This window comes from Equus przewalskii, chromosome X (genome assembly GCF_037783145.1).
Source record: "Equus przewalskii isolate Varuska chromosome X, EquPr2, whole genome shotgun sequence".
NCBI lineage: Eukaryota > Metazoa > Chordata > Mammalia > Perissodactyla > Equidae > Equus > Equus przewalskii.
Window position 1 is genome coordinate 87,867,026 of NC_091863.1, and position 144,179 is coordinate 88,011,204.

The 144,179-nt window shown below is 41.5% G+C and overlaps 1 protein-coding gene and 1 pseudogene across 1 annotated transcript; one reads left to right on the forward strand and one right to left on the reverse strand.

Annotated features, from left to right (window-relative positions):
• LOC103563567 (glyceraldehyde-3-phosphate dehydrogenase-like) overlaps positions 1-670 on the forward strand; it is a 2,401-nt pseudogene extending 1,731 nt beyond the window's left edge.
• A 27,935-nt stretch (positions 671-28,605) lies between these two features.
• GUCY2F (guanylate cyclase 2F, retinal) lies at positions 28,606-113,615 on the reverse strand. The gene is made up of 19 exons (XM_008538994.2): positions 112,886-113,615; positions 102,566-102,867; positions 91,803-92,157; positions 90,323-90,407; positions 86,378-86,474; positions 82,029-82,160; positions 76,401-76,490; positions 61,886-62,062; positions 59,861-60,017; positions 54,667-54,816; positions 51,487-51,635; positions 49,078-49,241; positions 48,107-48,299; positions 44,695-44,869; positions 41,208-41,306; positions 38,170-38,264; positions 32,635-32,723; positions 32,452-32,540; positions 28,606-29,507 (listed from the first exon to the last, which is right to left on the reverse strand). The coding sequence occupies exons 1-18, from the start codon at positions 113,613-113,615 to the stop codon at positions 32,453-32,455; spliced, it is 3,327 nt and encodes a 1,108-aa protein (XP_008537216.1). The 3' UTR covers positions 28,606-29,507; position 32,452.
• Between the last annotated feature and the right edge of the window lie 30,564 nt (positions 113,616-144,179).

A 144,179-nucleotide genomic window follows, 5' to 3' on the forward strand; every position in this document is an offset into this window, starting at 1 on the left:
CCACTAGTGTCTTCCCTCTCTTGGAGAAGGTGGGAGCTTACTAGAGAGTTGGAGGCTCATCATCTCTTCCCCTTCTGCAGATGTCCCCACGTTTGTGATGGAAGGGAATCATAAGAGCTTTGATCACTACCTCAACATTATCAGCATTGCCTCCTGCACCACGAACTGCTTGGCACCCTGCTCAAGGTTACTTATCCATGACAACTTTGGGGTCATGGAGACACTCAGTATCACTGTTCACATCACTTCCACCCTGAAAAATGTGGATGGCCCCTCTGGAAAACCATGGCATATTGGTGATGGTGCCACTCAGATCATCATCCCTGCAAACACTGACACCATCAAGGCTGTGGGCAAGGTCATTCCTGAGCTGAATGAGAATCTCATTGGCATAATCTTCTGTGTCTCTACCTGCAACATATCTGTCATGGATCTGACATGAATTCTGGAGAAAGTGGACAAATATGGTGACATCAAGGTGTTAAGTAAGGCATTGAAGGACTCCTTGAAGGACATCCTGGCCTACACAGAGTACCAGATTGTCTTCTGTGAGCTTAACAGTGACACCTATCCCTTTATCTTTGATGCTTGGGCCAGTATTGTCCTCAAGACCATGTTGTCAAATTCACTTACTGGTATGACAACAAATTTGGCTACAGGAACCACATAGTAGAATGCATGGTTCACCATGGTTTCTAATGAATAACAGTCCTAAATTGGTACTCCCAACAATAGCACAAGAGGAAGAGAGAGGCCCTCAGTTCTGGGGAGTCCTACCTGAAATCTACCTCTCAAAACATTGGGAATCTTCACTCTAAACATGATTCCCATCCCATGTCCTCTAGAAGAAGGACACCAGCAACATAGTAGCCTATACTCAGCAGGGGAAAATATGAGGCGGTTTGCTATGAGCAAAACTTTGAAGCCAACTGCCAGCCAGAGTATGAGGCTTTGCAAATAATAGCTTTAGTGCAGGTACCATTTGGACATGGAGTAGAAATGGACCCTAGCTCATGGTCTCTAGGAATGGCTGTTAAGGCCCTGTGGAATATACTGAGACACTTTCCCCTTCCCTTCTTTGTGTCATTCTATGCTGTATTTTTTTCCTCTGCTGACCTACTCATATGGGTTAAAGCTAGCTGTCTATGTCTCTTTAGCCACTAGCACCCTTGCATCTGTGACACCATCATGAGTGTCACCTTTTAACCCAGGAGATCATAATATATGTCACAAGGTGCAAAGCCTAGTTATTCCAACCCACTTGATAGAGGTAATTGGCCCATTCAAGCAGAGGGAGGATATTTCCCATGTGGGCTCTCTGTGTGATAGAAAAGGCTCTTTTGTGTGTGTGTGTAGAGGCAGGGGGCTTCCTGTGGGCTCCAAGGATGGTCTTGAGGTCTGGGAACCCTCAGGCCGTATTTCTGTCCATGGTTTTATTTGTACATACATTAAGAATAGATCATTAGTATGACCTTAAAAATGCTGTTCCTCTGCCCCTCACCAGGCATTGGCTCTGTGGGAGGTCTATAGCCAAGCACAGAAACTCTTTCCCAAGATGGAGTTTAGGGGACCTGGTGAGTGTAAAACGGGAGCCCAAAGAAACGTGCATCTCACATAAAAGTTTTGGTGTTAGTCGCCATGGCCATGTGCTCTGTAGGTCATGAAGAAGATTCTTAAGTTCTCAAATAGCTCCCCCTTGAATTATGCCACCAAGCTCTATTCTTTTGGGTTAAGCATGTGTCTGTCTGTCTCTTTCTTCTCTGTCTCTCTCTCTCTCTGTTGGGGAAATGCTCTTTAAAAATACATAACTAGAACAAGAAGGGAGTAAGAGAGAGTGCTAGAAGCTTGGAAGAGAGTTGGAAAATGTAAGTTTGGGCTGATGAGGTCAAAACTACCACCGCTGGAAAGGGCTGGCTCAGAGCTTGTTTGCCTGCTTACTCTCTGTACTCAGTGTGAGGGCTTAAGCCAGGAAGCATAGGTCAAACCCAAGTAGGGATAGAACCACAAGTGTCCTCATACTTGTCTCTTCAGGATGAAGCTGGATATTTGTTGAGCAGGAAGCAGCTTGGTACATAAAAAGAAGCAATTTGGGACTCCTCTTAGGGAAGAAGACACAATCTGGGTAAGCCATGAGCTTATACTGACCTAAACCTCCAGTATCTTTGGGCTTTTAGCAGTGTGAAATAAGGGAGCTCCTGAGAGGGGAGTGATGAAAGGGAGCAGAGATCATATGCTGTTAATTAGAAAAGAAGGAATGAGAAGAATGCCATGCTTTAACTTAAGCTCTCCTTATAGGTTGATGACAAGCCACATGTAAAGTTTAAGATGGGTATTTTCGAACTCATCCTTCTGTCCCACCAGAGCAGCTTCAGCTGTGTGGTAAGAGGCAGATGTGGCAAAAGAACAGGATGTCTCAGGCTTTGAGTTTCAAAGGGCCAAATGGAAGTAGAGATCTTGTCCTTTTGTCTTTCGAACACTGAAGATTGAAGGGTTTGTGACTCTCTGGGGCTGTATTTCTCAGCCTGAGTAGGGACCCTGCTTTTTCAGGTGTGACTATAGGAGGGGAAAAAAGAGAAATCAGGTTGGGTAGGCCCTGTGAGGGGAGAATATGGGATTTCTCAGGTACAATGGCAGAGATAAGTCACCATTCCAGGGTCTGCCAAGAATCCTTGGGTATTTCACTGAAATTTCCACTCAAGACTCCCAGATGGGACAATCTTCAAGTCTCCAAGCAGACAGACAAGGTGTCCTCCCTGGACTGAAGGTTGCTAGATACCTAGATTTCCTCTGGATAGAAGGAAGAGGGAAGACGCTTGACTGGGTATGCCTTTGCCTGAGGAGAATATAAGGAATTTTAATGACTTCCTGTGTAAAGTCTTAAGGAGCCTTAGGTAGCCAGTATAAACAGGAGGCATTTCAGTTGATTGGATTTATGTTTCTGAAATCAGGAAACAGGCCAACATGGGCCTGTTTAGCTCCGTTTCATGGGATTGGAAGTTGGAATGTGAGGAGATGCGGCCTCAGATTTCATCCTATAATCAGCAGCCACTCTGTCTCTTTGGCTTTTGTCTCAGCTACTTAAAAAATATATATGCATAAGTTGCCTCCATTCTCGGGGAGTTTGGGAGCTGAAAGAGAGTCTGACTTCTATGAATGGAATGACTAAGTCACAAAGGGTTCTCCTTCAAGCCTGGAACAATATTTCTATAAGGCACAGGGATTGGACCGTATGGTGTTGAACATCCATTTCAGAAGATCCCTTGTTTAAGAAGTATAAAGGGCATCCAGGAGCTTCTGTTCTCCATTTGCTGGCCAAGTCTCTACAGTCTAGACCACTTTATCTCACACTCATTTTTACCTTGTCTTGTGCAAAGAACTTGACACTTAAGCTTAGCCCTTGATTCCAGCTTGGGCTTTGCTACCAGCTAGCTGTATAAACTAAACAATTCACTAAATAAGAATAACCACCATTGATTGAATGCTTACTTCCTGCATCAGCCCTATGCTATGTGCCTTACAGAGATGATCACATTTCATCCTCACGGCAACCCTGGGAGGTAGAGACTATTATTATCCTCACTTGAGGAGGATATTGTTCCTCAGTTGAGAAAACTGCAGCTTAGTCATTGACTCAAGGTCAATGGCTAACCGGGGATAAAGTCCAAACTGGAATCCAGAACTGTCTCCAAAGCCCATGGTCCTAAACACTACGGTAGACTGCCTCTACCCACATACACACTGTACTCTTTGTGTCCTGGGTCCTTGTAAACTAGGAACAATATCTTGAATAATACCTAGTCTGCCTTCTTTACAAGGATGTTTCAAGGATAAAATGAGAGGATAGCTATTCCATTTCATGAACGTTCATTGAGTGTTACGGGCAAGGCATTGTTCTAGGGTTAGGGTATTCAAAAGTCAATAAGATGGGATTCCTTCACTCTAGGAGATTATCATCTGCATATGAAACCGCCTTGGAAAACATAAGGCACAATACAAGTGCCAATTTCCTATGATATAGTTTTATTGCATGTACAGTGAAGGAGAACTAATAGACATAGATACAGAACAAGCCAGGGTAAAAATCCCACATGGTTTTCAGCTGCTCCCTACAAAACTTGGCAACCAACTGTTGCCAATCTCCATTGAGAACCAGAGGAGAGGAAACAGGCAATAATTTGAAATGTGACCATAATGTAATGTGACTGCTGCTTTTTCACAAACCTATTAGGATTTCCACACCCAAAGGAGTGGTGTCCCCTTCAGACTAGCACCTTGGGAGGCTACATCCCTGTACATTTATTGCAATGACATCGCCATTGCCTCGAATGTTTTTTGGAACTCCTCTTCAGTAATTGAGTTCAGGGCCTGCAGCACATTCTTTTGAATATCCTCAGTGGTGATAAATCCTTGTCCTTTGAGGGTAGATTTGATTTTAGCAAACAGCCAAATATCAGTCAGAGCCAAGTCTAGAGAATAAGGTGGGTGATCAAGCTCAGTAATAGAGTTTTTAATTTAAAAACAGCCCACTCCCTCTCTTCTCCATTCCTTTCCCCTACCCTACTTCTGTCTACCTGCTCCTCTCTCCCTCTCTCTTGTTCTCCCTTCCAAGTATGACTGTGAACCACTAAGAACACTTTTCTTGCATGGGTCATAACCTAGTGCAAACGGGTTAAATGACTACTGCCAAAGTTGCAAAACTAGGTTAGATGTGAGATAGAATTAGACCCTATGTCTCCAGCAAATCACAGTGTGAGAAACTTCAGCTACCAAAAAACTTGATGATGACAAAGGGGCCTAATTAATGGAAATGGGTGAGTAAAGGACCATGGGCTCTTCATCTCTGAAGGTCTTTTCCAAATCCCTCACAGAAGACACAAGTATAGTGCTGCTTGATGGCAGCAAGAATGCCCTGTGATTTCATACTTTTCTCCAGAGAAATACAACTGGAGAAAGGCCAATATCTCTGAAAACTAATATTCCAAATAGGGTATAAGGAGAAGGAGGTAAGAACTCTCTATTTCCTTACCCAGCCTGGAAACAAAACAACAACAGCAAGACTGTAGGAGAGCCAGGGCTGTCCCTGAGAAAGATTGTGAAGGCGGGAAAGTATGCATCCTTGGCAACCACTTTTCCAAATCTGTACTGCTCCCCCATCACCACCTTCTCCCTATATCCCTATTCTCCAGTTAGAGAGAAGTGTGTCTGATTAGCACACTCATGCAAAGGGGTTACATAGACCATCTGCATTTTAGAAGAAGGCTACGGGGCTATAATTATCCCAACAGAAGGAAGACCAGGCTAGCAGAGGCTTTTGATGCATCAATGAGGGGATACTTCTAGGCATGGCAAGGGTATGCCAAATTACCCCAGAGAGACAATATCCACCTCTCCTCCGCATCAAGTTATCCCTGGAGTGAGTTCTGTCGCAGGCTGCTTTCCCTCGAGTGCTGGCTGCTGATTGAAGAGCTGGACTTTGAATCACAGGATTTCAGAGCTGCCAAAGCCCTTAGAGGGGAGGCCAGTCCCTCATTTTGAAAATTGGGGCCTAAGGTAGGTGTAAGGAAGAACCAGGGGGAAGAGTAGCCTGCTCTCAGATCACACAAGGAGTTCTTGGCCCTGCTGGGGCTACAGCGCCGGTCCTTGGCTTCCCACCACACCAGAGCACTCTGCAGTGAACACCTGACCTTTTTCAGGCCTCCTCTGGCCAGCAATTGTTCACAGAAATGCCCAGCTCCTCATTCAATGTACCCCAAAGGCTTTTTTGAAGTGGGTCATATTTCCCATGCTAGTTTCTTCTTATTATTGATAGAACAAGCTGTTGTGTTTCTCAGCAGAGGAGGGAGTGAGAGAAATGTCAGAATTCTATACCCTTTCCAGAGGCTCAACGACTTCTCTCTTTTGAGGACAGGCAATCCCCTTGGGAACCCAGGAGTGTTGCTTTTGAGCCCAGGCAGCCAGTATCCCTTCCACAGCGACTCAAGTTTGTATTTGCTGTTGAATCCCCAAGATGACCTATTGGAGAAAGTATTCCACCAATTACATTTCCATGGGGCCCAGAGCACATGGTCTTGATTAAAATGAGCAAGACAAAGCAGATTTCCCCCTGTGAACGTCTGAACGCAACTTGAAATCCAGCCAATATTGTTCCAGCAGCCAATGCCTGGCTCCCAGCTGCTGCTTGGTGAAATTTCCAAGCTCAAGGAGATGATACCTGAAGGGGGTAGGTGGAGGTGCAGAAGGCCAAGCTAGGGAGGAAGAGAACCATGGGAAGTGATTAGAAAAGTGCTAGGTTATGGCTTCCCCCAGCCCCTCTGTCCCAACTCCAAATCGCAACGTACCCAAGCAGAGCTGATTGCCAGCGCATTGCATTGTGAACCTCCATGGTGAGAATCATTGGACAGTAGGTCATTTCCTACTTCCTGTAAAAAGTCTTCTCAGACTATTCTAGCTCACAAGAATGCCTCCATGGCTCTTTCAGCAGGAATGCAGTTGCTCACAATTGAGTACCTCTCTCCACCATTATATCCAGTTTTTCAGTCTGTAGTGCGTATGTTAGCTTCTTCCTCCTCAGCTAATATTGTGAAATTCTTGAGATCAGAACCTGTCTCCTCATTCTTTGAGTAACTCACAGTGCCTCACTCAGTTAAGGCCTCGCAGATGGTTGACCACAGAAGCACAAATGGTCCTCTCAGCTCTTGCTGGCCTTTTCCACCCAGGTTGCAACTCTGACCTGCACAGCTATGCTAGGCAGGAAGAACTTCAGAAAAGTCTGGAGCTTTAAGAAGCCACCAGAGAGAAGGCAGGCTGAGGATAGGCGAGTGTTTTAGCGGGATGTGGCGGTGAGGCCAGGCAAGTTGGGAGCGGAGCAGGGACAGTAAGAGGAGGAAACTAGCCCCACTATTTTTATCTAGAGATTACCTTTCCTGGAGGAAGACCTGTGGGAGAGGAGGATCGTTAAGAGGAATCTAACTTCTTTAATCCTGGTGTTTGCTAATTCCAGATGTGAGCCCTATAGCTCTTGTTTGGATACATCTGGGAGGCCAAGCTTTGCTGCTGTGGCTGTTTATGTGGTGGTGGGGGGGCAGTTACTAGGGAGAGGAGTCTAGAAAAGCCAAGAAGCTTATGGACACGTGTGTGCGTGTTATGTCTCTACATGTGTCTATAGATTTGCATTTTTCTTTTCTTTTTCACACTGTGTCCCAGCTTGGACGCTACTAGACAAACTAAGGCCTCTGTCACCCCTTCTCTGAAATGTCACCAACAGATCCCAATCTACTCTTCTCCCATCACCAATAAGACAGCATGAGAATAATAGGTTGATTTCCACATGCTAAGTGGAAACACATGACGTCTCAATCAAACAAGAATCAGTTTTTTCTCTAAGATGCAGAGCATTAGTAGAAAGGCAGCCCTAAGCTAGATGCAGAGAACTGAAAATAACTCCTCTACAGACAAGCTGGAGAAAGAAGCTGGTTTCTGATTTGGTTTTTATTTGGTTGTTCCAGGAAGCTCTAAAATACCCAAGAAATTCAAAAGCCCTCTGACTCTTGAGGATTCCTGCAGAACTTCTCAGAAATAGTGAGGGCGGAGATGGTTCTGAATGCTTCCTGGGTAAGTGTCACACACGTCAGTGGAATTTCCTTGCTAGCTCTGATTAGCCTGGCCTGTTGAGGCCAGCAAGCTATGTCATTCCCTTAGGCTGGGGCTCTGAGCTCTCCAAACTCCATCCAGGTTCTCTATCAAGCAGAGAAGGTGACCAGACCTCGGAGGTTTTCCTCCTTTGTATACCCCATAGTTCTTCACCCAGGACAGCCCACTCACCACTACCTACATGACCACCTGCAAACCAAGAAGTAATGGGCTTGTAGCAGCACAAGGAATGGAAGTCAGAAAAAAGGGAGCACTTACAAACAAAAAGTAAGGGAATTTTTAAAGAAATTTTAAAAATAAGCATGCTGTGGAATCTGTCTGGGGTGGTTTAAGTGTGACTCTATTTCTCAAAGTCCCTTCTTGCCCCAGGATCTTGTCATCTCGATGTCTTCCTTCTTAAAGACACAGAGGAAAAACAACTTTAATCCAATAGGGGCAATTCCCCACCCTTCGCTGCCCTCTCCTCTTTCACGTATGATGTTTTGCTTACCTGCTAGTTTCAGACACCTTTCAGCCCTGATGGTTTTGTTGAAATGTATTGGTGCTTGTTGAAGATGGAAGGCAACATTAGGAATATTTCCAAGTGTAGGCTGGCCGGTACCCTGGTTTTAGAAATCCCTACCTCGGTGGGTGGGTTGAAGTAGGTTGAGGGGAGTACCCTTAGGTGAATCTCTATATCTCTTCAGGTATCTTTTTTCTTGGGAAAGAGATAGACACATACTTACACAGACACACACATACACACACACAGACTTCCCAAACAGGCTGACAACTACAGGGAAGCTGAACAATAGAACTACACCCTTATCATGGAGGGCAAGAGGTTAGAGGAAGCCAGGTTTAAAGTTTTCCAGACAAAATAGTTTTTAAATGACAGTCCTACTACAGACTCTTGGAGCTGAAAGGGTTCTAGAAAAAAACCCACTTCTGTTCCAGCATCCCTGCCCTCAGTTCTTCAGAGAATGAGCTTATTTCCTCTCTGTCCATTGAAGATGTACCTGCTACCTCCTTTTGATGACACCAGAACCAACACAGTTCCTCATGCTGTTGGCCTTAAAGTCTCCCCTGCTGTATTGAGTGTAACGGATACTGAGTTGCTGGTGTCTGGTGTTTCACCTGATAGCAGTTTGGACCAATAGATAAAACAGTAGGACTTAAGAAATCCAGTGGTGCATCCCCTGGTTGGGGTACTAAGCTGCATGAGAGAAATTACCTAAGCACTTCTGTAAATCCACTTGAACTGTATTACTTCACATCTGCTGTGCTGTCTTGGAATTGTCCTGAAGTCCTTTTGGGTATGTTTAGACAGCAGGATAAGGAATACCAGGGCAGGGAGGGCCTCCTGCTTCTTAAGTTCCTGTCGTAATTCCAGTGCTCTAAAGTTACCAGGCACACACATTCTGATTGTATAGCTATGTGCAAATATGAGCTCAACACAGCTCATTGTCATAGCATGGGAACACTTAGAGGCAAGGTTTTCTCCTTTTCATTTCATTTCCCCTTCTTTCCTTCTTTCCTTTCTCTCTCTCTTTCTCACTCTTTCATCCTTTCTTTCTCTCTATTTCAGCACCTCTTTTAGGATCAGAAACTGAAGGCAGTTCTTGGAAGTCTTGCTGCATTCAGCATGGCTGGGTGGAAACAAGTGTGCTAACTTGGCTACAATGACTCCTGCATGGCATGGAGCTGACTGGCCTGAGGCCTGACCACCTGACTTGTCAGATCAGGGAAGCCCTGCCGTTCTTGCACTCTGCCCTCCATTGCTCTGGCTCAGCTCGAGGCAGAGCGCAGTAGCTGGCCTTGTGTACTTTGGCAAGGCAGCACTGTTGTAATAGGCTAAGATGAGGTTTTCCTCAAGCCACTGTACAGTCCCCTGGGAGACTGTGGATGGCCCAACCTAGCTGAGAATTCACTTCCTCTTAAGACTTCATCAAGAAGTTGTAAAACGCTCAATGACTTCCTTAGACATTGGAAGGAATACAGCTGCTGTCAGGCTCAGAATACTCACCAAGGGAGGCTTTCCAAAAAGGGAAGTTTTCCTAGGTTAATGAAAAGCAGTTAACTCAGCAGCCTAGAGAAGAAGCAAAACTGGGTGGAGGCAATTAGCCAGAATGGGTAATAGGCATTCCCCATTTCTACTGACAACAGCCCGAGAGGAAACTCTTAATGCTCTTAAACTGCAGCATATGGGCTTTAGGGGAACTTTAAGGGACAATCTGGATTGCCAGCAAGCAATGGCCCAGGCTTAGAGGAAGACATGGACAGCAGCTCCAGAGTGCATCTTTGGCAGTTTGGGGGCTAGATGTGCAAACCTTGCATGGAGTGCAGAGCCCACTCTCCAATGTAATATTCGGTACCTCTAATCGAGAGGGCAACCTAGATGAGTTGGTCCACGGTGCACAGCCAGAAGAGACTTCTTTTTGTCTATTCTTAAGACAGAAAACAGAAAACTTCCTTTCTGCTAAGGAAGATTTAACGAAGAATGCACTAAATGATCTGCAACATTGCTTCTAGCTTGAGGGATTGCTGACAACCAGCGTCTGCTCAACCAGGATGTACATCATACAAGAACCTGATCTAAAAAACTGGAAATTTCTCTCTCAGTATTGCCCTGTCCTTCTGGATTGGGGAGCAGCTTCAGCTAGAGCAAAGATGAGATTTCTTCTTACCTGAAACAGAAAACATAGAAGGCCAGGCATCCATGGATTCTTCTAACCTTCACTCCACACACCCCCTGCATGGGCTGCCCAACCAGTGTGACATTTGTCACACTTTGTCCACTTTGTCATTCATCTATTCCCACACCCCTGACATGCCAAATCATTTTCTCTGTCATCTCTCTCTTTCCTTATTCTTTAGAGTATGTATTTCTAACTATTTAGGACTGGTGTATGCATTAGTCAGGATAAGATAGGCTACGTTGTAATAACTAATAGACTCTTACACCTCAGTCACTTGACACAACTAAAGTTTCTTTCATATACATACAAAAACTGATGAGAGTCATCAGGAGCTCTCCTCCAACTTGGGCAACTTGGGAATCCAAGCTCTTTCCATTCTGTGATGGCGCCATCTCAGCATGAGTCTCCAAGTTCACTGCAGGAGGGGAAAAGAGGGCTGAAGGTTCTCGTGAAATATTTTAAGGGCCAGTCAGGGAATAGTTTACATCATTTCTTCCACATCCCATTGGCAATAACGCGGTAACATGGGCCCCATCTAACTACAAGAAAGGGTGGGAAATGTAACCTCCCTGTGAGCCCAGGAAGAGGAAAATTAAACAGGACTCGGTGGACACATAACATTGTCTCTGCCAGAGTTTATGTCTGTGGTTGTGTGCCTCCTTTTTCATCCTGGTGTCTGTCCTTACCTCCCAATCCCCACACACAGAAGGATGGGTGAACTAGATAGCAGTGGGCATGAACGTTCCCTCAGAGCTAAACTAACAGGTAGAGTGTGCCACCCCCCAAGGCCACAGTAGCTTGTAAAACCAATCTGTGCCTCTTTCTCTAGTGGTAAAATGGGGATGTAATGCTTATTTTGCACGGCTCTCAGGATTAGAAACACCATATGCCAGACACAGGTAGGAAAGGGACCCACACTCTCACAGTCTTCACTTTGCCCCGTGAAGATTCATGGCCCCCAGGGTGGTTCCAGAAGCTTTCAGGTTGGCTTTTCCATGGTGTAGTGAGGGCTTGTAGCATCTTACAGTGAGCTATTCCCTGATATGTGGGCTGAAGACAGCTGCCTTACCGTCACTGTTAGCCTGGGTATACATATTTCACCTGTCTGAAGAGACTGGCCTGCTCTGCCAGCAGGACAGTGAGGGCTTCATTATATAGCAATAGGGAGCTCACAGGGCTTTTAAGGAATTGCAATAGCTACCATTTATTGAATGCTTGCTGTATGCCAATTACTTTATATGTATGTTTTCATCTAATCTGCGTAAAAATCCTCCCAACTTTACAATTGTGGAAAACTGAAGCTCAAAGAAGTTGATAAAATTACCCAAGATCATGCAGCTAATAAGTGACAGAGCTGGGGTGTGAATTCAGGTCTGTCTGGCCTCTAGCACCCCTTTGGTGGGGGACATAGAGTGAGGGGAAAGGAGTGCTTGGAAGAGGAGGCCCTTCTGCTTTGACTACATTTTTTCCTTCCTCTGCCTCAGCTCCTTCCTCTATTCGAACTCCCCCTTTCTCCACTTCTCCTTGTCTTGATAGCACAGTTCCAGCAATATCTAATGGAGGACAGCAATTTAGTTTAGAAGCAGCCTCTAGACCATAGAGACATCCACTCAGAAAGGGTTCCTGGACCAAAGGCAATCTTGTCTATCATAAAAGGACAAATTGGTCTATTAGAGAAATAGCGTACAGCTAGAGAGCCATGGGCAATTAGTGAAGTGACCTTGGGTTCTCAGCTAACAGACCCCAACATGATGCACTCTCTCGGTGATATAATGCATAGCTGGAGGGGAAATGCAGTCCAGAGCTGACCTTGCCTAATTCGTCATGGGGCAGAAGAGTAAGAACAGGATGAGAAGCCTCTGCCACCAATCCAGCAGGTACCAGACAGGAAATTTGCTGGTAAAAAAGGAATGAGCTACCAGGGAAGCCTCCGTCAGCCCCAGTGAAGCAGTGGCCAGGGAATAAACTGAGGCCAGCTTGGACAAGGGGTGGAGTGGGGCAGGGGAGGGTGAGGATGTCAGACTTCCACGGGACTGCAGATATGTCTGGTCCAACTCCCTCATTATCCCAGTGAGGAAATCAAAGCTCAGAGAGGGGAGGGAAAGTGCCAGAAATCACACAGCTGACTAGCATCAGAACCAGGACTGGAACTTGGGTGTTCGGACTCTAAGTAGCAGGCTTTTTTTCACCCTGTCAACACAGAATGCAGACCACCAGTATTTGGAAAAGATGGGGATCTCTCAAGTGTGTGTTCACATCTGGAGGGGTGGGAAAGAGACCGTGCTGTGAGAAGTCTAGTTGTGCTACCTTGCTCTATCCAGGAGCTATACCGGCTTGTTGCCAGTAGGCAGATCGTTGCCAGAAAACCCTCTCTTTGTCTACCGATAAGACATTCCTGCTTTGAGCATACCCTCATGCCCCAGAAGGATAGTGTAAAGAACTATCCTTCCATCTTCCTATCCTTTTCGCCCAAAACCTGTGTCCTCACACTTGGCTGTTCTTCTGGAAAACTAACCTGTGTCACTCCAGACCAGCCAGTAGGTGCCTCCATAAGGCTGAGATTGTTAGCTCTCATATACACTAGAACTTTCCAGAAGCCAATGTATGGAGCAGTTCCAGCCTGCAAAGATGTTTACACTAGTGTGTGTTGAAATTAAATGAATCAGGACAATGCAGTGAGTTTTTTATAAATTAAATTTATTCTGTCCTTCCTAGCTTTTTAAAGTGTCATTTTTAAATGAAATGATGGAGATTTTCATTGGTAGAGGCTTTTTGTTTCACAAAATAAAAGCCAACCACCCTGTGCCATTCTTAAATTAAATAATTTGTACTCTTTTATGAAATTCTAAATTCTGGGCAGCACTGGCATAAGCTACCCATCCTATTTCCAACACTATATCTACCCCCTCTGTGGGCCTTATTATCTCTGCTTGCTGCTTATTTTCTCCACTTTGCTTCCTTCTGTGAAAGGTAAATCTTCAGATGCAAGGAACACAGCCAGTGTCAGGTATTAGTGATGCTAATGCTAATCACTGCTCTATCAAATGCTTAATGAGATGCCTAGGGGAAGGCACGCACACCATGCCTGTTTGTTAATGGAACCCAGGGTAGCCACAGTATTATTAATAAATTAATTGCCTCATGATGTGAACCTCCCACAGCCCTCAGGCTCATCCTCCTAGCCACTGGCAAGATTAAAAGAAATAATTTGTTCCACTGGGGACACCCCAAAAGGGAACTTGCCAATGGTAAAGGGTGGGGTTAGAAAGTTGCGCAGGGTTTTAATGACCGTTATTATACTCCCACCTCAATGTTCTAGTCTGAATAAAGGTAATTTATCCTCATCATAGCTGGGAAGCTAGACAAATATAAAGCCCCTAGAGGAGTGGAAACATGAAAGCTACAAGGCGAAAGACCGTGTCCTATGGCCCAAAGCCATCAGATCTCTTATAGGCCAGTGGTAGCCACAAGAGAGGATAAATCACATGCTCATGGTCTGATGAGACCACGGGCCCTGGTGTTCCCATAACTAGGGTAAAATTAGGGGGTTTGACAGTATGATTTTTGGCCCCTCTCAGCTTTGCCACTCTGTGGGTCTACGTATTCTAGGTTGCCAACTACAGTGATGTTCAGTCCTTCTGATTAAACTAGGACCTTGCTGAACAAGGCAACATATTTCTTAAACCAGTGAGTTTTATAACCTCCTGAGTTTTACAAACTCTAAGCCCAAACCTGCTGGGCTCCTTGGTGGTTATCCAGTTTGGAGAAAGAGGTGTCATTTCCCATTGTGCAGCAGTTCTAAATTAAGATAAAACAGCTGAGATTCGTTTTTTTTTTTTTTAGATTGGCACCTGAGCTAAGAACTGTTGCCAATCTTTTTTTTTCTGCTTTATTTTCTCCCCAAATCCCCCCAGTACATAGTTGTATATTTTAGTTGTGAGTTCTTTTAGTCGTGGCATGTGGGACGCCGCTTCAGCATGGCCTAACGAGCAGTGCCATGTCCGCGCCCACGATCTGAACCGGCGAAACCCTGGGCCGCCGAAGCTGAGCTCGCGAACTTAACCACTTGGCCACGGGGCCAGCCCCACAGCTGAGATTCTTAACTTCCTCAGGTCCTTGGTAAAATGAGGTGAGGAGTGAATGAGTGAATGTTTGCAAGCATGCTAAAAATCTGACTCTGTTGAACCCAGTTCTGAGAAGCAGACATCATAAGGGTGTGCAACTCTTGGCTTCCACTAGCTCTTTCTCCCGTTGCTGGGATTTCCATAGTCCTTACCCCAGGCCAAATATCTGACCTCTACCCTTGCTCTGCCCCTTCACCGGTGACGAAAAAAGGACGACAGCTTGTGACGTCTGTGGGGAGGTGGCAGGGAAAGGTGTTTAATTGTGCAAAGCTGGAGGGTGCTCTGGATGAAAGACTAAATGTAAATATCTAATACATTCCAAAAATCTCTGACTCACAGATCTTCATCCCTTCCAAAGTAAACTGAACTTGGTTAACCTCTAACCACGACTCCATCTTGTATGTATGTCACCATTCTTGGTTGCATCTGGGACTCTTCTAAGAGTTTCTGATTGACTAAGTTGACTAAATTGACTAAGGATTTTTGTTTCTGGGAGACAGGCCAGAGTAGAGCAAGCAGCAGCGTGGGAAGCACCCACAAAAAGTCAATATTTCACCAAAGACGTTAGCCTTTTACCTTCACCAAGACATCTTATCTCTCAGATTGGCATAGATGTTTGGCTTCAGCCACAACTCAGAAACTGCCAGGTAAGCTAACAATGTCCAGCCTAGGTTCTAGGCTGCTTCAGAACAGCTTTCTGAGATATAGAGGTCCCACATATGTCTCACCAATCATCTCATCAATGGGCAGCCGGTGATCAAGCACATGCATTGCCACCCACCAGCAGAGGTCTCAAAGAGCCATCCCATGCCATGCCACCCAGGGCTTTTTCACCTTCCTTAATTGTCCTGTGGTCTACAGCATCTGGCATGAGTAAAATTCAAAATTGAATTTCCCTGGAATTTTTAATGATCTGATTAAATTGCCTGAGCATTCAGTACACAGAAAATTGTCTGGAACTATAGATACCAAACCACTTACAACACTAACCCCTGGGGTAGAGATCGGGGGGTTAAAGGGGCTCTTTCCCATTCTAGTTCATACGTGTTTGTATTGTTGACAGTTTGTCAACAAGTACGCTTATGTTTTGTAATTTAAAATATTTATAATAACTTCATCCATGAATATAAATTTGGTGCCAATTTAAACTGGTCGAAGAAGGAGGGCAGGCTTAGGCCATCAGACACCTGAGAGGGAGAGGTGCCAACAGCACTTAGATCCCTGAGCCATGGATAGGTGTGGTCAGCCTGAAGCAAAGCAATGAGGGCTCCTCCCAGGTCAGGCAGGGGCTAGGAGTTGCAGTTGACTCCTAGGCACACTAGTGGACTTGTTTCACCATCACCACTCTACTCTCACTTCCCCCAGAAACGAAGGACCAAAGAGGGGTGACTGAGGCAGAGTTGGAATGGAGTGCGTTGCGAGCAGGGAGAATGAGGAAGTATATTTCCTGCCCCCTTTCCCCTGTCTCAGAACCTACCCTTAAGATATCTTAGACTCAGAGGCCTTATGGAGCAGAGGACTCTTTAAATGTTCCTTTTTCTCTCTTCTTTATTCACAAAGCAGCCTCAGCTTCTACCCACCCCCAGCACCCTGCCCACTCCACTGCCTTTAAGAGCTCAGGATCTTTCTTACAGCATGGAGTAGTAAGTCTCATTTGGGGCACTAGCCAATGGCTGTGCAGTCAATTCCTTTGAAACTTTGGGGGAAAGCAGATTTGTTTTCGTATTTCATCAAAGTAACCATGCCAGCCTGCGATCCCTAAAGGCATGCCCAGGTGATGGATGGAAAATGAATAAGAATCTTTGTATGTACAGACTATAGCACCTTTCACACAAATTTAATTCAGAGACTTCATCAACAGCTTGTTGTTTAGCTGTATTGGATTTGGGCTTGGGGCGGGTGGACGCCCGCCAGGACACCGAGATATCTGGTGACTTAAGATTGCTTGTTCGGTGTATGTCCACGGCAAGCCAGAGGAGGGCAGAACAGGATGCCAGGAAAGAGTTCAACTGTCTGCTTTGGGCCTCGTGGTCCTAGGTCATTTGAGAGACCGATGATGGACCAAATCCTGAAGGATTAAGGGGCTGCTAGCCTGGTACATGAGGTCGCTGAACCCTATAGGGTCTTGCTCTGAGTCTCTGTTTCAACCGTGCAGCTCATTCCCAGGACCAGTGCAAGTTCTGGCAAAGAGATCAATTTGGATTCCGGCTCCAGTTAGACTGGCCTTTTGGCCTTTAGGCACACTCTGCCAAGGAGTAAGGTTAGCCAGACTCATTGGCTAGTACAGTAGCTTATGTGCTTTTTGTCCCCTGGGGCTTATCTTAGTTTAGGAATATGAGGAGACAGCATGACGTTTGCATGAGGTTAAACCAGTGAAAATAGCCTCTCACGGAACACCGGACTTCAATAGTCTGGAGGGAAACACACACAAATCTAGTACCTTCTACTTTTCCAAGGACTTCCAATATATGTTATTCTTTTTAATCTCACAACATCCCCACGAGCTAGGTAAAGAAGGAACAAATAGTTCCATCTGACCAGTGAGGAAACTGAACCCCAGAGAGGTAACCTGATTTGTCTCAGATGCAACAAGTTAATGACAGAGCTTAGACTAAATCTGAGGTCCTCTGACTCCCAGAGTTATGTTCTTTGGACTCTGCCATATTATCTTATGTCTTGTTTCCTTTGTTTCCAAATATTTATTGAACACCTACCACATACCAGGCACTATTGTAAGAACTGGAGATAAGGCAGTGAACAAAACAGTGTTTTGCCTCACACAACTTACATTCTGGTGGGGGAACACAATCAATAAACAACTAAACATAAATGTGTCATTTGTCCTATGTTACTGGATGCTATAAAAAATAAAAAAAGATGAAGAGGAAAAGTATGATGGGCGCTATTTTTGGTAGGGTAACCACAGAAAGTGTTCTCCATTAAGGTGATATTTGAGCAGAGACCTGAAGAAAGGGAGAGAGCAAATTATGTGGAGGCAAAGTATTCCAAGCAGACGGAATGGCATGTGTAAAGACTGAGGCAGGAGTATACGTGCTATGTCTGAGGAACAGCAAGGAGGTCAGTGCATATTTTACTGACATCCACATACACCCTACTGTATTTGAAAGCACACAACTCTCCCACCTCAGTTGGTTGCTCATGCTTTCTGAGAATTTGGGTGGGTTTATGGGTAATGTGACCCAGGGGTCTTCAGAAGTGTAACTAAGTTGCTCAGTCAAGGCAGAGTTGAGCTCTCCAAACACAAAGTAGGGCTTTAACTCTGGGATGTCAGTGGCATCATCAGTCAAGGACTGAAATTGACTGGGCTACATGTATATCAATTCAATTCAGGTTCAATATTGAGATTATTTTGAAGTTCTGTGTTAGTTTGTGTTCAATCACTTTAGAAAATATACAACATTAGTTCCAGTTTGAATCAATTCACTGTATATTAAGAAAAAATAACAACAACAAACTTTGTTTCAGGTCACAGTTCAGTGAGAATATTTGGCTTCAGTTGGTAAAGTGTGGCTAAGCAAATGAGTGTGGCTAGTCCCGGCATTTGGTTCCATCCAAGTTCCAGCATTCAACAACCATCAGAGGCCCCTTCTGTAAGCAGTGGTAGACCTTCTTGCAGCATTGATGGTATCAGTGGTGTGAAACTTTTTCAGAAAAAATTGATTCAGTAGATAGTTTTTCCTCTGTCAAATTTTTTAAAACTAAAACTTCTTTAAGGAGCTGAAATTTTAGTTAAGAGCAACGTGATTTAATGATTTGTGTTTGCTTATTTTGTGTCACATTTTGAGGGAACTTACTTTCACCCACCCAGCCAGACAAAACTCAGGGAGCACACACTCTGACTCCGGTTGCTAAATATGCTTGCTCCTCCCCGATTCTATGTCCTCCAGTAGCTGCTTCATCCATCAAGTATCTGTTGAACCAAGCTTCAAAGCTAGGAAACTGTTCCCTCAAGTGGGAAATAAATTCCCAGAATTCATAATTCCACATAGTCCAGTGCCTTGCAAAGTCTACAGTGAACATGTTCTTTTGGCCCCGTTGGATAGTTTCACGTCGTGTGAGTATAGTAGAATGTGAATGGGCTTTGAAATCAAGATGAATCTGGTTTTGATTCCACTTGCCACTTATCAACTTTGTGGTCTTGGGTAATTTGCTTAACCCCTCTGAGCCTTAGTTTCTTCATTTGTAAATTGGGGTTAATAATATTACCTGCCCCATGGGACTGTTATGAGGCTCAGAAGAGATCATATGTGCACAGTTTCTGCCACAAAGTAGATATACAGTCATAGCGCCAAAGATGATGATGAAATTTTCTGCCAAAGGGAATAGATTAGCAATTTCTTGATTTGAAAATGACACGTTAACTGGCTCTTCAGATGCCTGGAGTTAACAGCCACAGTTGATGTTTGCTCCAATGATGATGAGCTAAAAAGGAAATAAGTTTTGGAAATTCCACAGTTACCTGATTTCTCATAAATAGACAACCCAGATCATTTCAGTACCCCTAATGCAAACAAAAATCCACTTTAGAGACCATTTATCTGGTTTGGCTGCTTCTATGGATCTGATTAATAGGGTATTTGCCAGATCTCTCTGTCATATGCGTCAACCTTGCCTTGATTCCTTGGCTCAGAGATGAGATTGGAAGAGAGGCAGAAAAGAAACTCCAACTATTGCCCATCTGGAACTATCTCTTTGACACCATGATAAAAAATGTCTAGAGAAAATTCCAAGCACATGCCCAGATTGCCGGGCTATATGAATATCCAGCTCATCTCACAGGATGCAGATTAACCAATGAGTTACTTTTATGAGTAACACCTTGAACAGAATCTAGAAAACAGCCTATTCCAAATTGTTTTATTGCGGTCACGTAAGTGGATGGTATATTAGACCTCCGAGGAATAATGTTCCACTGGTTAACATTCAACATATTAAATCCTCCTTCTGGAAGCTAAGCTTATTTCCATGTAACTGACCAGAGAAAGGGACAGGAAAGACAGGTTAGAACTGCAGTTCCACTGAAGTTAATGTCACCATTGCCTACAACTGACTTTGAATAAATTCAGTTCTCTCTCTTTCCCAAGATGGAGAATATCACTCACTCTAGTGAGTGTCATAATTAAGTGAATTAGCACTCACTGGCATAAATACAAAATGAAATTTTAAAGTCAGTTAACCTAATATCATAAAGCATTATTTTAAGAAGCCAATCTGAAAAACTGTTATCTAAGAGATCTGGCAGCTCTTAGCAGATTCTTGTTCTAGCCGTAACTTTTCAGTCAGAAGATTTGGGTCAGAGAATTTGGAAATTAATTGATCGATATGTGATCCTAAACTGATCCATAGATTGGCAATTTCAAGGCTCTCTCCCATGAGGGAGGAGAAAGCTGAATAAATATATTATTCACATAAGCATGATTTACTTCCTTGTAAGGTCTAAAGACTAAGTCCATTTAGAAAGTATAAGTCAGGAAATTCTTAAGAGTGTAGACTAAATAATCAAAAGTTGAGGCCTTTCCTTTCTACTGATGTGATATAACTAACCAACTGAGCTTGTCCAAAAAATAGTTTATGTAGCTTTTTCAATCGGTGCCAGAGAGGAAGGGAGAAAATGTAAGATTATGGAGTAGGTTAGAAATGATAACACCACATGAAGACCTAGTTAATCACTAATGATTCGTCAGCTTCATAATGGAAAGGGGTCAGAATATATTGGACTGAAGTCTAGAAGTTATTAAGGACACGTCGTGCCTTTCAATAGCAGATACTCTGGTGACAGCCAGTGTTTGAATTGAACAGTAACTATGCACCTAAAACAGGGAGAAAGGAAGTTCTAGTCACAGCTCCGCCACTAACCAGCTGTGCAAACTTTGAGAGGGTACTTTCTCCTCTGGGATTAGTCTCCCAGACTATGAAACAAGAAAGTTGAACTAAATGATCTTTGATGCCCCTTCCGGCTATTGAAATGCTAAGAATCTATTTAATGGGATATAAAAAGGAACAAGGTACAAAAACTATATCTAGGGGCCCATAGGTGAGATATTTGGGTAGATGATTAAGGATATATATCATTGTTATCAACCATTAAGTTCAACCAGCTTTTTTATTAATAGGTGCCAGAGCCTTTGCTAAGTGCTTGAGACATCGTGCCAACACTGCTGTGAATCACTGAGTTATTCTCATTGATGTGTTTATGCCAACTACTGCTCCCCCATGCCTATAATCCGAGCGCATATCCCATCTGGTACAAGCATCCCATGACATACATGGAGTGGTAAAGTTAGAATGACCACTAAAGCGATTGACTTTGTTAATCTGGGAGAAATCTTGGCAAGATCTATAAATTTAGACAGTACATACTTCTTTAATTTTCCTATAATGTGCAGAAGCTGGCATTTCTTTAACTCTACAGCTGGTGTTTTAGGGCCATGAATGAGAGGATGAAGATGTTTTCTCCACACTTTCAAAGTGCTTTCAATTCAATTTTCTGTCTCCTAGCCAAAATTGTTGTCAATAGAAAGGAATGGTGTGATCGGTTACCAAAATATTTACATTTAGCTTTAGAATTTGGGGTTGGATTTTTATTTGAAGGGGTATTTCTAATGCTCAGGGACTTCATACCACAAGCCAAATATTGAAGCTGCACTGCAAAAGGAAGACATAGGAAGCATTGAGAAGTTTAGCCATCCTCTCCTTTCTCCCTCCACATGCTGAAGATGGTATCTCTCAGAATGATGCATAGAGCCGGTCCAAGAGGTGCCCCAGCCCTTCCACCAGGCTTGCTACCTTTTCTGACCACATCCACCAGCAGGTTTTGCTATAATTGACTACTGTTTCCAAAGGTCTTTGTTTCCAACTCTTACGGGAAAACCTAGTCTATAAATCGGAGAGGAAAAGAGAAATTGTGTTAATAACAAAAGGGAGTGCAATTGAGTGATTGTGGTAATTCATCTGTCCATAATGAAAATTGACTAAACTTCCATGTCATGGTGTGATGGGGTGAAAGTTATTAATGTGTATTTGTTAACAACCTTCTTCCTCTCCCAGTGCATCAAGGAGAGGTTGGTTTTTGTTTTCTTAGATTCTTGCCATTCCAACCTCTCCCTCCTATGTTTGGCAAAATTGATCTTTGGCCTTTTGTGATGCAGAATCTAGAAAAGAGACGAAGAACACATAAGAGGCAGGGGAAGGATTTAGGCTGCATTCTAAGCCAATATGCATGATAAAGTGCTTGGAGAGAGGGAAATATTGAGAAAAGAGAATTGTTCTGCCTGGAGGTCCAGAAGAAGTTGGAGATGGTGGTGATGAATTGAAGAGAGAGACACTGGAGCTCTCTGGAACATGATGCAAAAAAAAGGAGAGAAAGGAGAATTTTAATGAGTTATTCTGAATCCCCTTCATGGTTTTTGATTAGTGCAAGAATTTGAATTATTTTGACATTACTTTTGGCTGCTAGACTATGTCTTTGACCAAGACACTACTCTGACACTAGTCAACAAGGGTCCTTACTCCATAAAAGTCTCATTAGTTTCATAAAATCATCTTTTTCTGAAGTTGAATGCCTTGCCCCTGTAGATATGCAATAACACTTCATAGCAGAGCTGACAAGTTGGTTTTTCCCAGTAGCTAACCACTAAAGGCCTCCCCGAGGCCTAGGCCCTGGTGAGATGCAGTCTGGTGGCAATAGCACTATCCCTCATGCCTGACATTTGGTTAGAAATTGTTACTTTCCCCAGTGCTTTGACATCAGTTTTCTCTTCTTCCATCCTCACAGCATCCCTATGAGGTAGGTAGGACCAGTATGCATATCTCTACTGTTCTTTGCCAGCAAGTAATTGGCAGAGACCACAAATCCTTAGGCTCCTAATCTCAATCCCTCCTTGAGACACCCCTCAGAGAATTCAACAATGAATTGTCTGTGATCCAAAGGATTACTTGATATAGGAGATGCTTGAGAGCAGATAAGGGGCATCTTAACTGTCCACTCTTATAGGTTCTCCATGCCAGGTCTCTATATTAAACCAGATCAACAGGAAGCCACTTACCCTAACCATAATATCTTAGCTTTCTGAGGGAAAAAGACTCTTACTGGCTTAAGATTTGACATTTTACAGCCTGGGGTTTTTTTTTTTTTTTTGAAGGAGAAGAAACATTTCCATTTGAAAATTATGTCTATACCTTTGGTGAAACCACATTGCCCATTGTAATAAACACTATCTATTATACAAGGAATTACATGATAAATTCCTATTAGAATTCAGTGGCAGGAAAAAAATCTGTCTAGGCAGATGAACTCATAGGCATTTCTTTTTTTTACTCGACAGAGAACCATGCAACTCAATTTTGTTGTTTTCTTCCTTTTTTTTACCTTAACTGCCAAGAAAGTCAGAGTAAAATTTAGTGGTCAAATACAGTGTTTTATCATGAGGCTATCTGAAGCTTCTAGTTATGTTTCTTGTAGCTTTTGTTCTGTTTTTAATTTGAGTTGATTTTTTTTTATGTGTTCTTAACATTTGAAAACTGCTCAGTCTATTTTAAGGAGGTATGTTAGGGAATCATAGAACCAAGGACTTCAGCGCGGGAAGGGATATTAAAAGATCATTTATCCCAACCCCGCATACAATGCTAGAAATATCATCCGCTCTCTCTCCACCACATGATCATTCAGGCTTTCTTTGGATACCCCTAGTAATACAGAACTGACTATCTTTGAGGCCCAAACATTCATTTTTGGGCACTTCTGATTACTAGAAAGTTCTTCTTTATGTTAACCTTATGTCTCCAGCTTCTATCATTTGGTGCAGGTTCTATCTCCTGAGACCACATAAAACAAAGTGAAACCCTGCTCCACGTTATATCCTTTTACACGTATCAAGAGAGCCATCATGGCTCCCCTTTGCTCCTTTAATGTCTACTTCTCTTGGCTAAGTATTGCAATTCCTAAAGTTGGCTCCCCTCAATACCTCAAGAGAAAACCATAGTAAACAATAACTGGATTCTTTTCAGTGCATGAATGGGGAACATTTTTGCTATCAAAAGTCAGTGACCACCAGGAAAATAGTTAACCAACAATAGCATAATAAAAATGTGACTTGGGCCAGCCCCAGTGGCCTGGTGGTTAAGTTCCACACAGTTCGCTTCAGTGGCCTGGGTTCAGTTCCCAGGTATGGACCTACACCACTTGTCTGTCAGTGGCCATGTTGTCAAGGCAGCTCACATACAAAAAGATTGGCAACAGATCTTAGCTCAGGGCAAATCGTCCTCAGCGAAAAAAAAAGAAAAGTAACAATTTCTGTCTTTGGAATTTTATGAGGGGAATGTAAAAACGCTACTGCTTTTCAGATTAAAAGCAAGGTATTTAACTCCAATTTAATAAACACAACAAATACAAAATATACTTTCTTTTTTATAATGGTTAATTAAATTATATATATATCATTTTATATCTATCTATATATAGAGAGAAAGAGAGAATGGTGATGGGAAATGGATGGGAACACGGAAAACTAAGGAAAAAGGGAAAAAAGACAAAAATGCACAGAGGAGAGATACATACACAGAGAGACTTAGAAACATTCATTTATTCATTCAACAAATATTTATTGAGTGCCTTTTACATGTGTCAGGCACTGTGCAGAGTACAAAGATGAATCAAACATGGTTCCTGTTCCCAAGAAGCTTGTAACATTTATTTTTTTTCTCAGATCAAAGTATGGTAGAGATAACAAGACAAGTATACAAATAGCTATAAAATGAGTTAGTATTACATAACCATTAAAGAAGTATAGGTAAAATTACTATAGGAATTCAGAAATCGAGACATATCACTAGAGGGAACACGGAAGGCATTATGGAGGAAGTGATATTTGACCAGACTTTGAAGGATGGGTAGAATTTGGACCTGTGATGGTGGGAGACAGGGAAGGAAATTCAAGTAGAAGGAAGAGCCTGAATAAAGGCATAGAATCAGAAGAGGTCAGAGAAAAGAGCAAGTAATAGATTTGGGCTAGAGCATAAACTGTAAGAAGGAGGATAGAGAAAGCTAGGTTGGAACCTAACTAAGGAATTTATAAAAATAGAAAAACATTGAACTTTTTGGAACAGGAAAATTACAAGATCTGAACTTTAATCCCAGAAAAGTACACTAAAATACAGACAGAGACATACACACAGAGGGAAAAAATTACTCCTCTGGAGTAATATAACCATCGTATGACACCCTTTTGGAATACTATCACTACAAACCTTTAAAGAAGTACTCTACTTTCAAATTATAGGCATAAGTGGGGATATTTCATGTCAATGTTTGTCCTGTGGTTTCAGTGACTATGACAACTCAAATCTGACCAATGGGGCAGGTTCTACAGAGTCACAATCATCCCAACGAATTTACTCTAACCCTGGGTTTCTATTGCACTAAGGGATACCCAAAAGAACAAGCAGGTCTTGCTTCTTAACCACACCAAAGATGCCCCAATGAAATTAATATACTGCCACTTATAAAGAACCTAACTCTATCAGCTAGTCCGGTAGAGGGCCTCTAGCAATTACTTGGAACAATTTCTTTTCCTTTGATCTCTCATTCCAGGAAGACATGGTCTTGAGCAGCTCACCCGGGACTATTCTCCATGCTGTGCTCAATCACCCCCAAAGTAGCTGGAGTCAGTGAGTGCAGGGGCAAAGTCCCTCTCTGGCCAGCCTATACCTACTGGGTACACAAGTGTATCCACAACTCAGATTTCACGGCTCTGGAGGAGAAAGGTGATGTCAACAATAGTAATCAGAATTAGTTCTCATCTTGCTTTGAAGTTTGCAGGCCTGGTTCTCCTCTGACTTCCCTCACTATTTACTGGAGCTCTTGTTTGGATGATGGGCACAGTGAAAATATTCCTAAGATGTCCTCTGAAGTCAGGCATCTTCTAAGGTATTTCTGAGACTTTAATTCTATAAATAGCACTAAGGCCATATGCCATAAACTACAAATGAATCCATAGGGCTGGGGAGAATTAGAGGTTTGTTTTCCATCCACTTGGGTCAAATCAATTTAGGAGCATGTATGGCTATGGATGTGATCCTGTCTGCATGGTAAAGGTGATTTAGTGACCAAGGAATCTGCAGTCTTTTCTCTTTCTCTCTGGACTGTGATGTCAGTACAGTCACCTATCTCAAAATACCGCAAACCAAAGTATTCCTGCCAAGCTTGTGCCCACACAGATAGTTAAGGGTCCTACCCAGGATCTCTAAGAAGAAATGTTCCTAAATGTCAGGAGGTGTCCTTGATAATTCACATCTCTTTTTGACTTGGTAAGAGTGGTTCTTCTTCTACTAACTAGATGGTGACTTTGGGAAGATGGCTTTTCCTCTCGGGACCCCAATATTCTTTTCCCCATTTCAACAGGGTTGATGGTCTCCAAGGCCCTGCCAGCTCTATGATTCTACGGACATATTCATTTGCTTTGAATTAGATCACCTTTGAGAAATCTTTAGTGGCATCTGGAGCCACTCTAATTTGCAGTGAGCCAAAGTGAGAGTATAGATTAATGGTCACCTCTGCTCTCAGTGCCTCTTTGAAAAAGATCTACTATCACTTGGCCTGCAGCAAATCCAAACTGAGAAAGAGCTAAGATATCAGGATTTTTACAAATCACTCCAGAGAAACCCAAACAACATACAAATAACAGACATATTGTGTTTTTTAAAAGGTAACTTGCTTCTATGTCTGTGGTTTACCCATCAATCATCTTGAGAAGATGGCATGGGCCAGAGAAGGGGTGCCAGAGAATACTATTGCACAGATTCCATTCTTTTAATGGGCTAGAAGCAACCAGCCAATTGGGAAATGCACTTGATTAGGTCAACCAGCTTTGGCTGGAGAAGAGGTTAAAATAAAAGGGCCAATCCATTGTGGCCTTTTGTCTAATTAATGCTTACTTGATTCAACTGAGTTTTTAAGTTACATCCAATTGTTTGATGTCACATAGATGTGACCACCCAGTGCATGAAGTATTACTATTTGGCTGTTTGCCATCTCCCACTCTTTGCAAATTGATTTCACTTGGATTAAGGACAAGAACGTGATGAGATGAGTAGCTCCATAATAAAGTTGTTTCTACTAAGTCTAAGACAAGGTAGGTAGAATGGGAATCCTTGGAACAATCATTTTTGGTGGAGCAGCTTTGTGTAGTAAACTGTTGGAAACCTCTTAGGAGGTAGATAGCCATCCGCTATCTCCTCCTGCTTAGCTTCGCCGAGTGAAATAGGGAACAAGTGGAGCACCTGAAAGCTGGCCGCGATCTAAACAGATTCAGCTTCTACCACCAAAAATATGAATGACATTGCCAACAAGAAAATAAAAGAAAAGCAAAATGGACTCATTTGAGAATCAGCTGACTTAAGGTATTCTTTGGCCAAGTGGATGTTATAATAACATGGAATAATCCACAAAGTGAGCCCAAACAGGAAGGTTAAAATAGAATATAGGATCTAAAGGGATTTTGAGCAATTTTAATTTCCTTTGTGCCTTTCTGTGTTTTCGAAATTTTCTACAATAAACATGTATTGCTGTTGAGATCAGTAAGAAAAAAATCTAAAGGGACTTAAATAATCCCCCATTTTGTTAAGTTACATTTGTAAAGTACAGTAAAACCTCAAATAAGCAGAACCCAACTTGAAGTTCATTAGCATTTGGCTTCCTTTTCCAATAATCCATTTTGAGAAGAGGCAAATCACAAGATAACAAGCAGATATAAAGGCTGTGATGAAGCTAATTTAAATCTGTTTGAAAACCTTGTTTAAATTGTTTTCTAAATATTTTGTTTTGTACAAGGAATATAAGTTACCTAGGAAAGCAGCTGTGAAAAAATCATTTTGGTCTCTCTCAACCACCAACTCAAGCCTTTGTGTTAGTAGTAACAGGCGAATAGAGAAATAATTGCTTGTTTATAAGAATCAGGCTATACTCCACTAAATCAATCAAGTGGTATATGGAAGTAGAGAGTCTTTTTCTTCCCCACGAATAATTAAAATGCTAAGGCAAATTGAAGAAAGCTTCATTTTGGTCAATGCAGAAGGCCTTAATGAAAAAGAATTCAAGAAAGGATGGAGTGGCTTTAGATAGAGGTTCATGATAGAATCAAGCAAAGGAAGATGTGATCATGAACCAAGTAGGATTAGTAGGCTAGACAAGGTAGGCTTGGTTGATATGCCGGACTAGAAAAATATCAAAGAGGGAAATAGGCGATAGGATCAGATTACTTAGGGATCCCACTCAGTGGGTCACGTGGCTCAATAACAGACTTTGGCTGGCAGTCGTTATTTTGCAGGCCCATCCTTGGTACTATAGTTCCTGGAGATAAAGGATTGCACTATGTCTGGGAGAATCCTGATCCATGGAACCTGCAGCTGCAGCCCCATTTCCCCTCCCTTGCCCACAAAGATCCTTCCATATTGACACTAGAAGACAGTGCCTCCTCCTCTAGAAGTGAAGTCCTGTTTTGAGTGGTACCTTTCTTTGAAACTTCCCTTAGGCCTCGCCTCTTTCTAGAAGTCCTAAAATCTCAGCTTTTGACTGAGACTTTGCCTCAAGTAGAAGATGATATTTCATGTCTCCTTCTCCTCTGCCATGTCTAGAAAAAGGAATTAGAAACCCGGATTAAGGAGGTTGAAAGGCTTTTCTGCATCCTCTTCAACAGGAACATAGTAAATAGACCACCTGAGGCTGAAAGAAGTTAGCTTCTGTGAAGAGAGAAGTAGTCCAAGGGTGCTTGGATGGAAGGTTGAGGGAAAAGCTCTGCTGGGAAGAGCTTTTGACTCTAAGCTCAGATTCAGGGTGAGTTGATAATGGAAAAATTAAATATTAGTGAGAAAGGTATCAAATTATACCGTAGGCATTTCTTTCTTTAAAAAGGCTTGTTCTAAAAGAATTAACTGCTTTACTGGCTGATATGTTTGGGTTCAGCTGTTTTAATAAAGAGATTATTTTTTATAATAAAAGGGAGGAAAAGCTTGCTTAACTATTTTAAACATGCCTGTGAATTAAGCCTTATTGCTTTGGTCCATGTGACTGTGGCAAGCCACTGCCAATAACCCCTTGAAAGTAAAATCTGGAAAACTAAAAGCATAAAGTAAAAACAAATGTTCAAAGGGATTTATTTTAGGGGCAGGGGTAAGGGCTTGAAAGGCAGGCTGGGCAGAGAAGGGAGGGATAGTACAAAACTTTAAGGGAATTGCTCAAATCAATCCACTACTTCTGTATCTTTTACCCTGACAATATCTCTTACATCTTTTCTGTCATGTTCAGACTATGACCCTGAGGCCCAGTGAGATGCTCAGCTACCTAGCAAGGACAATTCAATTATGTTGCCTAGATTCTCTTTGCTTAGACAGGAAAAGAGACTATGACAGTTTTGGAGAGATTTCGAATAATAAGCAATAAGAAAACAAAGGAACTTCTTCTTAGCCCTCGGTTATCCAAACAACACAATTAAGCAGACTCTTCTTCTCCTCCCTATTCCACGTGCATTCCAGCCAACTGAGGTCACAGTGGACTGGGATTCAGATGTATGTTTGCTGGAAGATTTTTTTTTCCTGGCACTAATCTCATAGTATCTGAGTTATAAATTATACTCATTAAATACTTTCTAGAGATTCAAACGCAATGAAAAAGAAAACAAAGTGCCTCCTACTTTTTTCTGCGAAAATAGAGACCTTCTTATCTTAGTCCAAGTTGGGCATTCTATTCTGGAATGACTAAACGTGGAGGTGGTTTTCCATCCTTTTTTGGGGTTCATATCCATAGCAGTTTACATTCAAATGTCCTTTTTGGTGATAGCTGTGTAATGAAGAAAGCTTATTAAAGTTACTTCCCAGGGGCTCCCTTACACTGAAATTAGGCTTGAAGAACCCTGGAAATTGGTCATCCTCAGAGATATAGTCGTTCACTAATTTCTTGCCCAGGCAGAACAGTTTGTTGAACCAGAGTGAGCTTTTCCGTTGCCTCACCAAGAGAAGATTCCAATCTTGGAGCCCTTTGCTCCTAGGTGGGAGAAAGAGAAAACGGTAAGTATACTATCTCCATCCTAGACCTTCCACGGGATTTCTAAATGAAGGATCCCAAGCCCGCAACACCACTCTACTCCACGAACAGTTTGCAAATTGCTAAACTTTCCTGGATCATTGAATAAATAAACATTATGACTTCTGTCCAGTTTGCATAATTAGATGTTGCTGTTTACAAGAGTTTTTACAAATTTAACAAAAAAGGGTATATGTTAATATATAGGTAATCCTCACCTTACTAATGAGATGTGTCCTAAACATTTATAACTCAATTATTTGAAATTTGGAATGCCTTGCTCCATAGAAACTGTTATATATGTGGTGGTCAGGTTTCTAGGCCAGTTGACAAAAGCTGGTTTAACCCACATGGAGCAGAGTTATATTAGAGCTCTGGTGGGGATCCTAGGTCCTGAGTGCAGAAAGAAAAGTGTGCTTTCTTCCCATTATTTGAGTACAGGGAAAACCCAAAGCAAAGGTTAAAACTGGGGGAAACTAAACTGACTTTTCAGCCCTCATAATTATTTCCCCCTTCTCCCATTTCCCAGGGATCCATTGCTTTTGTGTTGTCCCAAGCTCTCCACTATTACCATCCATTCTTCAAAACTGCCAAATTCCTAATTTCTCCTCATCCCAGTCAAAATGGAGCTTCCAAGTTCTCCTGAACATCTAGCTTGGTCTACCTTCATTATGATATGAGTGATTAATCACCCCTTAGCCTCCAAAAGGTACATCTATAATTGAAACAGGAGGCTTGTCAAACCCAAATGAACCTCAGTTGGTGAAATTTTAGGGAAAGTAACTAGATGAAGTGATAACCTTTAGGAAGGTTTGTGAAGTGGTGGATATTTGGGAACATGAGGAAGGAGCTACTGGATAAATAGCAGGGCCCTCCTTGAGAGGCAGCCCCTGTAGTCAGTTCACCAAAGCTGTGCTCCCTTTCACAGCATCTTTCCTTCCTCCCTGTCTGACTCCACAGGGCTCTCTGGAGGTTTCAAGTTTTCCCCTAACAGCTCCTGTGATGACAGCAGTGGGTGAGAGGCATTCACAGGTATTGTGGGTCTTTTGTAAGTTGGGTCTATCTCACTAAGAGTCAGCCTGAAAATTCACAGAAAGTTGGAAACATTCTGGAATAGGTGGTGTTACTGGGTGACATCAACATAGGATATTTAATGAGAGGTAAGTGAGAGGAGAGGGGATGGGATGGGATGGGATGGGATGGGATCAGAGCTCTTGCATATAGGTCAAGCCTTTTGAAATTTGTCAAGGATGCTCTTCTTGAGGAGTTTTATGATTTGCACAGCTTGCCAAGGCCGTTGTGGTCAATTCATATGCTGATTAAAGCACAAGTGCTAATGTGGCCAGGATCAGAGGTCAAATCCACTTTTGGGACAATTGGCTTCAATCTGTTCCATATATCCACAGCCCACGGAAGATTGCCCTCTGGTACCGTGGTCCAGATGAGCGAGTATAAATGGCCTAAGCCACATCCATCTGCAATGCTGCGAAAGCACTACCAAGCACACAGATAATGATGGTGAGGCAGCTGCAGTGTCTTCTGCTGCAAACTCCAACACATTCTTGGGAATGGATAGGTTCTTATATAGTGCCTCCAATACCTGTGCCACCCTGTCGAAGGGAAAACCCCTAAAGAGCATCCAAACCCTTTCCTGCTGTGAGACAGAGACAGCAGCTGAGACTCAGACTGAGACTGAGACTGTGTATCTGTGTGTCTTTGTGTTTCCTTCCCCACAGGAAAGAATGTTCCTGGAAATTGGATGACTGTGTGTCCCAGCTGCTCATCTGCTTGTATAGGTCAATAGGAAAGAATAGAGCCAGGCCTCAGGTGGCAGGGTAGAAGGGGGTGGTCCCGGAGGCTGCAGGGGAGCCACATGCTCAGTACGGAAGCATTTCTGAAGCATAAATGTTATGACTTGTAGAGGCTACCTGCGATAGTCGCAGAAATGAAGATGCACTGAGCTTGCTTGGGAGGAAAACAGTCATAGAGAGCTGACAAACTCCAAAGAGGCTAGCGGGAAAATAGGAAGTATGTGGATGCCTTAGTAATTGCTGCTAGAATTGTGATTATTCTGGAACATGTTAAAGAACAAAAGAGCAGGAGTATGTGGAGATGCCTTAATGTTTACTTTAGAATCTTACGATTTTCAAGGATATGTGGAGCGAGCAATGGATTTTAGAGTCAAGGTCTCCATGAAAAAGAGAACAAGAAAGCAAGATAAAGAAGAGATACTGACAGGAGCCCAAGAAAGCAATGGATTCCTTAGAGATAAATACATGGGGAGAATTCTTGATAATTAGGCTGTTGTTGCTGCTTCGGAATCACACCATTCTAGTAGGGGAGGAGGGATGGAGGAAATTGTCCTGAATTCAAGCCAGGCTGTCAAGGGGTATCCAGTCTTATTTTGGTTGGCAGTGCCAACCTCGGAAGGGATTGGGCAGTGCCTCCAGAGGAAATGACATAAGCATCCTCTCAAAGATGGTCTCACCAATAGATCCCTGGAAAGGGGGCCATTGCATTATTGCTGTGCTGCTGAGATAGATGTGAGTCTCTAGAGACCTGAGGAGGCTCACTATGTGACCCACGTGCTCAGCAATGAAAGAGACAGGTGCACCTGCCTGATAACTGAATAACAAGGCCAGACTTGTTAACATTCAAATGTGTTATCAGCGCAGGAGGCAAGGGTCTCTCTCAGGCCAGGGCAGCCGATATCCCTCGGATGCAGCTAGCTCTGCAAGAGGCCTCTCCATAAGGTTTTTGCACAACTCAATGGAGCTTGGAAATTCACCAGCTCCACAACACTCTGCCAACAGAGTGTAGGCTGAGACTGGCACCCAAGCCAAAGGGAGCCCCAGCTTTGACAATTTGGCAAACTTCTGTGCTCTGTTTTCCTGCTTACCATTACCTTATGGCTTGTTTCTCACCAGCTGCCTTTCTGCTTTTCTTCTTTGGAAGGCTGCAATCTCCACCGCTTGCAGGCCGTGGCCCACTTGCCTGCAGGGCAGGAGAGACACAAAAATAGTTAGTGAATGAGAGTGTGGCAGAGCGGGGCATAGGAAGATTGTAATTAAATGTGAACTCCACTTACCCATCTTTACCCACTGGTGGGGGCACAGGAAGGGGCTTCGTGAAGCCTTTTTTTCCAACTAGCCAGAAGGTCTCTTCTGTGCCTTTGCCCTTATTATAGAAAACGCAGAAAATCTTAAACATGCTATAACCAATTTTCCTAAAGAAGCCCTTCTGGTCAACAGGGTACAAGCATTCAGTTTGGCTCATATATTGCCTCTGCTTTCCCCTTGTCACCACTCCCTGGAGTCTTCCTTCCTACACGGCTTCCTTGCCGTATACACCTGAGGCTCAGGCAAGCTTCATAAGCTGCCACAGCAGCCAGATGAAAAGTGAACACCATTTCAAGCTGTCACCCAGATGTTTTGTCTACCTGCTGCCACATAGCTCCAGCTTTGGGAATGTCTGACTGTTTGGCTTCATAGAAACCAAACATCTGGAAGCTCAATTGAAGATTTTATTTGCCGTTTTTGCTGTGATCTTTTGGCAACAGGCAACCCATTGTCTTTTGTGTCTAGAGTACATACATTCAGAGTTTACCGCCCTCTCCCACCACCCAGCCATCCAATGGCTCTCATGAAACCCAAAAATAGAATAGAAATAGAAAGTAGGCTGTGAAACTTTGTTTTTAAGCCCAAGGCATCCTGGCTGCTTTGAGAGGTCTATATTTCTGCAGTCTTCTTTTCTTCCCGCCAAGGAATTCTTACAGGTAGAGAGAGACCCCAGGGAGGCCTCCATCTAAAGCGCAGTTAGTTGGTTGTCAAGAACCACAGGTCTGAGATGAGAAAAGGAGTGTAAACTCAAGCTGGTCACCCCAGAGCCTGAGTGATGATCTCAGAGGAGCCAAATTTTCTGCCTATGCTCTGCCCTCCCCTCTTTCCAATAAACTCTCCTCTCAATGTGTTTTTCTCTCCTCCTTCCAATTCTCTTTTGTCTGTCTTCTCATTTCCTCCAATCCATAAGAAAAAAATGTGTTTACTAAGACTGATAACAAGTAATGGGATGTGTTTCCAACTCATTAATCTGAAATATGGTCTCACTCTCGGCAGATCTCGTTTGGAACAGTTCTAAATTGTTTAACTTAGAAATTCCAATTAGGTTTGCCCCCTTTAAATATCGAATCCATTGTTCTGTATTTTACATCACATACATGCATCCCTTAACAATAATGACAACAACCATAATAATAATTAGCACATTTAATTGGAGAATCTCAAAGCAATTTGCAAATATTTGGTTTAAGGCTCTAGGCAAGCCCTCCATGAGGCAAGTAGGAAGAGAATACTACCACAATAGCCCCAACCTCCATTAACTGGCAACCAACTCACTGTAAACCTCAAACAATTGGACTGATTGGGGCCACTCTGTTTTCAGAAGAGAGGAACTTCGTGAAAATATATTCACATCACTCATTCTTACATTTATTCCATTCTCATTGTACCAGGGCTGGGAATACAGAGATGGCTCTGTCCTTAAGGAGCTCACAGTGTAGTTAAGTAAAAACAATCATCAGGTTATGTCTTGGGCTCTAAACACAAGCCAAACTCTAATGCCTCCTAAGCACTTTCTTTCCTTCACAGTACCTAGTGCGGTGTCTTGTACAGAAGAGTTGCTTAGTAAATAATCAAACTGTTCCATCAACTGGAACTCTCAACCCTTGAGCACTGGGAACACTCAAGGTGTCATTGGACATCATTTTGATAAAACATACATTTAAAGCTCAAACTTGAGGACCCCAACCCCTAGCCATATTTGACTATTTGTCTTGAGATCTAGAGGCTATCAAGACAGCTTGCCAGTCCCCAAGGGAGCTCTGTAGATACCAGGATTGTCCAGATATTTGGGTAAGTCCTGGGACACACTGGGATGCCAAAACTAATGGCTGCAAAAGAAGATGGGAGTGTTATGGACTCAGGCAAGCTTCCAAATCAAAGAGTATGCAGGGGAGCTCCAGGGGCTTTCTGAGGTTTTGGAGCCCATCCAGGAGAATTCTTAGAATCCTAGCTCTCTGTTTATCCACCCTACTTCCAAAATTCTGCTGAAGGGAGAGAGAAAGGGAAAACAAGTATGCAACAACTAAAGCCTAAAGCAAACTCTGTGACTCAATATCAACCCCTAGGCAGTCCCAGAGACCCCCCAAATAATAGCATCTTACTTTGGCCTGACACTTTTAAGACACTTTGGCATCTTCTGTCTTATTTTATCCTTACAAAAATTCTGGAATGTAGGCTTATTAATAACCTTATTCTGCAAATGGGGACACTGAAGTCCATGGAGGTTAATTGACTTGTCAATAAGCAAGCATAGCTGGGACTTGAACCCAACTCTGACTCCAAATTTTATTTTTTTTTACTATGACTTTGCTATTTTTTATTGGTGTATAATTGACATACAATATTATATTAGTTTCAGGTGTATAACATAATGATTCGGTATTTGTGTATATTGCGAAATGATCACCACAATAAGTCTAGTTAACACCTTAGATTTCAAATTTTAAGTGCTCTTCCCTCCACACAATATAGCTTTTCCAACACACTGGAGTCAAGGAGCAGGTCTAGAGGCCAAAAAGAAACTGTTGGGAATTTTAAAGCTTGTGATTAATGAGTTTCCTGATGATCACAGGTCAGAAGAGGCCTCTGTGTGGAGAAAGGAAAGCACAGAGAAGATGAAGTTACTTGTCCAATGTCACACATTGAGTCATTGATGTGACAAGAATTACAGACCAAACCTTCTGACCTTCATGACTCTGTCAATACAACCTCATTACTTCTTAACTCAATTGCTGGTATGTGTATGTGTGTGTATGCACATGCTTGCATGTGTGCATGCTCGTGTATGTGTGTTAGGGGTTGAGGGTAGGGGTAGAAGAGGCTGGGGAAAAAGAAGAAATCACAAACAAAACAGAACTACTGCTTAGGGACTTGAGAATCAAACACTATTTAGCCCAATAATTCAGACAAGATCAGAAAGTGTCCACCCCTGGCAAGACCAACATAAACTGGCTGAGAACAACCATTTGAGAAAGTCTTTCCAGAATGTAAATCTACCTAAGAGGGAATGGTAAACACAACTGATAAGCCTAGATATATACAAAGTCTCAGCAAGGAGCTTCAAACTTGTCAGGAAAACGGTAACTGAAACAGAACTCATGTAAGAGAAGAGGTAATAAGATGACTTATCACCAGGTCATTAGGAGAGAAATATTTTAAAAAGCAGAATTGGCCAGTTAAGCACTGATGATTTGTGCTCAGTATAGTACAAGAGGGAGTTGGAGTGGGCAGTGGGACAGCTCCCCAGAGAGGCTGAGCTTCTCATCTCTAAATGAATCTTCCCCAAATACCTCAGCTTCCTCATTTTGGTCTCTTTCTTTGTACCCCTCACCCACTCAATTACTCAACTGCTTCATGTTCTCTTCTCTCGCCCAATCCAATCCATATCTCCGATTCTACTAAGGGAAACAACTTAAAGTGTCATCACTCCAATGAAGGAGATGTGATTCAAGGAAGAGTGTTGTTGTTACTGGATCCAAGAGAAGAGGCTCTGATGGAGGTAGTTCAAACATCAGCCAGCTGGAAAAAGAGGATATTTTCAGCCATCAGCTTTGAAATTACACCTGGCTGGCCATCAAATGTGGTCCTTCTGACCCATGCACTAGTGTGATTCTTGCTTTCCAGCAGCACAGAATGGATGAAGGGTGAAAATGTTGAATCAGAATTTCTGAAGCGTGTCAGTGATATGGTTTTATTGGGGGTATGTTGCATGTCCCCAAAGGACAAGGAATCTCCTGTCCCTGGGTCCCTGCTATGTAATGTCCAATACCTGCCTCTGGTGGGGCTGTGGAGGTACAGAGACAAAAAGTATCTCCCCTCCTCTCCCTTTCTTTGGGTCTTACTTCTTCCTTCTCCTCCTTGCTCCTTTATTTCCCCTGGACCCCCCCTCTCTTCCTCTCTTTCAGTGTCTCCCTCTCAAACTCTCTTCCTCAGGAAGCCCCTGCCACTCCAATAACCAAAGCCTGATGTGGCCTTAGGCGAAGGCTCTCCCTGCCTCTTCCTCCAACTTGCCATAGCACATCCCCAAATTCCCCCAGGGCAGAGGAAACCGTGAAGCTGCAAAGGACACTTTTGAAGTAGTCCTGCTTTTGTGCTTGAAACACCCAAAGATGTGATTGCTCTTGACTGGAATTTGGGGGGCAATAAAAACCATGGGGGTCGGGGCATATTTTTCCTTTTCAGTTTCAAAAGTGGCACCTCTTCAGCTCTTCATATTTTAAAATAAGGAATCTGTGCCCAGCAATACAGAGCAGAAAGTGCTTCAGGAAATCAAGCCAGCTTTGTCCTCCTCTGCTGAAAAACGACAGAATGTATAGAGGGAGCACAAAAGCCTTGGGTGATTTGATTCACTGCCCCAGTCGTTTTGCCACCCGCATCATCTCACTGAGTTCTCTGCAGAGGTGGAAAAGGAACTTCTGTCCCCTCATAAATGACTCAACCCACCTGCTGGAAGATATTAAGGATCTATTGGAAAGACAAACTATGACTAACTGGAAAAGGAATTGATCAGCTAGAATCAGGCCTTCCAACCTTTAACTTCTGAAATCTTTTTCCTGTAAATTGCCACCATTTGAGGAAGGCATGCCAATGACAGAAACAAATTGTCCATCACTCAGTGCCCAGGTTTTGCTTTGCCCAAGAATAATCACTGAGGAAATAATTTTCATGCACAATGGTATCATAGAAAGGATACTGAAAAGGAAGTGGGGCTTCCTGGGTTTTGGCCTGATTCTGCTACCAATTGACTGTGTGACCCTGATCAAATTACTTCACCTCTCTGGACCTTGGTTCTTCATCCGAAAATGAAGGAGTTAGATTATCAGATCTCTAGAGTCTCTTACAACTGGGACAGCCAGGGACCCTGGGGCCATCCAGAGGAAGATAAAAAGAATCCAATGGAAATGGCAAAAAAAAAAAAGGAAAAGGAAAATTATTCTAATCCTGAATCCCAGGTCAAGTGATAGTCCTAACAGAGAGAAAAGGTGCTACAAATGTTTGTCTTTCATAGGCATTGACTTGATTCCTCCTGGTCCTTGGAGAAAGACATAAAGCCTATCTAGAAACAGAGGTTCAATGGTGTGGATGAAAAGTCAGAAAGGGTGGCCACTGAGCAGATAAATAGAAAACCCGAACTCACCAATATTGTAGCTTATTGAACAGTGTCTGGCACTACCAAAGAGTAAACAAAATGGAAATGTAAATAATAGTGCCGCACATTGGAAAGCCAAATTCCAGGCAATGCTTTAAAAGAGAAAGATGCAACTCATAGTCTGGAAAATGCAGAAGGAGTGTTAACAATCCTACTCACTGTAGCCATATTTTGAAGAGAAGAAAACTGAGGCCAAAGGGGACAATCGTTTAGGAACTGCAAATGGAGCTGGAAATTCTGCCCAAATTATAGCCTTAAGTCTCAGACACCAGGTAAACTCTTTCAGCAGACCATGACCTCTCCAGATGCAGGTGTGCCCAAGTGGTTTGATTCAAAAAACAAAAGGACATTATACCTTGAGCTCTGTCCTTCCTCGAAGCTCCACTTCATAGCCCTCATTCAGAGCTCGAAGAATTGTCACGGTGCTGTGACTAACATGAATGCGATAAGCTGTAAAAGAAAGAGAGGCAGGATTTTGAATCCTTTCAGGTAAAATCCATGAGAAAATATTACTGTAATAAATGTCCCCACTTCTAAATGAACCAGACCCTCAGCAAAGTCCCTGAGAGAGAGCTTTAGTTAGGGTTTCACAGGAGGAGGAGGAGGAGTGATGGCCTTCCTCACCAGGACCAAATAAGGCATTAGCTGTAGCACCTATCAGCCTCCTAGACACTATCTCAAATGAAAGGCCAAGCAATAGAAAGGTGTTAATTTAACTCAGAGGGTTGAGATGGAGAAATCAGCAACCACTACTCTGCTCTCAGCTGAAACGTGACCTCCTCTGAGGGAAGTTAGGCTTCAGCAGCCTCTCTCACAGGCTGCTGCTAGGGCTGAACTCCCAAGGTTTATATATCCTACTTAAGAGACAAAAGGGTTTCTTTTCCATATACATCCATACAACTATCTTTCAATATTGCTGTGCTTAAAATAAAATATCAATGAGAAAATGTCCCAAGACCTCTGTCAACATTTTGTGGCAACTGTACATTTATAGCTGTCCTTTGGCTGAGCACATCTAGCTATGTACACACATGAATGTACTATTTTCCAACTAATGATCCCAACCTGGGATAAGAGCTTTGCATGGGGAACTACAACTAAAAATTTTATTTAGAAACTAAGTATAATTCTTTGGTGAAGAAAAATCATTTGTTAACTGAGGTAAGATCCTTGACCTTCTTGAAAACTGTCATCCTATGAAGAAAGATCTTGTTCAAGTTGAGTCTTAAATAAAATCCAAGACATTCTCTCGCACACTAGAGAAAGTAATTCTTTTAGAAGCTGAGTGCAATACAAGTAGGAAGGCATGGCTGAAAAGAGCTGAAAGAAATTTCTGCTATGTGTACTCACAATGACTTTTCTTCTCTTGACAGCTTAGTACTGTTATTTGTGTCTTCCTCACCAGCTCATGATCACCCAAAATCTTTGCTCAAAAAGGGTTGTCCCATTCCTCAAAGTCACAGGCTCATCTAGAGTGTCCCTAACCAGCCCTATGTGTGCCATCCCACTAGCATCTGGAGCCTTTCAGTAGAGTCATCCTTTTGCTGGGAAACACACAGCTGAAATGAGAGAGAGAGCTCATTCCAACCACCATACAGTTGTGTGGCTAGGATGATCACTCCAGGGTTGGGTCACCAGTCAATTCCGTTCCAAAATCAGTGGATTCGACTGGGCATGAAGGTAGGTATCGATGAAATCAATTTTTTAAATAGACCTGTGATGTGTCCTTGTCTCATATCCAACATGAGTTTAGAGACTACTTCTTTACGGATCTTCAGTCAGGTGTGGAGCTTAACACCATATTTCAGTCACAGTCATTAGCTTCCAGAAAACACACTAACCAGCTCCTTTAGTGCATAGACCACACGTGTATGCTTCTTTGTATCCCTCACAATGCCTTCCTTGCATAGTCAGTGCTTAGTAAACACCTGTTGTACATAATTCACTCCATTTTCTTCTTCCTAGCTGATCACTGAACAAGGTGCTGTCTAAATCTGAAAATTCAATTTCTGCTCTCAGCTCTATATTTCCAGTGGGAAATGTGTGGAGTTTCCCTGGTACAGACCAGAATACGACTTCAGTCTTCCACCAGCTTACATCAGTCCAGAGGACTGTGCCAAATCTGCATTGCGATTCCATGATCAATTTCACTTCATCTTGGGTTGCATGTCAAGAGCAAAGTCTTATGCATGCAGTGGTTCCTGAATGACTACTTCCATGGCCTCTGCCATGTCTGTGGAGTTGGAAGACTTTCCCAGATGTCAGAAAATTTATTCTGACAACAGCTTCTAAGTTCCGTGCTGCCTCCTTAATCATAGTTGCAAAGGCTAGATTGACTAAGACTAGACCCATTGTGCAAGCCTGTTTCTGCACATGAGTGATGAGGAGTGGGGTCAGACAGGGCACCACCCACTGTGATATGGGCCACCATGTCATCAGGGACTAGTTTGCATAGGTTGCTGAAGTTCCAGAAGAGCTTGTCTTCCTTAGTATTTGCCAGAGCCAGGGCCGCTAAGAGCTTCACTGTTTTTTAAATAGATAATCCATGAAGAGTTTATATAGCATCTATTGTTGTTCTGTATGCTTTTCCTATACTAGCATGAACAAATGGCTTTGCTCAACCATGATACAGGTAAAGGCACATTGTGATTCTCACCTTGCCTTAGTAGTAGCATTAAATAACTAAGAAAGAGTTGCTAGCAACTGACAAAAGCCATAAGGATTTGTAGTTTTCTTCTCAAAGAAAGGGGGAAGAAATGGTATCTTTGATACCATGCCTGTTTTGATAGAAGCTAAGGATTTTGTATACAGGCAAGTTGGAATTAATTATTTCAGAATTCCAAGCTCCTTAGGTTGAGGGATTATTGCTAGCTAAATTCGAGGGAGCTATTTGATGAAGCCAGAACTCCTGGGGTCCTAACTAGTTCCAAAAGAGGACTAGAGCAGCAAACAGCAGCTGGCTAGGAGGCAACTGGCTCTGGGTGTGTCTCCACAAACTAGTTGAAAAACTAAAAATATCAGTCCCTTACCTATTTCTTTTTTCAACATGACTCCTCTAAACCCACCTGGCTGGCCAATTTCTTTCCTCTACTCAAAGGGTTTTTTTTAGTTGTTTTGATCGAACTGACTGGGTGTTTCAGTGTTACTTAGCTACAGCTTCATTTCTAGAACAAGAAAGGTACATGTTCAATCCAATATCACCCCCTACTGGTTTGCTGTTAAACACCAGGAAAAATGCGTGTTAAAGCTCCTTAATCTTCTCAAATTATCTTTTATTCTTGTTTACAATATTAAAACATCAAGCACCCTGTTCTTTTCCCCCTTTCTTGAGGAAGAATCTCTTTCCCAACAGTAAGAGGTTACCATCCCTTCCATTCCTCTATAAGTACTCACGTAACCCTGTTGATTCCATCCGAGAAGCTGTGTTCACAGTGTCTCCAAACAAGCAGTATCTGGGCATGGTAAGGCCCACCACTCCAGCAACAACTGGTCCTATGGAATAGCAGGCAGTTGGGATTGCAGTCAACCGGTATGCATCCAACCCTAATAGAGGAGCACTGCTGAGGGAAGGAATGTAGCTGCATAAAAGAATAAAGCTGCCACCAAATAGCTCTGGGAATCTGAAGGAAGTCTTATAATGAGTTATGAACTCTTTGCCCTACAAGAAAGCAAGCTTATAATGTTGCAGACATGACTACCCTTCTGATTTATACCTTTGTGCCAAGTAACAATTATACCCGAGATGCTTATGTCTGTCAACAGGGACAAATAAGCATCAAACCCAAACCAGAAAAGCCTGGGTGGGGACTCAGGATCCAAACGTGTTTGTTGCAAGGGGAAAAATGTGACTCTTGTGTTATGGGGTTGGAAGGAGGAATCTTATAGGGCAATCTCTCTCCCAAACTGTGTCTATTAAGAAAACTATTGCTAAGACATTTGGAAAATCTGAAAAGAAGTAGAATCGACTTTCAATCATTTCTTTTAGGGGCATGAAACAGCAGTGTATGTAGAAAATCCAAGAATACTTTTTATTTGCCCTTAGAACGATTTTTGTTTTAACATTTTAAGATGGCCATGTTAGGCCTTCAGAGAGTGGACATTACTTGAAAAAACTTCAGCAGCCATACTGAAAACCTAGTTCAGGTGCATCTAGAAAGTTCTCCACCTTCACCTTTCTGGTCTCTGTTCTGTTTCCGTGTTAAAATTGTTCAGCATTATCTTTTTGCTGTTTCCTAAGTTACAGAAAGTAATTAAGAGTTTTTGCTTCAAAAAGATCTTTCTGAACTTCACTTTTTAAGAATAAAAATAAATAAGGACTACAAAACTTATGATTCTCATTTTAATTAATTTCTCATCCATTTAGAACCATTCATTGAGCACTGAGCTCAATGAATCAAGGGGAGCTAGGCATCAAGGGGAATAAAAAAGAAATGTAACACGTGGTCTCAGTTCTCCAGGAGTTTATAATCTAATTGAAGAGAAGAGATGACCAATCAAAGCAATTAAGTGACAACCCAAGACAGTGTATGGTTGAGGCAAGGTAAACGGTTCAGCCAGATACTTTTAAAAATGGGAGGCGGTTCTTACTGGGACCTGGTTCAGTCAAGAACGGTCCAATAGAGAAGGTAGTATTTGATTTGGATCTTGATGAGTGGGTAGGATTTGAATAGGAGAAAAGGGACATGAAACAAAGGTTCGTGGTTGGGATTGAGCATGGAATTTTGGAAAACTCTTACAGAAAGCAGTCTTCCTAGTTCAGGTGGCTAGGGAGAACGTGGAGACAAGGTTGGATACTGGGTTGTACAAGATGGAGGACCTTGAACCACAAGAGAATTTTGAGCAGGGAATTACATGATGAAAATGATTTTTATTTTATTTTTTCTCAGAGTATAGAATGCATTGAAGGTGGGGAGTAAAAACCAGGGAAACCTGTTAGGTGGCTGTTGCAGTGCCCAAGGTTGTGATTACTGGAAAGGAAGTGATGATGGGGGAAGGGGACAAAAAAGGGTGATGAGAGAAAGACATTATAAAGGAGAAACAACAGACTTGTTGGCTGTCTGATTGACAACTGTGAGGAAATTGGCATGGGCTTATGAGCTCATGCTGGTTTGTGGGAAAAGATGACTCGAAGTTTTAGCTATGTTGAATTCGAAGTAATGGTGAATCATCCAAGAAGAGATGTGCTGAGGGGGGTTGGACATGTGAAACTGAAGCACCAATGAGAGACAAGGGCTTTTCTTTAAAAGAAAAATACTGAACACCTGCTATGTTCTAAGCATTCAGGATACAAACATGAGTAAGATATGGTTCCTACCATCCAGGAGCTTGTAGTCTAATGGAAGCACAGACAAGCAAACATATTATACTGATGGCTATGAAAAGGATAGATAGAAAGAAGCAAGAGTGGAAGCAAGAAGATGCTATTGCAGTGATCCAGGCAAGAGATGCTGGCAGCCTAGGCATGAGTAGTGAAAGCCAAGAAGATACAAGACAGGTTCAAGAAATATTTAACAGGTGAAATGTTCAAGACTTAGTAATTAGTCGAATGGTGAAGGTCAGAGTGAGGAGAGAGTTAAGAAGGATGACTCCCAAGACCAACTGGAATAACAAGGTGATAGGTAGTGCTACCAACTGAAATAGAGAATAAATACGGAAGAGAAGGAAGTTTATATGAGAAGAAAATAATTCTATTTTGGATGTGTTGAATCTGATGTGTGTGTGGAATGTTCGGGTGGAAATGTCAGCACCAAGTTTGATATACAAGGCTGAAGCTTAAGGGAGAAGATGTACTAAAGTGGTAGAGTTGGACGCCATCAGCATTCAAGTGGTAGTTAACCCATAGACATGAATGAGATCACCAGAAGAGTATATAAGGTTATAAAAACTGTGGGTGAAGGACAGAACCCTGGGGAATATCAATATTTAAAGGACAGAAAGAGACAGAGGAAATTATCAGACAATAGCAGAAAATGAAAGCCATGTTGGAGTGGGTTGAGAAATGAATTAGAGGTCAGGATGAGCAAAGAGCAAGGAGACCCAAACTCAGAGTTTTGCAGAATATGTGGGAGCAGCCACAATTAGAGAACAAGAATTGCTAAGTAAATGAAATGGAGAAAAAGCATTCAGAGAGGGAGGAGCATGTCATAAAAGCCAATTGAGGGAAGTTTTATGGAGGATTGTCAAGAATATCAAATGCTGCAGAGATAAGGGCAGACTAGGACTGGGAAAAGTGATGGAGGCTGAAGCCAGATTGCAAAGGGGCTAAAGAGGGATGGATAGTGAAGAAATGGCACAGTGAGTGTCAATCATTCCTTTAAAAAATTGGTAGGGAAGGGATGAATATGATGGGGGAGGAAAAGGAGCCTATAAGAGCAAAAGAAAGAGTGGAGAGGAGAGCAAGAGGGCCTAGTAGGTGAGATATCTGTGACATCAAGTGAGATATCTGTCAAGATACCTGTGAATGTGTGAAGAGAGATGGGAAGGATACAATGAGGGGGAGATCCTGAAGAGATTCAAGCAAGGGGGGAAGACTGTGGGAAAAAAAAATACTTCAGGAGTTGAGATTTTAACTAATCAAATGAATTATCCTACATATAACATATGCCTGTTGATCTTGTATCATAGTCAATCATGGAAATGTTGGCTCTAACAAGAAAGGTAGAGTGAAGGGGTTTGGTACCTAGAACAAGGACTGCTGCCCACTGGGGTAGTACAGGTGCTGGGAAGAGAGTAAACTGGGGTAGGCATAAAGGAATTATGCAGCACTGAACACCTGTATAATCCAGTTGCCAGTAACCACGGGAGAGCTACCCTCTTCCCCTTTTCTAATCTTCTCTTGAGGTGCATGGGAACGTCTTCTGGTCTAGCTGGTTGTTGTTACCTGAGTGCAGGCCTATTCGAATCCGGACTGGCACCTCTGGCATATGCCGCATCTTGAAAGTACCCACGGAGCTCAGAATATCTAGGGACATGTTTGCGATTTCAGCTGCATGCCTACTGCCATTCCTCTTCGGGAGCCCTGAGGCCACCATGTAAGCATCTCCAATGGTCTCTACCTGGGAATCATGGGAAATAGAATTAGCAAGCAAATAACTTCTGTGTGTGTGTGTCTCTCACAGAGCTTAAGGAGCATGATGGAGGCCAGGTGTTCTTGTAAAGTGAGGAAGACAGAGAGAGAGCCTGTCAGTGGTTCACAGGCATTGCTGCACATTAGAATCACTTAAGGAACTTTATAAAAAACTGCTGTCTAGGTCCCACACCCATAGATTCCGAAATAAGTACAGCTACGTTGCAGGTTCCTGGCTGGCCCTAGAGAACTATCATGTTCCAAATAATTCCTGAGGGGAGGAATTTCTGGGACTGTCCATGGATGTCCGCGGGGGAGCACCCTAGGAGAAGGTGCATATGGTGCTCCCCCAGCAAGCATTTCTCTAGATGATTTTGGGTAAATGAGCTAGGACAGCCTTAAAGCAAGTATAGGGAAAGGGAAAGGAAGGAGGTGGAAAAGTCTGTTCCCTCTGCTTTGCCTTGCTAATATGATGGAGTTAGTTTTGCAGTCCCATTTGGTATGAGAACTGTGTCTTTTTACCACCAGCTACTTCATCTTCTTCTAGTGCTGCCTCTTGAAGGGGCAGCAGTACTAGCCCTCAACTGCTTTGCAGGGGCAGTTAGAGCTGAACGCTTGTAAATAAAGCCAAATCTGTGCTCCTCATCCTCCCCACAGAAGTGTGCTCACTCTTCTAGGTGACTAGTTAGTTGAAGCTTTTCAAGTAAATCCAAAAGATAAGTAAGCTGAAAAGACTTCTATGAAATGTGCCGGTCAGACTCTGCTAGTACAAGTTTGGATCCAGTTAGAATCCATGTTCTCCTAAGAACTGCACTCACAGAGTGCAATAGTTAAGAGCATGAAACCCTGAAGTCATACTGCCCTGGTTAGAATCCCAGATGCACCATTTACAAACTGTGTGGCTTTGGACAAGTCACTTAACCTCTCTATGCTTCAGTATCCTTATCTGTAAAGTAGGGATAATGACAGTATCTACCTCATAGAGTTTTCTAAGGACTAAATAACTTAGTATATGTCAAAGCACTTAAAAGCTGCCTGGTGGATGATAAATGCAAGCTATCTCATCATCGTCATCATCGTCATCATCATTACCAAAGTGATACGTCTTGAAATGAGCCATAAGACTGTGGCTGTGACTCAGCTCCAGAGAAAGTTTAGTAATGAGCAATAGGCCCCTCATCATGACTTTCCATATAGCCAATAACAATGATCCTTTGCACCTATGGGTCTGTGTACCTCAGCATGCTTCCATCCAGGCCCTCCCTTACCTGGTACAATTTGAGACAAGGATCCCTGATGTCAAATAAGCATGTCTGCCTGCACAGAGGAAGACAACAGGTACAATGCAAACGCTATACTGGAGGGAGAACTCACTGGCTGGCCACTATCAGAGACTGGTGGTTGACCCTTCAGCTTTAATGAGTCATTCACCTGGAAGTCCCCAAGGATATGAAGCAGATTAGAAGGGCAAGGAGTATGGGCACTGCCTAGCCTTGGCGTGAGACTACTGTGGGGGAATTGTGGGTTGCATAAGCCAGCACAAGGGCACAGAGAAGAGAAAGTATAGAAAGGGGTCTGGTGAGATGGGGTGGTGGCAGGAGAACTGAAACTGAAAACAAATCACCAACTTCATAATTCTGCAGTAGCCTTCTCACTTCCATTTCAGATTATCAAGTGCCAAGGGAGGTGATTCCAATTTTAAAGGTAAGGAAAATGAAAACACGAACGAGTTTGGTGACTCACTGTTGGTTCAATTTTTATTTTCTTTGCACTGTGTTGTTTTTAATAAACAGGACTGAAAAATTAGATTTCATTTTTGGATTCATGTAGCCCTGCTCTGTCCTGGAAACCCTCCACTCAATCCCTACTGCAGCCATGAAGCACCAAAATACCTAACGGCCTCATCCCCAAGCTCCCCGACAATTGTCTGAACAGTATCAGCTGGATTGATTAAACCAGTGGCTGTGTTACTGCCCATGCTGAATCATCTGTGATTTTAGTTTCAACTGAATTAGCTTTCGGTGATTTGTTTTTCTCTTCAGGCTGCTTAAGTTCAACAAGTTAAGACAGGTAGCCTGATTCCATGGATTTTTCCTCTACTGTGGTTTCTACGTGTGCTTCTTGATTAGTTTGCAGCTCCTGCTGATTGACAGGTATGATGTCTAGTTCTGAGCCCTATTTAGGTGGCTTGGCCTAGCCCTGAGGCTCTCTACCTGACCTGAAAGGGCCCTGTCTAATCTGAGATAAACACACTGCCCTGTGTGTGACTTGAGAGTTGGAACTTTTCAGACTACTGTGAAGGATCCAATGAATGGAGCTAGTCATTCTCCAGCTCTGCCTTGGTTCCTGGGACAGAGAGCTGTCTAAAGTTTGGGATGCCTGGGGCATCTTTCCCCATCAATAAGACAAGTATCCATGTTGCAAACAATGTGGAAATGTCCCTGCACAGCTATGAAATTTTCAATCATTTTCTGCCTAGAGACAATACATAAAATCAAGAGTAAAGAAGTATGGCACTGAAATGAGTGAATGTAGTCATCTGTTCGCTACTCATCTCCCACGATCTTTGATAGAAAGAGTGGAAATTGAGAGACTGGAGGGGTGGGGAAAAGTGGGAGCAGGGGGTTGCAACTTCACAATTAATCACTTCCCCAGACCTCAGACCAATAGGTGGGCTCTTGGTTACCCTGTAGCAATCCCAAAGAGCCACAGATTTAATAGCTCTTTGACATGTGTAATGTGAGAGTTCCCTCCTGTATAACAACAGTACCTAAAGGAGGAAACCAAATTTCAACAGCATGTATTAGATCTACACAAACATTACCAAGATAAACTCTGTAGCAGTCACCAACTATGGGCAAAACACCAATAGTTCTGTGCCTAGCATGATACTGCCTACACTGTGTGTACTTAGCCACTGAAGTTCAATATCTCTTTTGGGCCCAGCCTCTTCTTAGTCCCAGTTCTACAAAACAGCTCCAAATAAATCTGACCAGCAATCTCTTATTGCTGGGTTGAGATTGTCATTTCATAAAGTGTGAAATTATATGCATTCTATCTGGCCTTCATTTCCAATGGGATACCAATAAAAGTGGTGTACTTTTTAAATTTTAATTCCTAAATAACAACAATCAATAAAATCGTATCCTTCAATTTTGGAATACACACAGATGAGCCTCATATAAAAATTTCTCTCTGGAATATATTTCTCTGCTAAGGAACTTACCTTGTAGACATCATGACTGCCAATGATGGCATCAAAGAGCGTGTACAGGTCATTGAGAAGATCCACCACCTCAATGGGCTCACTCATGGCTGAGATAGTGGTAAAGCCCACAATGTCACTGAAGTACAAGGTGACCAAGTCAAAGCCCTCAGGTTCGACCGTGCAGCCCTTTTTAAGGGATTCAGCAACTGATCTGAAAAGCAGGCACAGAGATTCCTCAGACCACACAGGCCTCCCTCCATGCCACACACATATCTGCTAGAACACAATTTCTCAAAAATCACTGCCAAGTAAATGATGAGGAAGAAAATGTCACCTGGATGAAAACATTAATTCTTTCATTTATTCTACAAATGTATATTGAGTGCTTACAATGTACCAGGCACTGTGCCAAGCACTGGAATACAGCCCTGAACAGAGAGCCCTAGTCTGTGGCTTTGTGGAGCTCTTTCAGCTCTCCGTCCTTCTTCCTCAGCCCACTCCCCTCGGGGAATGTTCCCAGGTGGTTGCCTTTGCATGAAACTAATTTCCCCAATTATCTCCTGGAAGATCATGTTACAACACGATAAGGTGCCTTGGAAAATTTGGAAATTGTAGCAACAGATAAGGTTTTCAACTAAGGGAGGAAAAACCTAGAGAAACAACCCTGCTACTTTCCTCCAGGAACTCGAAGAACTGCCTCCTTTTAATTGGTCAACTTCCAGGCAAAGTCACAAAATGACACATAGAAAAACTGAGGCACCAAAAACTTAGATGACCAGCATGATCCACAGGTAGTGGAAAATTAGGAAGTGTGCTCTGCTCCCTTGGTTTCCAATTCTTCTTTGATTTGAAGGTATGATTTAAACTTACTGGGAGTAGAGAGGGTGCGGGACGGGGAGGGACCAGTTAGTTGATGGGTAATTTTTTTTTCTATTTTTAATGGAACACACTGTTACAAGGATTCACACTCCTCAGGTGTTCACACATACGGTGGTAGCATCTGTGTTAGAAGCTTTTCTGTTTTCTGTTTTTCAATTTCCAGCTCTTCAGTCCGCTCTCGGATCAAGTCTTCCAAGTTGCTAGAATATTGCTCCAACATCCGAAGCATAGAATCAATGATATTGGTCTTCTTCCCTTTATTGAAAGTTTTAAACTGAAAGTAAAACAGAAAAATAAGCTAGGGAATTCTTACTCCCCAAACTCAGAGATGATGGAGCAGGACCTCTTATTATAAATCCCTTCCTCTAAAATGCCAGAGCAGGAGAGGTGAACCCAGGTATAAATAGGAAACGTCACCACCCACCCTCATTGTCATCCTGGCTGATTCACAGGGCTCTTTTTTTCCCTGAGTAGTTCTTCCCCTACCCTCCTAGCTCTTTCAAGTCTGAGCAAAGGCAATCTGGGCAGGATCCTTCAGTTCTGAGATGCTATCACATGAATAGTAGCCACTTCAAAGGCAACAGGATTTGGTCTTGAGCCCAGGCCAATTGTGAGTGGAATAAGGGGAAAGAGGGCAGAGAGTGCTATTTTACCCTTCTAGATCATCAACCTACTAAATCATCCTTATCTTCTAATGCTACTGTGTTGCCGGTTCTTGGACAGCGGGAGGTTCCTTGACCTCTAAAATATGACCCAAGATCTACATAATAAGATCTACCCCTATTTCTTACCATAGGGTCCAGGAATAATGGTGTCCCCTAGCACCTGCCCTTCATGTCACTCAGGGTCGTGTAGAAATTCAAGTGGTATTGCCTCATACTATGCCTTGATCCTTTGGAGGTGGCTGCATGCCATAGATTTTCAATATGTCCTCCTCGGACCTTTTCCATCTACAGAGACAGGGACCTTGGTGTATCATTGGAATCATGAGGGGGTAGCCCCTCCTTGCTGCTGTATTCAGCATGCACAAGGCTGTGTTCATAACAACAAAAGACTGATGGTAGTTTTGCTGAGCAGACATCTAGGAATCTGCCCCATGAACCCTCTTATCCAGCTAGGCTCCAAATGCTCCACTTAGCACTCAATGCCAAGGCCAACATGAAGAGATTCCTTCTGGGACTGATCCACATCTACATGTCCTCCAAGGTCCTGCAGGTAATTTCAGTAGCCAGCTCAGGTGCTTTGGGCTCCCCCTATTGCCTAACCCAAGGAGCCTCCCTCTCCACCCCTTCCCATTTAAGTTTTATTAGCTGCAGGGAGTTGGGAGGCTCCCCTTGTCTATCAAACAGTCTAAACTTCCACTGAAGCATTTCAGTGAGGGCAGCCCCAGCAACGTCTTCTTTGAAGGTTGCATGATGTGCACTCCTTCTATCTATCACTGGCTTCTCTGCTGCCTTCTGAAATAACATCTCTAGCATCAACACAAGGGCAAATGCTTTTTCTCCTGCCTCATGGTAAGTTTTTAGACATTTGACCTTCATGCTCCTTTGCCTTTTCCATACTTTGAACACCTGTTTGAGTGTCCTCAAGAAACTCAGCCAGACTAATGGAGGCATTCTTAGCTGGGGACACGGATGACTTCATATGCAGGACCCCTCAGGCTTTCAATGCAACTCTTTCCTTTTTCCGCCTCAAATACCTGTCACTCACAAAGCATCTCAGTGCTGTACTCCAGCCAGGCTCAGAAGCCTCTCCACCAGAGCTGACACAGTACTCACAGAGAGCACTCTCAGTTTCAGTAGCCTGTAATTTCAACAAAGCCCTAAACTGCATGCTTCAACATAGGAACCACACCCTAGCTCCCTTAGCAGGTCTCTCTCTGTCCTTTCTTCATTTCCCCTCTTTTAATCCCCAACTCTAGGGAAAGAATCAGCCTTTTTAGAAATTCAGTATCTTAAGGAGAGAGGTTGTCACTTTTCCTGTGCTCTGTTGCCTCAAGTAGTTCCCTAGGAATCTAAGGAGACTCCTGCTTTTGGACTGCACATTTGCACTTTCTTTCCATCTTGAACATCCTTCCAAACACCCCATATTTTTCCTGATCCTCCAAAAACAGCCTGGTATCACTTAAGTTGTATATTCATCAGAGTTCTCTGGGATCTCCAAAGCAAACTTAGCTCCATGAGGATCCCCATCTATTCCATGATACCCATCTTCTAACAATCTTAACACCATTGCATTGCCCAGTGGTTCAAGTCCATCTCTGAAAGGTTGGTTAGGTCAGATTGTAGATGGGCTGGAACAGAGGTTCAGATACAGAAGAGCATCAAAACCAACCCTCGTGCTCTTGGAGGATGTGCTGGGGATGCTCCAGCCTCAAAGGCCTCCAAGTATTCACCTCCATGACTTTTTCCCTTGTAAGAGTTTCCTTCCACAATATGATGAGAACCCAAGGAGTTAGTTTTGGGTAGGCTGGCTTCAGGACAGATTCCGGGTAGTACTAAGATCCAGAGAGTCCTTACCTGGTTAAATATTTCATCAAAAGTTGGTCGCTGTTCTGCAGACTCAGCCCAGCACTGCTGCATCAGCTGGAGACATTCTGGAGGGGCGTATTCAGGAGGAACCACTGGTCTGTATACAGGAGGAGGTTTCTTAAGTCTGTCTATGATTTCTGCCCAGAAGCGAGAAGAGAAAGCTCTATGAATCAGGGGGAAAGCACCAATACTTGGCAAAGGTAATTGAGTTTTAGCCAAGAAAGGGGTTGTCAGGAGAAATCACAGAAAGGTCATCTCCTTTGCTTTCTCCTTAGGTGGTCTGAATATAAATTGTATCTGACCAAGGCCTACATCAGTCAATGGAGGAGGGGATGAGAAATTAATCAGCTGAGCTCTTGGTACCATTTAGGCACAGTTTTATCCTGCTTCTGCTAGGTTTTAGATGTCACCTATCTGATGTCAATTCTAACACTACACCTCCAGTGATCTGGCTCCTGTCACCCACCCCAAATCATCTAAGCCTTCCAATCCCCACAGTAGATCCAGTTAGCCCCCATTGAAGGTCCCGGCCCAGCACAGGTCCAAGATGTGGGCTCTGCCTGGCCCATAGGGAAAGGGAATTAAGAACTCCTATGAATAGTTCAGGTCCTGGTCAAGATCCTCCCAGCTGCTGGGCCCTGAACTCCACTTTCAGTGGAACGTTTACTATGTATCAGACTATGGGCTGAGCATTTTGCATGCATTGTTTCACTTGATTCTCACTATAGACAGATGAGGTATGAACTCTTATTTTTGTTTTGCAGAAGGGAAAACTGAGGCAGAGAGAGAGTAAATAACTGACTCAATGTCACATGGCTCGTAAGTGAGAGAAATCGAATTTGACCCCAGGCAGTCTCAGTCTGCTACCTCATCCTTCTTCCAATTGCCTCAGACCTTGACTGGGAGTTCTAAACTCCCTATTTCAGACCCAACAGCCATTAGTGACCAGAGGTCTAAATCAGTCAGACTGACCTTTTTACAAAGGGAGAAAACTCCCTGGAAGGAGGAGAAAATAGTTTGTCTTCATTGTCCCCAGTAACCCACACTGGGCCTCAAACTGGTCTCTCTGCTTCCAGCTTAGCCTTCTCCAAACCATTCCCAAAACACAAATTTGGCCACATCACTTTCTTGCTTAAAATCCTTTCATGCCTTCTCATTACCCACAGGGTAAAATCCAAGCCCTGACTATCTCTTCAGCTCATTTCTTATCTCTAGTCACCTCCATCTCTAACATCCTCACCATGAGCCAAACTTTGTTTGCTCCACCAGTATGCCCTTCCTACTCCTGCATTGGCTGTAACACTCCAGCAGTGCTACTTCATACCATAAGAAATATCCTCTTGCCTCCATGAAATAATTTTAGCTGTTGCCTCTGATTTCTCAGCTCCTTGTGACAGCACAACTTCTGCCCCTTTAACCCAGGTTGGCCTGTACCAGTAATGGTTTCTCCATCAGAGCACCCTGCTCTCAGGGCAATGAATTCCATGGAAATCAACCCCTTGGAGTGTGACTGCCCCATCCACTCTCTGGTAGAGGGAGTTCTTGTCCCTTTCTCAGAACACCATCAAGTAGAATGGTTCACCTCTCTGCTTAGGCCCAGCAAGATTCAGGCCTGTGAGGAGCTCACAGCCCAGTTGAGGAGATAAACAATGACCAACCATATAGGTGCTCTACAGACATATGCACAAGTGAGCAGAGAAGGGGCATCTGATCCACAGTGAAGAGGTCAGAGAAGGCTTCCAATAGGAGTTAACATGAGTTGGATGAGGCAAGGTGGGGAGAAGGTGAGGACATTCCAGGTACTGTGTACAACATATGTGGAGACACAGAGGTAGGAGAGACCTTCGTACTTTCAGGGCACTGCCAGTCATGTGGTTTAGCAGGAGTGTGGGGAGTAACGGACGATAAGTCTAGAGAAGTGGCTAGAGGCCAGACTGTGAAGGGCCTTGTATGTCATGTGAGGAGTTTGGGCTTCATTTAACTAGTGATGGGGAACAGTTGGAGGACATTAAGTAGAGGAGGGATAGGGGACTCTGAGTGAGGAAAAGATAACTAAGTATTTTGGGTTTGGTTTGGTTTGGTTTTGCATTTTTAACATCTCTTATTGTGAAATAAACTCAGAGTTCCAGACAAGTTGTAAAAATAGTACAATTGCCTGTATACCTTTCACTCAACTTCCCCCTTAATGTTAGCAATTTATATAACCATAGTACAAAGGAAATTAATATTGGTACAATACTATTACTAATCTAGAGTCTTTAATTAAATTTCATCAACTTTCCCCCTAGTATCCCTTTTCTATCCCACAATCGAATTCAAGATCCCATATTGCATTTAATCGTTGTGTTTCAGTCTCCTCCAATCTGTGATGGTTCCTCATTCTTTCCTGCCTTTCATGATTTTGATACTTTTGATGAGTACTGACCAGTTATTTTGCAGAATGTCTCTCAATTGGGGTGTGTCTGATGCTTTCTCATAGTTAGATTGAAGTTATGCATTTTTGGCGAGGATACCACAGAGGTGGCATTGTTCCCTTCTCAGTGCACCGTGTCAGGGGGTACATAATGTCCATGTGCCTTGATCACTTGGTTAAGGTGGTGTCTGCAGGATCCTCCACTAGTAAACTTACTAGTATTTTTTCACGTGTAGTTAGCATCTAGTGGGTTCATACTTTTAGAATATGCAAATATCCTGTTTCCCTTCAAATTTTACCCTACTGATTTTACCATTCACTGATGGATCGTGCCTGATAGCCAAACATTTCAATGGGAGATAAGGGTGAAAGCCTGCGGCAGGTCACAGGGAAAGTATGGGAGGACCTTGACATCTAGGAGCATCATGAGAGGTAATGAAATACCTGGCAGAGTGCCTTAAAGGAGTAGAGGGGGCTGCTAACAAAAAGAACTGACATTGGTCTTGTATGTCCTTGGCTTATGCCACAGTTTGGAAAAGAACCAGCTTCTTGGGTGGGGGAATTTCTTCCAAATGCGTAGAGGTGTCTGGCTCCAAGTCCCACCTGCACACAACACAGGCTGCTTGCAGACTAGCAGGCAGTTAGCACAAACACACAACCCTGTTCCCTTTCCTGGCAAATCACAACAGCCTGGGTTGGCCTGATAATCTGGGTCATGGTGGGCGCCTGGTGCCTTTTTCTCACCTCCCACTTACCTTCAGCAGGCAGATCCATCATGCAGAATGGGGTGCCCCGGACCATCACTTCTTGCATGATGATGGCAAAGCTATAGACGTCTCCTGCAAAAGAGCCTAACCTGCTGCCCCTCGGGGCTCTCAACAGTTCAGGAGCCGTCCAGAGTAACTCTGAAAAGAAAGCATTGTGTGATGAATGCAGGGAGGATTAACTGACAGCATTTGCAATGCCCTCGAGGGCTCCAAGGGTCCTGTTTCTTTGACTGCTTTATATTTTTATTAGACAGACTGGCATGCTAGTGCCCACCCCCCTAAGGTCTGAATCTATGAATCTAAGGAATTATGCACAGAGAAAGCATACTACTCTCCCCACCCCAGGACCGACCAGGCAGACACAGCAGAGGTGTGGGGAAGGGCAGAGAAGCTCCATGTAGAAAAACTATCTGGCGCTTGCTTTCTTACTCTCGAGTCTGCAAGTAGCAGTTGGCAGTCTTCCAGGGAAAGGCGAGTACACTGCCAGATGGTTGCCATGGATTTGCTATTTACCGAGATCTATATGTGTCTGGTAATTTGACTGTGCCGGGGTTCAGGGATTCACAAGCTGCTTTCTCCAGGTCCTCTCTAAGGGAATTAGAGGATCCCTAGGCCTCCTCTGCTCCTTGCAGAGCAAAAAGGTGCAGCAATTCCTTCAACTCAGTTATGCAAATATTTATTGAGAGTCTGCTATGTACCAGGCACTGTGTTGGGTGCAGGGGTGGTGCCAGAGATAAATTAGACCTTGCCTTTGCCCTTGTAGAGTTCACAGACCAGTGGACAAGATAGACACATGTACCCCTAACTGCAATATGAGAGAGAGTGATGAGGCCCAGGATATAGTACATACAGGGAAATGAATTTATTAAAAGCCAAAATTGAGTACCCACTCTGTGTTCTGCTGCATTTCAGTCCCCATCTGGGAAAAAAAAATTATTATCTCTGCTTTCAGAGAGTTATGGCAGTCAGAGACTCAGAAATTGGGTGGGGTGAGGAGGGCCCCTTAAGCAAAATATAAAGAAATACACATTAACAATATAAATAGTCAAAGTCTGAGGCAGTGTTTTACACTGAACTGTATGCAATTGCCATTTCTGTAGGTGAAAAATAGTTGAATATTGACAATTCCATGAGGTTCAAACTAATGAAAAACTGAGCTGATCAAATTAGTCCAGGAAGGCTTCCTGGAAAAGTTAAATCATAAAGGAGCTTGTTAAGAAGGTCAAGGATGCAGTTTCCTAGAGCTGAGAGGGTAAGGGCTTTGCAGGGAGAAAGAACAGTACGTGCAAAAGAACAAGAGGTAGAAAGGAGCAAATTGCAGATGGGGGTGGTGGTAAGCAGATTAGCTTGGCCGGAGAGAAGGGCTCTGTTAAGGAATAATGAGAAATGGGGTTGATGAAGTGGGGGAGGGAGGGTGGCTGGAAGAATGAGGGCAGAAGGTGAGAGGCCCTGAGAGCCAAATGAAGGCATTTGGAGTGAATACAAAAGGCAGTAGGGGTGCTGGAGCTGGAGAGGGATTTGATGAAAGCCGTGTTCAGGAAGATTAATCTGGCAACCTGTACAAGCTGGATTGAAGAAGGAGAGAGGCTGGAGTCAGGGAGACCAGCTAGGAAGTTATTACAGTAAGAGCCGGAGGCGAAGTGAAAGGGGCCTGAATGGGGGTGGGGGTGGTAGCAGCAGGACGGGGAACCAGATATATAGGAAGCCTACAATGGAAGAGGAAGTGCTCAACGTGCTCCTCGAAGGGGAGAGAGCTGGAGTAAACAACAGGTTGACGTCCAGATAGGGAGGCTGGAGAAGAGTGTCTACTGAGGGTGGAGATGGGGGGAGAAAGTGCTGGCTAACTCTTCACATTGTTAAATTGGGAGTATTGGAAAGGGAGCCCAGGGGACAATCTCCTATGAAGCAGGAAGGAGGATGAAAGGTCAGAGATTATTTTGGCTTGTTAGTGAAACCTAGGAAAGAGAAACTCACCCTGGAAATTCTTATTTTGAGCCAATCCTGATCAAAATGATGGAACAGGCAATTCTAGCCTCACCCCCAATCATGTCCTCATTTTCCCTCTTTGTCCTCCAGACATCCCCAGCCTTTGTCTCCCGACTCCCTTGCCCTTGTGAAAGTCTCTGATACACTCACTGTAGTGGTTTTGCACTTACGTCTCCTTGCCTAGGAGGACTGATATTTGAAAATAAAACTGAAAAGACTGAATGACTTTAGTCAAAGGAATACATTTCTGACTGTGAGATTTCAGGCATAAGGTTTTGAGAGGAGGGAAGGGGGGTATATTTGGGAGCAGGGAAAACAGTATGCGGCTGTCTCTCCCTGGCATCCTCTGTCCTTGCACATTTAAAAGCACAAGAAGGGAAAAGAGGACAAAACTCTCTGGTAAAAAGCCGGGTGATTAAATACGATCATTACCAAACAGTATTTTCAGAGAGCACTTACATGTATGTTGTTAATGGATAAAATGAGGCGTTATCTGCACTGTACTTACATAATTGAGTGTGGGCAGTAATGAATACACTTACAACCCATCCCCATTTTCCCATCCTCACCCCAGAGACAAGTAAGTGCCACTACCTGCCATTAGACTTGAACTCTCAGGAAAACTAGAAAAATTACTTTGGCTTGTTTTGTATCTGCTCGAGCCAGCCAGTACCAACTCTGAGCCTTGCTATGGTGATAAAATCAACTTTGGAGAGCCAGGGTGGTATAGTACAAAAGAACACAGGCTCAGAATCGAGAGACCTGGGTTCAAAATCTCAGCTTGGTCAGTAATTAGCTCACCTGACCGAACCTCAGTTTCCCTATCTGTGAAATGGAAGTTGAGCCAGATGATCTCCAAGGACCTTCCAATTATAAGATGCTACTAGCTCTGCCATCTAAGGAAGGAGTAGAGAGTTTCTTTATTTTATTTCATCCATTCATTGATTCAACAAACATTTTTTCTGTCAGGAACTGTGAAAGGCACTGAGGGAGGCAAACCTGTTTCTTGCCTTCACAAAGCTTATAGTTTGGGTAGGGAGAGAAGACAGCTAATTAAACATGTAAAATCAACAAAGTGTGGTATGACAAAAAAGTTCAAAGCCCCAAAGGATCATAAAGAGGGGAACTTAGATGAGCACAGGGGGTCATAGAAAGCCTCTTGAGTCAGTGGTGTTTATATTGAGCCTGAAGAAGGAGTAGAATTTAGCCAGACTCAGATGAGTGTATAACAGAGTGGGAAGGGAAGAGGGTTCCAAGCAATGGGCACAGCACGTGTGAAGGTCTGGAAGTAAAAGACAGCCTGGTGTAAATAAACAACTGGAAGGAGTTCAACACCGCTGGCACATAGAGATGGAGGGGGAGTGGTTAAGCATGAGAGCTCCATAAGACCCAGACCACGCAGGGCTCATAAGCCATATAAAGGAATTTGAACTTTATCCTAAGAGCAACGGGAAGCCATTCAGTGAATTTTGGCACAGCTGTAACATGAGCAGATTTGCAGTTTAGAAAACTCCCTCTGGCTGCAGTGTGTGAAGAATAGATTGAGCATCCAGACTGCCATTGCAATTTGGAGAGTGAAATGAAACGGTAAGAGGGAGAGACAGAGACAGATTCAGTGCACCAAAAAAAAAAAAAACAAAAAAAACACTGCAGCTATCCTCTCCTCACTCTAAGATCAGAGTTTCTTAAGTTTCAAAGTTGCCAACCTGTGAATTAAATGGAACCCCGGGAAGCTGGGCATTGTGTTTTATCTTTCATAGATGGCTAATTTTGATAGGAAGTTAACTACTTGCCACTCTGCAGCTTTTGTCACTACATCCCAGTACTAACACCAGGCAACTTTTCCAAGCTTTCAAATTGGAATTAGCCAAATAACCGCACAACTGAGTCATCGGCGAGATAAACAGGTCCACAGAGAGAGAGAGAGAGAGAGAGAGGCAATATCACATGATTTGTATTGTGATTACCAGGAGCTTCAGGTCCTCCAAAGCATGGATGGGCAGAGAAAGAGGAAACTGTTATTCTAAGTTTGAACTGAGCTGCGGGTAGGGGCTAGTCTTCAGAAGACCTGAACTGAACTCCTGGAACTGCAGCTAAGTAGCTGTATGATTTGAGCAAATCTTGAGCCTCAGTTTTCTCATCTGTAAAATGAGAGAGTTGGACTAGATGACTCTCTAAAGTTTAACATTTCACAAGTGTGGTAAAGCATGTAGATGATGCCACTGATGACTGGACTGCCTGTCTCTATTTGTGCCTGTGACGCTCTGTGGCTTTCATTCTTCATTTCTCCTATGTAGTAAAGTCAGTGGTTTTAAAACTTATAATGCCAAAGATCCTTTTAAGAATTTTTGTATCTCTCCCTCTGTCTTTTTGGATTCTCTGCTTCTCTGTCTTTTTGTGTCATTCTCTCTCTACTTTGCCCTTGCAATACTGGTTAAAACTTTTAATACCCAAGTTTTCTATACATATTTAACCCTATTCCTTGTCTATCCTTCTTCCTCTTTCTCTTTCTTCCTCTCTCTCCTCCATCAGTTCATTCCCTCCTAGTTCTCACTCACGCACTCCCACTCCCCATCTCAGATTTCTCCTATTTCTTTGATCTGTTATGACCCCTGCAGGCATTGTTCAGTGCTGCCATTAGTGCACTAAACATAAGACAGACAAACAAAATGGATGTTACAGCCTTGCCTACTTATTTACTAGAAGGCCATAGTTCTCTCTGAAGCCATCCCACACAACTCACAGAGCATTTACTTGCTGGGGCCCCCTCCCTGCTTCTTTCTCTCTGACAGAGACAGTGAGGGTAGGCTCTAGTGACATCCCATTCCAGAATGCACTTTGTGGGGGTCCAGCAACCAAATTACCTTCCATTCAATCTGACAAGTATTTATTGAGCACCTACTGTGTGCCTAGCGCTCAGCAAGTTCCTCCAGGGACTCCTGGGGTCTCTAAACAATACAGCCTAATCCTGTCACAGCAGGAACTCAACATTATTGCACTGGCTTTGTTAGGAAGGCTAGGCTGTGCTGAGATTACAGCCTGCAGACTTCATTCAATTCCTTTGACTTGGAAATGAGGCTGAATTTTCAACAAAAGTGGGGAGTTGAATAAGCCTGAGGCTTTAATTCAGTACATATTCTCATTTGAACTTTGGAGTTACCTTGTGTGCACCAGAAGGGCACAATACATTGCTTACCTTCTGCAGAAGGTTCCTCTTGGGAGAATCTTAGTGTTTCCAAGATGTCATTAAAACCATAATCTGTCACCTTTAGCACAAAACGCCCATCTACCACACAGTTCCGAGACTTCAGCCTCCCATGAGTAAACTCTCTGTGGTGTAAGTACTTCATGCCCTGCAGATGATACAAACAGGATTTATTTAGCAACTTGTTTAATTATTTTGTGCTTTTAGAGCCACTTTCTGAGATTGTTAATGGCATGAGCTGTTATGATGCAGTATTCAGCCATTTGCTCCTATAAGCAGGCCAAATGAAACTTTGACAACAAGAATCTTTTCTACATAATTGGAAATACAATAAATATCTATCAAGAAGGGACTGTCTAAATTGTGGTGCATCCAAACTATGGAATACTCTACAGCAGCAGTTAAAAACAATAAGATAGATCTGTATGTACTGACAGGGAACCATCTCTAAGCCATAAAGTACATGAAAAACAGTAAACGGCAGAACTATGTAACAGTATGTATTTTAAAAAACAAACAAAATCTATAATGCATGTAAATACACTTGAAATGAATTGCAAAGCTAATCTCCCAAGTGTTTGCAGTGGTTAACCTTGGGTGAGGATGTGAAGGAGTGTTGAATAAATGTCACTATTTTCCCATATATATTTATATCATTTGATTTTTAAATTTAACTTAATACATTAATTTGAAATTTAAAATAACCAATAGAAAAGAAGAAGAAAGCTGAGTACTACTGATCTCTGCAGCTTGACCAGAAGCCTTATATGATATTCAAATACGATCCACCAGGACTCTATCGGGTGGGGTTAATCATTCACATATAAATACATCCATACTCTAGTGCAGTCATCTCAGAACAGTTTATGTTGAGCCCTTTTCAGTCTGTAGCTCTATTTCAGCCTGAACCCCTTTATATTTGTATGCTTTACATCTTGTGCCCTCAGAAAGTCTGCAGTCCCCAGTGCTTCCATGAAGAGTCTGCAGTGGGCATGATTTCCTCCAGGTTGTCTAATGCTTGGGTTTCATTCATCATGGTCCGGAGAGGACTGTCATTTAGACGCTTCTCCCTTTGCTCACAGGACTTTGCTTACAGGATGAGTGGAAAGAGAACCAGAATAGGAATCAAAACATTTGGATTCTATTATCCGCTATGCCACTTAATAGTTGGCTGATAAATATTAACTGAGCACCTACTATGTGTAGCAGGCATTATACAACAAGTGTACCTCATTTAGTTTCTCTGAGCCTCTGTAAAAGGAGGCTAGTCACATTTATTTTATAGAGAACTGAAATGAGATCATGTCTATAAAGCTACCTTGAAAAGGGTTAGTCCACAACACAAAGGTCAAGACTGTGATCAATATGCAGGAAGCTCAACCAGTCATTGATTATCCAGATCAGCCCACTAAAAATGCACAGAGACACAATTTGCATATTATTCCAGGGAGTTCATGGATTCCCCTAAAGCCCATGCATGGACCCATCCATGAACACCCTTGGCTGTCGAGAGTCCTTGCTTCTGACAATGGAGGTGCTACCTGATAGAACCAATGGTCTTTTGGCTTTCTCGTCAGGCTGAGTTACCCATCTACACCTATGGTATGCAAAGACCCATCACCTAGTTCTAGACTGAACCACCTTTTAGAAGGTGAAAGCCTGGAGATGGGGCTAAACAGCACCAAACAATCTACGAATGAGCACGTTTCCACATCCAGAATGCACAGAAATGGGATGGAAGAAAGGATTGCTTAAGGCAGAAGAGTGCTCAATGGCAATGGAAAGTAAAGACAAATCTGGCTCCCAAACTGGTTAGGGGGTCAAGCAAATCCTTTGTGCAACAGTACCTTATAACAAATATTGACAAGGGACTGTGTGAAGGGGTTGGGGCAGACCATGGGAAGGAACCTAGAGGAGTGAGATTATCACAATGATCAGAGGAAAATAAAGCATCCCAAAACATTTAAGTTCTAATCTACAGGGAAGATCCAAGATTTCCTCAATCTTTCCATTAACCTTGATGAGATCCAGCAGGAGTGATGATTTAAACATCCAGTCAAGCTTCACATCTTGATTTGTCAGTATGTCTTCTAGGCTCCTTCTGGAACAGAATTCTGTCACAATGGCAAACATCCCTGAATCATAGAAGAAGCCCAATAAAGGGTTAACATTCTCATGGCGCAGATCCTTCATCTGGAAACGGAGAGAGAGAAGAGAGTCACAACTGTCCTGTCTCAAATGGGGACCAGAGTTTAGGGCATATGCCCTTCTCTTCACCCTTCTTATGGTTGGTGGCTGTGGTAGGTAGAATTTTGGCCCCCATGATCTCCAATCCCTAGTGTTACTCCAGTGATTATATTATGTTACATGGCAAAAGGGAGATTATCAGGGTAGGCCTAATCCAATCACATGAGCCCTTAAAAGCAGAAGAGGAAGTAGGAGAGGAAGTCAGAGAGATTCCAAATATAAGGACTCAACACTTCATTGTTAGCATTGAAGATGGAGGGAGGAGGCTGTAAGCCAAGGAATGTGGGCAACCTCTAGAAGCTGGCAACAGCTCTCAGCTGACAGCCAGCAAGGAAATGGGGACCTCAGTCCTACTGCGTGGAACTACGTTCTGCTGACAACCTCCATGAGCCTAGAAGTGGTTTTCCCCCAGACTCCAGAAAAGAGCCCAGCATGACTGACACATTGACTACAGCCTTCTGTGATGATAAGCAGAAGACCCAGCTGAGCCCACTTAGACTTCTGATTTACAGAACTGTGAGATAATAAATGGGTGTTGTTTTAAGCGACTGAGTTTTTGCTAATTTGTTACAGTAGTGATAGAAAACGAACGCAATGGCCAAAGAGGGAGATTCAGAAAGGGATCTCTCTCAGCATATTGCAAGTGAAGGCTGCAGCTGAGGCCTTCTTCCTGATTCTTTGGGGACTCTGTAGAGTGGAGCTCAGTGACCCAGGAGGGCTAAAGAGGGTTAGTACAGTAAGAGGCAGGACAGACTGTCTTTCTGTGAATATTCATCTACGCAGCATCTGTTAAAATAAATAACCTATATAAACATCAGGCCAAAGCTTATAAAATTTGTTTCAGAAGAAATATCTAGAATTTTGACTACATTATACCTTTGCATCCATTCATTTTTTTCACTAATGCAGGAAGCATTTAGTGTGTGCCCACAATGTCCAAGGCACTGGACTGCATGCTAGAGATGCAGAGATAAACAAAATGAAATCACTGTCCTAAAAGAGCTCACATTCAAAGAGGGGTGATAGACAAGTAAACTGACAGCTGTATTTCACTGAAATGTGTTCTGATTGGAAGGATCGTGGGATGCTGGGTGAGCGCAGATGGTAAGTATCTAACTCAACCTGGGGTATCAGAGAAGGCTTCCCTGAGGGGGCAATGTCTAGACAGTTATGAAGGACAAGTAAGAGTTGACCAGGTGAAGGTGACATGGTCGGATGGGCTAGGAGTTGAGAGCATGTAAGGTTGAGAAAACTGCAATAGGTGTAGAGTAACCGGAACAGAGTGCAAGGGAAAGAATATGACACTAGGCTGGAGAGAGAGACAGGAACCACATCCTGTGGGGCTTTGAAAACCTTTCTAGGGAATTTGAAATTTATATTATAGGCACTCAATAATTGTTATCTATTATTATTACTACTTAATGAGGGATGAGAGAGAAAAAGGCTCCAGGATCACTTCCAGATTTCTACTTGGATTTCTGGGTCAATGGCAGTGCTATACATCAATATAGGGAATTCTGGTATGGTGTAGTAGTGGATATATTGGTGCCCCACCCATATCCCCTTTACCATGCATCCCCCAGCTGCTGTGAATGTTGGCTGATAACTCATTCTCCGGAAAATTCTTCTAGAGCCCAAGCCAAAGGGGAGCCACCTTACCTAAAAGATTAGGTCCCACCCACAGAACCTAGCCTATGACTGACTGACTGAGGATGATGCAAAAGTCCAACTCCCTAGCCTCAAGGTGGGACACATGGTATAACTTGCACTCCGGCATTTCCCTCATGAGATCATACTGAAGTCAGTCTCCAGCTGAGATCACATACTTACTGAACTTTTATGTCTGCTCTATCCTGCTTTCCTCATTCCCTTTCTCTTGAGGGCATTCTCTCAATGAATAATTTGAACAAGAATCTCCATCTCAGGTTCAGGTTTTAGAGAATCTGACCTAAGACAGATGGCAAAGCAAGTATTTGGTGGTGGAGAAGTCTAATTAATTCGTTTGGGACATATTAATAATGAGGTGGGGGCTGGCTCCGTGGCCGAGTGGTTAAGTTCGCGCGCTCTGCTGCAGCGGCCCAGGGTTCGGATCTTGGGCACGGACATGGCACCGCTCGTCAGGCCACGTTGAGGCGGCGTCCCACATCCCACAACTAGAAGGATCTGCAACTAAGATATACAACTGTGTACGGGGGGGTTTGGGGAGATAAAGCAGAAAAAAAAAGACTGGCAACAGTTGTTAGCCCAGGTGCCAATCCTTAAAAAAAAAAAAGGAATGAGGTGCCTGCGGGACATCAAGGTGGAACTATTCCAAAGACAGTTGGATATTCAGGGTTTGGAGCTCAGGAGAAAAGTCTGTTCTGGATAAGTAGATTTTGGAATTGTAAGCATGTAAATGGTAGATGACATTAATGGGAGTGGATGAGATAACCCAAGCAAAGCATAGAGAATAAAAAGAGAAGAGGGAAATATCAACATTTAAAAGATGAGAAAAGGAAGAACATCCTACATAAAAACTTAGAAATGAGGCCAGAGAAGTGGAGAAAAGTCTATGTAGAACAACAGTATGAAACCACAGGAAGAGTGTCAGGAAAGTGAAATAAATGCCAGAAAAAATTTCAGGAAAATGTGATAAATACCAGAGAGGTCAGGTATGATGAAGACAGAAAAGTATCTGGTGAATTTGACCATTAAGAAATTATTAATTATAGAAACTTACCCTAACTATGTTTACACAGATATACAAAGATCTATATAAAGGCTTAGAGTGGTAGCAGTGTGAATGAATAGAAATGGACAGATCTGAGATATATTTCGGAGTTGTAAATCACATGACTTGGTGTGAGGAATAAGGAAAAGGATGAAATCAAGGATTATTCCATTTTGAGTATTGAGAGTGTGGTAGGCCATTTATTGAGACGGAGTACACAGGCTTAGAATATGATCCTGCTTCTCCATCAAGGTGATCCAAGCTGAGGTTAAATTATCTTGATGGGAATGGCAGCTATTGACCACGAAAGCTGTCTTCTAAGCATAAAAGCCTGGCACCCATGACAATTCTTAGTCCAATGCAGCCTAAACCAGCTAAGGCAGACATGGAAATTCAGCCCACACATAGCAAAGTGGGCACCTTCTTCTAAGGTTTCACTGTACCATCTCTTATGGACCAAGCAGCTACAACTACTGGGCTGTGAACCTCTGTTGGAAGACAGAGTACAGAGTGGTTATGTCAGAGACTGGTAGCTATTTAACACAAATCTGTTTCCTTTTCTTATTGGGAAAACAACTAGTCCAGATTTTCCAGCCTCCCTTAGAGCTAAGTGTAGCCACATAACTGAATACTTAGTAATGGAATGTGAGAGAAAATCATATGTGCTGTTTACAGCTAAGGCTTTTAAGAAGTGAATACATGCCTCCATGTTATTTCCTCTATTCTATAGATGAATGCAGATGAATGCCCTAGGAGATGGCAGAGCCATAAGTTGGTCATATCCTGGGCCCCTGAATCACCATATTGAAAGAGAATCACCTGCCAACCAATAACAGTTACCTTGTACTGTTATTTGGATGAGAATTAAACTTCGGTTGTATTTGAGACACTAAATTTTTTTTAAAGGTGTAGTATACAGTACATGTTGACACAAATGATTTTATTTTTTCTTTTTCTCCCAAAGCCCCCCAGTACATAGTTGTGTATTTTCAGTTGTGGGTCCTTCTAGCTGTGGCACGTGGGATGCCACCTCAGCATGGCCCGATGAGCAGTGCCATGTCCGCGCCCAGGATTCGAACTAGCGAGACCCTGGGCTGCCAAAGCAGAGTGCGCAAACTTAACCACTCGGCCCCGGGGCCGGCCCCAGAGACACTAAATATTTTGAGGTCTTTTTGTTACAGTATGTAGCTTTACACTAGTAGCCCTAGCATGGAAAACTTTCAGGCTTAGATTGTCCCTAGATCTTTACAATCATATGTCCTCAGCTACAACAATAGAGAAGATCCCATATAGGAAGCAGGCAGATACCTACACGCAGCCATGTCCTACTGATATTCTGGCAAACCCCAAGAAACAAAGGATGTTTGGAGCATCTGCTTTAGCAAGATGGTCATCTGAACATTTACTGGGTAGGCATGTACTTCACCTTTTCCATAATATCTCTCTAGCTGGTTACAATCAAATGTTCAAGAGTTGAATGTGTCCTGTCTCCCAAGATTTTTGTTAGTCCTATATCTGACATGAAACCTTTAAGCATACAGCCACCAGAGACACCTGCTCCTGAGTCAACACTAGCTTACATGATCTTAAAGATGCCTTCGCCCACCTAAAAGTGTTCCTGGGCCATGTGCCGGTGTTCCTGGGGCACCAGCACAGCAGCCGCAACACCATCCTGATGGTGGGTATGGACCCTTATGAAAATTTAATTCTCCACGTCAGTGCCTGTCCATAACTATATCAGCAATTGCTACCTATTTTGGCAATAAGATTTTATACCTCCATGGACTAAATGGCTATGCATGTCTGTCTCCTGTATTTTTTTATTTTATTTTATTTTATTTTATTTTATTTTATTTTGTTGTAAAGAGCTATTATTCAAGGTCTCTGATTCTTGTATCAACCTATTTACTCTCTGCCACCCAGAGGTCAATAGTCACGTAGAACATACAAAACAGGTACTAGTGGAAGATTTCTGATGCTACATTTCCCACCAGTAATACTTCACTAATTTAACAAACATGTATTGAGTACTTTACTGTATGCTAAGCACTGAGCTAAGGGCTGGTGACAAATGGTCAACAAAATATTATATGGTCCCTGCCCTTTTATTTTAATCAAATAATTACACAAATAAACATAAACTTGCAACTCTGATAAGTTTTATGAAGAAGAGATACATAATGTGAGTATGTATAATTGGGGCTTTAACCAATCTGAGAAGTTGGGGGAGGGTTCCTGGCAAGTGACACTTGAGGTGGGAGTTAAAAGATAAGTGGAGTCAACTGGACAAAGAATGGAGAGAAAGTATTCCAGAGGTTGGAATGGCATGCAAAAAGGCTCTGTGCTAGGAACATATCACAATCCAAGGACCGAAAAAAGCCAGCGTGGCTAGAGCAGAGAGGTTGAGGGAAATATTGTGGTATGAGATAAGGCTGAAGAGGCAAGGAGGAGCCAGATCACGCAGGATCTACTAGGCCATTTTAAGTATCTTTTTCTTTATATTAACAGCAATTAGAGAGACTTCCAATATGAAGTAGGATGTAGTAAGTCATGGGAGACCACCATTCCTGGTACTACAGCTTTAAAAATCCAAATAAATGCAAAGCTATCATATTTTAAGAGACAATAGGAATATGTGGAAGCAAAAAAAGACCTAAAATTCAGAGGGGCAGGAGCCCTTCTGAGATAAGCAAATTCTTGCCAGCCATTTTCTTCCCTGGGGACATTTGCTAATTCTTGGCACAAACTAAAGATTTGGCTTAGCCTAGCAGAAGGACTTTCTTGAGGAAAAGAGAAAATCTGCAAAGTTTTTGGCAATTGTGGAGTACTGCCATGACAATTAATAAACTTCAGGAGACCTAAATGTGAGATGGTTTTCCTCCATAGTATATTTTCTGAGTTTGGGGCTATAGAGATTAGAAATCTTCTATAAGGTGGGCTGAAATCACCTTTAGTCTCCTAGTCTTTAGGAGAGCAAGTCTCACTGGAGGAATAGGACCAGCCACAAACACGTGGCTCATCTCCTCCTCAAGATATTTGTCAACTTTGGAAGCATCATGGGGTGAGGGTAGAGGCCATAGAGTAAAGATCAAAAGCTCTGAAGCACAGTCTGAATATATCAATCTTTGAAAATGGAAAATATAGAACTCTGAGGGTGTTGGAAGGGCATGCTTGAGAAACATAGTAGAACTAGATGTGTACTGAGTCTAATTAGAACTGCAGCATAGCTTCAATCTAGTTCAACCTCTGATTAGATTAATGTGATTAGTCCCTCCCCCTACCCACCTAACACATGAAGAGAGAAAACTCTCACTTGTAGAACATATTACCTGGAGCCTCTACAGTGTCTTTATACAAAATGCCTACCATACAATAAAAATTTACTAGATATTTGAAGAGGCAGAAACAAAGAAAGACAGAAGACAATGTCTTTAACATTGGAACAATGTCTTTAAATAATCAATAAACCCCCCAAAAACATATAAAATTTGGACCAATTTTTTTTAAAAAACATGAAGGTGGGGCCAGCACAGTGGTGCAGTGGTTAAGTTGGCATGTTCCAAGTCAGCAGCCCAGAGTTTGCCAGTTCAGATCCCAGGTGCAGCCTATTCACTGCTTGTCAAGCCATGCTGTGCAGGCGTCCCACATATAAAGTAGAGGAAGATGGGCATGGATGTTAGCTCAGGGCCAGTCTTCCCCAACAAAAAGAGGAGGATTGGCAGATGTTATCTCAGGGCTAATCTTCCACAAAAGAAAAAATTTTTTTAAAAAACCATGAAGGCAGTGGAGAGTAACCAAAAGCAGAAATGGAGGTAAAGCTAAACTTGAAAGACACACTAAAATAGGTAAAATTTGTGCTTGCTGCTTTTTGTGAGAGTACACTCCCCAAACTGCACACAATTTGGAGGCAGAAACTATAGCCTGGCAGGTTTGAGTGTCACAAGGCAAAGTTTGGAGCCAAAAGAACAGCCAGAAATTTAGGGAGGAATTCCTTGAAGGTAATGTGCTATGGAGAGAGCTCAGCCGCAAAATCTACAGATAAAATCTGCTAAAACCTTGGCTAAATGTTAATCTTTGCACACATGGGGGAAATCCCAAGGAACCCAGTAAAAAAGCAACAGCTAAACCTGAAAATACCGACCAGAGATTTTAGTTGCCGCATACCACATGGGAGAAGTTGAAAATTGAGTCTAGCCAAGATAATGGCCTGCAAGAACAAAAATTCACTCTTCAGAGCAATACAACAGAATCCAGAGTTTCTAAAATGTCTCATTCATAATGTTCAGCAACCAACCAAAAAGACTTAGATGTGCAAAGAATGAAGAAAATGTGACCTATGCTCAAGAAAATAAAAGCAGTCAGTAGAAATCAACCCTGAGATGATACAGATGTTGCAATCAGCAGAAAAAGGACTTTAAAGCAGATATTACAAATATATTTGAAGACTTAAAAGACAATATATGCAAAGTAAATATACAGATAGGGGACATCAGCAGGGAAACAGAAAGTATAAATATGAACCAAGTGAAAATTCAATAGCTGGAAAATACGATAACTAAAATAAAAAATTCACTAGATTGCCTTAGGAGATGAGAGAAGAGTCAATGAACTTGAAGAGAGATCAATAAGAAAATACACCAATCTGAAGAACAGAGAGAAAAAGGATTGGGAAAAAAATAAATCGAGTCTCAGCACTCTCTGGGACGATATCAAGCAGTCTAACACATATATAACTTCAGTTCCAGAAGGATATGAGAGAGAATGTGGAAGAAAACAAATTAAGAAAGGGTGGCTCAAAACTTCTTGAATTTGTTGAAAAATGTCAACTTAAAAATCCAGAAAACTCGTTGAACTCCAAACAGGATAAACACAAAGAAGCTAGGAACGTCACACTCGAACTCCAAATTCAAAGATCAACTTAAAGATCCAAGAAGCTCAGTGAATCTCAAACAGGTTAAATACAAAGAAAACTACACCTAGACACATCATAGTGAAACTCCTGAAATCTAACAATAAACTTTTGAAGGCAATCAAAGAATATACAAAAGCCTTTTCAAGATTAAAAAATGACAATTCATAGAAAATCAGAAATAGAAGGGACATGTGTGAAAAAACCTTCAGGTAACATCAAGCCCAATAATAAAACATTAAATCCTTTTCCTCTAGAACCAAGAGCAAGGGAAGGATGTCTTCTTTTACCATTTCTGCTCAATATTGTGTAATAGTATCAAAATATTGATGAGAAAAATTAAAGAAAACTTAAATAAATGAAGATCTATACCACATTAATGAATTGGAAGATTCAATATTGTTAAGATGTCCATTTTCCCTAAATTGATTTATAAATTCATACAACTCTCATCTAAAATTCCAGAAGGCTTTATTGAAGTAATAGATAAGCTGATTCTAAAATTTATTGAAAACTAAAATGAACTACCCTATCCAAAATAATCTTGAAAAAGAACAAGTTGGAGGAGTTTACATTACTTGACTTCAGGATTTACTCTAGAGCTATGAGAACCAAGACAGTGTGATACTGGCAGTAGGGTACACTAATGAGTTAGTGAAACAGAGTAGAGAGTCCAAAATTATATCCACACATATATATAGTCAGTTAATTTTTCATCAAATGGATAAGTTAATTCATGGACAAAGGAAAGCTTTCTTTAAACAATTATTACTGGAACACTGGATATTTCTACAGAAAAAAAATTAACCTTGATCACTATCTAAGTTCACACACAAAAACTATTTCATGATGGATCATAGTCTTAAATTCAGAGTCTTGGAATAGGGAAGGATTTCTGGACCCCAGATAAAATAAAATAAAATCGTAAATTGGACTTCATCGACGTTAATAAATTTGCTCATCAAAAGATACCATGAAGAAAATAAACCAGCCACAGAGTCAGAAAAAATATTGTAAAAATATAAATCTGACCAAAGGCTTATAACCAGGAACATAAGAAAGAATGTCTACAATTCAAAAATTTGCAATTCACAAGATAAAACATAGAAATGAATTCTAAAGACATGAGAAAGTGCTTAACAACTTTGTCGTCAGGAAAATGCAAATTAAAACCACAATAAGGTACTATTTCATACATACCAGAAAGGCAAATATCAAAAAGACAAGTGTTGCTGAGAATTTAGAGCAACTGGAACATTCATACATTTCTGATAGGAGTGTAAAATGTTATAACCTATTTGAAGAACTGTTTGGATATTTCATAAAAAGTTACATTCACATCTACTCTATGACTCACTTAGTCTGTTCCTGGGTATTTACCCAAGAGAAGTGAAAACACACGTTCACAAAAATACTTGTACAGAAATGTTTATAGTTGCCTATGAAAAGATGCTCAACATCTCTAATCATCAGAGAAATGCAAATCAAAACCACAATGAGATATCACCTCGCCCTCACTAGGGTGGCTACTATCAAAAAAATAATAGAAAATAACAAGTGTTGGCAAGGATTTAGAGAGATTGGAAATCTTGTGCATTCTTGGTGGGATTGTAAAATTGCACAACCACTATAGAAAACAGCATGGAGTTTCCATCAAAAATTAAAAATAGAACTACTATATGATCCAGCAATCTTCCTGGGTATACATGCAAAGAATTGAAAGCAGCGTCTGAGAACAATATTTGTATACTCATATTCATAGCAGCACTATTCACAATAGCCAGGAGGGGGAAGCAACCCAAATGTCCATTGAGAAATGAATGAATAACATACAATGAAATATTATTCAGCCTTAAAAAGGAAGGGAATTCAGTCACATGCTACTACATCGGTGAAACTTGAAGACATTATGCCTAGTGAAATGAGCCAGTCAATAAGCCAAAAGACAAATACAATATGATTCCATTTATATATGGTGTCTAAAGTAGTCAAATTCATAGAAACAGAAAGTAGAATGGTGGTTACCAGGAGTTGTTGAAGAGAGGGTGCGAAAAGGGAGTTGTTATTTAATGGGTACAGAGTTTCAGTCGTGCAAGATGAAAAAGTTGCGACAATCTGTTGCAAAATAATGAGAATACCGTATACTTCACACTACTGAACTGTACACTTGGAGATGGTAAATTTTGCATTATCTTTTTATCATAATTAAAAATAAAAATACTCCACACAATTAGATACCCCCATAAACCCACTAGAATGACTAAAACTGTAAAGACTAACAATATCAAATATTGATGATGATATAGAGCAAAGGGACCTTTCATAACTTGCATGCAGGAAATTAAAATGTGAAAAGCTTTGATAGTATCTTATAAAGTTAAATGTATATTTTAACATGGAAATTCCACTCCTAGGTATTTACCCAAGAGAAATTAAAATATGTGTCCATAAAAAGACTTATGAAAGGCATATTCATAGCAGTTTTACTCACAATGGCCCAAATTGGAATCAGCTCTGACAAGATCAGATTCAACTTTGAAAAGACCACTCTGACTGCAATGTGAAGAAAAGGTTTGAGTGTAGTAAAAGTGGATGTGGGTAGAGTAGTTAAAGGACAGTTGCCAGTGGTGGCCAGTAGCTAGGAGGAGGGAGATATGAATACATAGGGCACAGAGGATTTTTAGGGCATTGAAACTACAGTCGTGCATCACTTAACAATGGGGTTAAGTTCTGAGAAATGTGTCACTAGGCAATTTCGTCACTGCGCGAACATCGTAACATGTGCTTACACAAACCTAGATGGTATAGTCTACTACACACCTAGGCTCTGTGGTACGAATCTACGGGACCACCATCGTATATGCAGTTTGTCATTAACCAAAACATTGTGATGTGGTGCATGACTGTATTCTGTATGTTACTATAATGGTAGACACATATCATTATATATTTGTCAAAACCCATAGGATGTACATACACCACCAAGAGTGAACCCTAATGTAAATTATGGACTTTGGGTAATGATGATGTGTCAGTGTAGAGTCATTGATTAAAACAAATGTACCACTCTGGTTTGGGATGTTGATAGTAGGGGAGGGTGTGCATGTGTGGGGGCAGGGGGTATATGGGAATTCTCTGTATTTTCTGCTCAATTTTGCTGTAAACCTAAAACTGCTCTAAAAAATAAATTCTCTCTTTTTAAAAAAGACAATTGCAGTAGCTCTAGTAGGAGATGATGGTGGCTTGGACCAGGATGATAATAGTAAAAATAGAGGAAAAGAAGTACATTGGAAGTTTAAGGAGAATGGAGAAGCTTTGAAGCATGGGTTGTAGAAAATGAATTAACCAATGGCTTATATAATAAATATTACCAATGACTTATATAACTTATAATAGACTTAAAGGACAGTGTTAAGGGACATTTAAGATAAGAAACAAATTTATAACAGAAAGAATATACCTTGTTGCATGACTTTCTGCCACAATACTTGGCCATTCGAGTGCAGGCACAAAGAAAGTTAAGAGTTAGGATCATCCAGAATTTGAGTTTTGTAGGTGTCTCTGACCGAAAAGAGAGAAATAAAAATGTGTTCAAATGGTGGATTATGGAATCTAAGATGGACACAAAAGAAGATAAAAGAGGGGCATGTGGGTTGGAAGAAAGTAGAGATCAATAGACTAGAAGACCAGACGTAATGGCACAGTTGAAAGAAAAGGAGGCTATAGTCAGAGCGTGTGATGTTTGAATCTATGACTTTGGAGGAGAAGCATTCTCAGTACCAATTCTAGATGATGACAAAGCCCAAGGTATAGTGGTAGCAGTGGATGGTCAAGACAGAATGAAGAGAAGATGATTAGTGTTTATATGGCAAGGAACAAAGTAGCCGAGGTATTAGATGGTACAGGGAGTATGCCAATCTGTTTCAAATGATGGGGAAGAACATGAGACTGGGAGATACAATGCCTGATTTTCCAGCATGTACTTTTGCAGAAGTTGGGACCCTAAAAGATGTTGAAACTCATCAGCCCTTTGGCCTTTCCCACTCCAGCTGTTTGCCTTTCAAGAATATCCTCCCATTGTGCAGGGCTTCCTTCTATGCCTGGTTCACCAAGATCTGATTTCCAGTGTGTCCCCTAGTACCCAGTCCCAACTTTTTAAGATGTGAAGGCACATACGTAGTCAAGGCGGTGTTGAACTCACAGTGACAGCATGATCTGATCCACCTCCTGCTTCATAAAAGCACTAGTAAGGAATGAGGGCCTTTCACATGGTAAATTCTGGAAAACTCTGGCCTTCTCCCTAGTGTTGAGTTACTATCTGCACCTGTCATGGCCAGGCAAGTCAGTAAGTGGACACATGAAAAGATGTCATGAGAATAATGGGAGCCAGGTTTCTCCCTGTTGGAGAAAGGAGTTACAAATATGGAAAGGGAAAAGGACAGAATGAATTCTGTGGCATTCAATTACAATTGTAAGTATTAATATGACACCCCAGTTTTACATAGATGACAGATGGTAGATAGATAGATAGATACATAGATAGATACATAGATACGTAGATAATAGAAATTGAATAAAATGAAAACCCATACATGCACACTGATATAAATATATGAATAAATAAATGGTAGAGAAAGTAAGGCTCTTGCTTACAATATGATGCCAACCTATAAACATAGAAAGAATCCTAGAGTTAGAAAATCATCAATGAATGCTAAAATTAGTGGACAAAAGTTTGATGAAAAACAAGACATTTACACAGACTCAAAGTGTCTCTCTACAAATTATGTGTTAATCACAATGGGGGAAAAAACAGTCACTCTACAATAGGAAAATCTGGTAGACACCATGTAAACCAAGTGATCAAAGTTAACATCACCAATAATGGGACAATGGACATTGTGTGCCTCCTGATAAAAAGCACTGAAAAGGACACTACATCACTTCTGTAATATTCTGGCTGAAGATGCATTACCTAAAGGTAACCATGAGGATTACGGAACAAACTCAAACTGAGGGAACCTCTACTAAATAACTGATCTGAATTATTCAAAAAATATCAAGGCGAAGGAAAACAAAGGCTGAGAAACAGTTCCAGATTAAAGACAACTAAAGAGACATGATAACCAACTACGATGTGTGAACCTGGATGGAAACTGGCCTGGGGGAAAATTAGCTTTAATGTAGTATGACCATTGATAAAATTAAAATATGGACAGTAGTTCAGATAATATTATTTTTTTAACGTTAAATTTTATTATTTTGCTACTTATAGTTATATACAAAAATATCTTTGTTTTTAGGAAATATACACTGAAGTATTTAGAGGTAAAAGGGCATGATGTCTAGACCTTACTTTTAAATGGTTCAGAAAAAAGAATATACATAAATTTATAAATAGATAATGAACAGCAACTAGGCAAAATGCAAACAATTGCTAAATCTAGGTAGGGTATACAGGAATTCCTTGAATTATTCTTTCAGCTTTTCTGTAAGTTTGAAATTATATCAAAATTAAAAATTGCCCAAAAATAGAGAGCATAGATACACTCTACCTAGGGTCAATACCTATCTTCTTACTTCCATACTTGTAGTTTCTCAGCTCCCCCAGGTTTGGCCCTGTTTGGCTCCATGCTTTGGATCTAGCTCCATGTTTAGCATCCTGGATCATCAAACCAGTGTGGAATTGCCTATTCTAGCTCTGACCTTCGGCCCCCTTCTGCATTCATCTGTCATTATTTTCCCTTCAGCTCCAGGCATCAAAACCACATGTAAGGGAAAATACCAAATCATAATATTTCATTCTGACCCTTGGGGCACATCCTGTCCCTCATGGGCCACATGTCCTCCATTTTCCCATTTCCCTAGTTTTCTTGCTTGTACGGCACTCTGGATGTAGCGGGTGCCTCATTTAAACCTGTTGGATTGATTTGAATTTGCCTGCTACATAAATGTGAAGATATAGATCATTGCCTTATAAAAATCCCACTCTCATGAGTCTGAAGGAACCAGAGACAGTCTCCACAAATCTTTTCTGGACTCAAAGCTCAAGGAGGAGCCAAGATTTTAAACGGTTTGGGAGGAATCCTCATCATCCCTGCCTTATCTACAGGCTGTTTCCTTAAACAAACCACCAAAGGACTCTTTGAACATAATTGGTGGGATTAAAGAAATCATCATTTTTCTTATGTAGATAGAACTTATCAGATGACTTTTCCAGTTCTGAAAACTGGAGATTTTGAAAGACTATGGGATGTGTACTTAATAATAATCATAATAGCTGCCATTTTACAAAGAAGCTATATGTCAGGAAATGTGCAAGATGATTTACATATATTAAATCTTTTACTTCTCATCCCAACTCTGGGCAGTAGAGAGTAATATATTCCTTTTACAAATAAGGAAAGTGAGGCTCAGGGAGTTTAGGTGACTTGCGTAAGTTAATATGACTGTGAAGTGGTGGAGCTGGGAATTGAGTCCTCCATGTCTCTGTGATTCCAGAGCCCCTCCTTTTACCATTGGATCATATGATCACATCAAGCCAGTAGCCACCCTGCAGTTTCCCTGCACTGATTTGTTAAGGGGTCTTCCTTACAGCTGCTGTTAGTTACTTTGGAGAAAGGGTTGGTTTAGCAGGAACGTATATAAAAGAAGGTTTCTCATACCATTTCAAACATATCACTTGCACTTGATTTGATGGACTTAATGTCTCCAAAATCTCCAGAGGGGAACTTTTTCAGCCACACCCAATCACCCTAGAAAGAAAAGGTAAAGAATGGTGATGAGACTGAGTTGCCAACAGCTTTAGAGCAATGCCCCTTCCATGTGAAGGGTTTATAGTTAGATCATCAACCCAAACAGGCTTTGTACCTCCTCTCTCACCCTCCACCCCACGGACAGTCTGTACTCTGGCCTAAAAATGAGGTCATACAGAGAAGTCAAAGTTAAAAATTCCAATTAACTAAAGACAGGGAAACAATCGTAGGTATGCAGACCCCAGAAAAGGAATGATACTGCTCTCTGCAACGACTCCTTTAACTAACTGTAGAAAGCGCTAGGTCATTTCGCTTATTCATAGCTGAGCACCAGGTTCCCTGCGATTAATGGTGATGGTTGGTGGTTGCAATTCTCACTGCCTTGAGGCATCTGTAGCAAGAGATGTAGGGCAGGAGATGCAGGGCAGCAAATGTTTCCTGCATTTACCTTGGTCCATTTTTCTCTTGTGGGACAGGCCATTTGAGGGGACTCTTATGCTTTAATCATAAACTGATTGGCTTAAGTGTAGATTAAATATTTTTTATTTGGATGTACAAATGTACTACCATAGTAATATGAGTAATCTAGACTCTTTTAGGAGTCTATTTCTGACTTTTTAAGTACAAAACAGCTATTTCTAAGGCTGCTGTCAAGTCAAAAACAACAATTATTTTATTGTCTTCACTTTAACACCCATGTCTGATAGATAATTTTTTTCTACACGGATAGCCTCAAGGATTCATCAGCCATCAAGCCCTATTTATTTTCTGTCTAACACAAATTTTAAAAAAGCAATACAAATATAGATTCCTTTTTCTCCACAATAATAATAATACCTTACATTTGCACAGCACTGTCTACTCTCCAAAGTGCTTTCACATCTATTACCTATAGCCTGGAGATTCCATTTCAGGCTGCACCAATTTGTCATCAAGTAGAGATAATAAAGCAGAGAGCTCTGTGGAGTCAAATTCCGAGCATAAGAGAGTGTAACCACTCTTATTATTAAGGAATATATCCAGATGTGGCACTGCATCTGGAGATCTGCCAGAGGCAAAAGCTAGTAATGGGAGCTGCAGGTGTCTGAGTTACTCAGCCGCACTTTGTATTAGAGGGCATCTTCTAGCCAAGGAGCTCAATACCCTTTAACTAGGGAATGGCTCTCAGAGGCCTTCAGCAGCTGAACGAAACCATGCCAGCCAGGCTCAATGCCCACAGAGAACAGAAGGGTAGTCCAGCATCAACACCTACATGCAGCGGAACGGTCAAAGCACCAAAAGCAGCCTTCCTGGTCTCTTGCCCAGCAATTCTCTGAGTGTGGCCCTGGACCAGCTGCATCATAGTCACCTGGGAACTGGTTAGAAAGGCCAATTCTTAGGTCCCACCCCACACTTACTTACTTAATCGTAGAAGTCATGAGGACCTGACGTGAGCTTGAAGTTTTAGCCTTCAGAGTTCTTTGCCCTTTAGAGGGATCAAAGGCTAAACTGTAAGCTGAAAGAATAAAACTCTAATTGGGAATTTACAAAATCAGCCAACGTGTGGAATATACTGGTGGGTCATAAAGCATTTCCAGCACCTTTACAACTATATTACTCAGCCCGTGGTCACTGTTAGCCTCTATGACACCTTTGTGCTAATTAGAAGAGGTGCTTTCCCTCAAGTGAAAACAATTAATTATGTGATAATATTATTTTACAACCTGTGGCAGCCCTGTGCTGTTGGGTAGCAGGCTCGGTCGTATACATGCATGCATGTACCGCGATCTCATTCACTCAAACATCCTCCAGACACCAGGGAACACACCCCACTAGCAGCATGGACACTCTGCACACCACCAAGCCCTGCCTGCCAGATGAAGCCTCTTTTTCAGGTTTGGAGTCAGGCTGTAGAGGTGGATGTGAGAAGCTGAAATTGGGCCTCCTAGAATATTAGGCAGGAGAAAGGAGTAATCTCAAGAAACTCCTGGGGCATAGCCAAGGTAGCACATAGCCAGGTACACATATGTTTATCAGTGACTAGTGACCATGTATGTGCATAGTTGGGTGTGCTGGTATAAATACAGATATGAGAAGGTCCCCCCTCACTTTGTTCCAGAACTAGGCTGGTAGGCCAGAATCTCTTTGCCCACGCCTGCTCCACTCTCACATAAGTTAGTATATATCTACAATGTGAATAGTACCCTCTTAGATGTGGTGCCCTTGTGCAGTGCACAACCTGAACATCAGTACTGGCAGCCCTGACTGCCTATACCCAGTATCTGATACCTTCTTCCTGAAGTCAGCCCTATTACAGACATGGGTTAGCCTTCTCTCTGGCTTATTAACTTTTACAGGTAGTTAAGCAGAGCTTTCTTCCTGCCAAATCACCAAATTTGAGAGCTGGAAAGGGTCTTAGGTATCCCTAGTCCAATCCCTTCATGTTTTGATAAAGAAACGGAAGCCTGAAGAGATTAAATGCCTTGCCCGAGGGAAGAAGGCTAGGTAGTAACAGAACCAAGGTCTTCCATCTCCCACTTTGTTGCTCTTTCCTCTCATGGGCTTTCTTTGGTTTGGGAAATTTGTGTGTGTTTGTTTTAAGATTTAAATAATTCTCACAAACTTTATAAGCAAATTTTTATTGAGTCTGTGTGTGTCCTACTTCTTGAATAATGAGGAAAAGGGAGGAAATGGGCAGGTTTTATCTTCACCACACATGCACTATTTGTTTTGTTTCTTCTTTTAAGGAAAAGAATGATAAAATACTTCACTCATCATTCACTTTTTAATTAAGAGGAAGAAACATCAAACTCTATCCACTAAAGTTTTTAGAAGTAATTTAAAGTCCTTCAGCTTTGCACTAAGGCCACTGCTGTATTAACTAAGAGTCCAGAGAACCATGTCCTAGACCTGGCTCTGCCTCAGAATCGGGGGTGGTCTTAGGGCACCCACTGAATTGGCCTGAACCTCAGTTGCCTCACTATCAGAGCTGGACAACTTAGATACCTTCTTAGGTCCTTTTCAGCTGTAACAATCTGATTCGGTGATGAGAGAGAGAAGATGGTTGGTGGAAAGGAAAGAGGTGGAAAGAGAGTTATAAGGGATATAGAAGAAGGTGGGAAAACAGAAAAAAATCCTCTGGGAAAGGGAGATGAAATGGAGGGTGTGCAGGGGGAGAGAGAGAAATGAGACAAAGAGAAAAACACAGGGAGAGTTGAGAGGCAGAAGGAGTCAGGGAACGAAGAGGGAGGATGAGTTCAGTGGGTTCTCGCTGAGCGTGTCAGCGCTGCACTACCGCCCACTCTCCCTCAGACTGAGGTTATCAGAGTAGATCATGACATGTTCCCACTGCATCTGCCATTCACAGCTCTTTCTCCCCAGCAGTCTTATCATCTGGCTCACCCTTCACATCTCAAAGAGGATCTATGAAATAAGGGCTGATTTTCCTGTGCAGTTCCAAAGGTTCTGCATCTGTGTGTACAAAGAGTGCATTTGTCTCAGTGTAGTACAATGTTACGGCACATCCTAGAGAAGCCTTTCCTTTGCTATTAGGTGTCTGCTACTCCAGGCACATTATCTAGAACTTCCAGATCTTCCAATAATAATTCTTACGAAAATTTGATTTATTTTACACAGAAACTAGATAACGAATCTTCTTTAAAACACTCCTAATAGAGGGCCATTTCAGAAGGCACACTGGACATCTTTGGTTGATCTGTTGATTCAGTTAGCTTATACTCTGTCCCAGAGTCCTCTTCAGCCCTAGCCAAGCAGTTTCCTAGTTTCAGCTGTCTTCCTTTGCGTCCTGCCATCAGCCTAATCTTGACTTCACAGTGTGGTATTATTCTCACTAACACCCTCCTTTTGTGTGGATAAAGGCCCCCTTTGGCCTACACAGTTCAGAAATACTCATGATCTGACTGACCAGCAGTCATTATGGGAACTAACTCAACTCTCTGCCTCTTTCCAAAATGAAGAAATATCTGACAGCTTCTTAAAGGCCAGTAATATACAGACGTTTATTTTTCCCCTTCTCAATTCTACACTATAACCTTCCAACTCCACCAAATAAAACATACCATAACTCAACACATAAATTCTTCCACAGAATCAGAGAATCATAGCACCTCCAAGCCAGAAGACGCCTTAGAGTTCTCTTAGTCCAGCAATTCTCAACCCTGGCTGCACATATAGGGGAACTTAAAAAATACCAATGCCTCGGCTCTCCCCATACCAACTGAAGCAGTTATTAAGGATGGAACCTGGGCATAGTTATTTTTTTAAGATTCCCACGGAGATTCTAATGAGCAGCCAAGATTAAGAATTTAGTTCACCCTCTCATCTTACAAATGAAAAGCCAAGAGACTGCCTTAGGTTATTGAGATTTACTTCAGAATCTTAGAAGTGTCAATACATTTATAAAGTCATCAGCCCATTCCATCTGACACTCAAAAGCTATGTGATTATCTTATCCTTGGTCTTTAAGAGAGTAGAGCTGTCAATTCCCCAATACTTCAAGTTTACATTTGAAGCAAATCTTCTCTTTGATTAAATTAAGTCCAAGGCAAGATCCAGAGGTTTCCTACCACAAATTTAAGTCAATGCACTCAAGTACACTGAGCAAATATATACCATGCCAATCTTGGTGTTTTAGACCCCTGTCAATTATTTATCCAATGGAGGAGAGCAATCACTTGGAAAATCCAATGTGGTGGACAATCTAAAGACTCATTCTGTCCTGTTTTGAACTTTCTTTGTAGTTACTATTGAAGTTGAGAGTGTTTGGGAATATCTTCAAACAAAACAAGGGAACCACACTGGGAAGGCCTCACTGAGGAGGGACAGAAAGGCAGTCTAGTTTCCCTTTTACCCCCTGCTTAACTCTTTCCTGCTGAGAAGAAACAGTTCATCTCTCCAACTGATGCAAGATTTGTTCTGGTTGCCAAATTCCAGTATCTTAGAACAAGGGGTCGGGGGTGGCCTCTTAAAGCTTGAAAGACAGAAACTTAAGTGAAATAAAAAAGATTTCTATTTTACACAGCAGAAGATAACCTATTACTCTAAGAGGCAATACAAGCTGAGATAAAGAAAGAAATGAATAATTTTTAAGAGATTTCAATAATCTCAGAGGAGAACAGGTATATGAAGAACAACTAGAATTTGAAGGTAAGGATTTTCACCAAACCCTACTCTATCCAAACATGTCTCCAGACATCCCATCACAAACAGTTGACTCAAAGTCATTTCTTCTATTATTATATCTATATCTTCTGGAATGAGTGATATGGTTAAGTGTTTGGGTCTCATGGACTCTTTTCCACAAGCAAAGTAAATACATGGAGTTGAAAGGTCAATGAAGTTATAAATAAGTAGATTAGTTGCTGAGGAAAATCATCGTCAGAAATGTCAAGCAAACAAGTCCATAAGAGGATAACAGACAAAAAACTGGAAAGACTTAACAAAAGCTTCAAAATTTCTGCCCAAAGACTAAGTCTTAAGTCATTGCCTCATTTTAAAACCCAAGAAAGCAGCAGATTGGACAGCTGTTGGATAACCTACCTCATAAATCGCTATGTTGGAGTTTTCATAGGTAGCTGGAGTTAGACTCCCCGAAGAAAAGGAGAGCCTCGGAGACCTCCCGCTTTGGACCTCAGAGGTGATCTGGAAGCTTACACTGGCACGACTTCCTCTCTGTGAAAGGATTAGGAAAGAAAGATTGTGAAAAAGATTCTCATGATTTAGGACAGAGCATTGAGCTATGGTATGGATACTGTGCTTATCTTTCTTTTTTTTTTTAATTCCTAAGAAAATAACTACATGAGCTGAACTCTGTAAACAAGAGATTGATTAATTTTCCTTATCCCCTAACACTTTTCTTTTAGGCTAGGGTTGGTACCATGCTTCACCTCCATAGACCACAAAAGAAAGGTAAAAGTTTAAAGGTACTTCCATCTCTTAGGAAGGATTAGAATCATAGATTTTGGGGGCAAGAAAGAACGCCAGACATAATTCAATCTGGAACCCTCATTTTATAGACAAATATGAGAAAAAGATAAAAATCTAACATTTTGAAAAAATCAAGAGCAGAACCAGGACAGAGCCCCACCCTTCTGACTTTCAGGCCTGGCTCTTTTTGTTATACCATCTTGAATGGCACCCTTCTTTGCGCAGGCAAGATTAAGGGCAGAAGCTATCCCAGAAAGCAATAAGATGGTAGAGAGTGAATAGATCATCTGCCCATGATTCATGAGTCTGATGCTTAAATAAGCCAAATTCCCTATTCCTTGATTTGTTAACTTGTGCACATAAATCTAGTAAGAGAGGGCTTGGAAGTGCACAGTTGAATGACAAGAGGAAGAGTTATCTGCAATCTGTGTTAACCTTTAAAATTGAGTATCTTTATCTTCAACTGAAGCAGCAGACTTATTTCACATGAAGAAATAATAAATCAACAGGTTCCTCATACTCTTCTTCATGTCTCCAAATGTGCCTTTGTTAGAATTATAGCAATTCAGAGCTAGCAGTTACACTTGGTATTGTCTAGGTCAGCCCCCACCCCCAACTCCATTCTCATTTTACAATGAGGAAACAGAGACCTAGAGGGGGATATAGGGACTGGAAGAAGAATGTAGATGTTACAATACCTGGTCTTGTGTTCTTTCTACCACATCATGCTTTGTTTCACTCTTGCTTGCCAATGAAAATTAATCTTAAGTACTTTCACATACTCTGCCCTCAATGCTCTTTAATGAACTGAAGATCACTAGTTGATTTAGCCCTGAGTTAAGTTCATTCTACCAAGACAAGACTGCTGCAAAGCTCCAAAGCAATAGTAAACTATACTCAGCCCCTAATGTGTTGAAATCCCAACAGCTCAAGATTCAGACAAGATGTAAAGCTTGCCTCTTCTTGACCCTTGCATCAACTTGAACTCTCCTCAACAGAGCAAGGCCAGAAGGAATCTACTTCCCTTTCATTCTTTATTTTCATATCTCAGCAGGAGCACCTAGATCTGTATATTGAGATATAGACCTCTCCGTGAAGGGCAAAGGAGAAAGCAAGAGAATCTGCCAAAATCCACATACGTTTGGGCTTCAGCTTCACTTTCTTCTAAAAACTTCCTTTCCTGACCTGACTTCTACTGACCTGCCAATTTTTCTAGACTGAATTAATTTTGTATTCACCAAGAGTTTACACTTTCAGACATTCCATTTGGATGGAATTCTTGGCTTGGCTTCTTGACTGATTAGACACAGCCAGCTGCAAGTTTGTGACTACACAGCAATTAAGGAAAATGTATGCTTTCCCTATCTTTCCCCATCAGAACCCCTGATACAAGCCAAATGCCAAAGGGATCTGGAGGCCAAGACCTATGTTCTCCTAGGGTAATGCCATCCTTTTCCACCTTGGCCAAAATAGTAAAAAGGAAAAAGAAAATTCCCTATAAAGTTATCAATCCCTATTGCTGTTCATTTTTCTCACTCATGTGGTGAAAAGTGGTGATGACTGGCTTTTTCTACTCTCATTATTTCAAAATTTATGCACAAGTGAAAGAAAAGATCTATCATCATAAGCAAGATTTTAAAACCCTAGGCACTTTGTTCATCTGAAGGTTGTACTATTCTACTATTTACGATGATCTTGTGAGAAATGGTGTGAAACCCAAATACCATTTGTGTCTCAGGAGGAGAGAAGGCATAGGTAAAGGTCTTATAGACTTTACTGGAATATTGCAGGGCCTGTACAAAGAAAAGTGTAATTCAGTCCAAAATTGAGCTATGTTTATTGTTTTGACACTTTAGAGCCAAAACATTTAGGCAATTGACATGAACTGCCATTTTGACATGGATACCACCAAAGAAGTAGGAATTTTAAAAATACGTTTATTGCTTTTGACCAAAACTTTACTATATATTGCTGCATTTGGACAATGACTTCCAGACACCTGCTTTTAATACTGATCACTCATTTCTGGATACAATGTTTTGTCACAGAATTGAATGCCTGTTTTCTTAGTATTGGGTTATCCATTGGGATTACTTTAGAGCTTGAACTTCAGTATCTACCCTTCCTAATTGAGGTGGGAAATTTTATACAAGGCGTATTGAGTATGGCAAATCCAGACAAACTTCACCACCGTGAGTCTCAGTGTCCTCTGGTGGCTTCAAAAATAGGGACTAACATCAATAAGTTTTTATGGCCTGAGGGTAGAATGTAGCTTTCAGCCACACTGATAATTTTGGCATTCAGTAATACATTTCCAGGAACATGATATCAACCTTACAATTGGAGCTGATGATTTAAACAAGTAAGAGTTCTGGTTGTAATTGAGAAGTAAACCAAACAGCTGAACATTTTATTTGAATCCAACTGCGCACGGTATTACCATGTAAATCCATTCCCACCCAGCCAACTAGTTTAAAGGACACCTGGCAGTACTTTCAGTACATTTAGGCAAGTGATCAATTTGGTCACAGAGATAATTAATTATCATATCCGGTACACTCGTGTAGCAAAAATAAATAGCACATGGGGACAATATGATGTGTCTGCATCCTCTCCCTACATTCTGCCACCACCATACTAGAATTTGCAGGCTAATGTCTTTATTTTGGCCACATAGACTGTAAAGAGGCACATACTCCCATTACCAGCTACATTTGATGAAACTCTTCCCCACACATTCTCTTTTCCAAGCTTTTGTTTATGCTGTTTTCTCTGCCCGGGATGCTTATAGGGGCCGGGCAGGTAATATAAAGTGATGAAATAGGCTGAGTATAAGACAAGAGAGAGTGATTGGAACTGTGTTAGATTGCAGAGAACATACCTCTTCCAAAACTACTACTGAGATCCAGCCAATTGCTACAATGATACCCAAGGTTGATAGATCTTCCAACCTTTAAAGAACATCCAGAAGTCCGGATTTTTATGTGTAATCTCAAAATTCTGGCTACTATTTTTTATAACCATAAGGTTCAAACAAAAGTGATTACCAGCTCATGACCTGTAACCTAGACAAATCCTATCTTTCCTTCTTTAAGACCCACCTTTGGTGCTGGGTCTCTGAAAAGCCTTCCTCTATTAATCGGTCTCCTCTGAAGTTCTACCACATTTCTGCTGTCTTTTCTGCAATATGGCATCTATTGACTCTCTTGTGTGGTATTATTTGTCTCTCTGACTTGACTGTAATCTCCTTGAAGACAGAGACTACGTGCTATCTCTCACAAAGCCTGGCCCAGGGCTAGAACATAGTAGCAGACACTCAGTGAAGATCACCAATTACAACACAAAAATAAACGGAACAGAACCTCTGGTGAGATTTAACTCTCTTTCACTAGTTGATTCATTCACTAAACTTTTATGAGCTCCTATTATACTATCAGCACCATGTCAGGTGCTATGGGCTAACATTTAAAAAAAAAAAGAGGTACCTCTGCCCTTGAGGAACTAGCAATCAAATGTTGAGTCCAAATATACAAAGAAGGGCTGTATGAAGCCAAAGCTACACCATTGGTGAAAATAAACTGTATCACTGCCAGAAAACTGTTCTAAAACAGCACTATCCAATAGAGACATAACGTAAGCCACATACGTAACTTTCAGTTTTCTAATAGTCATGGTAAAAAACATAAAAAGAAATAGGTGAGGTTAATTTTAATAATATATTTTATTTAATCCAATATATCCAAAGTATTATCATTTTGACATGTAATTAATATTTTTTAAAATTTAATGAGATATTTGCCCTGTGATAGAAGTTTTTGTACTAAGTCTTCTAAAACCAGTGTGTATTTTACTCTTACAGCACATCCCAATTCAGACTAGCCACATGTCAAGTGCTCAGTAGTCACTTGTGGCTTGTGGATACCATATTGGACAGTACAGCAAAAATAAGGGATGCTCCTTACCTTGCTGCCAAAGTGGGGATTGATAAACGTCACATCATCCAAAGTCAACAGAATTCTATTGGGTCCTTTAATCAACTGGATTTTATTTATACGACGCCTGAAACAAGCATAAAATCAGAGGGTCACAGGAGGCTGGATGTTTTGCAAACCTAAAGTAAATTTGCCCTGTGAAAGAAGAGTTTAAAAATATACAAGATAACTGAGAGAACAACCACACATGGTTCTTTACCATAGTACCCACAGCAAAGGGAGGCAGCAACACTGGTCCTCACAATTTGCAGAGTTACAAAGACCAAAAGAAAAAAATGAAAAGGCTGTTGAAGAGGCATCAAAAGGGAGGAGGGTGCTGCATGGGGATGGTATTTCAGATTAATAAAATGGTGATCCCCTCTGAACACTTTTAAAGAACTCAACACCCTTTCTCATATGCCATGGTATATATTCTAATAATACCAGGGCCAAGAATCATTAATCTCCATTTTATAGACACAAAAACATGTTAAAGAAACAAAACAAAATTAAACTAATTGTGTGAGATTCTCTAGCCTGAGGCAGAGCTGGGACTAGAATCCTTGGTCCCTGGCTGTGGGCCCAGATTTCTGCCCACAAGACCACTTGTCTTTCAAAGTTGCATCTATGCGTTGCCAAAGCAACAGGTTGAAAAGTGGAGAAATTCAATCAGTTGGTTGCTTTGTCTACATGATTCCAAACAAGTGGGCTGACTGGGTTTTTTTTTTCTTTCACTGAATTGGTCTCTTGTCTGAGCATTACATAGACACAGTTTAAAGCTGATTCTCTCCAAACATGCCCATTAATTTGCAGTGAATGTAATTATTTCCTACAAACCAATTACTAGACACATAGGAGTTTGTGATATCTACCCACACAGCCAGGTAGGTCGTCTCAGTTGAACTGACCGGGCAACCTGAGGACCTGGAGGGAACCTTGGACTAGGCTGTGCAGTTGTTTTGTTCTGCTTTGTCTTGGGGGCTCTAACAGCTATAGTTTGGCTTCACTTTTTCCATAACCCCTTAATGGTCACCCTGTGGAATGTATTAAAAGCCAAGTGCTAGAGTGGGGAAAACAACCGCTGAATCAAAACGCTTTGTCAACTTGCTCTCAGAAGTCTACAATGTCACTGTAGCTTTAAGTACCAGCAACCCAGGCAGTTTTTCTCAGTGATTCCACTGGTTTGTAAACAAACAATTAATGTGTTTCTAATTGTCTGCCAACAAATATGTCCCTTATCACTGTGGGAGCTGCTGCCCTGCAGAGAAAATTAAAAGAGCCCTGTAGCGAATTCTTGGGTAGAGCACATGAATCTTTTGGCAAAGAAAAGCATCACTCCCTAACTTATCTGTTTCATATGGGTAGTGAATTGTCTTAAAGCAGGCACACCTGTAAAAATAATCATGCTACAGAATACACTCTAATAGAAAGAGAGCTGGACTCTTAATCCAGAGACCTGGGTTGTGGTGCAGATTCTGTCATTAATTAGCCAGATGACCTTGGATAAATAATTTAACCTCTTCATGTCCCAGTGTGCTCCTCTATCTGACAGGATAATAGTCCTTGCATTACTCGTTTTATAGAGTTGTTTTGAAAATCAAATGAGATAATGTATGTGAAAGTGCTCTGAAAAGCATGAAGCACTATAAAGTATAAGGGCTCATTATTATCATTATCATCATTAGTATTACAAAGCATGGGAGAGCTTTATAGAAAGGCAAGGCAATCTGGTTAGGAGTAGGGAGAAAGAAGGAGTTCAAAGAATCCTTTGTTTTGGGGTGGTTGGGTTCTTTGCACGGCTTTCTTTCTGAAAAAACTTAAACAATCAAAACACACAGAAAAGGAAGGAACAGAGAGTCACTCTCCTGCAAGTAATCACCATCTATTACAGAAACTCATCAGCCGCTCAGCTCTTCTGATTGCAGCCATGGTGGGCAGAGAGGGAGGAAAGCAGCTAAGAGAGGGCATCTTTTGTGCTTTGTTAGCTGAAGAACCAAGGACCAAGTGACTCTGGGAAATGATGTGCCTCTCTCCCATTTCTGAGTTTTCTGTGACCACTTGAAGCACCAATTGTCTCAAACTCATTTTCCTCTCCAATCATTTTCCTCTCTAATCATGTCTCTCTCCAATCATTTTCCTCTCCAGTCTTCTTTGCCCTTCAGTCTACAAGCTCCAAACAAATCCCCTCACCCCCCACCCCCAGGATTCTTTTTTCTTTTTTCCTTCCCTTCCCAAGAATTGCAGATTGGGCTCACTCCAAGCCAAAAGAACCAGTCCATTCCACAGGAAAGACTAGTGAGACCAGTCATTTGGAGGAGGGGCAGAGGGTTGACAAGAAAAATAAGCATCTGAGTGAGTCCATTTTCCACCTTGCCATGGGATGTTTTGGCATTGGGCAGCCAGAGCCTATTACTCCTCAAATCTCCCTAGAGGGGGGAGCTTTTTGATTGGATGGCATTTATTTTCACTAAGTATCTAATGATGTTAATTAAATAGTTCATTCATTGGCAGAAGCTAAAGACATTACATTTTTCTGACATTAAATTCTGAGCTGGGATATTTCACAGTCACAGAAATTAAAAGAAAAACTTCTTTTGCACTAATGTCTTTATCAAGTGTGTTTTAATAATTCATAAGCTACCTACTATTCTGTGTGGCTTTCACAAGTTTCTAATACTGGGGAGATTGGATCATAGTGGTTTTTCACAGCAATGCCAACATATTAAACACTAAGAGTAACACCTGTTATAGTTTCAATGCAGGATTTCACAGACTCATTAGACTATCAGAGCTGGAAGGGCTTTTAAAGATCATCTAATCCAATTGCTTCCTTTTACAAATGAGAAAATTCTGGCCAAGAAAACTTTAGTGTCCTGTCCAAACTTACATAGCTACTTAATACATTCTAGACAGTTTTTCTTGGAACTCACCAAAATAGCTCCACTCCATACCCTACCAAATTTGTGTCATATTGTTGTCAGAACCACACTTACAAAGAGATAACAAAGGTGTAGTTTGCAGGGAGGGAAGCGTAAAGTGGGAGGGTTATGGTTGATTTCCTTTTTCACTTTCCTCAAATCATCCTAATATGGCGGGGGGGGGGGGGTCCGACTGTTAAAATGTAAAGATTATAAGACAGGGGTGTCATATTAAGCCATCTTAAGCCATTCATCCCTGATCCTGAATTAGTTCATCAAAGTAGTTGGTCACCTATTAAGGGATCTGAGGGAGGAAGACAAAGACATGATGATAATGATGATGTTGATGATTAGCTAGGATAACTTTTGCCCAAGGAAAAAGGACAGTAAAAATCTGGAATATGATACCCTGGGCAAAAGGCATGAGTGTCAAAGCAGGATCCTGGGCTACCAACAATCGGCAGGAGAGTCCCATGTGCCTGGGAGGAAGTTGAGATTTACCATTTGTTGAGTACCTACTATGAGTCACGTATTGTTCTAGGTGCTTTCCTTACTTTATTTAATCCCCACTACAATCCTGTGAGTTAGCACCATTATTTCTAAATGTTGGATCCTAGCCAAAGTCTACCTAATTCTTGGAACTTGTGTAAAATACCCCAACTACATTCTCTACCAGTCCATATCATTTGGGGAAGGAGGCAGCTATAGGACTCTGCCAGTGGAAAAAGGAGCAAAGACAGACCCTGAAGTACTAGTTCTCTTATTTCACGATAGTGTTGAGAGCCAGATCTACTCACAGGCAACAACACTGACAACACAGCTGAGGAAGTTATTCTTGGCATCATGAAAACACTTCACTCTAAATGGGGCCGGTAGGGATGGTAAATCACTATGGAAAAAAGAAAATCAGCGGGTCATGTAATGAGGCAATTGTACTGAAACATGACTTCCTGGAAATCAATATTAACAAGGCTATTATGGGCTTGTATTTTATACACAAAAAGAACAAAAAATGTACCTTATAAAGTAAGCAAATCCATTAATAGACAGCAGGGCTATAAGCAAAGCAAGGCAGACCATCACAGCAAAGGCAGGGTCGATACCTGCAGAGAGCAAGAGGAAGAGGAAGAATGGCATTATCAAGAGAGGCTGTAAATAAAGGGCACTACAGAGGGACTCCTCATGCTTTCTGGTGACGCTAAAATCAAGCCACATCTACCTAACTTAATTCTATTTTTCTACAGCACAGTCTGTCTTGTTGACTTTATGGACACAGAAAGCAATTTCACTGTTCTGAAGCAAAACCACTCACCACTCTGACAATAACAAATCACACGAATTAAGGCTGACCCGGGTGTTTCTTTGGAGAGAAAAGTCCACAAATGGAAAACTTTGAGTACTTTAATTTAAGTTGAATGGCAATAGAGTTCTTGAGAATAAAAATGTTATCTCACCTGTGAAGGGTAAGTATTATGTTGCCTTTATAAAAACAAAAGACCTTTTGAATTCACCTGAGCCCATACACCTCATGAGGCATGGCTGAAAAACAGCACTTGTTCTTCATCGGTGAGTCTAGTTTTGATAATTAGTGTTTCCATCAAGATGTAAATTGGCCTTTGGAAAATCTAAATATTTGGATGGATTACTAAGATTTAAGGGAGAAATCTATGATGACACAAGTGAAGAACTAGTTAGTTGGATATGTCATATTAAAGCAAAACAGAAACAGAAGTCCATTTCAAATAGATGTCTTTGGTTTTAGAAGGGTGTGGGGCACACTTGCATAGCAATAATATGGATTCTTCCACAGTTCCCCTCTGGCTCTCAGAGATTTGATGGAGCTTCGCCTCTTCCACAAGCTAGAGCTGTTCTGTCAGTCAATTAAACTGTAAGTATTTATTGGATGTGGACTGTGTTAAACCGTCAGGTAGCGCAAGAATTATTAGCTACGGTCCCTGCCCTCAAGGAGCAGTCTATTTGGGAGAGGGAGACACAATCAATACACAAGAAACAATTGAAAAGCAATTTTGTGCTAAGCTGTGAGGTACAGACTTTTAGTTCAATGGGCGTTCAGAGAGGAGAGGGTATAGATACAGTATTTCTGGTGGGACCTGATTTGCAGGATTTGGATACATCAAGAGAAGGACAAGTGGATCTTGCTGGCAGGAGAAATAATTGCAGGTCATAGCCTATAAAAGACCAAGGAGAAGGCTCATGCCTTCCTCTTATTAGAGTAACCGCTTTGGGAGTGGGATCCTTTAAAAAAACAATTAGGGGGTGACTTTTAAATTGTGGAGATTATTCAAGATTGCAAAGTACCTCTCATTGTCCTTATTATTTTAAATTAACTACACAGAGTGCCAAGATGTTTATGTCACCTGAGTGCAAATGATCAAGTCTATGATTGTTCCAATATTAAAATATGGCCTTACCCTAAAGAGGATCCCTCGTAACCCAAGCTGAGCCAAAGTTACTACCAGTGATTTTCCATTCCTTACCTCCTCGGCAGATCTTCCCTTCTGCAAACCAGCACTTTGCATCTGCTCTAGGAGGCCTGCCACCAGGGAAGTGAATGTGGGTCCCTCTGAACCGCAGCAGCTCCGTTTCCATGTCCACAGTGTAAGTGCTATGGAGTTCCCATTCTTTCCAGTTGGTGTCCAGGATTACATATTCTGAAATTCCATCTCCATTTGAATCTGTCCTTATCAACTGGTTGAATCCATAGAACTGCATGTTTCTGGAATGCTGAACCAGGCTGGCAGCACTAGCCCGTCCATTTTCTCTCACAGCATTATTCATGGCTTGTGCGATAAAGTAAATTGAATTGTAGATGGTTCCAAACAACGGTGAAACCTATTTTTAAAAATTACAATTATCTTGAGCCCTAGTCGCCCTAGAGCAATTTCAGAGTGTATTCCAAGCCTGTGTTCATTATTATGGGCTGCACATCTGACTGGAGGAGAGCATGAAGACCCAGAGGAAAAAAACAATTTTTTCGGAGGACTTGCTTGGTTTTTCCCCTGAATTTTTCTGTTTTTCTCCCCCAGGCCTCGCATCTTTAAATATATCAAATATGACAATTTTATGAGCAAATCAAGTCATACACAATATATTTTTATGCTCCTAAACTAAGAAAGTGATTTAGAGTTATAAAGAGCACTAAAAACACAAGTATGGAATAGACAAGAGGCACTCAAAGGAAATTTACCAGGTTAATTACTGGTGCATTGTGTATGGCAAAACCATTTTGCTGGCACTACAAGAGTGGTAGGTGTGTGTGGTAAGACTATAAATAATATATCTCCAAAGTCTACGTCTATGCCCTGTCTTAGTCCAAAATGGCCATTCTGCTAGACATATGCTCCCCAGAGAAAGTGAACACTAGAATATGGTTTTAAACACATATCCCCACACATACACATGCAGACATGCGTACTGACACATACACACCCACAAATACAGATTCAAATGTTGTAGTGTATGGAGAATGTGGGTTTCAATCAAGAAACCCTATATCCTACTGGCGTGCAAAGTGGCAAAGCTTTGGTGAGAAGCCACTGTTAAGCATTGAGGATGCTATGGTGGACAGCATGACTCTGCCTGCTATATATATATGGTAAAAGCAACAGCATTTGTGTACTCTGCCTGATGTACTGCTTACTAACCTTGTAAGTTCGCTTTGGGGACAAAACTTGTATCATTTTTTCCAAAAAGATAGGGAGGAAGAGTAAGCGATCCCTCCCTCCTTCCTCCCGCACGGGCCATGGCTTCATGATTTTCCACAACATTTCCCTTCTAGGATGGAGTTCAAGAAAGCTATGGTCATACCATATTACCAAGGTTCAGGAAAAGCTGATACTTGCTGCTTTGGTTTCACAAGGTCTAGAAAGCCATCCTCCTATAACAACGTTTATGTGACTAAAAGGGTTTAAAATTTAGGGGCCAGCCCTGTGCTGTAGTGGTTAAGTTCGGCATGCTCCGCTTCAGCAGCCTGGGTTCGCTAGTTCAGATCTCAGGCACAGACATACACCAGTCACCAGCCACGCTGTGGCAGCAACCAACATATAAAGTGGAGGAAGATGGGCACAGATGCTAGCCCAGGGCTAATCTTCCTCAGGAAAAACAAATTGAGTGAATTGTTTTTGTGTAGGAAACACACGTCAAGATACAGAGAGGTGTAGCAGCTAGCAAGACACTGCCATGCCTTGTTAACGTACAGCAGAGGGTTTTCAACCCTGGCTGCACATTAGACGTACCCAAGGAGTATCAAAAACACACCAACAAAATGAGACACTTTAGGTTCGGGACGTAGTAATCAGTATTATTAAAAGCTCCCACGGATTCTAATACACATGTAGGGTTTAAAACAACAGAATAGAAGAAGACGCACTAGCCTGTGATCTGTTCCTAATGGCAGGATGTTGGACAAGTCACTTATCTCCTTTCTCTGGGCTTCAGTTTCTTCATCTTTAAAATGAGGGTACTGAATCGTGAATGTTTAAACCTTGGAGATCATCTGGTCTAGCTATCTTACCTTCTAGATAGGAAAGGGAGACCCAGAGAAGTTAAGTGATTTGTCCAGTTCATTCACCTAGGCATTGAATCAGGACTAGAACCCAGGTCTCCCATTTCTTGATTGAAATAGATGTCCCCTGTGGTCTTTTCTAGTTCTGAACTATGAAATTTCCCAACTCTTGGCCTAGTCCAGGGACCAAATTTAGCTTGTAGTCATTTTTGTTTGGCCTGTATATGGGTTCTTCTCTCTCTGATCTTTTAACATTGGAGTGCTCCACAACTCAGTCCTTGGTCCTCTTCTCTGTCTACACTTACTCCTTTGGTAATCTCTTCTAGTCTCACGGCTTTAAATACCACACCTATGCCATACATTTCAGATTTATACTTCCAGCTCAGACCTTTTTCCTAAATTCCAAACTCATATAGTCAACTGCCTACTTCAATATCTCTATTTGGATGTTAATTTCAACATACTCAAAATTGAACTCCTGATCTTTACCTCAAATCCTCCTGCTCCATCTACAATGAGTCTTCCCCATTTTTGCTAAAAGCTACTCCATTCTTCCAGTTGTCCAGGCCAAAAGCCTTGTCCCAGATAACAGAGCTAATAGCAGGGTGGAAATCAATAACTCAGTCTCCTGAGTTTTATTCCAATGATCTCCCTTCACCACTCCACCTTAACACACACTATAGAAATAGGCATGGTGAATGGATGATATATGCTGCCACCAACGCAGCCACACTTAGTTGCCTGGCACACACTGAGGTCCCTTAAGGAGTTTTCACTAACTCCTCCTCCTAACATTCTCAGTGCTCCATTTAAGTGCCTTTAGGTTTTCTGCAAGAGCTTGCCTCTTTTCTGGGGCTCTGTATGTTATGACAACAAGTGAAGTCTGAAAGGTGGAGTATAAAATCAATAATAGTAAAAAGCCCCAGAATAGCAAGCCCCTGAAAGCAGGGAGAATGCTAGTATTCTGTTTTGAAAAGCACAGAGACTTCTGGGTAAGAGACTGCATCTATCTACAGCCAAAAGCAAAGACTGAAATTCTTAAAAATAACACCCTCACCTCTGAGTCGACCCGTCTTACAGGGTTGTTAGCTGGCCGGGCTACACTGCCCTTTGTGCTCTCAGATTGATCCCTGTTAGAGCTGACTGACAGCAACTCCCCAAGATGACTGAAACCTAAAGCTTTTTCTTCAGGATTCTCTAGCCTCCACCACATATCACACACACACACACACACACACACACACAGAGCCACAAAACTATGGTAGAGGGACCTGAAGCTAAGGGAAAGAGCATAGCTGTAGCAACAGCATTCAGTTGGAAAAGTGGGTCTGTCACAATGACCCACTCTCACTGCGAGGGCTTGGATTTGTGTTCTAGCTGGCTTGTGTCCCTATTTCACCCATTGTGCCCTTCATCAGTGGGAATTGCCCGTTCTTATGTCAAAGACACACTCCATTAGCATTGGTCACAAAAGGCTCTAGTTGCAGCTACTGCAAATATTGAGAAGAAAAAGAGGTAGAAGGTGGGACAAGGGGAGAAAGGACACTTTCCACAACCCTCTGTCCTGGCTTCTGACTACAGCTCCAAAGAAGTAAGACAGATCGGCAGGAACTTCTGTCAGACAGATATCCTTGTTGACATTACAGCCCAGAATGGTGAAACCACTGATGACTCAGTCTATTGGTTTTGCCTACAGTATAGACCTGAACTTGAATGAATGAATGAATGATGAATAAATGAATAATTGAAACTTATCCTTGATTGCTGTTCAGTGACTTTAGCTAGCTCTACCCTAGGCTTTTCGGAGCTTGTATCCAGGAGAATAATGTCTAGGTCAGGAGCAGTGACATTTGAATTTGTTCAATTTAAATGTTCGTGCTGCTGCTGACTATCATCAGTTCAAATTGACTGTACTTGAAAGACACAAAACTGGCTTCCAAAGAATTTTGTCCTTGGAAGGGTACATTAAAACATACCTGACTTGGAAAGCAACACTTGAAGGACAAAATGACAACATCACTTTTGAACAAAAAGCTAGGAACACATGCAGAGATCAAGAAACCAAAAGGTAATTGAATTCCTGTTATTAAAGGGAGTACCTCCAATAATGCATGATCTCAACGCTTGGACTTAACCAAGAGATAATCACTAGTCCAGTCTGTTGATATGATACTCATGAACACAATGCTTTTTTGATTTTATTTAAAATGAGGTGCAAAGACAATTGTAGCCACTGTGAGCTGCAGGCAACCTTTTCTGACAACATGCCTGGTGGTCCCATCCTGGAATGCTCCAGTCCTAACTGCATCCCCTTTAGCTTAGCATCCTCCTTCCAGGCACCCGTATTTAGGGTAATGGAAAACAATAGGTACAAGGAGCTTAAGGTTCTCTGGGCTTGCTGAGAAATTCAGAGAATTGCCTTTGTTTAGCCAAATTAGGCCACATTTGGAAAAAAAATATCCAAAATGTGTATTCTAGCAATATGCATTTGTAGTCAATAGAATTTCATTGAAAACAAGCATTGGGAATACAATAAAAATGAAGAGTGCGGACACTAAAACCTTATTTCAGAAGACTACTTTGTGCCAAAATATAAAGGTACAAAGTGATAATCCTTGCCCAATCATCCTGAGACCAAATTAGGAAGTTTGTCACTGGTGTCCCATTCCCTAATCTCTTCATTCTTTTCTCTTTTCATGGGTCCTCATAAAGCCCTATCACCTCCTATATCAGAGGAAAACAATCCAACAAACCCGTTCAAATTGAAGTATTAGTCACTTAATAATGTTACTTTGAGTAAAGCATTAGACACGAGACATAGTATAATTAAAAAAAGGTTAATGTGTGGTTAAATGGTCAGGTTTTGATAGCAGGCTTGGGTTGGAATGCCAGCACTGCCACTTGCCAGCTGTATCACCTTAGGCATGTTACCTTGAGCCTCAGTTTTGCCATCCATAAAATGGAGATATTAATACCTAGTTCGTAGTCTTCGTCTGAGGATTTGATGGGATCATTTATGTAAACTACCTGGTGCAGAGTAAGTACTAAATACATGATAGCTTCTAATGTTTGCATTTCAGAAGAGGAGCACAGGGCTCTGGTAATTTCATCCTGGAAGTCAAGTGTTCAAGTCCCTTGTCTCAGTCTTGAATTTGTGACCAATAGAGTCTCAGTTTTAGAAACAGTGTCCTTAGCACCCTGAAATGGTAAAATTGTTCCCTTTCATTGGGGGAAAGATCTCATTTCTATTTTGTTCTCCATTATATCACCTGCAGAGTGCCTAGTAATAATAATTAACAGTGCCCATAGTAATAATAAAAGTAACAATAACATTAATAATAATAATTAACATTTATTGAGGAGTTATTGGGTGCCAGGCAAGTTCTTTATGTCTATTAACTCATTTAATCCTCACAACAACTCTATGAGGTAGGTACTATTATTATTCCCAATTTTAAAATAAGGAAAAGAAGATACAAAGAGCTTAAGCAAATTTACAGCAGTCTGCCTTCAAAGCCCATGCTCTTAACTACCACATTATTAACTGGGCTTAATAAATACTTGCTAAATTAATTAATGGACTGTGGCAAACCTACCAATAAAAGAATATCATATACACCCTTTTGCAACTTCTTTTTTTCTTTATGACTTCCTGATTAAAGATAGTGAAATCAAGCTTTTTCTCTTCACTCTCTTCCTCTTTTCAAACTTGACTCCCAAACAACAAGGAGAACAAGGAACACAGAAACACTAAACCTCCATTTCTGATGATATCAAGAGAGGTCTATAACACTGAACCACAGAATGTGAAGATGAAAATCTGCTACAGGGGTGGTAACTGATTTAGCAGAGTACAGGGTGATTAAACCAAAGTACCTGAAGAGGGGAATATTGGTAAGCAACAAGCAGATTTGCCCCCTGAGAATCTCAGAAATGCTTAGGAATCAGAGGCACCAACTACTATAGAAGGAGGGCTGAGGCAGAGCACTAAGAGAGGGGGAGCTGTTTGCAGGTCTGTGTAAGGAACAGTTAGATGTCCACCATCCCCACCTCTACTAAGGAGAGCCAGATCTCTGCAGGAAACTGGTTAAATTGATTCAGAGCAATTCCAGAGTTGGGACATTGACCCAAAAGAGGGTGGGAGTTAGGTGGAGCACAAAATGAATGACGAAGTAAAGTCTTCACGCTTAAGGATGAGAGTCCCAGTCTCCTTCCCCCAACATGGCTCCCGGAATACTGACACTCAGGATTATGATTCAAAGCTTCTAGGGGAGGTAGGGAAGAACGAAAAAAGGTTGCATCAAAGGATCAGGAATAAGAATGACATTGGAGTTCTCAATACCAACAGTGGAAATTAGAAGACAATGTGCCATGTCTTCAAACTGCTGAGGGAAAATGATTTTTAACCTAGATTTTTACACTCAAACTATCAATCAATAGTGAAGATAGAATAATGACTTTCAGACATGCAAGATCTCAAAAATTTAGCTCCTGTGTACCTTTCTCAGAAGCTGCTAGAGGATGTGCTCCACCAAAATAAGAGAGCAAACTAAGAAAATAGGAGTCATGAGATTCATGAAATAGTAGATCCAGCACAGAAAAAAGAGAAAGGGAGTTTTCAGGGTGATGTCAAGGGAGATCCTAGCATAAGCTGTGCAGCAGCCTCAGGGAGCAACAAGTTTAGACTGCAAGAGGAGGACAGAGAGGCGCAGGAAAAGCAAGTGAAATCTATAAGGGATTTAACAGGTTTTAACACATATAAAATTGCTTTGAGAGATTCTACAGCTTTACCAGACAGTACGTGAAATTCAAATTAAGGGAAACAAATGAAAAAATAAAGCAATTATTAACTCCAGTAAAAGTCAAAAGTTATACATGAAATGAATTATTACCGCACTATGCCACATGGATCAGCTATGAATGATATTTACATATGTATAATATTAAAAATACTAAATATGAATTTAACTAAAAATTGTGACATAACTATATCGAAGGTTTGAAGGAGGGTAAGGAAGTATATAAGAGCTTACAATCTTCAACTAAAATAGGAAGTAAAAAAGTAATGTCCAAAATTGATCAATCAAGAAACCAGTAGCAGTACGGTATTTAGAAACTTAGAGGTAAATACCAGAATAAAGAGCTGAAAGATATAAAAGTGGTTGCTTCTGATGAAGGACGGGAGGAAGGCCTAGGGACTGCTTTGCTGTTGATACAAACCTTTTAGCATTTCTTGACTTTTAAAAATATGTACATGCATCACTTTGATAGTTTTTTGTTTGTTTTACTTTTTAAAGAAGCAAGTGTATAAATTAAAAGAGGTTGCAAACCATTGCTATAGGCAATATAGCCCATACAGAGAAACTTCAATTCCACTGGAAGTTATTGGGCAAAGGAGAAATACAGCCATCTTATTCGCACATTTGTTTACTCATTTACTGTCTGTCTCTCTCACTAGAATTTAAGCCCCATAAGAGCAGAAACAAGTGATGTCTAGTAAATGTTTAACTGCTCTATGAGGAGGAAAAAAGGCTCCTATTTGTAGCATCTACCAGTTTCTGTGGTGTAAATACTCCCAATGTCTCATTTCAAGCTCCCTACGTGATGCCACTGAATGCAGAGTTGGGAAAAGATGTGCACAGCTGGCTTTTGTGAACTGCTCTAACACACCACTGACAAAAAACTCTATCCTGTCTGGAGTTCACCATAGTGCGTAGCACATGGCAGGTGCTCAATAAATAGTTGTTAATCTGTTGACTGAAGGAGAAAAAACAACAGGAGCCCAGAGATAAGCAAACATTGAACTTCATAATTTGATCTGAGAAAATATCATTTGGAATTCTGAAAGTGAAATAATTTTGAAAGCTGGAACTACTGAGAGACTCTTTGCTGGTAATCAGAAAACTTCAAGAGACTAGGAAGCTGAAGTCTGATTGTAATTTAGATGCTAGGACGCTATGGACCAATGACGTCATCCTCGCCTCAAGGGAGAAAAAGTGGAAAGGAATGTAGCAATGAGCCAGGCTCTCTGTTATTCACTTTCAACATGTTACTTTGTTTAATTTTCACAATAATCCTAGAAGATGTTGCTCACTGACCCATTCCACAGGTGGGAAAACTGAGACTCAAAAAAGCCTAAGTAATTTGCCAGACGACACACAGCTAGTAAGAGTGAGAGCTGGAATTTAAACCCAAGTCTGTCTAATTCCTTATCATAAGCTCTTGCTGGTATATGAGCTGCCTTCAAAAATAACTTTCAGCAAAGTAATTTAGAAAAAGGAGGGGTTTTTTTTTATCAGGGATGTGGAGATAACTGTCTTACTCTTCTACCATTCTTTGGTTATGAAGGTATAACCTAGGCATCTCCAAAGCAGGGCTGGAAATACATCCAGACAAGCTTTTTTATAGGCTTTGGAGTGTTTGCTTTAGCTCTCTTTCCTTGTCTAAAGCAGAGTACAGGCTGCCTAGCAACGAAACTAATGGCGTCTCTCTCTTTTTTTTTTTTCCTTTAATTACCTTATGTTTTCCACAAGCTCAAAGAGATTGGATCAAATATTAAGAGTAGAAGCTCTGAGTTTTTTGTATCAAAACATTTGCTCATATATATGTGCAATACACACACACACACCATTCCTACTTCCCTCAATCCTGTGATTAAAGTAAAATGATGACTTTGCATCTATGTGAAGCAATATCATTTGCTTAAAAATATAAAAATACACCATCTGGTTGCTTGCCTATAAATACACTAAATAACTGATTTGAGCAACCATTCTTAGCAATTTGAGGGATTTTTGCAATTCTTGACCAAATTAACCAATTGTTTTCAGTTAAATGTATGTGTGTGCCTCCTGAAAGATTTATTATAAACGTATCAATGGCAATAAAGTTCAAATCTAGAAGTGTTAATATCTCTGCTAGTCACATTTTTTATTAGAACAAGAATCAGCAAAATTTTTGCTATTGATACTCAGGACAGAAAGAGATAAACCTGAGTTTCATCTGAATCACTTACTCAGATACAGAAGCAGTCCACAGGATAAAGAAATAAAGGGTGAATAAAAAGGAAAATATCGTGGAGAATGTGAGTGTTAGACATAATCAGTTGACAGCCTTCTTCCGTCCTAACAGAATCTCAATTTTGTTCACACTTTTCCAGCAGCCATAGGGTCAGTCACGATGGTCTCATTCCTCTTTCCAAATTATTGGTTTAGGTATGGGTATGGGACATGATTGTGACCAGGAAAGTATGGGGATAAGTCTGCTTGAGGAGCTTCTGGGAAAGATTTCCTCACTCTTAAAAAGAGACACGAGAGAGAGACATTCCCCATTTTTGTCTGTAGGTAGTTCTGTGTTTGACAGACCTGTGTGTGATGTCTGGAACTGTGGCTGCCATCTTGGGACCATGAGAGCAACCAGATCATGAGGTCAAGCTAGTGTGCTGTGGCTTATAAAGTGGGAAGATGAAAAGAACCTGGTTCATTCATAAACATCATTGAGCCACTGAGTTAACTGACTCTGGAGCTCTCATACCTTCAAATTTTGAAAAAAAAAATTACTTGTGCCATTTTGTGTTGAGCTATCTGTTACTTGCAGCCATAAGCATTATAACTAATACAGTATACTAGAAAATGCTAGATATTTTAAACTTATTTATGCATCATTCTAAATACTTCTGAAAATGACTGCCTTCTACATCTGGCCTCCAACCTATAAAACTCCCCTCTGTATTTTTCTAATCTAACTGGCATCGTTGGCCTCCTTGTTTTCCTCTCATATTCCTTGTCTTCTTTGTATTTTTCCTCTTTGCTTTTGTCTTTGCTCTCCGTTCTTTTTCCTGCTTTCTTCCCCTCCCGACTGCTTTTGCTTCCTCTAGCCCTTAAGCGGCTGTGATTTGGATCTGAAATACATTTATACACATATAAATATTATTTCTTGTACATTTAAAGGGAGGAATTCTTCCTCATTCCAAATGATTCCTTTCCTATAGAGATAGTTCTCCTAGCAAAAAACACCTGACCTCTCTTCACCCCTTTACTCATTCCTTCCCACAAAGGAGTGACTTAATTTGACTGGTTAGTTTGGAAGGAGAACTAAGCATGTGCAGCCCAGCACCCCCTAACTTCTTTTTCTTGGGAGTGAGCTGCCTACATGGAGCAAGCACTGCATTATGCTCCTCCAGGCTTTATACTTTACAAAAGTCATGCCCTCACGGGGCAGGAATATGGTAGTCCAGCAATGCTGGTGACTAGATGGAGAAGTCTGATTAATCCTCAGATTCAGTACTGGGAAGCTCAAATGCCTACAGACAGAAGCTGCAGTCTCCAATACTAGCTTTATCAATAATAAAGGTAATATCTTCTTATATACCAGCTGTCTTGTCTTCTTGTTGAATTGGGTCAAAACTTGGGTCAGAAACAAGACTTCTTTTTACTAGGCCTCCTTGAACAGCACTAGTATATATGGAAGTTTTATTTCCCTGTTCTTAAATATATTTTATTTATTTTTCATGGTTGTACGCTGTCATTGTGGGTTGCCTGAAGACGAAAAAAATTCTCCAACAATGTGTCTTTGTTTTATAAATGTTTTCTGTAAACAAAAGGTGTTTTTAATTTGTGTGTGGTTGCCTGCTATCGATTGGGTTTTCTATGGAATGGAGGCACTTGATAGAAAAAATATTTACCTTCCTGGTAGTTGAGGTTTTCTGCTCATGATAACTTGTGGATCTGCACTTACTTGATCTGACTCCAGCTTCTCGGGAATTTCACCTCCAGCTGCTGCCTCGGTAAGGGCTTGATAGAAGGTCTTGTCTTGGGACTCCACTGTAATGGTCAACACAGCATCATACGCTTCCCGGAGTTTGGGGTTGTTTCTCAGGACCTGGTAGGGAGTATGCTTATAAGGTAAACTGTAGAGCAGGGCGTCATAGGGAACAAAGACATAGGTTCCGTCAGTCATTTTCAGATCATGAGCCCATTCCAAGAGATGCATCTGAGTCTCTCCCCCAATCAAGGCCGAATGCATACACATGATGATGACTGAAACCAACAAAGCAGGGAGGTTATGGCAGCAATACGTTAGTAAAATACAGTATCAAAAACCACAGATTGGAAGACATAAATAAATCTATTATAACAAATTTGTAAATGATTTCTGTCTTATGCCTCCAAGATGAACAAGATGTTGAAGCCCTGAGCTGAGGCTGAGTTACGTTCAGGGACTCTAGATTAGGCATAGGGACAAGACAGACACGTCTACAGGCTGCAGAACCTAATACCAGAAAGGAACAAGAACAACTATAGCAAATGAGGGGTAGCATAATGAAGAGGCTTTGAGGTTGGAAGACCTAGGCTTATATCCTAACATCACCAGTTATTAGGTGTATACTCTTAGGTAAATTACTTAACCTCTCTCTGCCTCATTCATAAAATGGAGACAATAAATAAGTGCTTCACGGGGGGTAGTGATGATTAAAGAGCAATTCATATAACGGGCTTAGCACATAGCACTCAATAAATAGTAGCTATTATTATACCTAAGAATTAGAAGGCTGAAAGGAGAAGATGGGAGATATTTCCATAGCCCCTGCTGCTTTTTATTGCTCACCTCTTACAAAGATACGTTCCAATAGATTTTGACCAACTGTCCCCACCCTTACCAAGACCATTATAGACAATGAGTAGTGCTAACTCACACTCAACCATAAATGCTACTAATATTATGGATAATATGTTCAACTTTTAAAAACCTAACTTCCCTATAATTGGAATTACTTTGCACTCAATTTAATTCTTCCTACACTTATGAAACTACGTTGTTTGGCAAGGTTATGCTAGAATAGAGTGGATTAGAGGAGGCCACGGATGAAGAATGGCAGCTAGATCATGAGACTGAAAGTCTTATATCCAATTTCGCCCTTGGCATGCTAAATGAGTTTAGTTTAAGCCCACTTGTGCTTCAGTGCCCACATCTTTAAAATGTAGATTCCAATGCATTTTACAGGTACATTGAATAGTTTAATTAGACAATGCCTGGCAAGTATTCTGAGCTTCTTGAAGAAAGGCAAAGGTCCTATTGCCACTGGTAAATATTAATTATACATGCTTCCACGGAACCTTTAATCTCAGCAATTGAGTAACTTAACTACATTAGGTGACTGGTCTTTGGCATTTACATATTGCTTCATCTATTTTCAAAAACCTTCTTTACACTTCTTAAATACCCCAAGAAAGTTTCCCCTTTGAGCAAGAGCTGTACCCTTCATTTTTTTTAAAGACGTAACTAATGAATTATGAAGTTGATTTAAACACATCACGCTCACATACACACAGCATAACCTGAATTTTCAAATGACCATTAGTTCCTTCAATATAATTACTCTAAGAGGTTCTACATGTATTCTGATGCTCAAACCTTCCTATAAATACTCTAGGGATATCTTTGGAGCTAGTTCATGAGCCACACGAGCAAATCAGTGTGCCTTGTTCATAATCGCATATCATATAATGGGAAAATGGAGTGCCAGAGAGGTTTGACAAGGCAAGGGTTGGATTTGGAAAGAGAAACTAGAACCAAAGGCCTCCAAATGTAGAGATACATTTGGCTATATCATTAAACATGAATCAGTTTGCTCATATTAGTCCATTAACAGGCCCATAGAGGAGAAAAAAATGAGTTCATTCAGGTGCTTCAGTCAGTTGGTCAGTTCATCCAACAGTGTCCTTGGCAAGTAGGTCAGTAGTGGCATCTTTCTTCTACGAAAACAGAGATGAGATGACTTGACCAAGGTTACCCCCTAGAAATAAAATTCCATTTAATTTACTTAAAGGAATATTAATATTACTTCATTGGACGGAAAATGTTAAATAGAACTAAGTGTATTGTGTTGGTTGAAATACAGCAAATACTTTAACATACACTACGGGTAGTGGGTGCTGCAGTGTGCCACCCAGATGCGCCCTTCAGGACTGAAGCACCCATCCTCTTAGCTGCGGACGTGTTAGGAGATGACAGCTGATGCCTCTCTGGGAATTACCCTCAGCTGAGGACAGCCACCTTCCCCAAGGTCGCATCCTCTCAGTAGTGTGCTAGAGCCGGCTTGTGCTGGTTCACAAGAGTCTATGGGTAAATTTTCAGAGATTTTGTGAGCTAGTTAATGTTATATTGGTAGCATGAAATTGGGCATGGTGGGAGTGACTATACCATGGAAATCAGAAAATGCTGCAAATCAGGGCTTTTTTAGCCCCCAGAAGAGCTGGCTGTTAAATGGTTATTATCACACTGCACTCCCTTCTGTGTGGCAGCCTGTACCCAATGACTGGTCAACATGGAGGTACAAAGGCCAAGACTCCTTACCTCAATTCTGGACAACTCTGAAGGGCCATCCCAGCTCCATAACTCCACTGGGACTGGCTGAGGCCTTGTTGTAACTGTATGACAGTTCAATTCTTCTTTCTGCCCAATTCTACTGCCTTCTCTCCCTTACAAGTGTTGTCCTTAAAAACATTCTCCCAGTAAGCTTCCCGCACACTAATCTCCATCTGACAGACTTTTTTCCAGGGCACTGACTTGCAACACTAGTTTAGAGGCCTGCTGTACCCTGAACTGACTCTTATCATGGCACTTACAAGATTTATTGCTCTTATTTATTTTTATTTATTTATTTATTTATTTTAAAGATTGGCACCTGAGCTAACAACTGTGGCCAATCTTTTTTTTTTTTCTGCTTTATCTCCCCAAGTCCCCCCTGGTACATAGTTGTATATCTTAGTTGCAGGTCCTTCTAGTTGTGGCATATGGGACCCCGCCTCAATGTGGCCTGACGACTGGTGCCATGTCCGCGCCCGGGATCTGAACCCTGGGCCGCCACGGTGGAGGGCGCGAACTTAACCGCTCGGCCACGGGGCCGGCCCCGCTCTTATTTATTTATGTCAGCCTCTACTATGAAACTGTGAGCTCCCTGAGGTCAAGCACTGTATCTTGTTTGTTGCCATATCCTGGTACACGTTATGCACCCAATGCCCATTGTTTAGATGAATGTTTGAAAATTTCAGAAAGAGAGGTTGTGCACTTGGGTATTTTTTGTGGCTTCCTTGAGCAATGAGTCACAGGCATATTTGAATTATTAGTGTGGAAGAATAATTTGAAGTGATATTTTCTGGACAAGTAGATACTACCATGCCTGTCTTTAATGCTTAGTGTCATTACGCTCAAGACTGTACCTTCAACCTGAATCTCTCCTCTTAATTTTCCTTTCATTGGCCCATACTGAGGACATTTTAGACAAAGAATCAGAATTTTTTTTAACTAGAAAGACCCTTTGAGACCATCTCTCCCCTCTCCCTTCCACCCCATTATTTTATAGATCAGGAAATGGAAGCCTCAAGAGGGAATGATCACAGGCTCTTCTATTTTGTGCATGGCAAGATCTTGCCATTGAACATGATTAAAGTAGAAAGCACAAATACTGAATTCAAACAACAGCATCTTAATTTAATAGATTGAACACTTCATGAACAGGGATTTGTGGGTGCATCTGTTCTACATCATGGTTTTACTAAATAGCTTTATTATCTCAAAATTAAATTCATTAAAATGGGGTTTTACCTCTAAGTTGTTGTCAGGAAAGGATTAGTGGACAGAAACCTTAAATCCTAGACAAGGCTTGGGTCAACAAGTGATCATTGAATAATCCTTAGTTGTAAGTTTCCATCCTGATTGTTAACAGTCAAGCCACTCTATATCCAAAACAAGGACAATCTCACCAGGATATGATATTAGCACTTTCTCTGAGCTACTTGAGCCCCACTCAAGCTGTCTAGCAGCTATGTCTTCATACTGCGGTACCCACTGTGGCAGGCTGTCCAGAACCCTCTCTTTCACCCTCAATGCCAACAGGAGGAAATGTCATGAAACTCTAAGAGAAGCCAATTACTAAGTCACTCAACTCCTACTTCTCTTCCTATACAGTCATGCATTGGTTAATGACGAGGATACATTCTAAGAAATACATCATTAGGCAATTTTGTCATTGGGCAAACCTCATAGAGTGTGCTTACACAAACCTAGATGGTATAGCCTACTACACTAGGCTATATGGTACTAATCTTATGGGACCACTGCCATATACGTGGTCCCTTGTTGACTGAAATGTCCTTATGCAGCACATGACTATATTGAAATACTCTGTCCAATATTTCCTTGAGATAAAAGAAATGTGTTCCTCTGAAGGATTACTGGCTATGGAGTCCTCAGTAGAGAAAACTGGACCCAGTCTCACACCTTGTGACATAGAAATGGTTCTACCAGCTAGTGCTGAAAAAGTCCTTAAGAGTCATATTCGTATTGTGAGCCCACAATATTGCTCCCAATCCACAGAAACCCCCCATGCTATTGTCCTTGCTCTTTGTTTTAACCCTTTCATAACATTTCCTGCCACTAACATTCATTTTAACCTATTTCATTTTAATAAATGAGAGAGAAGAGAGGGTAGGCAGGCCAAAGGAAGAGGAGGGTATATGGTGTGATTTATCCCAAGTCTCACATCCCCCCAGGATCCATCCCCATCTGGCCATACTGTAAAAGAAGTAGATTCATAGTCTCTTCCTCTCAATTTTCCCCCTCTCATTCTGTAATATGGTTACATAAGAAGAGAGTGGGAGGCTCTAAAAGTTGCATGTTTACCAGCCCCCACAATTGTAATTCAGAGCAGGAGGCCTTCAAAGCACACTTTAAGAACACAGCACTAGGTGTTGTGTGGCTGTTTCTATTGGGTGAGGACACCGAAAACATTTCACCTTAAGTCCTGAGACCATCACTTACTTAGCTGCCACCAGTGTTGAACAAGGGCAAGCAGCTCAGCAGGATGTCAGACACGTATTACACTCAATGGCCATTCCATCAGCAACAGGTCGTGTTTCTTCATACCCAATAAAACTGGTATTGCAAATGCATTTATTGCCTTCACATTGCTTCTCAGCTTGAGATAAGTTAATATTCCTCCACACCTTGCAACATGTTTTCTTCAACTTTTCCTAAACTGCTATATAGATAAGGCCTTGTAAATGCAGGAAGCCTAGATGTGTAGAGATTTCCTCTTATGCTGGATCTTTAATAATTTTATCATTTCTGATAGTGGATTCATTAACGAGAACAAGTTGTCCTTTCACCATTTATGTTTACTTATATGCGCCTATACCAAATTCCCTATCATCACTAAGGTTCTTGGCCATAGTATTATTGGTATCACTATTCTAAGAAAACAGGGCCAACTCCCAGTACCTTGAGGCACTTAAGAATTTCATCAGTGGGCCCAAAAGTTAAGAAAGAAACATGGAAGAGCTGAATTATACACCATACATGGAATACAGGGTCTCAAGTGAGTATGCTTTATAGGGGCGTACCCCAAGCAGACAGGAGGCAGTAGAGCATAAGTCTTTCATTAGACCAATGGCTCTCAAAGTGTGATCCCTGGACCAGCCGCATCAGCATCACGGTGAACTGGTTAGAAATGCAAATTCTAGGGCCCTACTCCAGGCCTCCTGAATCAGAAACTCTGGAGGAGGGACCCAGCAATCTGTGTTTTTACAAGCCCTCCGGAGGATTCTGGTATACACCTAGTTTGAGAGACACTGATTTCAACTGAAATATGTATCCTGGCTTTCCCATACACTAGCTATGTGATATTGGGCAAGTTTTTTAACCTCTCTCAGCCTCAGAAGTGTCATCAGTAAAGTGCATTAAATAATAATTGGCCTTACTATATAGGGATGTTGCAAGAATTGAACAAGATGGTCCATACAAAGTCCTTGGAAAATGACTATCACACAACAAACTCAATAAACGTTAACTACTATCATTGTTGTTATTGTTATTATTATTGGGCTTTTTTATTTACAATAATCTTCAATAGATGGGAAGAGGCTAGCCAGGTCCCTGGCAATAAGATAGCAATAAGGCATCTAATTTTGGAAGAACAAGAGAAGGCCATTCGGACAGCCCTATTTACTGAACATCATATTGTAATGCAGCATTGCTAATTTGGAAAGATTTAAAGGAATTCCCAAATGGTTCAACAACCTGGTAAATCCAAATTGAAAGGATTTCCCAATCAGCCAAGCATTGATAGGCAAAAAAGTGAGGAGAAAAGAGGAGGGCTTGAAATAGCCATTTGAAAAGTTCTCTAAAGAGCTTTTTAGTGGGGCCTCCTGCTAGCCTTTGTGAAAATTAGCAAAAGAACCTCTTCTGGGTAATTGCAGTCCCACAGGTGCTCTGCCTGATGAGTGGACGCTCTTTTGTGCCATTGGATCAAAACCTTCATCAGGGCTCAGGATGTAAGGAGCAGAGAGTGAACAGGATTTGGGCCCTCATGACCACTCAGCTTGATTCCCTTGTGCAGAGCACAACCTGCATAACCACACACAGCAGCTCTGACCATCAATTGAAGCCTTTGTCCTTGATTAACATCTCTCCTATTTGACTGTGTCAGAAACAAAGATACTTGGTAATTGCCCCTGAAGCTTAAAGGAAATGAGCTGAGAATCTGGGAGAGGTTGAATCCCCCCTTCTCTAGGACTTTGTTTACCCCATTCTTTGGGGTTAATAATCCCTACGCCTAGCTGCTTGTTATGTGAGACTCACAGGTGTGGTAAAACTTGAAAGAAAATACCTATCTCCTGGATAATCCTGAGGATTAAATAAGATTGTCTATATGCAAATACCTTGTAAACTGTAGAGAGCTGTTCACATGTAAAGTGGTATTACGGTTGCTTTCATAGTCTCTATGGCAACATCTAATAACACCCCTGCTGTTTCCCCTCCTGAGGGACTACAACTATTATTATTGTTATTGTCATCTTTACCATTAAATTTTATCATTGTCTTGGTATTGTGTAAGCACAGTTTAGACCTGTTGCTGAGAAAGACACTCCTTCTGACTCCAGGAAGGTACCAGTGATATTTCCTAATTGGAAACATAAATTTACAAGAAAGAGAAGTGGCACACCAACCAGTAATAAGCTTGCTTTCTCGCCCCTTCTTCCCCTCCCCTTCCACCACTGTTGCTCACTACCACCACCACATGGGGCTGTGATCCCTGTTATTGTGAGTAGATCAGATAAAACCAATCTTCCAACTATTTCTATTGCTTCCAAATATTGCCAGGCCTCTCCAAATGAAGGGAATCCCTTTCCGCTGTATTTTGTGGAATGCAGTAGAAACGTGGAATACATCACAAAAGGTCCTTCTCTGAAGGTTTTCTTGGGGGTCCACAGTGTTAAGAAGGAGCCTCATATCCAGCAGAAGAGGGAAGAGGCCAGGCCCTGCCTTTCTCAGTCCTTCTCAGCTGAGGTCACACAAAAAGCTTAGTGCCTTTTCGGTCAAGATAAATAACAGCTAGAAATACTTTAGCAATCTCAGTTCTACCAGGTGAAAGGGGCTAGAAAATCAGCTAGAAATTTGATCTGGTACGTGCTGTACCTGGTGTGTTGTAACCTTCCTCATTGCTTTGTTGACCCAGTCCACGTTCATTGGCTTCCGGCTCAGTTTCTCAACAGATCTCCCATTTTCTCATGGGGCCAGATATGTGCCCTGACCCCCAGGCCACTTGACTAAAGAAAGTCCTGATCTTCTAGTTATGTTCGTACTCTGGATCCTGCTTCTCATGCTCCCACAGGCTGGGACACTGCTCTCAATGGATGATCAAGTGGACGACAGGTCTCTCTTACTTTAAGACTCACTCTCCTTCCTCATCTCCTTCTGTCACATCCCACTCACCACTTGGGATGCCCTCAGATACCAACAAGTGGCTGTACCAAGTGTGAGTACCACACGCTCCTTTGGACACTGCACACTGAGCTGCCAGAGGTCATAGTCAGGCCACAGCCCAACCGATGGCTCTGTTTCCCTGGCTCCCCTCCCATCCACATGCTGACTCATGTCGCTGAGGTCCCAGCACGCCTCATCTGAGTCTGCCTATGTTTTGTCAGAAACCAGAGGCAAAGTTCTGGAGTGCAGAGCTTTGAGTCTACACTCTGAGTCCCTACTTCACTTCCTGTCACTGTCCTCCCTACGCAGGGTCTTCCTTTACAGCATAACCACATACCTTCCTCTCTATGCTTTTTTCCCCCCAATCTTAAAATTTCCATTCCCTTAGTGAGCTGATCCACACTGCTATAAAGAAAACAATCTGATTAAACAAAGTCATATTAAGACAACAATGGCTGTAACTTAAAGTAAGGAACGTTTACTTGCATTTTCATCAATTTAAAGCAGTGGTTCATGACTCTGGCTGCTTTTCGCAAGCACCTGAGAAGCTTTTTAAACTATCTTTGCTGGGGCCCCAACTGGAGACCATCAGACTCTCTGGTGGTGGCACTCTGGCACCAATCATTTTGAAGAGATTTTCCAGGTAATTCCTGTGTGCAGGCAGAGTGAGAACCACTGACCTACAGGAATGAATCTCTAATAGTAGGGCAATAATATGTACATTTTCTACTTCCCTGCCTCAAAGGAGTTGTGGGTGGCGAGCACTCAATCCTAACTTTTCTCCGTCTGACAACCCAAAGAGCTTCCGGGGCTGGATTTATTTAACATTTCATGGTAGAGGCCAAAATGTCATTTCAAAGAGTGTACTATTTAGAATGGGTGGGATGTGAAACACTCATGGAATGTAAACTTGCAGGAGACACTGGGCTTCATGAAGATTTGTAACATATTATAAAATTATGATATTAAATATATTAGCCTGTTTCTGGCATGACTCCTCCCTGGAAATGGTTTTATATCTTTAAAAATAATTCTGTGCTCTGCTTTGAAAGTATCAAGCTCTATTATGAAGTAATCAGAGCCACACTGATTGCTTAACATTATGTAGGATCGTGTAGACTGGAGCTGGAAGCAGACTACTGTAGTTCCTGGAACTAAAAATTCTTGCCCTCATCCTCCCATAATGATCATAATTAAGGTCCAATACTGGAGACACTTGAAACTTAAAATGGGCTTCTGGGTATAAGCCAGGGCTAAGCTGGACCATTCTCTAACAAGCCCATTGTTATGTTAAGGAAATGACTGGGACCAGAACTAATCCTAGAAGTAATCAGTTTGACAAGTAGTTTCTGAGCTATCTGTCCTACAGTGGTAGAGTGGCTGCAATGGGGGAAGGCAGTGTTCCCACAAATCGCTGCCACTTTCCAGAAAAAGGTAAAGCGGAAATTAAAAAATTAGAATAGAAGAAAATCAGAACCAAGTGTCACAAGGGCTTGCGATATGTGTAAGTAAAAGACAACTGATTCAAGAGGACCAGGAAGGTCCTCCCCAAAATGCACCCAACTCGCCCTGGTGATGGCAGCTGCAGTGGGGCAATCCTTTTCTTCACACCTTGTCCACTGTCTCTGCAAGAATCCTCTTTGAAGATAACATTTCCCTTGGAAGGAGAAAGGTAAAAATTCAGGCAGTCTTCTCATTTTAATATGCTTTCATCTATCAGCTAGGTCCTTCCATATCAGCTAGTTTGCGCTGCAGAGAGAGAAGTCATACATTTGAGGGGTGGAGGAGAGACGGGGGATGTGCATTTTGGAGTACAGAGAAAACAGGTTCTAAGTGAGATGTGACGGCACAAGGACACTGGGCACCGATGAGGGAAAGTACCCAGAAAGGAGTCAAAGGCAAATCTCCCTTCAGTGACTAGAACAGACAAAAATGGAGCCATAAGAACACCCCTCTTTGGCTGATCTGAAACTACCGGTGTCCTACGGGTATGGAGGGTAGGTGGCCAAAGTTATTCTTGATGCTATTCTTCCTCACCCAGGTGCTGAGAGCAGGTGTTGGCATCCAAGGGTATTTTAACCACAGAGTTCTTTGTATCTTTATTCAGTTAATGAAATAAGCTCTGTTGAAGCAGGACACTCTTGGGGCCTGAGCATGAGTGAAAGAGGGTAAATGCATGAAGAACTGGGGAGTACTGTGCTATCCTAGGGTGTGAGGGTAGGAAACCTTTTGGAGATTGTAATATCTTCCACTGAAGCCACATATAAGCCTCAGCCAGGAGAAAGCACTCACTGCGAATTCTGTCTGCCTGGCGAATCCGCTGGAGAGCTTCCCGAATGCTTTGACTGTCTTGTCCTGTGGTCAGGACGACCCCTACAGGGAGGCCGCGGCTCCGAAGAGCACTTGCAACTCGATTGGCTGTGTGCACCCAAATGTCTTCATCTGAGGAAATGACTCCAGCATGAGCCCACTGGAAATATTTCATGACAGTTACCAGCACCCGGATGGCAGAAGGGAGTGTCCGAGAAAATGTCGGGTAGCTATTTTTATTATCTAATTCATAATTCACACAAGCCCAAGAGAAAATCCCTTTGTCCCAGCTGTTTCCCAGGAGCGAGGCTGCCTCACAGTAGCCGGGGTTGGCAAGTCCAATAAATCCTGAGGCCATCTGGTGGTGGGAAATGAAATTGGAGAGGGCCCTGGAAGTCTGGCAGTCTTCATTGAGAATCACATATTCAAAAGAGTAACTCAGGTCAAACGATGGGTCCCTGTTGATCCGCTCAATGGCTAATCGAGCAGCAACCTCAGGCAGGGCCTTTGAGAACAATGGATCACAGGTCCAAGGGCCCACTACCCCTATCCTGTAGGGGGGTGCCCACACCTGCTGTGGGAATGATTCGAGGGCCAGGAGGCACAAGTACCACAGGAGCTTGAAGGATGCAAGGCCATGGTGTCCTCGCTGTCTTCTGGGAGCCGCAAACCAGAGCATAAGGTGAAAGAAAGGCCAGGGTCCCAAACGCATAGCCCTCCCGCTTCCAGCAGGATAATGAAGAGATACCAGAAGGTTAGTCTGCTGTCCCGAGATGGACAGTGATGTTTCCAAATGCCTGTCAATCAGAGGAAAAGATGTGTTATTCACATTATTCCTGAAGCTTCTGGAAATATTGGTTAGGAAAGAATGGCAAAGGAATGGCAGTCCCCAAACTGAAAGTTTCTTTCCTCTACCCTGACCAAAACTCCTCCTCTTCCTATACTTCCTGTACTCTTTATCTCCGTAGACGGCACCTCCATCCATTGTTTACCTACTTGCTCCAGTCAGAAACCTGGTAGTCAACTGAGACTTTTCCTTCTTTTCTCCTCTAACATTCAATCCATGACTGAGTCCTGTTGATTCAACTTCAGTAATAGCTGCCCACCTCACAGTTTTGTGAGGACTTACGTGGATTAACATACAGCAAGTGCTTATAACAGGGTCTAGTGTACTGTTAGGTTATATTAGTGATATTATTATCATTATTGTAGTTTTAAGTATGTCCATTTTTCTCCATCATCCTGCCCTCTTAGAGACACGGATGTAGGCAGATAAAGGCAATGCAGAGTAAACAGTGCTAAGACTGAAATAACTCAGACAGAGGAAAACAGAGAGGATCCCCCAAACCTAGATTTCAGGAGAGGAGAGGAAGAAGGAGGAGGGACATCTCTTTGAGTTGAGTATTGAAAGAAAAGTTAGCCAGGTGAATGAGGTTGGGAGGAGGGCTGGTGCTAAGAGCCTCCAGGCAAATGGAACAATATGCAGTAAGACCCAGAGGTTAAATAAAAGGATAGGTTAGAGTCTCAGAATTCCAAGGCCTTTGTTCTGCTTGGGTCTGTAATGTCAGCCAAGGCAGGACCTAAATCACCAAGAATCATATATGCCATTCATAGGTTTTTAGATTTAATTCTGTAGACAATGGTTTTAAGGAGAGAAATGGAATAATCAGATTTCTTTTTTGTAAAACCACACAAGTAGCAGTGTGGAGAAAAGGTTGGAAGGGAGCAAGCCTGGAGGCAGGCAGACCAGTTTGGAGGCTGCTGTAGTAATTTATGAGAAATGATGGCAGACCAAGACAGTGGTAGTGAACATGTAGAAGAATGGAGATGAATTCTACCAAGACTAAAAATATCAAAGAGATTAAGTAGAACCAATAACAACATGATGACTGACAAGATGTAGCAGGTAAGAGGGGAAAAGGAAGACTCCAAGGTGATTTTGAGCTTTTCGGATCTAGGCAACTGGTTGGAAAATTATATAAGTCTCTGAGATAAGGAACACTAGAGGAAGAGGTGGGAGATATAATGCATTCTATTGGACACGCTGAGCTGGCGATGCTTGTAGAATATACATGTGGCAAAATCCAATTGACAATTTGACATACTGGATCTCATCAGAGAAAGCTGAGCTAGAGATATAAATTTGAGTGTTATTAATTGATACAGTGTAATTGAAGACACAGAAGTATATAAGATCAACAAAAGATAGTTGCAGAGTAAAGAAAGAGACAAGGAACAAAACCCTCAGAACCCACAATGCTTAAAGGTCCAGCAGAGAAAAAGAAGGTCATAATGAAAAGTTACATGAAAAGTCCAGAGAGACAGCAAAATCCAGGAGACGGTAGTATCTTACAATCCAAGGAAGATGAAACTTTGAAGATGAAACGTGTTTATGACGTCTCACAATCTGCTGAGAAGTCAAGTAAGCTAGATAGAAAGATATCTGTCCATTGGATTTGGATTCAGACATTAAGACTGCAAGTTGAGGGACCACAATGATTCAAAACTGAATGGGTGCAGCCACTATGGAAAACAGTATGGAGATTTCTCAAAAAATTAATAATAGAAACACCATATGATCCAGCTATTCCACTACTGGGTATTTATCCAAAGAACATGAAATCAGTAATTCAAAAGATATATGCACCCCTATGTTCATTGCAGCATTATGCACAATAGCCAAGATGTGGACGCAACCCAAGTGCCCATCAGAGGATGAATAGATAAAGCAGATGTAGTATATATATACAATGGAATACTACTCAGCCGTAAAAAAGACAAAATCGTGTCATTTGCAACAACATGGATGGACTTTGAGGGTATTATGCTAAGCAAAATAAGTCAAAAAAGAGAAGGAGAACAGGTTAGTGGTTACCAGAAGAGTAGGGGAGAGAGGGAGGGCAAAAAGGAAAGAGGGGCACATGTGTATGGTGACAGATAAAAACTGGACTCTTGGTGGTGAGCACAATGCAGTCTATACAGAAACTGAAATATAATGATGTACACCTGAAATTTACACAATGTTATAAGCCAAAATGACCTCAATAAAATAATTTTTAAGAAAATAAACTTTTTAAAAAAATGAATGGGAATTAATGAAGTGGAGTCAGTAAATGCAGAGAACTTTTTCAAGATGATGCATGCAAAGCCTTTCTTCATCTGGCCCTTGCCTTTCTCTATACTGCCGTCTCCCACTGTTCTCACCTGATTCTACAGTAAATTTCTTGCAGTTCTACAGACATATACCACATGGTCTGTCAAGCATAGGATTCAGAAAATGCCATTCTTTCTGCCAGGAACACTTTCCTCCCGCCTCCCACACTCTACTTCTGGTTTCTCCTGATGAACTCTACCTTCAAGACCCAATTGAACTGTTCTCTACTCTGTGCAGCCTTAGTTAACAACCCCAGGTTGAGTTCATTGTTTTTCCATTGACTGCCTCATACTTATACCCATTAGGGAAGGTGTTACTCTGATTTATAAACTGTCCCTATTTCTGGTCTATAGTGTGACAAGGATACTGAACTATCTGATATCTCTGCATTTACAGGACCTTATACTTTCAACCACAAGGGGTGGGCAACAATGAGAGTAACTATGGGAAACAGAGCCCACTGGATTGGGAGCTCCCAGAGGTCCTCTTCATAGCCCTAATGCCTGGTCAAGTTCCCACACATAGTAGGTATCAAATAAATGTTTGTGAAACGAATTAACAAAACGTTAAAGTTGATCCAAGGTCAGGAATAACCTCACTAGACATAAGAAGTATTAATTGCTTATGGAAGATGCTAATGAGGAAAATCCTTAGTACATTTTTAATTCCAACTAAAGACCAAAATAATGACATGGCTCTCTTCAAGGCTGATAATCAGCACTGGTGGTACTGGTCAAGCCCAATTGGTTGTTTATTGCCAGCAATAATTCTGCCTACACCAGGCCTGTTGGTTTTTATCTTAACTGTCACCCCTAATTTTATGAGAAAGTCTGACTCCTTAAGAGACCAGTCAGGGGCACACCTGCCTGATCTTAAAGACCGGCCGCAATAGTGTGCCCCAACATTTGTAAACAGGTGAAAACTGGTAAAATGAGGGTCAAGAAAGACTTGGGGAGGAAACATGTCACAAAACAGGATGAGCCAGAGGCTGAGGAGTGTGTAGCATGGAGGGGGAACTTCCAATTTTGCTTTGGGGGTGCTGGAAAGGTGGTTCTGGGCTGATTGTATGCACAAGGCCCTTAAATTTATTCCTAGACCTTCAAAAATAATCTAGACCCACCTCCCTCCCTCGAAATAGATCTATTCTGTGTGCTGACTATGCTGAAGGCATGAGGGTGAGATTCATGATGGATGAGGTGTGAGATGTGAACTCAGCCTTCAGAGAGCTCCCAGTCTGGCACTACAAGCTGAGCTCTAGTCAAGAGCCATATGCTTCTCCTCCCACCATCCCCTGGCCCCAATCTTTTATCTGTCACAGCAAAACTTGGGAGCCAAGGCACTCTAGGAGCAGTCCCTTCTCTGGAGTAGCACAGGTGGAGTCCCTATTTCTGGTCTGTCTTGTGACAAGGATATTGAACTGTATGATATCTCTGTCTTTATAGGACCTCACTCCTTCAACCACAAGGAGTGGGCAACAGTGAGGGCAACTCTATATGGGGAACGGAGCCCTGTCCACAGCAACTGAGCACCCTTTCTCCCCCAAACTCACCTAGTTTGATAGGTTTTCTCCCAGAGTGGTACATTTAAGCAAGAAATTAGCACTTGGATAACAAAGGCTAAGATTTACTGAGTTGTATCAAACACTGAGCTAAACTCTTTGTATGTATTATCTTATTTTAAAAAATCAATCCAAAAACAAAAAAAAGACTCACCACAGCCCTTTGAGGTAGGGACTATCACCCTCATTTACAGGTCATGAAACTGAGGCTTCACAAGGGTAAGTAACTTGCCTGAGGGCACACCATGGTATAATGGGGATCTGCACCCCAGTTGACTGAGCACTGTACTAGATGGACTGCTGACAGCCCCTAATCTGTGAAGTCACTGAGACCATCATTATTATACCTTCTATGCCACCCAGACTGAGTTTGAATAATTCATTTGTGGTTTTAAAAAATCCCTTAGTGCCCCGTTTAAGAATAATTATTTAACAAGGGGGAAAGATGGAGTAAAGTAGGAGGAGCAAACAAGTTCACTACCCAACCGGAAGGAATTTGCCACTAGCGTTCAATCCCAGCCTTGGGACAGCTTACTCACCCCTCACTCAGGGTTCAGTGTAGCACAACTTGGGGTGGGGGCCACCAGTCACATTGTATTCTATATGAAGCTAATCCTAGCCTTTGAGAACAGAATTCTTGGGAATATAACCTTTGGCATGTTTGCTCTGATTCGCAATTTCCTCATCTACAAAATGGAGGTAAATTTAATGCTTTAAGGAAAGCGAATAAATAAGATAGAATGCTGAGCACACAGTGGTCTTTCAATAGATATTAGTTCTTCCCTGCTGTTTGGAAGGAGGACTGCATTGAGAGTCACTTCTGCCACTGACTCACCATGTGATCTTGAAAATATCGTTCCCTGCTCTACGTCTCTCTTTTGTTCCCTCAGCTGGACTAGAGGATCTCCAAGTCCCTTTGTTCTCTGACGTACATTGATCCTGGGATTCTGTTCTTCTTCCAAGCAGCGACTTTTCTAAACCTCTGCACTATCAAACTGCTTTCTGAATTCACTCAACATTCTCTAGCCTTAGCTGTTCTAATTAGCTTTTCACTGGAGTCAGATTCCCCCAAGTGTTTGTACTTACTTCTATCTGGCAGATCCAGTTCCTGATCATTTTTAATTTTGGTCTAGAGTCCTCTATCACATACTAAGAATGCGAAGTGCCCACATGCTGGAGCTATGCTACACTGAAAATCTGGATTCCTAAAACCATTTGCTATCTTATCATCATTATTAACAAGCATATGTTGAGAACCTGGTTGGTGCTAGGCCTGAAACTACAAAAAAAGTGGGGCAATATAGGGCCTGGCCAAGTAATCTCACTAGGAAAAGTAACTACGTACATCAGAGGAAGAAAACAATAATGTCCACCAACATGGCTCATAGGTAAGGTCAAATTTGTAAGTTCCCAGCTTCCTTTTGCTCATCATTGTATCTCTAGTGCCCTGCACAGTGCCTGACACATAATAGGTACTCAACAAATATTTATTGACTAAATAGTGAAGAAGAAACATGGAGCACAAATGAAATGTTTTATATTTCTATGTTCTTGAAAAGGCTCTATTTTAGGCCTGGGTCAGAAACCACCTTTGGCAAAATTACCCATTAGGTATTTTCTCTTCAAACTTATAATCCAGGTCTCTCTGCCCTCTCGATTAATGGAGAGAAAAATAACTCTAGAAAAAGAGGCTCTTTAAATAATTTCTACTGATATGTAAAAGATTGATAATATTTGATACTTTCCCCTACTCCTCCCCAATCAATGGTATTTGTTTTTTAATAGGAGGTGGGGAGAAGTTTATGCCAAAGGAATTAATCTGTAATATTATCATTTTAATTTCAAGCATTAGTTGCAGTTAGGCAAAGGGAGACGAACCACTTTTTGAGAAGAAAAATAAAGGGACTTACTTTTGGTGCTCCTCAGATCAAAGTAATCAGCTGTATACTCTAGATATAAGGCCAGCATTTTTATGTTATAATACAGATCATTCCTTCTAAGTACAATGCTTACCCATCCCAAGTTCTAAAACGTTTGCTTTTCAACAGCACATTAAAAGGATCATACACAATAATCAAGTGGGATTCATCCCTGGGATGCAAGGATGGTTCAAAATATGTAAATCAATAAATGTGACACACCACATTAACAGAATGAAGGATAAAAATCACACGATCATCTCAATAGGTGCAGAAAACGCATTTGACAAAATTCAACACCCTTTCATGATAAAAACTCTCAACAAACTAGGTATAGAAGGAATATATCTCAATAACCATATATGACAAGCCCACAGATGACCTCATACTCAATGGTAAAAAACTGAAAGCTTTTCCTGTAAGATCAGGAACAAGATAGGGATGCCCCTTTTCACCACTCCTATTCCACACAGTACTGGAAGCCCTAGCCAGGCAATTAAGCAAGAAAAAGAAATAAAAGACATCCAAATTGGACATGGATAAGTAAAATTATCTCACTTCCTAGATTACATAACCTTACCTGTAGAAAACCCTGAAGACTCCACACACCAAATAAAAAATCTCTCAGAACTGATAAGTGAATTCAATAAAGTTGCAGGAAAAAAATCAACATACAAAGGTCATTTGCATTTCTATATACTAACAATGAATTTTCCTAAAAGGAAATTAAGAAAACAATCCCATTTACAACAGCATCAAAAATAATAAAATGCTTAGGAATAAACTTAACCAAGGAGGTTAAAGACTCGTACACTGAAAATTACAAAACATTGATGAAAGAAATTAAAGAAGATACAAATAAATGGAAAGATAGCCCCAACTCATGGATTGGAAGACTTAATATTGTTAAATGTCCATACGACCCACAGCAATCTACAGATTCAGTATTACCCCACCAAAATCCCAATGTCATATTTATAGAAATAGAAAAAAAAATCCTAAAATTCATATGGAACCACAAAAGACCCTGAATAGCCAAAGCAATCCTCAGAAAGAAGAACAAAGCTGGAAGTATCACACTTCCTGATATCAAAATATATTACAAAACTCCAGTATGGCATTGGCATAAGACCAGCCATGTAGACCAATGGAACAGAATAGAGAACAAAGAAACAAATCCATGCATATACAGTCAACTGATCTTCCACAAGGGAGCCAAGAATATACAATGGAGAAATGATAGTCTCTTCAACAAATGGTGCCGGGAAAACTGGACATGCACATGAAAAACGACTTACACTATACACAAAAATTAACTCAAAGTGAATCAAAGATCTAAAGGTGCAAGAGCTAAAACTATAAAACTCCTAGCAGAAAACAGGGGGAAAGCTCCTGGCACTAGTCTTGGCAATGATTTCTTGGATATGACAACAAAAGCACTGTCAACAAAAGCAAAAATAGACAAGTGGGACTACATCAAACTAAAAAGCCCTGCACGGCAAAGGAACAATCAACAGAGTGAAAAGGCTACCTACAGAGGGGGAGAAAAGTATTTGCAAAACCTGTATCTATATAAGGGGTTAATATCTAAAATATATAAGGAACTCCTACAACTCAATAGCAAAAAACCTGATTAAAAAATGGGCAAAGAACTTGAAAAGATATTTTTCCAAAGAAGATATACAAACGGCCAGAAGGTACATGAAAAAGTGATCATCACTAATCATCAGGAAAATGTAACTCAAAACCACAATGAGGTATCACCTCACACCTCTCAGAATGTCTATAATCAAAAAGACAAAAGATATCAAGTGTTGGAGAGGATGTGGAGAAGTTGGAACTCTTGTATGCTGTTGGTGGAAATGTAAAATGGTGCAGCAGCTATGGAAAACAGTATGGACATTCCTCAAAAAATTAAAAATAGAATGACCATATGATCTAGCAATCCAGCTTCTGGATATATAGCCAAAAGAATTGAAATCAGGATCGTGAAGAGACATCTGAACTGCCATGTTCATTGCAGCACTATTCACAACACTCAAGATATGGAAACAACCTAAATGCCCATCAATGGATGAATGGATAAATAAAATGTGGTGTGTATATATATACAATGAAATATTATTAAGCCTTTAAGAAGAAGGAAATCTTGTCATATGCAGCAACATGGAGGAACCTGGAGGACATTATGCTAAGTGAAATAAGCCAGTCACAGAAGGACAAATACTGCATGATTCTACTTACATGAGATATCTAAAATAGTCAAACTCTTAGAAGTAGAGGGTAGAATAGCAGCTGGTGAGGGCTGTGGGGAGGGGGAAAAGAGGAGTTGTTGTTCAGTGGGTATAAAGTTTCAGTTATGAAAGATGACGAAGTCCCAGAGATCGTCTGTACAACATTGTTCCTGTAGTTAACAAAACTGTATTTGCACTTAAAAATTTGGTAAAAGAGTAGAGCTCATGTTAAGTGTTCTTACCACAATAAAAAATTGAATAAAAATTTTGCTTTTTTTAATACCGTTTTTCAAGTTTGCATATTTACAACATGGATCCTTCCTCAAGCCACATGTCAGAAAGTAGCTCTTGCTACTTGTTCTTGGTTGTCCTTGCCCTTTGTTAAACAAGCCCAAGCTGAAGGTTTGTCCCTCCATTCTTTCTGGGGTCTATTTCACACATTGGGTCGTATTTCTAACTCTGCTAGGACCCCCTGGAGAACCAGATAGTTCTACGTTGCACTACGATTTAGTCTTGACCCCGACCCCAAGATTTTTCAGAAGGAAACTTATTCTGAGAAAAGAAGTAGGAAGACGAGAAGAAAGGCAGGGAAAGGAAGAAAGACAGGAAGGAAGGAAAGATGGAAGGAAGGGAGGGAGGGAAGATGCTCTAAGCCTTCACCTGCTGATTTGGGTTTAAAGACAAAATTATAAAGCTCTTATGTAAAAGACACTGTCTTCAAAACAAGCCGGCTGAAGGCGTCCCTGGGGTTCATGGGAAATGTGGACATAACTAAAAGTTTGAAGGCATGAAATTTTGGAAATAGAATACTACTGACCCACAGCTCTTCTGGGGCCGTTGCCTAGGTAACTCAAGTTCGAACACCTGCATGGAAGCGGGCTTCCATGGAAAGTAGCTAGAGCATAAGGATGCGTCATTTCATTTCAGGTAGCTTTCACAATCTGGTGGGAAGCCTGATTTCACAAGGAAAACGACTGTTCTTTAAACATGGACAAAGAAAGACCATGACAAATAGCTCTGAGTAAAATGGTTCCTCATCCTAGCTTGTCAAGCCGAGGACTACTACGGATGATTGATCTTTGCAGTTACAGCCTGAATCAAGTTAACAGCTTGTGTAAGACAACATCAGGAAGAAATAAAAAAGAATCACGAGAGAAACTAAATGAAAGCTTGGATGAGAGCCTTTGAGCCCAAATCATGATTTAAAGTATCTTGAAAGTTCTCTTTTCCCCTTTTTCTCCTTCTGTTTTTCTCTCTTGCATTCTTTCTTTTGTTGCTACATATTGCAGTAAAACTGATGTATCTCAGTCAGAAGTCTGAGCTCCCAAGTGAGCTGTGTTTTCCCCCCATTACAATCTTTCTAATAAACAAGAGCTGTCAACTACTCACCATGTAATTCACCGCTCAAATGTCTTCAGTTTACCGTCTGCGTGTGCAAACCTCTGGCGTGACTACCCAGTGTATCCATTTCAGTGCATCCTCTAAGCATTCATAATCCTGCCAAGGACTGGAGTCTGTTGATAAATTCCATTAATGGGGTAAATAATTGCGAGAGATAGTAAACCTTTTTGCAAATCACTCTTCGGCATCCCCAGACCTAGACCAGGATTAGGATTTAGAAAGACACTTCTAATCCTTTAAATTGATCCCACCTGTAGCAGAGTTAGTGCTGACCTAAATGCATTGACCCAGAGATTAACAAACAATGAGAGTCCTCTGGATAAATGCATCCCCTGCAGACTACTGCCTTCTCCTACCTTTCAAAGTCAGACTCACATGCCCTTGGATTTTGCCTCTGTGTTCTTCCTTTTTCCCTTCTGTCTAATAACCACACGTCGCCCTTTCTCCAGGACAGCTTTAAATGCCAGAACATTCATCAGCTGTGATGCCAGCCCAGAATATGAAAGATGATCCAGGCTGGCTCCCTGCAGCATTCAAAGTAGGTGAAGTTTGTCTCCTTCTTCTATTCTCCTTAAACGCCTTCACTGCCTTTCCTTCCAAGAGAGACCTCCGACTTCTCCCCACCCCTCTGCACACCCCCATACTTTAGGTCCATCCCTTCCTTAGCACTCCTCTCTGTTGTGGGTACCATTCCTACAGGGCCCTGTTCTAGATTCCTAGGGTAAGAGCTGAGGTGTTGGTGGCTAGAAATGACTTCTACTAAATGAGGACTACTATATGGCAGACATTTAATAAATAATCGTTTAATTGAGGCATAATTCGCATACCATAAAATTTACTCTTTTAAAGTGTACAATTGGTGTTTTTTTTAATGTATTCACAAGGTTGTACAACCATCACTACTATCCAATTCCAGAACCTTTTTATTACCCCCACCAAGAAATCCTATACACATTTAGCAGTCACTCCCCATTCTCCCTCTCCCCCTAGCCTGTGCCAACCGCTAATCTACTTTCTTTCTCTATGGATTTGCCTATTCTAGACATTTCATATAAATATAAACATGCAATATTTGGTCATTTGTGACTGGCTTCTTTCACTTAGCATAATGTTTTCAAAGGTCATGCATATTGTAGCATGTGTCAGTACTTCGTACCTTTTTATGGCTAAATAATATTCTATTTTATTGGATATACCACATCTTGCTCATTCATTTATCAATGGATTGACATTTGGGTGGTTTCCACGTTTTGGCTATTATGAATAATGCCTCTATGAACATTGCATACACATTTTTATACAGACATATGTTTTCAAATCTTTTGGGTATATACCTAAAAGTGGAATTGCTGGGTCATGTGATAACTCTATGTTTAACTTTTTGAGGAAGTGCGAAACTGTTTTCCAAAGAGGCTATACTGTTTTACGTTCTCACTAGCAGTATATGGGTGTTCTTTTTTCTTCATGTCCTTGCCAACACTCATTATTATCTGTCTTTTTTTAGTATAGTAGGCATTTTTTACATGTACATTATCTCATTTTATATTCACAACCATGAAGGTAGATATTATTCTCCTCATTTTGTAAATGAGAGACCAAGACAGATAAACTAGGCAATAATATTTATTGAGTCCTGATGATGTGACAGGCATTCTTGGAAGCCCTATTTCCTTTAATGTGCACAGTGATCCCATGAGGTAGATACTATTTGAATTCCAGAGGTAGAGAGAGGTTAAAGTAATTTACCCAAAGCCACACAGCCACTAATCAGTGGAGCCAGAATTGAAACCCAAGGTCATTTGGCTCCAACAAAACCCATGCTTATCCTTGCTACATCCCACTAAACCTTCTTCTAGTGCTGTCCCCCCAAGGCTGCTTGCACGCTAACAGGGGCTCCAGGAAAACATAGTGGCTACCCAAAGGAAACAATCCCTAATTGTAATATTTTGGGTGACCTAACTAAAATATTCATGCAGGTGAAGGCCTTCTAGCTTTCTCTACTACTGATGCCATGGTGCCATGTATGACCCCCAGCGGATACTTCATAGGAGAGTTCTGATGAAGACTAGGATGGCCAGGGGACCATCATTCAAGGAATGCTCCAAAATCATGAAGAGACATGAGATTCCAAATTTATAGGTAGGAGTAGCTGGAAATTAGCATATAAATAAAACTTCTAAAGTAATTGTTTTATTAGGAGTTCCATAAACACTTGTCTCTCTCTATGTAATGATAATAGCTAACAGTTATTGAGGCTTCACTATGTGCTCAGCACTGCTCTATGGGCTTTACATATACCAAACCATTGAATTATCACAAGTGTCCTACAGAATTGGTATTATTATCATCCGCATTTTATAGATGAGGAAACTAAGGCACAGAGAGGTCAAGTAACTTGCCCATGGGTACATGGCTAGTACGTAGTGGAGCCAAATTGTGAAAATAAGTGGTCTAGTTTTAGAGTCAAGGCTCTTAAACAGTCACTGCCTCTTAAAAGAAATCACAGGGTAGGCTCACTGGATTTATCCATAGGCTCAAAAATACCCATTGGATCTCTAGACCTCAGTGACAGTATAACTGATGATGATTTTAGAACAGAAATTCAAAACCATTTGAGTTCCTTATGAGTCTAAAATTATACAAAAGTTCCAAACTCATTCATGAGTACAATCTTAGGGATCATTCTTACAGACTTTTTAGAACCACTGTGTTGGAAACATCAGCTGCACTGGTTAAATGTTGTCCCTCAGGGATCTTGTTGACCTGTAACACCAGAATGTTTATGGGATTCTACTGGATTTTATTACAACTTGTATCAGTTCCTGTTCTACATTTCCAATATCCAAGCCTAACAATTTACAGAATTCACTCATGTCTGGATGATCTTTACTTCCTAAGGAGCCACGGAACAAAAGAGTCCAAAATGGCACCCTCTCCTCCTACAAGACTGATAGTGAAGCCAGACACATCTCTCTAGCTTCCCTCTTTAGTTGCAAAGACAAAAACACAGTCTCTTAACATTAAATGATTTGTTTTTACTGATAAACACTACAGAGAACCCTCAATTATACACATTGTGGGAAAGTGGCAAAGGCTTTCCAGAGCATTAGGCCTGGGATCTATGTATTCCTTTTGAGACTGAGACACAGGATGAATAGTCCTGCAGGGCTGAGGCCTGGGCTATAAAAATAGGTCCAGAATGGTGTGTTCCTAGTTAATCATCCAGAACAAGGCTTGGACAAGTAGCTCCTTGCAGTCAGGAAGTCATGTGAGAATCTGGGGAGCAAGGGAGGTGGGGGGAGACAAGTGAGAGTGGGAGAGGAAAAGTACAAGAAAGAACGTTAGGTAAATGTTCACATTTTGCCACAAGGGCTGCTGTGCCACCTATAACCCCACTGAGGATAAGGAGGAAAACAGAATTTAACCGTTGCTGAGAGCTCTACGTGCCAGCCACTATGCTCCGAGCGTGAAAGGCCCTCTCTCATTGCAGTCATCACAAAAACTCTATGACGCATGTAATTATTTTCCTCAAATGAGGCTTAGGCAGAGCAGGTAACTTGCCCAGGCGCAGGCTAGATTCAAAGCCACATCTGCCTGGGGCTGGCTCCGTGGCCGAGTGGTTAAGTTTGCGCATTCTGCTGCGGCAGCCCAGGGTTCGGATCCTGGGCGCGGACATAGCACCGCTCGTCAGGCCACGTTGAGGCGGCGTCCCACATCCCACAACTAGAAGGACCTGCAACTAAGATATACAACTGTGTACAGGGGGGGTTTGGGGAGATAAAGCAGAAAAAGAAGAAAAAAAAAGATTGGCAACAGTTGTTAGCCCAGGTGCCAATCTTTTTTTTTTTTAAAGATTTTATTTTTTTCCTTTTTCTCCCCAAAGGCCCCCAGTACATACTTGTATATTTTTCGTTGTGGGTCCTTCTAGTTGTGGCATGTGGGACGCTGCCTCAGCGTGGTTTGATGAGCAATGCCGTGTCCGCACCCAGGATTCGAACCAACGAAACACTGGGCCACCTGCAGCGGAGCACACGAACTTAACCACTCGGCCACAGGGCCAGCCCCCCCAGGTGCCAATCTTAAAAAAAAAAAAAAAGCCACATCTGCCTGATTCCAGGGCAGGCTCTGCACTGCTATTTGCAACCTCTCTTTAAATGTTTTGTATAAGCCCTAGTCCACGGAAAGTTCTTTTGTGAATTTGGTAGCAATAACAAAGTGCTATCTCTGCTTATAGCACTCAACAAGATATATTTGCTTCTTAAAAGAAGGATAGCTTTGGGCAGCAGGCAATATAATAATTACCAATTATTGAGCACCCCCTCTCAACTGGCACTGTAAAGTGTATTATTTTATTAATTTCTCACAACAACCCTAAGAGGTGGGGGCAATTCTTATCCTCAGTTTAAAGGTGGAGGGAAAGATAAAGTTCAGAGAGGTTATGTGACTTGGTCAAGGTCACACAGCTAGTAAATGGTGGAGTCGGCTCAAATTCAGGCAGCATGGCTCCAGAGCTCGGTGCTTAACTTTGCTATATTGCTTCAGGATGCAAAGGAGCTATTGGAGGGTGTTTCATTTATCTATCTGTTTACCTATCTATCTATTTATTTATGGCGTTATAGATTAGTTTTTCTCCAGTTTTGAGGGGAGAGGTGGAATCCTGACCCAGCTTTCTGCCGCTTTCGGCCTGGAAAACTTACCAGAATGAAGCTCAGTGCTGCCCTCTAGTAGTCAGCTCCCAAGCTGAAATTACAGCTGAGACTATGATGACCCCATATAGCCACAGGATGTCACTATTATACAAGCCATCTCAAACTTCTCTTAAATCAATTAAAAAAAAATTAATATGCGTTACACGACTGTTGTAAAAATATTTTAGAAAATGCAGAACATTAAAAATCAGAAACAACATTTTGTTTTCAACGAATACTGTTTTTTTCTAAAATTGGAATCAAACTGCATATCCAATTTTGCAAGCTCCTTATTTTTACATTTGATACCATAACATACATAAGTTCTCACCAAGGGCCCAGGAATTGGAGTCAAGCCCACCTTCAGACTCCGGCTCCACCCTTCCTAGCTGTGGGACCTCGGGCTAGCTGATTAAGTTCCCTGAAGCCTGTGTTTCCTCTTATGAAAGAAATGACAATGGAGCTACAGCCCAGCACTGCTGTGGGGGTTAAAGAGGATGATGCATATTAAGTATCTGGTACACAGGAAGCACTCAAAACATGGTGTTCTTAGCCAGAGTATTTTAAGACCATGCTAAATTCTAAGGACTTTTTTTTTTTTTTTTAAGATTTTATTTTTTCCTTTTTCTCCCCAAAGCCCCCCGGTACATAGTTGTGTATTCTTCGTTGTGGGTTCTTCTAGTTGTGGCATGTGGGACGCTGCCTCAGCGTGGTCTGACGAGCAGTGCCATGTCCGCGCCCAGGATTCGAACCGACGAAACACTGGGCCGCCTGCAGCGGAGCGCGCGAACTTAACCACTCGGCCACGGGGCCAGCCCCAAAGGACTCTTGTTTTTGGAGGCCCCACCCCACATCTTACCATATACACTTTAACATGTGCCCACATCCTACGTTAAATATATTTTTTGCTAAAAATCTGAAGCAATTTTTAAGTTTTTGCTTTTGAAATTTATTATTAGTTATGACTTCTTAGCAGAGATTATATATACTCAGGAATTCTTACAAACCGATACAATCTAACCAACACTTTTTCCAATGTATTGAAATTTTTCTCAATACAAAAAGATGTAATTCATAAAACTGATGTGTTACTTTTTTTACATTTATTTAAACGTTTATTGACTTTAATTTTGTAGTTACTTTCATATTTTGAAGTCAATAAATTTCATCAAGCTTCAAACATCTTTGCTGGTCCTTGAAAAGTTCAATAGGCCTTAGGCATTGTGCCTATAGTGCTTAGTGGATTAAAATAAAAGCTTCTGGCTAACATTATTATCATTTCACTTATGCATTGTTTTATGGCTGTGGAATAATTAATTTTGTGTATGATCCAAAATTTGCTCAACCATTCCCTTATTATTATATATTTAGGTAGTTTCTAATTTTTCCCTATTATAAATGATGCTACAATGTATATCTTTTAGTATAAGTCTCTTTTCAGTATATTAGGATTATTACTTTAGAATAGATTCCCAGAAGTGGAATTAATGGGTCAGAGCATATGAATATCAGCAATGATTCTTGACATATATGGTCTATTTATATTCCAAAATATTTGGACCAATTTATGCTCTCTCCAACCACGAATAAAATAAGTGTCCAGTTTATTGTTCTGTCGCTAGCTTAAGGTTGTCTCAAATTTATATTCATTAATTTCACAGGCTAAATAAATGATGTCTACTTTTAATATGCATTTTTGGATTCCTGGTGAGTTGTTTAAAAGTTTTTTTTCTGTAATTTTGTAAGCCGTATGCATTTCCTGTTTTGTGAATTGTCTGTCATTTCCCCCACTTCTAGGGTCCAGTGGTAGGCAGAGAATACCCAAAACTTAGTGTCTTGCCCAACATTATGCAGAAGTGGGTAGTTAGTAATACTATATAATAACTACAGACTCTGCTAATACTATGTATTGGTTTACTCCACTTCCGTTCCACCCCCGAGTCCCATGCAGCTAGGGTTTTTCATGCAAATTAGATGTCACCAAGTAGATGCCCTCAAGTGAAGTCTGGCCGGTAGAAATGGGCTGACCAGCTAGAAAGAGCACTCCTGTCTATACATATGAGGTGTTTCTGCAGTGTTTCTTCTCCTGCTTCCTGGTATCAAGAGGAACTGAGCTGTTTCCCCCAGCAAAGGCGGCAACAGCAGTTTCTTTATCTGGTTTCTAATCGCTGGATCACAGCTCTGGGATGCTCTTCATCTAGCTCCCAGGGTATTCAGACACAGCTGCAGCAGCTGCAGAGGTGACAATTCCGGCACAGAGGTTCTTGATCCCGGCAGAGCTCTAGGGCTGACATCAGAGGCAATAGCTCCCTTGGGGTTTCCGTTCAGTATTTTTCTCTAACTATTCTTTTAAACCCAGCCCATACCCACTCCTTTAGACCTTCCAGCAATTTTGTAAGTACTCAATTCTCTGCTTTAAATTCCTTCCTGTAAATTGTTATGAACTTTTTGGAACATAATCTAACTGTATATATTATAGTTTTTAAATATGTATGCTCTTTGACCCAGCAATCTCCCTTGGAAAATTCTATTGCACAGAAATAAAAGTATCAAGATTCATTGCCACAAAGACATTTATTGCAGTGTTAATTTTACTGTCAAAAATCCCTGGAGACAAACTGAATGTCTATCAATAGGGTAATGGTTAAATTCATGACAGCACATCTATACTATGGAATATTTTAGATTAAACTGGAAAAAAATGCTGTGTATCTATTGGCCTGAAAGTATGCCGTGATATATGATATATTTAATGAAACAGGTTGTATAATTCAATTTTTGTAGTACAGAGGTAGGGGCACCCCTTCCTGCTTAAACTTCTTAGAGTGGCTTCTGTTTCCTGCCCTGAATTCTGACTGATATATACACTGTCTACATCATCATCATCATCATCATCATAATCATCATTAAACATTATATATCTAAGGTGTTGCAAACATCTGAATCCGGTTATGGACCACATAAATGAGATAAATATACAAGAAATTTCTTGGAGGCCTAATACTTATTAAAATATTGTACCACACAAGGGATTTCTGCTTCAAGATGGAGTAACTAATAGCAGACCAATGCTGTTGCTGAGAACTAGAAAAATCAGGCAAAATTCCAAAAGACAAAGTTATTTTTGAAAGCATCAGAGAGCCAGGACTTGAGAGGTGAGATCCCAGAAAGAAGAGAATCTCATCAGGGTAAGCCCAATTTCCTGCACGTTGCTTTTTTTCCCTTAGGATATTTGGCAATTCTTGGCACAGACGCTGGGTAGACGGTGGCTCCTAAGAGGCAGAGAAGTTACCAGACATTTAGGTAATATTAAAGGACGGGGGGACAAAAATTGAAGTTTAAGTTCTGCCAAGGCCAGCTAGGATTCAAGTGGCCACAATCTGGAGATAGGAGAAGCACAGAAAAATGAGCCTGACACTCAGCACAGATTTTCCCTTCAGGAAACTGCCAATTAAGTTGCACTGGGCCAAAAATGAGAAGTCAAGCAGAGTAACTAAAAAGTACAGTGGAGTTTTGGGAAGTTTCACGGAGCTGAGGAGACAAAGATTGGAGTTCAGAACTTCTCAAGAAGGAAGATCCCTAAGAAACGTTCACCCTCTGCCTCTCATTTGGGACCCTTAGAGAGCTCTATCCTAGGAATGAGGCAAACTAGAGATAGGCTGAGTCTAGCAAACGCTGCAAACCAGCCTCAAGTCACTTCAGGGGCTGATTGGATTAAGGTAACTCACCCTTCTCCTGCCTTGCAGAAAATAGGGTGAATCCTCGCTGAAGGGACATAGGATCATCCAGAGGCTATATACCTTTTCAAGCACAAAGTCTGGCAGTCAGTAAAAAATTAAATGACGTACCAAGAAACAATCCCAAGAAGAAAAAAACCCAAGCAATAGAAACAGACTCATAGTGATCCAGTTGTTGCAGTTATGTGACATGGACTATAAATATTCAAGAAAATAAAGGACAACATGATGAATTTCATCAGAAAGCTAGAATCTATAAAAAAGAGTCAAATGCAAATTCTAAAATTGAAAAATACAATAACTGAAATTAAGAATTCAATAGATAGACCACATAAAGCCTAAGGTTTACTGCTACTTTTCAGGACATGCCGAGCACCAGCTATGTCATCCCCTTCGGAAGACTCCCCTCCCTCATTGTGTACAGCATTTGAGGACTTCCGATCAAAATGCCCCGTGCTCTTATGGTCAAGAGGTGGGCATGAAGTCTAAGCCAAGTCCACTGAGTTCTTCTAGGAATTTGAATCTTGAGCTGAGCAATGCAAAGACAGAAAACAGTTGGAGCTGATTCGTAGTGCCAGTGGTGCCCTGGAAAAGTGGTCCATTAGTTCCCTCTATCTAAATCCTGGAAGGTGCCTTGTTTCTGAGAACCTCTTGTTTAGTTTTTCCTTCTGTGAGCCTTACAAATAAATTCCTCGGTTAGCCCGTGTGTTAGTTTGGGTAAGTAGTAGACAAAACTCCTAAATCTTAGTGGCTTTAAAAAATGTCTATTTCTCATCCATGTCCAATCCAAAGTGGGTCAGCAGGCGGACTATGCTCCATAGTTACTCAGGAACCCAGGCTCCTTCCATTCTTTGGTTCTGTTCTCTTCTAGGTCTTAGGAGTTGTTGTGGACTGAATGTTTGTGGTCCCCCAAAATTCATATGTTGAAGCCCTAATCCCTAGCGTGTAATGGTATTTGGAGGTGGGGCTTTGGGGAGGTAATCAGGTCATGAAAGTGGAGCCCTCATGAATGGTATTAGTGCCCTTATAAGAAGAGGCACAAGAGAGACGCTCTCTCCCTCTCTCCACCATGTGAGGACACAGCAAGAGGAGTCCATCTGCAAACCATGAAGAGAATCCTCACCAAGAACCAAATGGGCTGGCGCCTTGATCTTGGACGTCCTAACCTCGAGAACTGTGAGAAATAAATTTCCGTTGTTTAAGCCACTACGTTTATGGTATTTTGTTATAGCAGCTTGAGCTAAGACAGGAGTTCTCTGCATTCAGTTGACAGGATCCAATATGGGAGGTTTTTACAGAAAACGGCAAGTATCACTTCTGCCCATATTCCATTAGCCGGAACTCAGTTACATGCTCACACTTCACTGCAAGGTGGGCCGAGAAATGTAATCTAAATAAGCATCCAGAAAGAAGAGGAGAACATTGATATTGATGAGCACCTGCAGTCTATACCACAGCTGAGGTCAGTTCTGCTGCTTGCAAACAACGGACACTAATCAATACAGATACATAGGATTTTAATAGACAGAGCTTCAAGAAGAGAGCAATTCAGATAGAGGAACTAGTGCAAACAAAGAGAACAGAATATCATCTGGTTGTCTGGATTGTTGAATGAACAATTGGAAGCAGTGTGAGGCAAGGTTGTAAGAAGCAGGTAGAGTCCTGAATGCCAAATTTAATTCTGTAGGCTAGGGGTCAACCAACTATGGCCTGTGAGCCAAATCCAGCCCTCTTCCTGGTTTTGCTAGTAATGTTTATTGGAACACATCCATGCTCACTTTATTATGTACTCTCTATGAATGCTTTTGTTATAGAATGGCTGGGATGAGTAGTAGCAACAGAGAACATATGGCCAACAAAACCCAAGTATACTTACTACCTGACCCTTTACATAAAAATTTGGCCAACCCTTGCTGTAGAGAATTGGGAACCATTGAAGGATTTTGAGCAGGTGAGCAATATGTAAGATCACAATGGCACCACTGCATGGAGGTACATGGGAATATGTGAGCCAGTTGTTTGGTTTGGGTTGGATGGAGGTACAGCTGGAAAGAGAGGAGTCAGGTAGGCAAGTTAAGAAACCATTACAATAGTCTAAGAAATAATAGTAATAGCTGCCACCTATCAAGTGGCTACTACTTGACAAGCACTATAATATGTATTTTGCAAGAATTATAAGATTTTATCTTTACAACAACCCTGTGAAGCACACGCTATTTTTATTTCCATTGTACAGATGAGAAGACTGAAGGTCATGGAGGTTATATTACTTCTCAGTCTCTTTTGCTGACTCTTCCTCCTCTCTTTCCTCTTGGGGGGAGGAATTCTTCATAGAAGTTAAGGACATGGATTCCAAAACAAAACTGCCTAAGTTCAAATCTGTTTTACCATTTGCTTTCTGTGTGACCTCGGGCAAGTTACTTAACCTCTCTGTGCCTCAGTTTCCTCATTAGTAAAATGATGATAAAGAGCAAAATGATACCTCCTGGGGTTCTGGCAAGGATTGAATGAATTACTACATGTAATGCACATAGGACAGTGCCTGGCACTTAGTAAGGATCATAAACACATTTGCTATTATTTTTCCCAACCTATAAATCTTGGCATGCCCCAGAGCTTGGTCCGGGACCCTCTTCTCTTCTCTAGCCACACTTCCCTTATGAATCTATCTAAAATTTCCTCCTGCTGTGACACTTGTTTCCCATTACCCTGTTTTGTTTTCATCAGGGCACAATCTGAAATTATCTTATTTATTGTTTTATTCATATATTTATCATCTGTCTTCCCCACTGGAATGTAAGCTTCATGAAGGCAGGGGCTTAGTCTTCTTCAATGCTGACTCTTCAGTGCCTAGAACAGTACGTGGCACAAAGTTGATGCTCAATAAATATTCATTGAATAAGGGAATGAATTTATCCAAGTAAGTGACAGATATAAAATTCAAATCCAGATCTGATTGAGGTCAACGCCCATGCTCGTCATGACCAAGCTATATAGTATAGTAGCCATGAAACCAGAACAGAGAGTGTGGATGAAAGAAACATTCAAGAGGTAGAATTGACAACAGAAACTGATCTGAAGGCAGTGGAAGTGGGAGTGGGAGAGAGTTCTGAGTCAAATATTGTTTTCAGATTTAGGCCTGGATAATTGTGAGCTATAGATTCGGGTGTCATCTGCTTAGAGGTAATAGTTGAAATCCTGGTAAATACCTACAGTTAAGGGAATTGGAGGAGGAAAGGGACAAGACAAAGAGAAAGGAAACAAGGAGAAGGGAAGATATTCAAGACAGTCCACTGCCTGTGCCCCTTGTGTCCACTCTTATCCTTCATCTAGGTAAAGAGTTTGTTGCACGAGCACAGGGTCACACAAAGTCTCACCAGCTACTGTATGATCACAATGTAATGTCAATTCAGTCACATTTCTACCTGAAACCTAAAACAACAGTTACCATAGTGCTCTTCACATAAGGTAATGGGGATAAAAATAGGGTTAAAAAAAAGGTAACATAAAACATAGTTACTATAATCTCCATTTTTGTAGTTTGCTTAAGATAATACTCAAAGCTGCCTTCTTCTACCACCCGTTTCACATTCCCCTTACCCTCTGCCAGCATCCAGGCTAGATAGCGTTCTTAAACTCGTAGGAAAAACAAACTCTTTATATCTATAGGGTATGAGTTCTTTGTGGTCTTATCCATATTATTAGGTTGCCCCAGTTTCCATTTGACTGGTATAATTGCACAAGCAAGTATAGTAACAACTCAGTGAATCACCTGGGTTCTAAAAATAGTCCTCCTTTCTCCCATTGTGTAGCAGAAATCCAGTTTTCCTCCCAGTAATTGGCCAGTAGCTCTAGCCAATGTCCTGACCCCTCCTCTGCTCATTGATTCAATAGCATGCTATATCCAAAATGACCAGGTGATTTCTCGGCTCTCAATTCATTGGCAACGTGACCATTTGTCCTGGAGCAAGCATTCCTCCCTCAGACACTAGCACCTCCAAATACACCAAGTCCAAGCTTGGAGATAGAGGAAGAGAACATTCTTTGAGTTATCAGATATTATAGTAAGAAGGTCCACTCCCAACTCCACTCCTTGGTTCTCATACCTATACATTCTGACCATGGACTGCTAATTTTAAACATATACTGTCCTGTAGAACAGCACTCCAAACTCACAAGGTGTTGTCTCCCAGTTGCTGCCATAACTGAGCCTTCGGCTAACCACCATACATTCCATCAAGACAGCTATTTCTGGATAATGGAGCACATGGTAAGACAAGTGAACTCTATGAGTGTGAGCCCACTGTGTTACTTCCTTTGCCATGAAGTGGATTTCTGGTCAGAGGCAATGTTGGGTGGGTGTATTAGTCAAGGTTCTCCAGAGAAACAGAACCAACAGGATGTGTATATTATGATATTGTCATTTAAAAGAAATATATATATTTGGTCATTCAGATGACCAAAATACAGTTCTCAGATATATTTGGCCTTCATCCCCAGTTCCTAGCTCACAGCTCCCCAAACCCTTGGAATTTCCTGAGCAATAAGAGCAAAGGGAGCATCTTTTGTTATAATATTTGGTCTCTTGCCCTCAATTTCTGAAAATGCTTCAGGGCCATAAAGGTGAAATGAGTGTCTTGTTCATGTTAATGAAGGTGACTTTTGGACCTCACCCAAGGGTGGGGGCTGCTTGCCAGGAGAACCAGCCATGTGATTAGAGGGTTAGAACTTTCAGTCCCACCCTCTGATTTCCAGGGAGGGGAGAGGGGCCTTGAGGTTGAATCAATTGTCAGTGGCCAATGATTTAGTCGATTACAACTATGTAATGAAGCCTTCATAAAAACCCAAAAGCACAGCTCATTGGCTCCTTTTTTGGAGAGCTTCCACATTGGGGAACCAGAATCCTTCCCTGTGCCACCATGCCAGGTCCGAAGCTCCACGAGGACAGACGATCCTTTATTCAAGACCTTGCCCTATGTATCTCTTCATCTGGCTGTTGATTTGTATCCTTTAATATCCCTTTTAATAGATTGGTAATCTAGTGAGTAAGTGGGTTTTCTTGAGTTCTGTGAGCCATTCTAGCAAATTAATTGAATCCCAGGAGGGGGTCATGGAAACCTCTGATTTATAACTAATCGATCAGAAGCACAGGTAACAGCCTGGAATTGTGATTGACACCCTGAGTTGCAACAGGGTCACTGGAACCTTCAGTTTGTAACCATTTGGCCAGAAGCACAGGTAACAACTTGGGCTTGTAACTGGCATCTGAAGTGGAGGGCATCTTGTGGGACTAAGTCCTTTACCTGTGGAATCTGATACTGTCTCTGGGTAGATAGTGCCAGAATTGAGTTGAATTCTGGGACACCTGCTGGCATCTGAGAACTTGTTGGTGTGGGGAAGCCTCCACACACACACATTGGAAGTGGGTCCAGGAACCCTTTGTAATGTATATGCAGAGAGAGAGACTTATTTTAAGGAATTGGCTCCTGCAATTATGGAAGTCCAAGTCCAAAACCTGTAGGGCAGGCCAGAAGGCTGGAGACCCAGGGAAACCAAGTCCAAAGGCAGTCTGCTGGCAGAATTCTTTCTTGGTTGGAGCAGGTCAGTCTTTTTCTACTCAGACCTTCCACTGATTGGATGAGGCCCATCCATGTTATGGAGGGCAATCTGCTTTACTAAAAGTCCACCAATTTAAATGTTAATCTCATTCAAAAAACACTCTCACAGGAATATCCAGAATTATGTTTGACCAAATATCTGGGCCCAGCCAAATTGACACATAAAATTAACCATCACAGTGTGTTGGTTCCGGCACAGATAAATCATTCTCTAAATCTATGCATGATGGCAGCTGGGCAGAAACTCTGTGAACAGGAAAGGCAAATCTATACCAGGATATGTGTCTACCCTGTGAAGACAAGGAACTGCCCACTTTGTAATGGGAAAAGTCTGATGTAATCAATCTGCCACCAGGTGGCCAGTGGGTCCTCCCAGGGAACAGTGCCATATTCGGAGCTCCATACTGGCTTATGCTGTTGGCAGATTGGACACCCAGCAGGAGCAGTAGCCAGAATCAACCTTAGTGAGCCTTATGCTGCCAAACCCATGCTGAACCTTTATCCCTACTTGCATGTCCTTTCTATTGATGAGTCAGTTGTGCAAACAGTAGGATGTCTGAGGAAAGAATCTAGCTGACATCCACAGGCTGAGTCATCTTTCTCACCTGATCACTAAGAACATCATTGGGACTAGATGCCCTCTGGTGGACATTTATGATAGGGCATAACTATCTTCATACTCTGTGCCCATTCCAAGAGGTCCATCTACATATCTTTACCCTAGATCTCGTGTCATCAATTGCCCAATTATGTTCTTTCCAAGTCCTTGACCAGCAAATACACACCTCAGGCCATTTGTCATCCTACACCAAGTGTACAACTAGATATTCCACCTTAAGTTCAGTTCACTGGGAGGAATTTCTTTCCCCACTGTCTTTCAGGGCCACTCAGAGCGGGCTGGTAGTGCAGTGACCATCCACTTCCAGCTGGTGACGTCCTACTGTGCAGATCCATGCATAAATCAGGCCTGTACTTCTCCTTGTCCTTTGCCTGCTCATAGGAAGCTCCCCAAGAGGCCGTAGGACTGGGTTGAAGGGAGAGGGTGAAGCAGTAAGAGCAAGTACTATGGAAGTACTGAATCACTTGCTCCAACAGATGCCTTTTAGACCTGCTTGTGTCCAGTCTTGTATATACAACTTCAATTTTATAACAGGATACTGACGCATATGTTTATTTTATGATTCAGTGAATCAGTTAAAACCCCCAGTTCATGACGGGAAAGTGCACATCACATAATCTCCTTACGTCCCATGGTCAGGAATTCACTCCCTACCAGGGCCTCGTAAGAAGCCAAGAGCTGCTTTTCAAATGGAGAGTTGTCAGTCAAGGAGCCTTACTCCAAACTCTTATGGTCTGCGATGTGATTTCCTTTCTTTTTTTTAACAGCTTTATTGAGGTATGATTGACATAAGCATTGTATATGTTTAATGTGTAAAACATGATGTTTTGATATGTATACATTGCGAAATGATCACCACAAGCAAGCTAGTTAAATATCCATCATCTCCATATAGATACCAATTTCTTTGTGTGTGTGTGGTGAGATGAATTAAGATCTACTCTTTTAGCAAGTTTCAAATATGCAATACAATATTGTTAACTATAGTCATCATACTGTACATTAGGTCTCCAGAACTTGTTCATCTTGGATTACTGAAGCTTTGGACACTTTGACAATCACCCCATTTTCCCCTCCCCCCAGCCCCGGGCAACCACCATTCCATCCTCTGCTTCTATGCAATGTGATTTTCTTATTGGTGCTTGCCACAGGCTTCATTCAGAAACTTTGTTTTCCACAAACCCTTCCTTGTGACCTTTCTCCTAGATATAAAGCTAAAGTGACAAGACAGCTTGCCCCACAGTCTGGACCCTTTTCTGTTCTGGGCCAGTCCCCAAAATAGCACCTGATTAAATAGGTGAGAATATCATACTCAAATGCAGTGTATATTGCCTTCAAAATCCAAATAAGCCCACCAAGCATTGAGCCTCTTTTTTTAAGGTGAGAAGTGCAAAGTACAGCAACTTTTCTTTCCTTTTAGAAGGATCTCTCAAGATGCTCCAGACTGGACCGCTAGAAACATCACCTACATGGCAGGATCTTGAATGATCTCCCACCCTATACATGAATATGTCTTGCTAAGGTATCTAGGTTTCTTTCCACTTCCTGATCATGTCCATGTAATGAAAAAGAGGATGTTGTGTGGGGATAGCAAGACGGTCAAGGTCCCTCCGAACTATATTATGACAGAGAACAGGAAATTTAGATTAGCTCTGGGGTCAGGGCAGTAAAGATACATAATCGTCCCTACTTCTGATTTTCATTTCTGGAAGGGAGAAGCATCTCCCAGGTCAATGGCTGCATACAAAGGGCCAGGAGCTATGTCGATTTGCCTTAGTAAAATACCACATCCAGAACTGCAGCTCTAATTGGCATCATCACTAGATTAAGCTTGTAATAATTTGATGTCATTCTCCAGAACTTGTCTGACTTTGGTACTAGTCAATCAGATAAGTTAAGTGAGGATGTGGTAGAGATCACTACTCCTGCATCTCTCTAGTCTTCTCTCTGCAATTCCTCCAGGGATGCTGTATTACTTTTGGTTTACTGTCTTGATGTGGGATGGAGGGAATTTCTGACGGCTTCTACTTGGCTACTTCCTACCATAAGAGCCCTCATCCTTCAAATCAGTGAATCAAGGTACGGAATCTGTCAGTTACTAGGTATATCTATTCATACTCTATGTTATGTTCTGTGGGTATGGAAATAACCACGGAATGGATCTCTTGTCCCACTGGAGCAGAGCCAATATCTATACATGTACAATATTTATACAAGGCTACAGGCCCTGCCGGGGAAGTCTTAGAGAAAGATTGGCGGTATATAACTGTGGCCATATTGCAGCGTGCCTCTTCAGAGGGGTCCAAGAACCTCCTCAGTTGAGAAGCTCCTGTTCTATTAACAAGCTTAAGTCTAAGAACTGGGTAAGAGGTTGTGAGTCCCCACTTTGGTGACTCAGGTTAGATTTTTCTCCAACAGACCTAAAATTTGTCCACCTATATAGAACAAGGAGCATTTCAGTAGGCTTCCCATACATTTCAGTTTGAGAGATCCTGTTACCAGATAGCCACCACCACAGTTCCCTCCATTCCAAAACACTGTGGTTGCCATTCTGTCCCTGTGGTTTATTGTAATAATTGTACTTTGTTTATTTTTTTATTTTTTTTATTGAGTTAATGATAGGTTACAAACTTGTAAAATTTCAGTACATTATTGATTGTCAGTCGTGTTGCAGGTGCACCACTCCACCCCCTGTGCCAAGCCCCCACCACACCTCTCCCCTGGTAGCCACCAATCTGTTCTCTCTGTCTACATTTTTAAATTCCTCATATGAGTGGAGTCACACAGAGATTGTCCTTCTCTAACTGGCTTATTTCACTTAACATAATTCCCTCAAGGTCCATCCATGTTATTGCAAATGGAATGATTTTGTTCTTTTTTATGGCTGAGTGGTATTCCATTGTATATATGTACCACATCTTCTTTATCCATTCATCTGTTGATGGGCACTTAGGTTGCTTCCATGTCTTGGCTATTGTAAATAATGCTGCAATAAACATTGGGGTGCATAGGACTTTAGGAATTGCTGACTTCAAGCTCTTTGGATAGATACCCAGTAGTGGAATAGCTGGGTTGTATGGTAGTTCTATTTTTAATTTTTTGAGGAATCTCCATACTGTTTTCCATAATGGCTGCACCAGTTTGCATTCCCACCAGCAGTATATGAGAGTTCCTTTTTCTCTACAACCTCTCCAACATTTGTTACTATTAGTTTTAGATATTTTTGTCATTCTAATGGGTGCAAGGTGATATCTTAATGTAGTTTTGATTTGCATTTCCCTGATGATCAGCGATGATGAGCATCTTTTCATGTGCCTATTGGCCATCTGTATATCTTCTTTGGAGAAATGTCTGTTCATGTCTCCAGCCCATTTTTTGACCGGGTTCTTTGATTTTTTTGTTGTTGAGTTCTGTGAGTTCTTTATATATTATGGATATTAAGCCTTTGTCAGATATATGACTTGCAAATATTTTTTCCCAGTTAGTAGGTTGTTTTTTTGTTTCAATCCTGTATCCATTTGCCTTGAAGAAGCTCTTTAGTCTGATGAAGTCCCATTTGTTAATTCTTTCTATTGTTTCCCTTCTCTGAGAAGATGTGGTGTCTGAAAAGATCCTTTTAATACTGATGTCAAAGAGTGTACTGCCTACATTTTCTTCTAGAAGCCTTATGGTTTCAGGACTCACCTTTAGGTCTTTGATCCATTTTGAATTTATTTTGGTGAATGGTGAGAAAGAATGGTCAATTTTCATTCTTTTACATGTGGCTTTCCAATTTTCCAAGCACCATTTGTTGAAAAGACTTTCTTTTCTCCATTGTATGCCCTCAGCTCCTTTGTCAAAGATTAGCTGTCCATAGATGTGTGGTTTTATTTCCGGGCTTTCAATTCTGTTCCATTGATCTGTGCACCTGTTTTTGTACCAGTACCATGCTGTTTTGATTACTGTAGCTTTGTAGTATGTTTTGAAGTCAGGGATTGTGATGCCTCCCGTTTTGTTCTTTTTTCTCAGGATTGCTTTAGCAATTCGGGGTCTTTTGTTGCCCCATACGAATTTTAGGGTTCTTTGTTCTAATTCTGTAAAGGATGTCATTGGGGTTCTGATTGGGATAGTGTTGAATCTGTAGATTGCTTTAGGTAGAACGGACATTTTAACTATGTTTATTCCTCCAATCCACGTACATGGAATGTCTTTCCATCTCCTTATGTCGTCATCCAATTCTCTCAGAAAGGCCTTGTAATTTTCATTGTATAGGTCCTTCACTTCCTTAGTTAAATTTATCCTGAGGTATTTTATTCTTTTTGTTGTGATTGTGAATGGTATTGTGTTCTTGAGTTCTTTTTCTGTTAGTTCATTATTAGAATATAGAAATGCTACTGATTTATGCAAATTGATTTTATACCCTGCAACATTGCTGTAGTTGTTGATTACTTCTAAGAGTTTTCCAATGGATTCTTTGGGGTTTTCTATATATAAGAGGAATCTCCATACTGAGCATGTCATGTGCAAACAGTGAGAGTTTCACTTCTTCCCTCCCTATTTGGATTCCTTTTATTTCTTTTTCTTGCCTGATTGCTCTGGCCAGGACTTCCAGTACTATGTTAAATAAGAGTGGTGATAGAGGGCATCCTTGTCTCATTCCTGTTTTCAGGGGGATGGCGCTCAGTTTTTGCCCATTGAGTATGATGTTGGCTGTGGGTTTGTCATATATGGCCTTTATTATGTTGAGGTAGTTCCCTTCTATGCCCATTTTGTTCAGAGTTTTTATCATAAATGGCTGTTGGATCTTGTCAAATGCTTTCTCTGTGTCTATTGAGATAATCATGTGGTTTTTATTCCTCAGTTTGTTGATGTGGTGTATCACGTTGATTGATTTGCAGATGTTGAACCATCCCTGTGTCCCTGGTATGAATCCCACTTGATCATGATGTATGATGATCCTTTTGATGAGTTGCTGAATTCTGGTTGCCAAAATTTTGTTTAGAATTTTTGCATAAATGTTCATCAGCGATATTGGCCTATAGTTCTCTTTTTTTGTGGTGTCCTTGTCAGGCTTTGGTATCAGCGTGATGTTGGCCTTGTAGAATGTGTTAGGAAGTGTTCCATCCTCCCTAATTTTTTGGAATAGCTTGAAAAGGATAGGTATTCAATCCTCTCTGAAAGTTTGGTAGCATTCCCCAGGGAAGCCATCTGGTCCTGGGGTTTTATTCTTTGGGATGTTTTCGATTGCTGTTTCAATCTCTTTCCTTGTGACTGGTCTGATCAAATTGTCTGCTTCTTCTTGAGTGAGGTTTGGGAGATTGTAGGAGTCCAAGAATTTATCCATTTCCTCTAGGTTATCCATTTTGTTGGCATATAATTTTTCGTAGTATTCTCTTATAATCCATTGTATTTCTGCAGAGTCTGTTGTTATTTCTCCTCTTTAATTTCTGATTTTGTTTATTTGAGCTTTCTCCCTTTTTTTCTTTGCAAGTCTGGCTAGGGGTTTGTCAATTTTATTTATTTTCTCAAAGAACCAGCTCTTTCTTTCATCGATCCTTTCTACTGCCTTTTTCGTTTCAATAGCATTTATTTCTGCTCTGATTTTTATTATTTCTCTCCTTCTGCTGACTTTGGGTTTTGTTTGTTCTTCTTTCTCTAATTCAGTTAGGTGTAGTTTAAGATTGCTTATTTGGGATTTTTCTTGTTTGTTAAGATGTGTCTGTATTGCAATGAATTTTCCTCTTAATACAGCTTTTGCTGTATCCCATATGAGTTGATATGGCAAGTTATCATTTTCATTTGCCTCCAGGTATTTTTTGGTTTCTTCTTTAATTTCTACAATGATCCATTGCTTGTTCAGTAGCGTATTGTTTAGTCTCCACATCCTTGTGCCTTTCTCAGCTTTTTTCTTGTAGTTAATTTCTAGCCTTATAGCATTATGTTCAGAGAAGATGCTTGTTATTATTTCAATTTTTTTAAATTTGTAGAGGTTTGCCTTGTTTCCCAACATATGGTCTCTCCTTGAGAATGTTCCATGCACACTTGAGAAGAATGTGTATTCTGCTGTTTTAGGATGAAGCGTTCTATAAATGTCTATTAAGTCCAATTGTTTTAGTTTTTCGTTTAGCTCCACTATTTCCTTGTTGATTTTCTGTCTGGATGATCTGTCCATTGATGTGAGTGGGGTGTTCAGGTCCCCTACTATTATTGTGTTGTTTTTAACATCTTCCTTTAGGTCTGTTAATAGTTGCTTTATGAACTTTGGTGCTCCTGTGTTGGGTGCACAGATGTCTATAAGCGTTATTTCTTCTTGATGAAGTTTCCCTTTGATCATTGTATATTGTCCCTCTGTGTCTCTCTTTACCTGCC

Bases quoted from the DNA above. Each gene is read 5' to 3' on its own strand.
- GUCY2F (XM_008538994.2), bottom strand. From the start codon at position 113,615: ATGCGTTTGGGACCCTGGCCTTTCTTTCACCTTATGCTCTGGTTTGCG. The intron at 90,408-91,802 runs GTAAGGAATGGA...TGCTCTCTGCAG, and splicing joins AGGGAAGATCTGCCGAGGAG to GTATCGACCCTGCCTTTGCT. The intron at 62,063-76,400 runs GTATGAGAAACC...CTCCGTTTCCAG, and splicing joins CAAGTGATATGTTTGAAATG to ATGAAGGATCTGCGCCATGA.